A 144179-nucleotide genomic window follows, 5' to 3' on the forward strand; every position below is an offset into this window, starting at 1 on the left:
GACGCCAAGCTCTTGGATCTTTTGATTACTCTAGCGCGGGGCCCCCTTAGCTGCGGGGCCCAATTGGGAGTAATCGGTCCAATCGGCTTCAGGTCGGACCTGTCCACAAGCAGAGGTTTTTCACCATTGTGATTGATCACAAGCCTCTGATAGGACTATTTGGAACCACAAACCTGCAAGCCCAATGGCAATTTTATATTAAAATTTAGCTCAGATCTGTTTGGCCCATTAACTCGCAGGCACTTTTTAAGTGCACATTTTGATTACTTACCATTCTACCATAGAGATATTCTATGATTCTACAGACTTTGGCTAGGAACCTGGGGCTCACCACAATTGTTCCCAATTGGGCCCCGCACCTCCAAAGGCCGGCCCTGCTTGTGGAACTTTTTCAGTCCAAAGATTATGTATAAGCCCTCCTTCTCATATTGTGTGTAATTCACTTCACTGGGCTTGAGAGTACATGAGGCTATCAGACGTTCTTGTCCATCTGAATCCACATGGCTTATCACAGCATCTAAGCCATAGGGGCTTGCATCAGCTTGGACCAGGATTGTTTTGGGTGGATCGTAATGCGTCAGCACACTAGCATTCTGCGGGAGACGCTTGGATCTCTGAAATGCCTGCTCTTGTTCCTTTCCCCATTTGAACTTGGGATCAGGCTTGCTGCTTCTCCTCCCACTCTTTGAATCAACTGATCGGTACTCATCCTTCAGAGTTAGAGTCAACGGTGCAATCTGCTGTGACAGGTTGGGTATAAACTTCCTGTAATACCCCAGTAATCCTAGGTATGCCTGCAGTTGGCTTTGGTTCACAGGTCGCTTGGCTTCCCGCACCGCATCAACTTTGCCTTGAAGTGGACGAAGACCATTCTTGTTCAGTCGATGTCCGAGAGTCGGCTGACTCGTGCATCAGTGTTAATTTCTCCTTCTTCAGACGTAACCCACTAGTTTCTAGTCTTGACAGGACCGCTCCCAGGTTACTAAGGTGCTCTTCGTCAGTCCTTCCGCTGATGATGATATCATCCAAATACGGCTTGCACATGGGAATATCCGCTAGCAGGCTCTCCGTTGTTCGCTGGAACATGACTGGTGCGCTGGATATCGGAATCTCCAGTAAAACAGGCATCAGTGACGTCCTCTCAGCCATGTTGTGTGCTCCCTGCCTAGCTAGCCTGAAACAAAGCACGTGATTGGCCAACTGGCATACAGCTCAATGTTAAACGTGCTTTGATTGGATTAAAAATACCCGAAAACTTTCCGGTGTTTCTCTAATTTAATTAAAAATGTGCAAGTCTTGTTCATGACGATTTTCAGGGGTGATTTATATAATATTTTTATACAATATGTGAAAATTTCATGTAATTCGGCGACTTGGGCCACAAAACATTAGAATAAAACTCCTCGGCCCACAGATTATTTGCTGCCTAGCTGGCTGTCCATACGGGCTGGCTTTGCTGCTTTGCCTTGTGGCTGGCTGTGTCTCACGGGCGGGTTCTGGCTGTGCTCGCGGGCGGGGGCTGGCTTTGTCTCGTGGGCGGGGGCTGGAGGTGCTCGCGGGCGGGTTCTGGCTGTGTCTCGCGGGCGGGGTCTGGCTGTGTCTCGTGGTCGGGGGCTGGAGGTGCTCGCGGGGCGGGGTGCTGGAGGGGGGCTGGCTGTGCTCGCGGGCGGGGGCTGGCTGTGCTCGCGGGCGGGGGCTGGCTGTGGTCGCGGGCGGGGGCTGGCTGTGCTCGCGGGCGGGGGCTGGCTGTGCTCTTACTTTATCACCGGCGCTGGCTCTCGGAGACTCGGCTTCGTCGTCGGTGGCGGTCCGCTTGACTTGTCTGTGGGCTGCATGGCTCTGGGCACTCGATCGACGTCGGTGGCGGCTGCTGGACCTGGCCATGGGCTGCACGGCACTGGACAATGTTCAAGGTAAGCAGAGCCATCGCTGTCCTGCTGGTTAGGCTTCCAGCTTCCAGCTGCGCTCTTCGGTGACACTTACTTGCCCTGCTTATTTCCTTGCCGTCTTGCTTCCCGTTCCGACTTTTCTTGCCTTTCTGCTTGGTGCCGTTCCAATTTGTGGTGCCAAATACAAACTCTTTTAAAACTTTTTTCTTGGAAAAACTTGTTCTTTTCTTTTCTGTTCTTTGATCTTCGCCGCCAATTGTGGTGTATTCGCGCTTGGAACGGACTTTAAATAAGACTCGGACATGGGAGTATAACAAGCTTGTTTTATTCTGAACGCCACGATGAGTCTATCCTGCGCATGCGTACCATTGCGCAAGATATTAAATATGTTAATCATATTTTATACATAACAACAATGAATGGTGGTGCTAGCTCGAAGGGCCAAATGGCATCCTCCTGCACCTATTTTCTATGTTTTTCTATGTTTAACACTTCCACCTTCTAAAAGATCTTATGATGTAGTTGAAAGGCCTAGATAGAATGGATGTGGAGAGGATGTTTCCAGTTTTGGGAATCTGGATCAGAGGACAGAACCTCAGAATAAAAATATCTTTAGAATTAAGATGAGGAGGTATTTCTTTAGCCAGAGCATGATTAATCTGCGGAATTCATTGCCACATACGGCGGTGTAGGCCAAATGATGTGGCATTTTTAAAACAAGGATTACTTGGTTCTTGTTTAGTACAGGCGTCAAAGGTTACAGGGAGAAGTTAGGAGAATGGGGTTGAGAGGGGAAAATAGATTAGCCATGGTTAAATGGTAGAGTAGACAATGGACCATATTGCCTAATTCTGTTCCTATATCATGATAGTTGGAAAAGCATGGGTGTCAAACATGTGCAACTGACTTGATCCAGCTTTTGGAATCCAAGAATTTGTAACTTTGTAAGCACCCTTATGCAAGCAAAACATTTCACTGTGACTTGTCACATGTGACAATAAAAGTACTAAATCACTGAGACGATGCCCTTCTTCACTACCTAGCATCTTACAAATGGCATTCAATAAATCACACGAATGTCACGCAGGCGAATCTGTGAACACCAGATTTCCCTTGTGTTCCAGCATGGAAACACAACTAACTGTTTCCAGCAATGGGGCTAGACAGGGTGACTAACTTAGCACACATCTTCATAGTTAATATATTGTTATGTCATCCATGTAACGTCTGTAAAGTCTCAACCAATGCCAACGACCGCCTATGATTTAGTTTTTGGTGCAATATTTAAATAAATAGATGAAGAGCAGACTCCGATGAAAAGGGCTTTCGGCGGTTCGCCGACCCCGAGGGTTATAAACCCGCCCACGGACGCTGGCGGAGCAGTGGCACATTTCCAGCGATCTTAGATAGTAGACAAAAATGCGGAAGGAACTCAGCGGGTGAGGCAGCATCTATGGAGAGAATAAATACGAGACCCTTCTTCAGACAGTCTGATCCATCTGTGATCTTTGCCTCAGTCCCAGAGCAGCCGCAGTCAACTCTGACCCCGCGCCCCTTAACGACCGGCAGCGACAGAGTGGACGAGCCCACCTGTGGCAGGAGGGGTGAATGAAGTGCTGCACATTATTGGAGACGAAAATTATTGAAATATGCATGCACTTGTATCGTCAGCAATTAAATTATTTGGTAAAGTTGATGTCAATTTTCTGGGTTCTGTATCCCTCGATTCGCAGGCTACGGCCGAGTGGTGGTGTTGAGAGGGGCCACCCCCATGTCGTGCGCGGGTTATGGGTCCTGGCAACGGCGGGGACGCGACGCGACGGAGCTGGAGCCCGGACTGGACCCGGACCGGAGACAAACCCGCGACAAACCCGCAGCGGAGACAAAGCCGGAGCCGGAGCCGGAGCCGGACTAGACTGGACTGGACGGCGAGCGGCGTCAGACTGCCGAGCGGCCCGGCCCGGCCGGTAACAGCGGCGACATGTCCGACTCCGAGGACGATATTCAAGACCGGCAGCTGAAGATCGTCATCTTGGGGGACGGCGCATCGGGGAAGGTGAATGGCGGCGGCCCCGACAGCTCCCCTCCTGTCCCCTCCCGGTCTGCTCCACGGCTGTGAGCCGCCGCCCCCCTCCTCTCCCCAACCCCCTTCTTCCTCTCTCCAACCCCCCCTTCTTCCTCTCCCCAAACCCCCCCTCCTCTCTCCAACCCCCCTCTCTCCAACCCCCCTTCTTCCTTCTCTCTCCAACCCCCTTCTTCTCTCTCTCCCCAACCCCCTTCTTCCTCTCTCCAACCCCCCCCCTTCTTCCTCTCTCCAACCCCCTTCTTCCTCTCTCTCCAACCCCCCTCTTCCTCTCTCCAACCCCCTCCTTCCTCTCTCCAACCCCCCCCCCCTTCTTCCTCTCTCCAACCCCCCTTCTTCCTCTCTCCAACCCCCCTCTTCTCTCTCTCCAACCCCCATCTTTCCTCTCTCCCAACCTCTCTCCAACCCCCCTCTTCCTCTCCCCAACCCCCTCTTCCTCTCCCCAACCCCCCTCTTCCTCTCCCCAACCGCCTTCTTCCTCTCTCTCCAATCCCCTTCTTCCTCTCTCTCCAACCCCCTCTTCAACCCCCTTCTTCCTCTCTCCAACCCCCTTCTTCCTCTCTCCAACCCCCCTCTTCCTCTCTGCAACCCCCTTCTTCCTCTCCCCAACCCCCTTCTTCCTCTGTCCAACCCCCCTCTTCCTCTCTCTCCCAACCCCCTTCTTCCTCTCCCCAACCCCCTTCTTCCTCTCTCCAACCCCCTTCTTCTTCCTCTCTCCAACCCCCCCCTTCCTCTCTCCCCAACCCCCTTCTTCCTCTCTCTCCAACCCCCTTCTTCCTCTCTCTCCCAACCCCCTTCTTCCTCTCTCCAACCCCCTTCTTCCTCTCTCCAACCCCCCCTCTTCCTCTCTCCCAACCCACCTTCTTCCTCTCTCCAACCCCCTCTTCCTCTCTCCAAGCCCCTCTTCCTCTCCAACCCCCTTCTTCCTCTCTCCAACCTCCCTCTTCCTCTCTCTCCAACCCCTTCTTCCTCTCCTCCCCAACCCCCTTCTTCCTCTCTCTCTCTCTCCCCCAACCCCTTCTTCCTCTCTCTCCCCCAACCCCCTTCTTCCTCTATCCAAACCCCCCTCTTCCTCTCTCCAAACCCCCCCTCTTCCTCTCTCCCCCAACCCCCTTCTTCCTCTATCCAAACCCCCCCTCTTCCTCTCTCCAACCCCCTTCTTCCTCTCTCCAACCCCCTTCTTCCTCTCTCTCCAACCCCCTTCTTCCTCTATCCAAACCCCCTTCTTCTTCTCTCCAAACCCCCTTCTTCCTCTCTCCAAACTCCCTCTCGCCAGTCTCTGCCACCCAGCCATCAGCCGGCCATTGCCCTCCAAAGCCCACCCTGCTCCCCTACCTACACTCCTCTCGCTCCCCATCCCTTCTCCCAAATGCTATTCTCCCCTGCAATCTTCGAGCTACCCAACTGCAGCAATTACTTCTCATCCATCTCTCTACCACCTCCTCTCCAAACCCCCATCACATTCATCCAATTTCCCCTCCCTATCTCTTCACTCCTTCTCCCCATCACTTTAATTTCCCTCCCCACCCCCCACCCCTTCAATTCCCCCCTCCCCATCCTTCTGATTACCTTTCCTCACCCGTCCAATTCCGCTCCCCCTGCCTCAGATCATTTGATCTGTCGTCTCGTCTCCCCACGTCCCCCTTTTCCCTTCTCCTCATAACCTCCCTTCGCCCCTTTCCCCTCCCCCCTGCCCCCTCCCAGTCCCCTCTTTCCTTCCTGCCCCCTCGACCCTTTCCCCTCCCATTCCCCTCTTTCCTTCCTCCCAGTCCCCTTGCCCCTTTCTCCCTCCCAGTCCCCTCCCCTTGCCCCTCCCCCAGTCCCCTCCCCTCCCCTCCCCCAGTCCCCCTCTCCTTCCTGTCCCCTTGCCCCTTTCCGCTCCCGGTCCCCTCGTCCTTTTCCCCTCTCAGTCCCCTTGCTCCTTTCCCCTGTCCCCAGCACCTTGCTCTTTTCGCTCCCATTTCTCTGCCCCTTCCCCCGCTGTCCCATCGCCACATCCTGTGTTCTCCTTCACTGTCCCACTGCTTCTTCCCCGTCTCTTTTCTTTTTCACCTTTGCTCTCAGTTTACTGCACAGATACCTTCACAATTCAATACCTTTATCTAGCAATGTTACAACATTTTGAGATTTTAAAAATCAAGTCTGTAATTTATCCCATCAGATAAAGCATAAAAAGAAGTTTAATTTGACACCTAATTCGCTTTCATATCTTCAGTAAAGGGGGTGTGCATGTAAGGTCACTGGGTCATAGGGCTTGACGCAAGGAGCCACTCAATCCATCTGGAGGACATCCGTAACTTCCGGTATATGTTATTAATGCAAGAAATTCGTACTTTCCTACCTGTTAAAAACCTCCAAAATGTTGAATTTTTGCGCTGTAAAAATTGTGGAAGTCGGGGTAAGTGTGAGAGACATGTACCCAACTTTGGTATTCCTAAAGTGAAGCAAAATGAAGGTAAAGAGAAGCGAGAGCTGAAGGGACAACAACAGCTAAAGTGCTTGGCGAACATTGGCTGTGCAGATATCAGAATTGAAAATATTGGGAATTATCACTATTTGCTCACTGCATTTCATCAACAGTGAGGCATTATTTGTGTTTTTTCTTGATTCCTTTGGTATCTAAAAAGTCTCAGAAGTGATACATCTGGCTATAAATTTTGCTTCAGAGGCGTTTTCTTTTTGTATGTAAAAACCCACTTGAGAACCATGGGCGATTTAAAAAATTTACAGCCAGATTTATCATTTCTGAAACTTTTTAGATGCCAAAGCAATCAAGAAAAAACACAAATATGAAAAAACACAAACACAATGCCTTAGTTGATGAAATGCAGTGAGCAAACGGCCAATGTTCGCCAAGCACTTTGGCTGTTGTTGTCCCTTCAGCTCTCGCTTCTATCTACCGTCATTTCCCCTCACTTTTGGAATTCTGAAGTAGGCTAAATGTCTCTCATGCTTATCCCAATTTCCATAATTATTTACAGCTCTAAAATGGACAATTTTGGCAGGTTTTAATTGGCCTGCTACGCTGGAAACAATGGTAAGTGCTTACCTGCAGTTGATCGCGTATACTCCACTTGGCATAGCTTGGCATCAGTATGGGCCATGGGTCGTGACCCGACTGCCGTGAAACCTCCCCATTAAAAAAGTGATGGCCATTTTCATACTCGGAAATTAGCATCTTGTTCCCTATTGCTTTTCCATTGACTTAACACAAAAACTGTGATCGAGGACAGTCAAAAGCCCATAACTTTCTTAAAAATTAAGAGAACTGAAATAAATTTTTAGTTATTATAGATTGAAGCATTCTGAAACAAATATGAAACAATTTAACTTGAATGACCTGAAATTAAAGCATATAATTAGTTAGTTACCTAATTGTAGCTAATTACAAAATTCAATTACTAGATCTAAACGTCTATCCATTTCTTAAGAAAAGATTAACATTTTTAAATAGCCTAAATGTCCAAATAACATTCACACAATAATTCACAATATAACATGATTCTTAAATCTCATTGTAATGAATTTTACTTCGCAGTCACGTGAGTGACTACGTGAAGAAGCCCGCCAGGCGCATGCGTGTAATTGCGCTACACGCATTGCAACTCGTCATTGTCGGGAGGAAGGACGTTCCTCCCGAACGGCAGGGTTTCGAACCTGCAACAGTAAGGTAAGGGAACATCGTTCCATACTTACCTTTTTTCTACAGAAGGCTGTTGAAAGCTGGCGGGGGAGGAGTCTGCAGCAGCAGGCAGCCAGCAACGGCCGGTGGCACGACAGTCTCCCTTAGCGGGAGTTCGTGCGACTTCAGCTCCGGGAGAAAACGCCGACAAGGGAGTACTCCGGAGCCGTCAGTCCGACAACTCGGACAACAGCCCCAAGGACCGACGCTACATGGGTCTGGGGCTGCGGAACAGGTAAGAGATTTCCTTACCTTTCTTCTTGTTTGCAGGAAGGCTGCCGAGCTGCCGCTGAACAGCAGCAGGCAGCCAGCAACGGACGTCGGCACCACTATCTCCCATAACGGGAGCGAGTGCCAACTTCACCCCATACGGGTGGAGAAAAACGGAGCCAACAACCTACAAAACAGTGGGTTGTATTAGTGCTCTGCCCCCTTTTTTAAATTAGGGGACAAAATGAGATTGCGCTCCTGCCGTGGCTAAGCCAGGTGGAGTAAGCGCAACAGGGGACAACAGCTGCGACCGGAGTCGGCTCCCGTAATAGGAATAGCTGTGCCCGACTTTCGCTCCCGACTCGCTCCCGCAACGGGCGGGAGAGGGAGCAAAAAACTAATGTTTCCCCACACTGGGTCTGTACAGGAGGGGAAGCTGGATAAAGGACTGTCCATAGTGCTGCTAGTAAAGCTGGCTGGGGAAGACAGCGGAGTCGCAGGCAGCCGGCAGCAGCAGCCGCCATAGGCACGTTTAACTCCCGTTATAAGGAGAGCAGTGCTGACCTGGTCCCGCACCGGCCAGAACACCACGGCCGGGCGGGAGACCATTCAAATAGGGCCGTTGATTTGACCAGTCAATAACGGCAGCAGACGGGTTGGAATGACGCTCACCCGTAGCAACAACTTGGACCTGCAGGTGAGAGCTGCGGTCTTTTTTGCATTTCTATGCTGATTGCAGGTGCAGAAACAACGGGCTGCGACAAAGCTGGTGGGCTAGATGGAATCAGCTGTGCCAGATGTCCTCCACACCGGCCATATCCACTCCACGGAAGGAAGGACAAAGCTGAAGAAGGAGGACCGTGGAGCAGCGGGCAGCCAGCAGCAGCCAGCGGCACTTGGATCACCCGTAGTGGGATCAGCTGTGCCCGATGTCGCCTCCGCACCGGCCAGATCCATGCGGCCGGGCGGTAAGGCTAGACACAAAACAAACAAGGTCGTGGATTCAGAGGAGTCCGACTTTGCATAACTGCCGGCGGCCAGCGCCCGAGAGCGCTGGAGCGGGAAGAAGCGGTGTATGGAGCTTTGCTCCAACGTGACAGACTCCGGGAGATGGAGTCGGGTCACTGTGGGCCTATGATAAACCCACAGCAGTACCTCTTTCAGGGCTGCACAGTGCTTCTACCCCATCAGAAGGGAGCAGTGCGGGTCAGTTCTGGGCTGACCTGGAATAGGGTCCGCAGAAGAAAGAGTGCAGGAGGTGCAGGAACAAGAGAACCTACTGGCACCCACCAGCAGAACTGGTGAAAGCTCGAAGGACCGGTACTCAAAACATGAGTCTTTTAAAGGCCATGGCCCAGGCCGGCCTTCCTAGAAGATGCGGGACCTCCAACGCCAATCAAACCGTAAATCCAGACCCAGCGCTACAACAACAGCAAAGAACCTACAAAAAGGTAAACCTGCCACTAGTAACATGGAGGTAGGTGGGTCTGGTTCCCTACAAACAGGGGGTGGAGATTACACTCTCTTCTGAATGCATGGAGCATGATAACAACCAATACCCACATCTTAAGCAGTATCCAGGGATATACAACAGAGTTTATACACGTACAGCCCTCCAGTTCAGCATATACTGAACCGAATGTTCGTGCTTTCTGATAAAGGAAATCAAAAGCGCAAGCTGAACTGAAACGGCTTTACATAAAAGGTGTAATTGAGAAGACTCAACACGAACCATTAAAATTCGTGTCCATTATATCTATCAAAAACAAAAAGATGATGGTCATCGCATCATCATAGATCTGACAAAATAGATACCCTTGTTACTGCTTAACTATTAATTCCCAAAGCTTCAATGGCCAGCGTCAATTTCAAAAGATGCTTACTATTCAGTGCCTATACGACGTGACCACAAATGTTACTTAAATTCAACTGGATGGGACAACTAGCAGTACAAAGCACTGCCAAATGGGTTATCATCAGCCCAGGCTGTTCACAAAAAATGTGAAACCAGCCCAAGCGTTTCTACGGAAACGTATACACATGGTCATGGCATATTTAGATGACATACTCATTATGGGCAAAAACTTTGGATTTGGCCAAACAAACTGTAACAGCCACAAAAAAGTTATTTGGGGAACTGGGATTCATTTCATCCAGTTAAATCTAAACTAACGTCTTCCACTACTATGGACTACCTGGGGTTTCACCATTGACTAAGTTCACATGTCGGTGACTCTGCCTAAGGAAAAGGCTACAGGTTTAATAGAGGCTTATCATAACCTCACTGACATCAACAAACCATCCATCAGATTGGTAGCTAAAGTAATTGGCATTATGATGGCTGCCTTTCCAGCCACACAAATTTGGACCTCTACATTACCAAAACATATAGAGAGCAAAATACAAGCACTCTAAATTATGCAGGTCACTTGACAGATCTGTGAATCTACCAATCAGGCTAAAATGGAACTAAAATGGTGGATAGATAACATCTGGCCTGGTTCCTATCCAAACATTGTCAGTAACCTTTTCCATGGTACTGCAAACTGATGCCAGTGCCCTTGGGTGCGGAGCAACCAATACCACCGTGGTAGCATACATTAACCACAGGGTGGAAACAAATTGACATATGTGACAATCTGGCTATACAAATTGGCAATGGTGTATCCAGAGAGATATTTGGATATCAACCACTTATCTACCAGGAAGACTAAATTCAGTGGCAGACAAAGAAATACAACTAGTACCCGATTGGCCTACTCAACCATGGTTCCCAGTGGTATCAAACATGGAATCAGAGACATGAACATCCCATCTGTTCTGGAATATCTGGCAGGCCTCCACTATGATGAGGGGCTTAGTTACAGTGCCATCAACTGCGCCAGAAGTGCCCTATCGACTTACCTATGGCAGGGGACAGATCATTACACTGTTGGGACTGACCCACTGGTTCAAAACCTATGAGGAGAACCAGATACCCCCATATATGGGATGTGAGTATAATCCTGAAGATGCTCAGGAATTGGTCTCCAGCTACAGTTTTGTCCCTACACAGACTGACATTAAAACGGTCATGCTAATGGTATTGGTCATGGCACAGAGGATACAGTCACTGCAAAACTAGACTGGACAACATGACTTTCTCAACAGAAAATATTACGTTCATATTTATGAGATAGTAAGCAGAACAGAAAAAGGGATCAGCAGGCCTCAATATACAATTAGGTCATACCCAACAGATGACCTTCTGTGTATAATAAACATCTGTCGTTATACATGGAGAAAACAAATATCCTAAGAGGCAATGAAAAGGCACATTTTTTATCAGCCACTAGCAACCACACCAAGAGTGACGGTCCAGACCATCTCAAGATGGCTGAAACAGTTGCTAAACTCAGGCTGGGGTGGATACTAAAATTTCAAAATCTCTTTCCACCAGGGCTGCAGCTACGTCGGCAGCGATACAATTGGATGTACCAATGGACCAAACCCTCAAGGCAGCAGAATGGTCTGGAGGGGAAAACACTCCAATTATTTTGTAATAAACCACTAATGAAACCTGGAACATTTGCAGAAACAATTTAAGTTCTGTAAATTAATTTAAACCCATATAAAGGGGTTATAAACTTGTGTTAAATATTTTATGATTTCAATGTCGAATTCATATCCAAATTATGTTAACACAATTCCTCCCAACAGTCAAGGCAGACGTGATGCATGGACTCGTTCCACGGCATGAAATCACAGAGCTTTAAAATCTTCACGTAGTCGCTCACGTGACTCCGAAGTAAAATAGTAAGATTAAATGAGAACTTACCAGTTTGAAGTTTGATCTGTATTTTATGAGGAGTTACGATGAGGGATTACGTGCCCACCGCTCCCACCCTCATCATTTACTTAACTGGTACCCCTTCTCTAATCTTACTATGTATAGTCATTACAGTTATTTGTGATTCCACACCACTGCTTTGAAGAATGACACGCATGCACCTGGCGGGCTTCTTCATGTAATCCCTCATCGTAACTCCTCATAAAATACAGATCAAACTTCAAACTGGTAAGTTCTCGTTTAATCTTACTATTTATAGGCCAAATGGAAGTAATTTAGTGTTTAATTCCTGTAAATTAATGGCCATTTAAATCATCTTGCGAGTGAGATTTTGTGGAACGTGATCGATTGGAACGTTACGGTTGCGGTGAATTTAAACCCCATATCGGCAGGAAAAATACTGCCAGTTCATATGGGGCCTAAATCACCTTTTCACAAGGTAAAATTTGTATTGAAGTAATCCTCAATATCACGTTTATATGTAAAATAAACGGCTTACCTTTAGCTGTCCAGTACATGAGATTTGTCCCGTTGTCAGCATTGACGGCATTAGAAGCTGATTTTTATTTTACTCCAGCGCTGAAATTGTCCCGCGGTTTAAAAAAAAATTCACAGAACGGCAGTTGGAACAATTCTTCAGCATTAGCTAGCAGCCCGAGAAAATATATCTCGGATAGGCGATAGAAAACCACATTTTAACACCCCCCCCCCAAAGGTGCCAAAGTCGCGCACACGGCCAGTGGCAGAACTGCAGCGCCGCTGAAGGTAAGTTTTGTAACATACCTACTTTATCCTCTTGCTCTGGCAAACACACCTCCCTCCCCTTCACACTATTAACTAACCTACCCTTTACTTTAATTTTATTATTCTGTACTTCCTCTTGCTAATTAAGAATGTGTTTTAAGATGAATGTGTTTTCGTTACAGACCTCTTTGGCAATGCGTTTTGCACAGGAAGCTTTTGGAAAACAATACAAGCAAACAATTGGGTTGGATTTTTTCCTAAAAAGAATATCTCTACCAGGTATGGAAATTCAACAGTGCTGTACGACATTCTAAGTGTAATCCCTATTGAATGAATGAATACGTTTATTGTCATTGCACAATACTGTGCAACAAAATTCCATTACATCTCCTCCGGTTAAAAAAAATACAAAAACGACAACCATTGACACATGTACACTTATTAGTAAAATAATAAATAAGTATTTAAAAAGAATTAAAAAGAATTTGGCGGCATTTCTTGGAATTACATTTTGCTTCCCCAGTGTTCTCTGTTGGAATTAAGCTCTTTTATCGCACATGGGTAGAAACTATTTTTTAGTCTTCAGAGACCTGAATCGCCTCCCAGAGGGTAGCAGAGTGAAAAGGTGGTTGGCAGGGTGGGATGTGTCCTGCTTGATATTTGTGGCCCGGCGCAAGCATCGGGCCCTATATATATCATCCAAGGAGGGCAGTTGAGCGTTTGTAATGCTCTGTGCAGTTTTTATAATTCCCTGCAGCGCCCTCCTCTCAGCCACAGTACAGCTAGCAAACCACACCAGGATTCCATAGGAGAGGATACTTTCCACGGCGCATCGGTAGAAGGACAGCAGCAGCAGCTGTGAGACGTTTGCTCTCCGCAGTGACCTCAGGAAATACAGGCGCTATATGACTTCTTCATGAGAGTGATGGTGTTCATTTGCCATTTGAGGTCCTGGGAGATGTTTATTCCCAGGAACTTAAAGCCAGTGACTCTCTCCACCATGTCTCCTTTGATGTATAAGGGAGCAGGTTCCTCTCTCCTCTTCCTCCTGAAGTCGACGACCAGTTCTTTTGTCTTTGATGGGTTGAGTACCAGGTTGTTTTTGGTACTCCAGACAGTCAGTTTTTGGACTTCACCCCTGTAGGCAGACTCGTTGTTGTTGTTTATCAGTCCCACCAGTCGTGTCGTCCGCAAACTTGATGATCCTGTTTGTACTGTGTGTTGGTATACAGTCATAAGTGTATATTGTATACAAGATGGGACTCAGCACACAACCTTGTGGCGCTCCTGTGCTGAGCGTCAGGACTGGGGAGTAATTGGACCCCATCCTGACAGTCTGTGGGTGGTCTGTTAAAAAGTCCTTAATCCATCCGCATGTGTTTGCATTAACACCCAGATCAGACAGTTTGTCCACCAAATAACATGTGCAATATTTACATTATGTTACTTGCACCAGCATTGGTTATCTGTCACCAGGATACTGAGTTGGATGATGAGCCATGATCATATTCAATGGCGGTGCTGGTTCGAAGGGCCGAATGGCCTACTCCACCTATTTTCTATGTTTCTATGATCAGCTGGATATGCACTACAGCTTTGGATTTAACACTTTTTACTTTCCGTAGTTATTTTTGTCTTGTTCTCTCAATTCACCAGCTAATTAATTGGACAGTTTCCTCAACAGGTTAGCACCATAGCAACGCTGGCCTCACCTGTCAGAGATATTTTCTTGTGCCTGTCCATTTTCTCCGCAATGTTCTGTGCAACATTTTTTTTTTTTAATTTCAAAATAGACTTTATTCAATTGATAAATATATACAATTCCTGAACCATTCAAACAAACAAAATTCATCCGACATTTTCGGAGACTATACAAGTTTTTTCAGTACAATTTTTTTACATTTGTCAAATTTCACCAAACAGTCCCCCACCCGTGCCACTCTGTGGCCCCTGTCCAAGTAATAAATATATACAGTGTTTACAGTGCGAAAATTCCTTCTGACATTTTCATTTCCACAAATAATGTCCCCCACCCGTGCCACTCATGTGGCCCCCTGGCGTGGGCTACCTTCCCTTAATTTAATTTGAGGGGCGTCTCCACCATACCGTGCCCCCTATGTCCAGCAGTGGAAGGACCCTAGACTGTGGCCCTCCCCCCACCGAGCCTTGGCGTTGGCTGCACCAAGCTTCAGCGAGTCCCTTAGCACGTACTCCTGCAGTCAGCAGTGGGCCAGTCGGCAACACTCCCTGACGGACATCTCGCTCTGCTGGGTGGTGAGCAACGCTCGGGCAGACCAAAGAGCGTCTTTGACCGAGTTGATGACCCTCCAGCAGCACTCGATGTCAGTCTCTGAATGTGTCCCTGGGAACAGTCCGTAAATCACAGAGTCCTCTGTGACGAAGCTGTTCGGGATAAATCGTTCCAGGGACCCTTGCATACCTCTCCAGACTCTTTTTGCAAACCCACACTCTGCAAAGAGGTGGGCAACCGTCTCCTCTCTGTGCAACATTAAAACTAACTTTCTCTTATTCCCAGGTCTGATGAGAAGGTCATGGACCAGAAACATAAACTATTTCCCTTTCCACAACTGAACAACATGCTCTGTTCTTTGTTTTGCTTCTGCAAATTTACAATGTTGCATATTTCTGTTTATAATGGAATATATTTGTAAACGCTACTCCCATCAGAAAATGTGCCTCTCTATATTAGTCTATTACTTCAATATACTTTTCAGTATTTAAAACGTGTACCACTGCTTCATTCTTATTCCTTCAACCAATTTTATACTTCTAAGTTGCAGTTAATTTTCCTATTAACTTGAAAATAAAGTTAATTGAAAGTAAGAACAGAATGATTGGCTCGGATATTGCTGATGGGTAGCTTGCCACCTACACTCATCATTCGTCAGAACGAGAAGTGACAGATTTCTTTCAGGAGTCACTTCTCGTTCTATGAAAATCGATTTTGATGTTTTTCGGCTTAGTAATATCTCCGGTAAAGCACAGAAAGGTTGTTTTCCTTTCTTCCAGTTTTCAGTATGTAATTAAAATGGACATAATACTTCAGAAATTATCCTGTGCCAAATAGAAAATCTAGGGCTATTTTAATCCTCTAATGTGGATTAAATAAACTTGCATTTCTCTGGGAGTTTGCAATGAGGTTACTATGTCTGGAATTGAAAGTAAATAGGAATGTAAAATTATTGCAGTAATCAGTTAACCTGCAAGGGATCACTTTCTTGGCCTTGCACTTTGGAATCTTGCCCACGAGAAGCACACATTAAACTTCAGGCATAAGTCCCTGTGACTTTTCGAATATGCTTTTGGGTATTCTCCTTCTATCTCGCATGCTTTGAAACTCACAATGGGTCATTAGTTCTCAAAATTTTGCTTTGTAAGATCCGTTGAACATTTGTCATCTTTTTGGTCTTAGCATCAATGAAACAGCAAATTTTTGTTAGAAAACTCCTGTTACTTTCTACGATGATAAATGAGTGAAATATTCTCCTTCAAATTATAGGTTTGAATATTTATACTGAATTAAAACACATCAAATCTGGGAGTTTGAAACCTAAATATAGCTGCCAAAGAAGAGAATATTATGATGTACAATGGAAAATTGAAGTATTTGTGATTTCCATTGTTGTTCCATGTAAAAAATATTTGTCTTGAAAGTTGTTCTTAAATTCCTCCATTTTTAGTGATTGTCTTATTGCTTATTGATTTTATATCTCATCTGTTTCAAGTGAGATATGTGCAGGTTCTTGCAGGAAATTTTGAGTGAAGAAATTGGAATGCTTTGGAGGAATTTCCAAATGCCATTAAAGACGAGTGAGGCAGAAGCAGATTGTATTTTGCACAATTCTGAGTTCTTCATTTCCTGAAAGCAGGTTTTACATACCAAATAACTTCAGAGACACTGCAGGAACCTGATTATGAATCTTTTGGGCCTGCCTTCTGCTTATTCATTACAAGTGGATAGGAATCAGGCCATGATCTCATTAGAATTTGCTATTTGAAATTATGTACAAACTGATTTGGCCTTAATTCTAAATCTAATTCCTTGTTTCCATGTTCCATTTCGTTCCATGTTCCATTCCATCTCTATGTTCCTTGTTTCATCCTCAATTGATTTTTATTGGGTGTTATGTTTATAGGTTTATTATGACATAAAATAGGTGAATTGACATGGGCAGTCTAAAACTAGAGGGCATATGTTTAAGGTGAAAGCAGAGAGAGGCAACTCTTTCATACAGCGAGTGGTTATGTGATAGGAGCAGTATTAGGCCATTTGGCCCATCAAGTCTACCCCGCCATTCAACCATGGCTGATCTATCTCTCCCTTCTAACCCCATTCTCCTGCCTTCTCCCCATATTTCCCTATCCTTTAGATTCTAATCTAGAATCTATCTATCTTTGCCTTCACTTTCTTTCTGTGGCAAAGAATTCCACTGATTCACGACCCTCTGACTAAAGAAATTCCTCTTCATCTCCTTCCTATAGGAACATCACCATATAACCATATAACAATTACAGCATGGAAACAGGCCATCTCGACCCTCCAAGTCCGTGCCGAACACTTATTTTCCCCTAGTCCCATCTACCTGCACTCAGACCATAACCCTCCATTCCTTTCCCATCCATATACCTATCCAATTTATTTTTAAATGATAAAAACAAACCTGCCTCCACCACTTCCACTGGAAGCTCATTCCACACAGCTACCACTCTCTGAGTAAAGAAGTTCCCCCTCATGTTACCCCTAAACTTCTGTCCCTTAATTCTGAAGTCATGTCCTCTTGTTTGAATCTTCCCTACTCTCAATGGGAAAAGATTATCCACGTCAACTCTGTCTATCCCTCTCATCATTTTAAAGACATCTATTAAGTCCCCCCCTTAACCTTCTGAGCTCCAAAGAATAAAGACCTAACTTATTCAACCTTTCTCTGTAACTTAGTTGCTGAAACCCAGGCAACATTCTAGTAAATCTCCTCTGTACTCTCTCTATTTTGTGGACATCCTTCCTATAATTGGGCGACCAAAATTGTACACCATACTCTAGAATTGGTCTCACCAATGCCTTGTACATCCCAACTTCTAAACTCAATGCTCTGATTTATAAAGGCTAGCACACCAAAAGCTTTCTTTACCACCCTATCTACATGAGATTCCACCATCAGGGGACTATGCACAGTTATTCCTAGATCCCTCTGTTCAACTGCATTCCTCAATTCGCTACCATTTACCATGTACGTCCTATTTTGATTTGTCCTGCCAAGATGTACACCTCACACTTAGCAGCATTAAACTCCATCTGCCATCTTTCAGCCCATTCTTCCAAATGGCCTAAATCTCTCTAGACTTTGGAAATCTACTTCATTATCCACAACACCACCTATCTTAGTATCATCTGCAAACTTACTAATCCAATTTACCACACCATCATCCAGATCATTGATGTACATGACAAACAACAGTGGACCCAACACAGATCCCTGAGGCACCCCACTAGTCACCGGCCTCCAACCTGACAAACAGCCATCCACCGTTACTCTCTGGCATCTCCCATTCAGCCACTGTTGTATCCATTTTGCTACTCCTGCATTAATACCCAACAATTGAACCTTCTTAACCAACCTTCCATGAGGAACCTTGTCAAAGGCCTTACTAAAGTCCATATAGACAACATCCACTGCTTTACCCTCATCATTTTCCCTAGTAACCTCTTCAAAAAATTCAAGAAGATTAGTCAAACATGACCTTCCAGGCACAAATCCATGTTGACTGTTCCTAATCAGACCCTGTTTATCCAGATGCTTATATATATTATCTCTAAGTATCCTTTCCATTAATTTGCCCACCACTGAAGTCAAACTAACAGGTCTATAATTGCTAGGTTTACTCTTAGAACCCTTTTTAAACAATGGAACAACATAAGCAGTACGCCAATCTTCCGGCACTATTCCCGTTTCTATTGACATTTGAAATATTTCTGTCATAGCCCCTACGCTAACTTCCCTCAATGTCCTAGGGAATATCCTGTCAGGACCTGGAGACTTATCCACTTTTATATTTTTCAAAAGTGTCAGTACTTCTTTTTCTTTGAATCTCATAGTTTCCATAGCTACTCTACTTGTTTCCCATACCTCACATAATTCAATATCCTTCTCCTTGGTGAATACCGAAGAAAAGAAATTGTTCAATATCTTCCCATCTATTTTGACTCTGCAGATACCTGTCTACTCTGTCTCTCTAATGGACCAATTTTATCCCTCGTTATCCTTTTGCTATTAATATAGCTGTAGAAACCCTTTGGATTTACTTTCACCTTACTTGCCAAAGCAATCTCTTATCTTCTTTTAGCTTTTCTAATTTCTTTCTTAAGATTCTTTTTACATTCTTTAATTCTGATGGTGGAAACATCCATCTCCTTCCTATAGGAACATCCTTTAATTCGCACTGGTGGAAACATCCTCTCCACATCTACCCTATCCATGCCTGGTGTGTATATTGAGTGTAAGTGGTAGATGTGCGTATAGTGTAGAAGAAACCATTTTTTAAGGAAATTACGGGCATGAAAGATTTATCAAGAGCTGCTAATGTGGAGCATAAAACTCGGAAGAAAATAGTAGAGATATTACCTATAACTTTCTAAACAACTTGGCAGAAGGAATTGTTCCTAATCCTGGGCGGTGTCAAATATTTTGCTCCTCGTTAAAGAATTTGATTGGAGAGAAGCTAGGTGATGGAAATGTGTTCAAATTGGCCAATTTAGGTATTGCTAATTGCAGGAACGTTTTGCAGCCATGGGGTTATGTTAGATTGGCTGAATGTGAATTCCTTTTCTCACATTTTTCTTTCAATTTGCTCATTTCTACCAAATAAAGTTGTTGTCAATGGAATTATATGGGTCCATGTTATACTTTTCTTTCATATGTGGAATATTCTCTCCTCATTAGATCTTCTTTTTCACTTCCTTACCAGTGTACTTATGCCAGCATTGATGTCGACTCTTGTTCTGACAGAAAAATCTCATCATCTTTGTTGTCAGTTTCATCCTTCATGCCCTTTGTTTGCTTCTTATTCTTCACTACCTCAATATTTCCATCTCTGGTTTTAGACACTGACTTATATCTAGTATGTGCCCACTCACACCCGTAACACCCATTGAGGAACAGTATCTGACTAATCTGCAGTCTTCAGACTCAACATTGAATTCTTCAACTTCAGGCTCAGTTATAATTGACGATAGGGACGGAATGGTTTCTGTTATCGCCGATTGTCCACTATAACCGATTGTTTGCTTTAACCGATTAAGGATTCACTCCAACCACCTAGAAAACGAGTTGTTTTCAAACATAAAGTTATTTTTAACAGCTAAAACTGTGTTCTTAAGTCTGTGTTCTTAAACAGACAGTGGTGACTGATTACTCTATATTTGAAAACAACTAATTGTTCCATGGAGTGACCACTAGGTGGTTGGAGTGAATCCTTAATCGGTTAAAGCAAACAATCGGCAATAATCGATACTATTCAGCCCCTCTGGTCCATTGGAATAAGAGTTTACTGCACTTGAAGTTGAAGAATTCAATTTGCTTTCTCGGTATCAGAATGGGCCAGGTCCTTCATCTGTGCTGTTGCTCAGTTTTTCTCTCTCCATTAGTGTAATCACATTTGCCAGTTCATTTACAGCTACAACCTTGCATCTCACCGCCCTTAAATGTCTGTGTCTATATGAGGGGTAATTTGATAGCGGTATATATATATTTATATAAGGTATAGATAGGGCAGATGGTCAGAATCTTTTTCCCATGGTAGGAGTATCTAAAAGAAGAGCACATATGTTTGCAAGAAGAGGAAGGAGTTTTGATTTAAATCTTTTTATTTGAATTTCACAGCAATTTGCATACATACAATGATAACAGACAGTGACAGTCAAGGCATAATTGTGCAACAGTATGTAAGCGACCCTCAAAGCCCTTACCCTTACCCACCTTCAACCCACCCGAATCAGGTCGGAACCAAACGGGGACAAACAACACTCACATACATACACATCCACACAAATATGGTAAGATAAACAAAACAAAAATTACTAAAAAAAAAAGAAAAAAAAGGGTGTCACTAATAACAAAAAGTAAGTAATAAATAAATAAATAAGGTGGGGGGGGGGGGGGGGGGGTTAAGGGGAGAGCAGCTGCTGTAGAGCAGAACAATGGTGGAGAGCACTCAGTCCTCTTCCGAGTCCGGGAACAAGTTGAGAGAGTTAACAAGTTCCAAGAAAAGGTTCCATGTATCTAGGAATGTCTTGGTAGAGCCTTTGAGAGAACCTAAGTTGTTCAAGCTTTAAATTGTAAAGCACCTCCTTAATCCAGCGGGCGTGTGTCGGGGGACATGTGAGCCTCCAGTTAAGCAAGATCAGTCTCCGGGCTAACAAGGTTGTAAAAGCTAGAACCCGTTTCACCGCAACAGGGAGGTTGGTGTTGGGAGGGGTACCGAAAATGGCTGACAGTGGGTTTGGAGGAATAGTCTGGCCATAGGCTCTGCTTATCAAGTCGAAAGCACTCCTCCAAAAGGCTGCTAGCTTAGGGCAAAACCAAAACATATGGCTATGGTTGGCAGGGGATTGATTACATCTGTTGCAGGTGTCCTTAACAGCAGGGTAAATTCTAGATAATCTTGCATTGGCGTAGTGGACTTTGTGAAGGACTTTGCATTGGATTAGGCCATGACGGGCACATATGGAGGAAGAATGGATCAAATCCAAGGCAGAGTCCCATTGCTGGTCTGTTAGTTTCGCATTCAGGTCACCCTCCCACGCAGCTTTTAATGAGGTATGAGGTTTCAATATAACCGACCCTAACAAGTTATACAAAACAGAGATGCATTTCTTCCGGTTGGGATCTAGAGCTAAGATGGTATCGGTCAGGATTTCAGGGGTGCGATTTGGGAAATGGGGGAATGTCTTCTTCACAAAATCCCTAATCTGGAAAAAACGAAAAAGGTGGGAGTTTGGGAGGCTATAGTTGGACGAGAGCTCCGCAAAAGACGAAAAGATGCCATCCTTGTATAGGTTTTTGATACTACTGATACCGTTGCTATGTCAGGTTTTGAATGCGTGGTCTGTACTTGAAGGTTTAAAGATGTGGTTTTTAAGCAGTGGGGTCAAGATGGAAGGGCCTTGTAAACCAAAGTTTTTTTTCCTGAGTTGACTCCATATCTTGAGTGAGAGGGACGCAATTGGGCTTGCACCCACAGATGTTATAGGAAGGGGGAGTTGGGTGCATAGGACAGACCGCAACGGGAGATGTGTACCCAGGTCGGTAGGTGGTCGCAATCATCATTCATCCAATACAGGAGTTTTTGCAAGTTAGCAGCCCAATAGTATCGCTTAAAGTCAGGAAGTGCCAATCCGCCGTCACTCTTAGGAGACTGCAGTATCGCCTTTTTCTAATTTATCAAAAAAAGATTTAATGATAAGTATAGGGACGTGCTGGAAAATATACAGGAATTTGGGTAGGACGACCATCTTGACCAGATTTATCCGGCCCACGAGGGATAGCGGTAAAACTGACCAGCGGTCAAAATCTCTTTTAGCTTTCTTAACCAGAGGCAGAAAGTTTGTGCGGAACATATCAGATAAGGGTGTTGTGATACAGACGCCGAGGTAGCGAAACCCGCCCTCTGCCCATTTGAATGAGGTTAAAGAGTGAGGGAGCTGCTTAGCCAATGAGTTAATCGGTAATAGCTCACTCTTTTGGTAGTTAAGTTTATAACCAGAATACGCGCCAAACCGTTCTAAAATATTCGTAATCACAGGGAGAGAGCTGACTGGGTTCCAGATGTACAGGAGCAGGTCATCCGCATACAAGGAGACTTTATGAGTTGTGTCGAACCGTGTAATACCTTTAAAGGAAGGAGTTTTAAAGATAATATTTATTTTTACAGTGAGTGGTGATGCCTGGATTGATGTCTATTTTGCTACTACGGAAGGTGGTGGAGTCAGATTGAGTCACTATATTTAAGAGATACTAGACCAAGGGGGACCTGTTGGGTTCCGTCCCCTCAACGCGCGGTTGCGGGAAGGCAGCCTGCGGCGTCAAAAAACCCCCCACCACACACACACACACACACACACACACACACACACACACACACACACACACACACACACACACACACACACACACACACACACACACACACACACACACACACACACACACACACTACCCCCCCCTGATATTATATTAATATTAATTGGCTCCTTTTACCATATCTCGAGGGGCAGAGAGAGTGGGACAGAGAAAGAGAGGGGGGGGGGGAGAGAATGGGGGTGGAGGGGGGGGGGAGAGGGGGGATGGGGGAGGGGAGAGGGGGATGTGATAGAGCGGCTGGCTTGCAGTGCCGGAGACCAGGGTTTGATCCCGACTACGGGTGTTGTCTGTACGGAGTTTGTACGTTCTCCCTGTGACCTGCGTGGGTTTTCGCCGAGATCTTCGGTTTCCTCCCACACTCCAAATACGTACTGGTATGTAGGTAAATTGGCTTGGTAAATTTTTGAAAAATTGTCCCTAGTGTGTGTACGATAGTGTTAATATGCGGGGATCGCTGGTTGGCGCGGACCCGGTGGCCGAAGGGCCTGTTTCCGCACTGTATCTCTAAACTAAACTAAACTAATTTATAGATGGTAACTAGAGATTAATTTCTCTGCAGCGTCTTGCATATAGTGCGTATCTTCCATAGGTTTCTCTCCTTTCCTGCAATGTACTCCTGTTATACTGTCATGCATGGCTGTCATATTTAAACTTACCAAGAGGATGAATATTTTCTTCCACCCTAAACAGCAATTTTCTGCTCTGATTATGAAACTTTGTTCTCCAAGACAGGTGGTGCTGTTGTCCACACTGAAGTTTGTTTTAGGGCCTTTTGTTTGATGTTTTTTCCCCACTGCTTCCTGTCCTATTTTGCACTTCCTTGAGATCAGAGATTAATTTCCCCATTTAGAAATTAATCTGCCAATAGTCCTACTGCCAAAATACATGACTGCAAACTTTGCTACACTATATTCCAGGGGGCCCCAAACATTTAAGCATGAGGGCCACATTATATATTTGGCACATTTTTGCAGGCCGTAGGTAAAAATAAAGACAATAGACAATAAAAACAGGAGTAAGCCATTCGGCCCTTCAAGCCAGCACTGCCATTCACTGTGATCATGGCCGATCATCCACAATCACACCCCGTTCCTGCCTTCTCACCATATCCCTTGACTCTGCTATCTTTAAGAGCTCGATCTAACTCTTGAAAGCATCCTGAGAAATGGCCCCCACTGCCTTCTGCGGCAGAGAATTCCACAGATTCACAAAAAGTTTTTCCTCATCTCCGTTCTAAATGGCTTACCCCTTATTGTTAAAATGTGGCCTCTGGTTCTGGACTCTCTCTACATCGGGAACATGTTTCCTGCCTCTAGCATGTCTCAACCCATATTAATCTTATATGTTTCAATAAGATACCCTCTCATCCTTCTAAATGCCAGAGTATACAAGCCCACCCGCTCCATTCTATCAACATATGACAGTCCCGTCATCCCGGGAATTAACCTTGTGAACCTACGCTGCACTTGTGACCACACCTGCATAATACTCCAGGTGTGGTCTCACTAGGGCCCTGTACAACTGCAGAAGGAAAGAAATGTCAGTTTTGCTGTAGGGGCTCGATCTTGGAGGGAATATTCCAGTTCTGATGCGCAAACAGGGGTAGTGGATAGACAAGGTAGCCGATGGCGTTCGCGGGTTTGGAATGGACTTTGGTCCCTTGCATTGTCTCTGAATCGGCGATAGAGACGGCGAGAAAGTGAAGGGAAGAGTCGGGGCTCGAGCAGAGGAAAGTGGGAGCTGGTTGGAAATTGGCAGTCAGGGAGATGAAGTGTTAAAGCGGTGAACGAGAGCAGGAAGCAGCACCAATACACACATGATGTACCTGAGAGAGAGAGAGGTGAGTGAGGGGTCTGGTGGCGACTAAAACAAGGAATGATCTATGTATTCTACAGGGAGAGAGACAGAGCCTGAGCACAACTGGCTCCAACCTGGAACCGGGAATTCGGTTTGAACCCATTTTTTCAAAGATTCGTTCCGAAGAAAACTAATCTGTTGTGTGGAGAGCAAATGCTGCAAACACGCAAAAAATTATCTTAGTTGCCGGAATTTTGGACCCGGGGGAGCCCGGAGCTCAGAGCTTGCTGCAGGTCGGATAAAATCTCGCGTGGGCCGGATGTGGCCTGAGGACCATAGTTTGGAGACCCCTGTTATATTCCATCTGTTTACTTTGTGCACTCTCTCAATCTGTCCAAGTCTTTCTACAGAGCCCTTGCTTTCTCTACACTACCTGCCCCTCTGCCTATCTTTGTATCACCTGCAAACTTGGCAACAAAGCCTTCAATTCCATCATCCATATCATTTACATACAACATGAAGCGTAGCGGCCCCAGAACCAAGCAAGCACCGAACACCGCTAGTCACTGGCAGCCCAACCAGAAAAGGTTCCCTTTATTCACACTCTTTGCTTTCAGCCATTCAGCTAACCTACCCATGCTAGTATCTTCCCTCTAATACCATGGGCTCTCATCTTGTTTAGCAGCCTCAAGTGCAGCACTTCTTCAAAGGCCTTCTAAATGTCTAGGTAGACAACGTCCAGTGAGTCTCCTTTGTCTATACTGCTAAAGACCGGAAGTGGAGCAATTATCCGGTGCTGGTGAACGGCTGCGGCTCGCCTGCAGTCCGTTTGTCTTTACTTTTTTGTGTTGTTTTTTTTTCGTTTTGTCTAGTTACGTTTTTGGTTTTAAAGTTGTGTTTATGTGTGGGGGTGGGGTGTTGAAACGGGGCTGGCTGTCTCTCCCTTCCGGGGAATACGACTTTTTTGTCGGGTCCCCCTTCTCTGCCTCCATCTGCGCTGAGGCCTAATGGAGGAGCTGGCGACCTCGAGGCTCTGGAGGCAGCCTGACAGGACTCGCCCTGGGCTCGCTCCCGTGAAGGCGGCCCAGCTCGGGGCTGGAACTGCGCTCCCGTGAGGGGCTGTGACGCTCCCGTGAGGGCGGCCTGGCGAGGGGCTGAGACTCTCCCGTGAGGGGCTGTGGCACTCCTGTCGGAGTGGCCCAGCCCGAGGTGGAACGGCACTCACGTGAGGGCGATCCGGCTTGGGGCTGGCACGGTGGTGCTCCGGTGGCTGGGACGGCGTTCTGTCGGCGGTGACCTGAGTCCTGGGTTCAGCCGTGGGCCAGCGGCTGCGTCCGCTGGACTGGAGGGCGGTAGCTTCGACCACCCCGGGCCGCGGTGTTTGAGCCGGCCCGTTTGCGGGGTTCGGTGAGCCGCGGGACTGTTTATGCCATCGCTCGGTGGGGAATCGCCTCAGCGCAGAGGGAGAAGAGGAGGGAAAAGACAGTAACCCTAAGATTTTTGACTCCACCACAGTGAGGAGGTGTTTGGAGGATACACTGTGGTGGATGTTAATTTGTGTTTATTGTTGTTTATTATTGTATGATTGTATGTATGACTGCAGGCACGAAATTTTGTTCAACCGTAAGGTCTGAATGACAATAAAGGTATTCAATTCAATTCAATTCTAACCGATTCATCAGGCAAGATCTAACCTTCAGAAAATCATGCTGACTTTGGCCTATATTATCATCTGCTTCTGTACTTGGAAAATTCATTCTTTTTAATGGATAAAATCCTACCAACTACTGAAGTCATGTTAACTGGCCTATAGTTTTACCTCTTTTGCTTCACTTCCTTCTTGAACAGAGGAGTTACATTCACAATTTTCCATTACTCTGGAACCACTCCTGACTCTGGTGATGTACCCTTTGTTCCATGTGATGGATTAGTTATGGAAGATATAAGGTGTTTAATTCAATTTGATATTAGCTTACTGTTTCCAGCTTGTTGGTACATTAGGTTTAGAGGAGACTTCTGAACAATAATACAAAACTATTTGGCAACATTGGGTTAAATCAAGTTGGCTGAAACCTAGTGACTCTGTAATGGATTTTGGGCAATCAAATGTTGATGTCTTTGAAAGTCTTGGACTTCGAATGCCCTAGTTAGATGCTAGAGCACTTGACTGTCCATTGTGCCATCAGTGTTGAGCAATGGAGCAGTGACTCTCAGTAGAGAGGATCTAGCCATCAACTTCAAGGAGTACTGGCATAATGATGGTGACACCATTCAGTTGATATTTTTTCCTGTAAGAGGTGTGTGAAGGAGTTAAAAAAAATTCAGAACAGAGATAAGGAGATAAGTTCTTCACTCCGAGTGAGGGTAATGCATTTTTGGATGTCTACCAAAGAGGAGTGGGAGACTTAGTTACTGAGTACAAAAACATATGATGGCTATTGGTTTAACTATGTTTCTTTATTATAATCTTTGAAATTATTTAGTTGCGTTTTAAAGTGATTTTAATTAATTTATTTTCATGATAAAAATATATTTTAAAATTAATTATTAAAACAATTTTGATTATGTTTTAAATTTCCCAAGCTGTTTGAGACGTTTAAAAATTGCTTAAAGTCTTACACGTCTTTTGACATTTGGCAAACCTTCAAAGACTTGGAGCGTCCCAGAGGCACGACTGTTGTGTACCCTCCTTAAGACCCAAACACAATACATGGGTGACTGACAACATACGGGTGAGCTATTAGGTGATGGGAAGGATTTCAGCAATGCCAAGCTTAATCAATCCACTGCATCTGCAAAAATATGTAGAGCTGGGAAAGGAACATGGGCAGCAAACTCACGTAGCAGGCTGGTCCAGGACAATCCAGCCCAATGTATTTAATTCTAAGGACGTTGAATATTTTTTCTGCTTAACACTTAAAAAAAAAATTAACACATTGGTGATTGATTTGCGCCTTTAATGAAAATATTCATTTGACTGCATAAATGATTCGTGGTACTGAGAGGTATATTTCTGTTAAAGCACCAGAAATGGTGGTTGAAGAGCACTCATGGCAAGAGGTAAGCTTGAAAGAAGTGTGTGGTTGTTCATCATTACGTATGTTCACATTTGATTAATATAGAGTAAACCTTTTCTTAAAGGATCTACTGTAAAATATGTTTTAACAGTTATTTGGGTACCATCCAGTAAATAGGACTATTCCACTGAATGGATTATTTCAGTCGCGTTAATGAAAAATAGCCAAAATTAATGTTTTTAGTTCAATCCTTGGCTTTTGACACTTAAGGTAAGGTTAAAAGCTGCGCCAAAATATTTTACAAGGTTAATACTAACTCCCAGTGCGGGTTTTAAATTCAGCCGAGAATGAACTGGTCAGTGTGAAGCTTGTTATTCTTTTAATGTAATGCAAAATTTGTTGATTCATTTATTTCTTCCATTGCTACTATTGCAGTTTTTTTCCTCTAGCATTTGGTGATGGAGAGGAGAGGAGGAGCAATTATTCTCACAGAAAGACCTCTGTATGGGTAGATAAATGGTCGAATAAGTTGACTGTTTCTGCCAAATGTAAACTGCTGCAAAATAAACTGCAATAAACTTCAAAATATTTATTTTGGTTAACTCTGTATCAAAATTAAACTGCTGTGAAGAAAAATATTATAACTCTGATTATATACTTAATACTTTTCTGATGATAAACACAAATGTTTGCTTCTGGTCCAAGTTTAATTTGTGACTTCATAATTAGACACTTATGAACTATTAACATAGTTTATTGATGAAACGTTTCTATGTATTAAGTAAAGTGAACCTAAATCCAAAGATTCATCTCCTTTTTTGTTGTCTTTATTGTTTGGACCATATTTCATATACAGGTATAAATAGAGTAACAATTACACAATTAAGGAAACCATTAATGATGCTTTTATCACGATGATGATGCCATTTTCACTACTTTTCAAGCTCTGTTACACTATAAGAAACCAAAACGCAATAATTTGTATGCATTTTCTGGAATTTTGCTTTTGCCAATTCGTGTCTAATTGGACTCATGTCTTTCTATTTGCAGGCAATTTAAATGTTACACTGCAAGTTTGGGATATTGGAGGACAAACCATTGGAGGAAAAATGTTGGATAAATACATCTATGGAGCTCAGGTGAGAACTTACGCATTTTTTTTACCTCCATGGAAACTAAAATATACCTGTGATGTTTAGATTTTTAGAGACGAGGATAGATAAGCAGCACAGCATTTTAGGATAAATATTTTTAATTAAAAAAAAAAAAAACTTCTGCAAGCACTCAGCATACAGGCAGCACCCGTGGAAGGATGTTTTGGTTCAGGACTGACCCTTCATCTATACTTGTTATGTAGTGACTGGATTAAGATGGAATATTTCAAATTATTGCAAAGATATGGTAACACTTTATGCCCCTGTCCCACTTAGGAAACCTGAACGGAAACTTCTGGAGACTTCGCGCCCCACCCAAGGTTTCCGTGCGGTTCCCGGAGGTTTCTGTCAGTCTCCCTACCTGCTACCACTACCTGCAACCTCCGGCAACCACCTGCAACCTCTGGGAACTGCACGGAAACCTTGGGTGGGGCGCAAAGTCTCCAGATGTTTCCGTTCAGGTTTCTTAAGTGGGACAGGGGCATGATTGATTAAACCTTTGGATGAATTCCTAAATTGATCGGTTTCAAGGGTACATCCTACAGAAAATACAAGGAGGCAGTTGAGGCTGGGATTATCCCAAAGTTTAAGAAACAGTTAGATAGATACATGGATTGGCCAGGGTTGGAGGGACATGGACCAAACGCAGGCAGGTGGGACTAATGTAGCTGGAACATGTTGGCCGGTGTGGGCAAGTTGGGCCAAAGGGCCTGTTTCCACACAGTATCACTCTATGACTATTACTATGTTATGGATTGTGAACCTAAGATCTGTATGCAAGATAGCTGTCTTTTATTCACAAATGATGTGACAATAGGTGGCATTTTGCTTATGACGTTTTAATTAAGAATAATAATAAACTTTATTTCGGACTCAAGGTCCAGACAAGGGACAACATTACATAAAAATGCATTGCATATTAAAAACATCATAAAGTACATATAAAATCGTAGTATATCATTTATAAAAGCATCAAAAATTATATATTAAAAAAAAACACAATACATGAATTAAAATCCAGAATAAAAAGAATGATCAACGAGACAACGATACCATTGTCTCAACAACTGGGATTCGTAGCGTGTAGTGCTAAACCTTGTGTTTGACAAGGCCACAATAATCACATATTTAGTCATTTATCCTGCAGATGAATTTATACATGTGATTTCTTAGGATAGCTTCCAAAGTACTGACTCCTGCAGCCACAATCATGTTACTAGCACTACACCATCTATGTTTCCTTAGCAGTGTTCTCATGACATTATTATATGGCACCTTTAGTCTCTGCAAACTTGTCTTTCCAGAGTTCGACCACAGATGCGCAGTATAGGGTGGTGTGCAGTATGCTCTAAATAGTGACATCTTCACCACATCTGCACGCGCACCAAATTTACGCAAGAGAATATTCGCCTGTACATACAGCATGCGCCGTTGCCTATAAATATCCTCATCATCTCTCGTTTGTTCTGTAATAAAATGCCCTAGATATTTTACCTTATTATAGACACTACGATTATTGTCAGACAATTTAAAACCAGGAAATTTTAGACTTTTATCCTCTTTGGTTCTACAGATCATGAAAGCACTCTTACAAGCATTATATTTAATGTCATGTTCCACACCATACACAGAATATATAGGAGCTGCTGTAGACCAGCCCTAGATGGACTAAAGACAACAACATCATCTGCATACATAGTATGGTTCACTATGTCCATTTAATTCACTTTTTTCTTAGAAGTTTTAGTGTGTCCTGTGCCTTGTCTGTGGGAGAAATTACTTTTTAATGTGGGCGGTAGGGGGTAATAATATTTCTAGGTCCTTACCTGGTCGGTGAGGCAGCTTTTTCTCCAGGCTGCCCCATCGACCTCTCCTTGTGGCCTACCTGCGGGCGTGGAGCGCCGTTTCCTGTCGGGGACCGCCCAGCACCTCGGCTTCGGTGGCGGCACAGCGCTGGAGCGCTATTGCGGAGCGGAACGGGCGACGCCTTGCCTGGGTCGCCACGCTGGATCGACGCGCTGGAGCTCCGGTGAGCTGTGACCGCCGTGTTCAACACCTCCGGGCTGCGTGTCTGCGGAGCGGGCGGCGCCGAGTCTAACATCGGGAGCCTGGGAACTCCAAACCGGCGCGGCCTTGTCGGCTTCGGGAGCCGCGGTCCCCAGTTACGAAGCGGCCGTTCCAGGTGGCTCAGCCGCTGAAAGGACTCTCCCGACGCCGGGGCAACACCACCCGGCCAGAACGGCCAGGAACATCGGGCCTCCGTAGAGGCAATAGCGGTGGCCTCAATAGGCCTGACTTTGGGAGAACTGGAGATGGGGACTGGACATTGTGCCTTCCCCCACAGTGGCAATCATTGTGGGGGGATGATTTTTTTTGTGTGTAAGTTAATATGTGAGTCTGTGTCCAAGATGGCTGTCGGAAGGGAGAGTGGACGCTGACGCGCTTTAGCTCTCTCTTCACACTGTGTTTTTTATTTTTGGTCTTTGGAGCGATTTCTGTCTTTAATTTGTGTATTGGTGATTTCCTTATTATTTATTTTACTCCAACTATATGTTTTTTCTCTCTTGTTAATCTCTGTAAGGTGTCCATGAGACTTTGAAAGGCGCCCGCAAATAAAATTTATTATTATTATTAAAATATTACCAATCATACATGGATGCACTCCTGGCTTTTACCTTCATTTTAGATATTCAGATTTTAAGTTTTTTGGGTGCCATCCATTAAATAGGACTAACCCACTGAATGGATTATTTCATTATGAATGCTAATAACTAATGGTAGAGGTAAGAATGTGCTGTACTTCAATACTACAGACTGTCATGGGGTAACAATTTACTTTACTATCAAACTAAAACTTTTAATTGACAATAATTGTGAGTTTTATGCCATTTTCAGTTATAAAATCAGTCCAATCACAGATGGTGTACTCAAAACAAGTTGTCTTTGAATATATCTACTAACATTCTTCATCTTTAAAATCTCCGCAATATTTTGTGCCATAATCTCTCAGCCTATGACCTGTTAAAAATATCTGTAAATTTATGCTTTTAAATTGCAGACAAAATTGTTTCGAAAGGCATAATGTATTACAACATTTGTTTCTCAGTTGATAGGTAATAATTAGTAATTGCCACAACAGACACAAAAGACTGTAGTGAAACAGCTCCATGATCAAACTGTTGTTAATCTGAGGTGGATTAACATTAACAATCTGTTTTTGTTGTCATTTTGTAATTTGTCGACAGTTCACATCTTAATATTAGATATGAACATTAGATCAGTGGCAAAAAAAAGAAATCACAATCAATCACAATCACAATAATACTTTAGCCAAGAATGTTTTGCAACATACGAGGAATTTAATTTGCCATTTTAACCAGTCATACCAATAGAAAGCAACAGAAAACATAAAATACATTTTAGCATAAACATCCACCACAGTGACTCCTCCACATTCCTCACTGTGATGGAAGGGAAAACAATTTGACCCAATAACAATTAGACAGTATAATTATTTAAACCTGATTAAATAATCTTGGATCTTGCTACTGAGAGACCAATTTACTTTAGGAATGCTTTCATTGTGTTTATGATTGCTGAAACAAGATATGACTTTATCCCCAAACAGCTAGTCCCAATTTACTTTCTCCAATTCCTGCCCAATGCAGTGGTAATTTGTATTATCCCAGTTTACACTTTCATCCAAGGACTGGTCTTGTCCTTATTGAAAACATAGAAACATAGAAATTAGGTGCAGGAGTAGGCCATTCGGCCCTTCGAGCCTGCACCGCCATTCAATATGATCATGGCTGATCATCCAACTAAGTATCCCGTACCTGCCTTCTCTCCATACCCTCTGATCCCCTTAGCCACAAGGGCCACATCTAACTCCCTCTTAAATATAGCCAATGAACTGGCCTCGACTACCCTCTGCGGCAGAGAGTTCCAGAGATTCACCACTCTCTGTGTGAAAAAAGTTCTTCTCATCTCGGTTTTAAAGGATTTCCCCCTTATCCTTAAGCTGTGACCCCTTGTCCTGGACTTCCCCAACATCGGGAGCAATCTTCCTGCATCTAGCCTGTCCAACCCCTTAAGAATTTTGTAAGTTTCTATAAGATCCCCTCTCAATCTCCTAAATTCTAGAGAGTATAAACCCAAGTCTATCCAATCTTTCTTCATAAGACAGTCCTGACATCCCAGGAATCAGTCTGGTGAACCTTCTCTGCACTCCCTCTATGGCAATAATGTCCTTCCTCAGATTTGGAGACCAAAACTGTACGTAATACTCCAGGTGTGGTCTCACCAAGACCCTGTAGAACCTCCCTGCTCAATTACTCAAATCCTTTTGCTATGAAAACTATGGTAATTGTTTCCAAAATGCCCCCCAACGCCCCCCCTTTGACACTTTGATGCCCTGGGCAAGCTTGCACTCCAATAAGTGAGTTTGGTATAAGCCAGTTCGGTATTCCAAGAAACACAAGGAATCATGGGATTTGACAAAGGTAATTTGAGAATTTAAAAAAGCGAACACGGTGCCTGGTAACGCGGAGAGTGGGGTGTAACAGTGAGAGAGAGAGGGGGCAGATGCAAGTGGGAGACAGGGAGAGGCGGTGAGAGGTGGGGGAGAGAGGTTTCAGTTAAGGGCCTGTCCTACTTGGCGATTTTGCCGGCGTCATATCAGTGTCGCCAAAATATTTTGAACATTTCAAAATCCAACAATTAAACACACCTGAGCAATTACAAACATCTGTGAAGCCATATGTCCCAAACATTATGGTGCCCTGAAATGGGGGGGACTATCTATAAACACAGCTGTAATTTCTACATGGTGAAACCAAAATGTATAAAAAATGCCCTTTAATAAAATTTGACAAAGTGCACTTTAACCACGTAATTTTTTCTATTACAAATCTCAAATTGTGGAGTACAGAGGTAAATAAATAAATGATGGGCCTTTATCCCAAACATTATGGAGGGCACTATATATATATATCCAGATGTATCCCTATAGAACCTCTCTTGTTATCCACTCCACCCCCAGAAATGGGGTGGAGTTCAATCCAGACAAGTGGGGGGTGATGCATTTTGGGAAATTAGATACAAAATGAAAGTATACATTTAGTGACATTGAGATGATTGATTCAGAGGTATCTTGGGGTGCTAATCGATTGCTCGCTGAACGTGGCAACAGGCATAGGGCAACTTGCTTTCATTGGTTGTGGCATTCAGTATAGCAGTTGGCAGGTCATGTTGCAACAGTATAAAACTTTGGTTCGTTTACATTTGAGTATTACGTGCAAATCTGGTTGCCACACTAGAAAAAATGTGGAGGCATTGGAGAGGGTGCAGAAGCGGTTTACCAGGATATTGGTTGATTAAGATTATACCTGTGCAGTAACTACAGGTATAAGGAGATTTGTGCAAACATGGATCGTTTTCTTTTAGTGTTGGAGGCTGGGTGGCAGCCTGATGGAAAAATTAAAATTAATGGAGGCATGGATAGGATAGATAATTAAAATCCTTTTCCCCTGGGTGGATCTGTCAAATTCCAGAGGTTATAGGTTTAAGATGAGAGAGAGAAAGTTTAGTAAATTTGCGAAAAATTTTTACACAGTGAATTGTAGGTGCCAGGATTGTAATTCATAAGGTCATAAAGAATAGTAGAATTAGGCCATTCAGCCCATCAAGTCTTCTCCGCCATTCAACCATGGCTGATCTACTTCTTCCTCTTAACCCCATTCTCCTGTCTTCGCCCCATAACCTCTGACACATGTACTAATAAAGAATCTATCTATCTCTGCCTTAAAAATATCCGCTGACTTGGCCTCCACGGCCTTCTGTGGCAAATAATTCCACAGATTCACCACCCTCTGAGTAAAGAAATTTCTCCTCATCTCCTTCCTAAAAGAACATACTTTAATTCTGAGGCTACGACACCTAGTCCTAGACTCTCCCACTAGTGTAAACATCCTCTCCACATCCACTCTATCCAAAACCAGGTTCCAGAGAAGATGATAGAAGCGGATCTAATAGCAATGTTTAAGGCATTTAGACAGACACAGGACCAGGTCAGGAAAAGAGGACATGAACCCCATGCAGGCAGTTGGGATTAGTTGAGAATAGCATCAGAGCTGGCGAGCTGAAGGATCTGTTCTGTTTTGATATGCGTTCAATCAAAGCTCATGTGATGTTTCATTTTGAAGTGAATAATAAACTTTCATTGCTTTACTCTCCCTTAGGGTATCTTATTGGTGTATGATATCACAAATTACCAGAGTTTTGAAAACCTTGAAGATTGGTATGGTGCAGTGAAGAAAGTAAATGATGAATCTGACCAACAACCTATGGTTGCACTGGTTGGAAATAAAAGTGAGTAACTTGTTATTTTAGTTGTATATCAAAAAAACATTCTTTAAATATGAAAAATACGAAGTAGGTATATACCTTTTTATCTTATTTTACTTTCTTATATTTTCTTATATCCTCTATTTTTCTCTTTCTTTTTCTTTGGTTTTCTTTTTCTGTTTTACGTTTCTACGGGTCTCTCTTGATCACTTTCACGCACTTACTATCCTATCTAACTCTCTACTTTCCTTCTTTTTAAAGTTTCAAACAAGAAGTGGTACAGGAAATGTATTATGTTATTATTGGCTTATATCACTGTAATGTACATTACTTCTAATAAATAAAATATTAAAAAAATATATATATATATATGAAAAATGTAAATGCAATCTCAGTTTAAGACCATTGAACCATGCGAGCAATTTCTGATGTCTTTGCATATATGAAATATGATATCCCCAGTTAGGAAAGGTAACAAACTCTGCAGGTCAAGCAATATCTGAAGGTGGAAGGGGGGAAGACATTGTTGCCATTTCAAGTTGAAATTCTGCAAGGACCATGGACACGAAAGGCAAATATACATCTGAAGAAGGATCTCGACCCGAAATGTCGCCCATTCCTTCTCTCCAGAGATGCTGCCTGTCCCGCTGAGTTACTCCAGCTTTTTGTGTCTATCTTCAGGGCAAATACGTTCTACTCATTCACTTTGTCTTACTCTCTCTTGTAATTTAATGTATAATTAAATCCTCAGTCTTTGAAAGAAAACAACATCTTCACCATCAATCACAGCAGGGCTGCCAACATTGGGTGAGAGTTGGGAATGAGAAATTGCGAGAGACCAAGCCCGAGGGAGCATAGCGACCGGGAGGGGGGGGGGGGGGGAGGGTGTGAGAGGAGGGTGTCCCCCCTCCCATTGGTACGAACATTTGCATTTTTCAGCTTGAAATTGTGCAATATGTGGCATACTGTAGCGAGTTTTTTAACTTACACTTGGATGCAATATATATGCTTTAAATTGGATTAGCTATGAATAAGGTTAGACTAAATTACATTCCTAATTACATTCCACAGTAGAACCCAGGCTCTGATCAATACGTGCAGCACATGAATGATCTTAGTGTATTCATGTATGGAAATCAGGTTATAATCAAACACTTGGCCCATGTTGACCAACCTGGGTCTCACTGCACCCTCTCTCAATCCTGTCCCTGAGTCCAGCCTTACACCTGGCCCCCTATTGTACCCTGATCATAGCTGCTTACCTGCTTAGGCTCTCAGTGCTGAACACTCCCCTGGTCCCAGCTTTGACTGCACACCTAGTACTATTTCAGACCTTGACTCTGGATGCACACTTGGCCTTGCTCCTAGCCCCTTTGCACTGACAATATATGTGGCCCACACATAAAGCCCCATATCTGACCCCCTGGACTTAACCTATTACGTTCAAGTCCACAGGTGCTTATCTAATGCAGTAATCCTTTATGGGGCGCTTCACAGACCAAATTATGGATAACAAAATTTGCTACATTCATTGGCTTCCTTGTTATCTAACATGCTAGTTACTTTGTCAAAGAAGTCATCAATTGGTTGAATACAATTTCTCATCGATAAAATTATACTCACTCAGGTGTATAAGTATTCTGTTACCATTTCTTTCATTTTCATAACAAACTGTCCCGCAGTCATTTTCACCCCCAATATGTTCAGTATTTTGCTGTCTTCCTCTCAGCTGGGACTTGCCAAGGAGGGGGGGTGTTAGAAATAGTCAATTAGGTAAACAAACATTATAATTCAGTGGCAAATGACAATAGTTTTACCTTCCCAATATTTAACTGAAGGAAATAATGGGTTATCAGGGTTGTATTTTGTGACAGACAGCCTGACAACTTGCATGTCATTTTAATATTACACTTATCCCATCCCGCTGGATATTCCGGATTAATAAATTAAGGTTTTGTCAACTAATTACAAATCAGGCTAATTACAAATCAATAACATTAGCCAACTCCAAAACATGAAGCGCTGAGCATTGGGATCCCGACATCACGGACAACTGGCCTCAGTTCCCCGCTCACATCTGGCAGTGTTTTCTGTCTGAACCAGGGTCCGCGGAGCGTTTTTGCAAGTGGGGAGATTGAGATTGAGTGATCACTGATCACTGGCCTTGGGGGTACCCGGTGAAGGAGTGGAGCAACCGAGGGGGGAGAGGGTGTGGAAGCAGGGTGTCCCCCCAACCAAGGTAGGGAAATTTGATGTATTAAAATCATGTTTTAGTGCATTGTAGAAGTTGATTTCAATTTTTTTGTATGAAGTATTTTTAAGAGGTAACTTTTTAAGGGGTAACTTTTTCCACACAAAGGGTGGTGAGTGTATGGAACAAGCTGCCAGAGGACGTAGTTGAGACAGGGACCACCCTAACATTTAAGAAACAGCTAAACTGATACATGGATAGGACAGGTTTGGAGGTATGGACCAAAAACAGGTAGCGTAGCTGGGACATGTTGGCGGGTGTGGGCAAGTTGCGGCGAAGGACCTGTTTTCACACTGTATCACTCTATGACTACATTATACCTCCACCATGCATGAATGCTTCAAAATCAAGTGATCGAGTTTTATTGCCATATACTCAAGCATAGAAACATAGAAAATAGGTGCAGGAATATGCCATTCGGCCCTTCAAGCCAGCACTGCCAGTCAATATGATCATGGCTATTCATCTAAAATCAGTACCTCTTTCCTGTTTTTTCCTCAAATCCCTTGATTCCGTTAGCCCCAAGAACTAAATGTAACTCTTGCTTGAAAACATCCAGTGAATTGGCCTGCACTGCCTTCTGTGGTAGGGAATTCCACAGATTCACAACTCTCTGCGTGAAGAAAGTTTGTCCTAACTGGCCTACCCTTTATTCTTAAACTGTGAGCCCGGGTTCTGAAATCCCCCAACATCGGGAACATTTTTCCTGCAGTTACAGCAAGTGAAAATCTAGCATGCAAGCAGGATGCTTTCTCCAACCACTCCCATTTGAAGTCAACTATCTTCCACCCAGTGCTTGGTACTTATTTCCAGCAGCCACTGGTTGTCCTCCAGGATGCACCAAGCCGCAGCCTGATCCATGCCGGTCACCTGGGCAAATTCGGCGCAGAGACTCTCATGGCAGCGGCGCAACGCTTCCGATGCCTCCGATGGCCCGGGACTCTTGCACTGAAGCTGCTCCATGGCCAGAGCTGCAGTGAGCGACTCGCCAGCCCCGCAAACACTCGCCAGCCCCGCTCTCCGTCCGCGTCTGTCCCCGCCGCTGCTTCTGCTTCCAACACCCATGGCCCATGCAGTCGATATGAGTTATGAAATTTTCGTTGATCACAGAATTTCTCACGACCCTTCTCTCCCCCCTTCTCTCCCCCCTTCTCTCCCTCCCTCCCGCGCTCTCTAAAGGACTTACCGTGCTCTGTGGCAGCTGTTTACATTGCTCTTCATCGCGCAGACAGCGCTCCTCTGCTGTGTGTGTGTGTGTTTGTGTTTGTTTGTGTGTTTGTGTTTGTGTGTTTGTGTTTGTGGTAGCAAAGTTCCTGTAGGTTGCCGCTACGCTCGAGGCTTTCTAGGCAAGTGACCAAAACCCCTGGCGACTCCTGGAAACCTTGGGTGTGGGGCGCAAGGTCTCCAGAGGTTTCCGTTCAGGTTTCCCAAGTGGGACAGGGGCATTAAGTTGATTCAATATCACAGTATCTTAACCAATAAGAAGTACTTTCAATTAGTTGGGTTTATTAATCAATTGCTGTGCACTGGTTTGGCACTTGGCAATTGTAGTTTTTGGTTATTATGGCAAGAAGGAAGCTTTCATGAAATACAGTTAGGACAGATGACAAATAAATGCTTGGTTTTGCTACATCTGGGCAATACAGTGTCAGTTGCACATCCAGAGAGTATAGGGAGTATAGTAATGGACTGAGAACACATCCTTGCTGGACACCAGTTTTGAAAATTATTGGAGGTATGGCCACATCCCCACAGATTGTAGTCTTTGGTCCGGAAGTTGAGGACCCAGTGGCAGAGGAGTAATGAGGACCTGTTTTGATGGAAGGCAAACTGCCGTGGGTTAAGGCTGACTGGGAAGTGGATGTCAGAGCCACTGACAATAGTCATTAAGGCACGCCAGTTTCTTTCCGCAGATTAACTCTCAGAAAGAGCAATCTTATGTCTGCCACCATAACTATAGGTGCAGCCTCATTTGAGATTGATGGAGCAGGTGACTTTCCACCACTGATCTTCCTTTCAAAGTGAGCATAGAATGCATTGCACTAATCGGGGAGGGACCTGCTGTTGTCTTCAATGGTTCCTGTTTTTGCTTTATAGTCTGTTTATAGCATGCTAGCCTTGGCACAATCTACGATTATCCGTATCACTGCCTTGCGACTCCTGCTTGGCCTGGAATTTCCTCTTGTCATCCTTAATAGCGCTGCAAAGGTCGAAGATAGATTTCTTATTCCGCTCAGGTCATTTGACTTGCTGCAGACTTGGACTTCACCTGGAAGTGAACTTTGCGGTTCATCCATGGTTTATGTTGGGGAAACACACATATCCTCTTGTGTAGCAAGGAACTGCAGATGCTGGTTTAAATTGAAGATAGACACAAAATGCTGGAGTGACTCAGCGGGACAGGCAGCATCTCCAGAGAGAAGGAATGGGTGACGTTTCGGGCTGAGACTTCTTCAGACTGAACAGACAGGAGACAAGTATCTTCTTCTTTGGTACTCGGGCCTTCGCACACTTGCTGATGAAGTCCGTGACTGCAATGACATATTCATTTAGATTAGCCGCTGAGTCCCATCATGTGGACCAGTCCATCGACTCAAAACTGTTACAAAATCACAAAATGTGGATAAAGATATTGGAAGGGCTGAGGCAATGTACTGTCCAGGACTATTATATAAGAATTTGAGTGCATGTTTAAAAACTGATTCTAAATGTAATATTATATGATTTAAAAGATTAAAAGACCCCCTTTACAGGCAGAATAAAATATTGTGAACCATGTGGTATAATAATCCATTCCACATACATAAAGCCCTAAATTGAGAAAAAAGTGAGATAAAGGATAAAAAGGTGGTAGAGACACAGGAAAAAAAATGAAACCAGATAATTCAAATATTTTATCTTGAATATAAGATTATGCCGTGTCCTTATCAATATTAATATCACAATTTCTTGCTTGTCTACATTATAGTAAAGATTTGGAAAGCAAATACTTTGTGAAAAATAGTTTGACCAACTGATATTATGAAAAGGCTATTAAAACAGTTTATTGTAACATTTATTATGATGAATGGAAAGAGCTTTATTATATAGTGGGGGGGGGGGGGGGTTCTGTACAAATGCTTTAGATCACCAGATGCAAAACGTTATTAATGCTAGTCCAGAAAACTTTTGGATGAACTTGGATTTGGCCTCCTTATTTATATTATAGTATGATCAAGTCCATATTGCTTGTTTCCTTGTTTATAACTCTTCACTGGAGTCTCTTGAAATAAGTTTGATATAAAATATGTTTAGACTTACTAGTTTAAAAAAAAAAGTACCAGTAACATTTCTGTTACTATCAAGAACTCTTTGACCAATATAGCTTCTGAAGTTGAATTATTGATGTTTTTTACATTGTATACGTTTTGGTTATGTTCATGTCTCATGTTCAATTGTTTTAATATGCTAAATATTATTTATGTTGCACTTCTTTATGCTAGTCAGAGTTGAATGGAGTTATTTGCTTTGTTTTTATTTACTCACTTTTCAAGATCTGGGGTATTGCTGGGAAGGCCAGCATTTATTGTCCATCCCCTTTTACCTTTGAGAAAGTGGTGGTGGAAGGCTGCCTCTCTGAACGACTGTAACCTTTCTCATGAAGGTACTTCCTCAGTGCAATTGAATAGGTAGTTGCAGGATTTAGAACCAGCAACGATGAAGGAATAATTATATTTTCCAAAATCAACGTGGTGGTTCAGTGTGTACCAACAACAAAATGTCTTCCCAATGAGGGGAGACGAGCTTGCATGTGATGGGTCTCCATGAGTCCGTTGACCTTGGTAAGTAGAGGTTATGAGTTTGGGAAGTACTATCAGAGGAGCCTGTATCAACAACTACAGTACATTTTGTAGTTGATACACATGAAATCCTCTGCGCTGGTTTTGTAGTGTCTGGATATTAAGTGATGGATGGGGACTCTAATTAAGTGGGGTGCTTCATCCTTGACTGTTTTGAGTTTCTCAAAAAATAATTGGTGCTGCACTCATTGAGGCACATGGAGAATATTCCATCGTGCTATTTTCTTGTGCCTTGAGGTAGTGGAAAGGGTGATTCGGTATCAAAAGGTAGATGATTCAACACTTTTGTTGGTGACTGTTATTGTTTGCCACGTGATAGCGCATGCATGAATGGTGTCTGAGTCGTGTTACATTGGGTTGGAGGTATTTGGAGGGAATGTGCAATCATCAGTGTAACTCTCATATTGCCTTATGCTGTAAGGACTGAAGAAACAGCGGAAGGTGATTGGGCTCAGAACATTGTCCTGAGGAACTCTTACAATGATATTCCTAAAAGAGGCATGATTGACCTCCAACAACCCCAGCTGTCTTCCTTTGTCTGAGGTATAGCCCAATACATTGGAATTTTTCTCTCCATGTTCATTGACCAGTTTTACATGAGTTTTTCTATGATGCCTCAGTTCAAATTCAACTCCGTGTTCCATGTTTTGACAAAGACTGTGATGAGGTCTGCAGCAGAGTGATTCTGGTGAAACCCAAACTGGATTTCAGTAAGCAAATTATTTGATATGCCGGGCCATGTTGTTGCATATTGTGGTACAGTACAATGCTGCTGCCGTTAATGGTCCATTGTCGCTTAGTTTAGATGTGCTAGATCTGCTCTGAGTCTGCACAATTTAACACTCTTTTTCCATAGTGACTGTGTAATGATCATTTCCACCAATGCATTTATAGAAAGATGCATCATGAGATCACAACCTGTCATGAGATCTGGTTGGTCTACCCTGTGTGTTGGATCACTTGCAGCCTGCTGCAAACTTAGTCTGACAGTTCTTCAGGGCAATGCTGCTTTTTTTTTTTTTTTTTTTAACGTTGGTTCATTGGAATTAGTGATGGGCATTGAAGTCCATTACCCAGAGTGCATTCTGTGCCTTTTCTAATCTCAGAGCTTGTTAAATATTGTTCATCTTGGAGAAGCACTGATTCGTCATTGAGGGAGTGTGTGTGGGAACTAATTAGGAGGAGATTTTTTTTGCCAGGATTATTTTATGGAGCCTGGAATCAATGAAACATTAAGGATTTCTCCCTTCCAATTTGTGTGACCTCTAATGGGTATCCTCTATGAGTGACGGGATTACCTAGGGATAATAATGAGAGAGAATAGATTGTTGTCTGGAAGGTATGATGGTGTGAATCTGACCATATACTGTAAGGTTGTTGCCTGACTAGTTTATGGGAAAGCTCTCCCCAATTAATGTGACCTCCTGGCTGTGGAGTGGATTTTGTAAAGTTGGTTGGTCAAACTGTGTTTGATGCCAAGTGGTTCATCTAGTTTTGTCACCTTTCTCTTTGAATATAAAAGAATGATACAACTGAGTGGCTTGTATAGCAATTTAAAAACATACATAAAGGTTGACCATAAGTGGCTCTGGAATTCATATTGACCAGAGCAGGTTTGATTTATTTTAAGATTAATTTTTATGACAATTTGGTAGTTTTTGTGGCTGTGATTCCAAAATTTGGTTTTCGGGTTACATAAATTCGAGATATAAACTAGTTTGCGTCTCAGTATTAATGGTATTACTGGTATAGTAACTTAACTACAGAAAATCAAGAACAATGCATTCAATTTTAATATTAAAAAAAGGTTTTGATACAACAAAGGGATTTCTTTTGTCTTTTCTAAATTATTTTTCTAAATTAATAGATGTATTTTAGCATAAATATTGAAGATTTTATTCTTGAAAAGTGCTAGAAACATCAACTAAATTAGTAATTCCTGCTAAGGAGATATAATTTTTAAATTTGTGTTTTGTGCATATTTTGGAATTCGGTATTACTAATTGGTGTTCAATTTGCTATTTTCTTGCATATAAAAAAGGTAACACCGAATGGTAACATTTGTGGTGTTAAAGAGAATTTGGCTGCATGTAAATGTAATTCCCAATAAACATAGTACTGCATAGAATAATTCCTTGGGATTGATCTTTTCAAGGTAATTTGTTGGCAAATTAATACAGACATAACGACCTGGGTTTATTTTTAGAAAAATCAAAATCCAAAATTATTATTTTTAGCTCAAGCTCAAGTTATACACTATAAGTTATAAACAGCATGTTTTGAAAATGATTCATGGGGCTCTTTTCTTCTTAATGGTTGAAGTATGTTGTTCAAACAATCCAAAAAGTTGTTGCCTAGAAGTCTGAAGTTTACTTCAATCCGCTGCTATAGTTAAAATTATTAAATATGGCTGTAAAATTAATATAATGTATATTTCAGTTTTTAACTGTTATAGCCAATAGTTTAAACTTAGTCGTGACGTGATAAAGTTGTAAAGTTAGTTCTGACATTATTTTTTATATATCCTTTAGGGTAGATGCATGCCATTCATTATTACTAGGCTACATTTACCTGTGCAGTATATTACTTAAGAAATTCTGTTTTGCCAGGCAGTTAACCCTCTCTTAAAACTGTGTCAACTTCTGCTAATGTCACCCCAGTAAGCACAGTTCCCCAAGGCAAAACACTTAGCTTGGCTGGGTTTGTGTTAGATTTCTTTGCGTTTCCCACCATCTGATCTGAAACCAGACTCCTTAAGTGTCAAACCAACTTTCTCAACAGATTTATTGTAAACAGAAATTAACCCAGGTTGCATGGGAGCCATGTACATTGTGATTTATGACTCTCAAGTGGATTTTGGCTCTGGTTATCTGCAGCTTCTATGCAGGGGTATGAATTATCAGGCACCAGTGTACTTCAGATGGATGAATGATTTCTGCTGTTGAGACATGGAGATGTTAACCAGATCTACTCCCAAATAAAGACTAATAACACTGATTTTTAAACATTGTTCATGACAGATGGGAGCGGAGGAGAGTGGATAGGCTCTAATTAAGAATGTTGACTGTATGTTCTCTTTAGCTGTGATTGATTAGTACAGGAGTGCTATCTCTACACAGGAAATGATGCAGTGATACATTGCTAGGTGAAAGGTTAAATCTTAAAGTATGTTTAATTTGCGTGCACTGCTGTTGGTAGTAATGCATTAGATTCAGAATTTACAGTGACATTGTTTGGTAACACTATTTCTGTAAGGTTCTATTTATAAACTTTTCCTGAACTATAGCAATAAGAGATAACAGTAGGCATATGTATAATCATCATACATTCAGAAAAAAAGGACTCGGTAAAACACTATAGCTTAGTAGTAAATATACCTCTGGCACGTCATAAATCATTAGTTTTATTAATTATTATGAAATTGAAAATGAATTATTTCAGATGTCATTTGTGAACAGCAGCGTGGTTTTACATACTGCACGTTTTGTATCTTTTTCAATTACATTTCACATTTATATACGTGGTCTTAGCTTTGCCGCCTAACCTTTTCTCTTGTATCTTTTTCCATACGTTAGTATTTATTTCATAACAGAGTTTTTGTTACTTGGATTTACATTTTTAAAGAATACTTTAAAAAAAATGCAACCTATCTGTTGTTTAAAATGGCACCCATTCATTTTTTCTTAGAAACTCATTCTTCTGCAAATCATAGGCCAAAGATGCTTTGCAGTATTTCCTTGAATCATTAAACTTACTTTACCATTTTAGTCAACTTTGAAAGAGAGATTACATCGAGGTAAGGTATAATTAGTTTTATCCATAAATCTGGGATTTTGTCTTCTATTTGGTGGATATTGTTCTTCCTGGAAAATAGTTCATGGCTCAGGGAGGATTTTGTTACACTTGGTTGGATGTTGGAGACTTGTATCGCTTGCGTCATCCTATCTAGGGTTAATTGGGAAAGCAGAAGAGAGAAATTGGGGAAGAAAACCCACTTCCCATCTACTTTGATTGCATCCATAATGTTAAGAAAGCTAAACACTTTTAAATCACATTTTGGAATATTTTGTGTTCTGTAATTTTCTGCAATATTTATAATTATTATTTTACACTATATATAAATATATATTCTGCATGTCATTGCCCTATAAGTTGAGTCTATTATTATTTTTTGATTGAAGGTATAATTATTCATGTTATAAGTTGTTTTCATTGTAGTTGTAGAACTGCAAGGAGAGACACAAACATTTTATGCCAGTGTCGCATAAGCATAACCATATTTCTGATAAAATAGTTAATAATATTTTTGCTATGCCATGTTCTATATATATTTTTCATCCAAATTTATCCTAACAGCAATATTTGCGGAACGCTTTCTGTCCCAGTCACATTTCATTTTTCCATCTAGTAGGTATGTTACAATACTTACCTTCAGCGGCGCTGCAATTCTGCCACTGGCCGTGTGCGCGATTTTGGCACGTTTGAGGGGGGTGCGGGGTTAAAACGGTTTTCCGACCTGGTCCTGAATTATATTTTGTTGTAGTGCAAGATGTTGCTAAAGAATCGTTCCGACGGCCGTTCTGTGTGTTTTTAAAAAAAATTTGCCCGACATGTTAATCGCTGGAATGATTTTAAAACCAGCTTCTGAAGCCGTCAATGCTGACAACAGGGATGGATTTTATGGAGGGGACAGGTAAAAGAAAGTAGTTTATTTTTATGTATAAAAGTGTTTCTTAAGATGTATTTAATTCACATTTTAAGTTGCGAAACGGTGATTTTTCCCCCCGAAGAACCGGCAGTGTATTTGCTGCCAATATGGGGGTATAAATTCACTGCAACCTCAACGTTCCAAATGGTCCCGTTCCAGAAAATCCCACTCGCAAGCTGATTTAAATGGCCATTAATTTACAGGTATTAAACATTAAATTCCTTCCATTTGGCCTATAAACCCATGACAATGAGATTTAAAAATTATGTTATATTCTGAATTCTTGTGTGAATGTTATTTGGACACTTAGGCTATTTAAAAATGTTAATCTATTCTTAAGAAATGGATAGGTGTTTAGATCTAGTAATTGCATTTTGTAATTAGCTACAATTAGGTAACTAACTAATTATATGTTTTAATTTCAAGTCATCTAAGTAAGATTGTTTCATATTTGTTTCAGAATGCTTCAATCTATAATAACTGAACATTTCTTTCAGTTCTCTTAAATTTTAAGAAAGTTATCGGCTTTTAAATGTTCTCGATCCCAGCTTTTGTGTTAAGTCAATGAAAAAGCAATAGGGAACAAGATGCCAATTTCCGAGTATGAAAATGGCCATAACCTTTTTAATACGGAAGATATGAAAGTGAATTAGGTGTCAAATTAAACTTATTTGTATGCTTTATCTGATGGGATAAATTAAAGACTTGATTTTTTAAATCTCAAAATTTTGTAACATTGCGACATCTAGCTTGTACTATCAGCAAACCTGGATATATTAAATGGTATCTTTTCATTTACATCAGTTTTGCCATTTATGCAAATTTCTAGGCCTGATTTTGATTATCTTAGTAACCTATTAGCGATAGGGAGTTAGCATTAAAAAAAAAAAATTCTGTCCTTTAACCAAACCTTTATGCACATGAACATGCTATCCCTAAATGTGTGGACTTTATTTAATGCAATAGCTTTACATGGTGCCTTATCAAATGCCTTCTGATAATCCAAATACATTACATTTACTGGTTTTCCCCTTATGCATTGTTCTGTTTACATTTACACAAAATTCTTCTTCATAATTGTCAGTGATGACATTACCTTCCCAGAAGCATACGGCCTCTGCTAATTACAATTATACTTTGCTAAGTGCTTATCACCATATTCCTAATAATAGATTGCATCTTTTGCAACTAATGTTAAGCCAAATGGTCCAGAATCCCCTATGTAAGATTCCTTCCTTTCTTGCATAATATTATTTCAATGAATACTGTGATTATTGTAGAATGTTAGGAAGTTTGGAAGATTATCATGCAGATTCCTAGTCACACTACATGGAAGCTTAGGCCCAACAAATCCTTGCTGCCCAAGATCCCCATATAAGCTAGTCCCATTTGCCATCACTTGTCCCTATCACTCTGAACTTTCCTATACATGAACCTATCCAATTTTATTTTAATGTTGGTACAGTTCCTGTCTTAACTACTTCCACTGGTAACTCGTTCCATGTACGCACCGCCTTTTGTGTGAAAATGTTGCCTTTTGTGTTTCTATTAAATCATCTATTGCAGCCCGTTCTTGTTAAAGAACTATTGAATGTAGGTTAGCAAGTCTGAGGAATGTTTCTAGCTTTAATCCCTTTAAAATCTGCATTACATTTTTGTTATTTATGTTAAGTACCTAGTTCGTAGCCCGTCTTGGTTATCCTGTGTTTCTGTTGAATTTGCCAATTTATTACACTGCTAGATTACTGATGGAGCTTCACAGGGCCGGCCTTAGGAGGTGCGGGGCCCAATTGGGAACAATTTTCATAGAAATATAAATATATAATTATAAGTGAGTCATATTCAGGCACGTGTCGTGAGTAATATGACAGTCAGTTGGCTTTAAAAAATCTTAAACCGCGCATGCGCAGATTGTTCTCTCCGTAAAAATAAAATAAAAATAAATAAAGTAACAATTCAATTTGCCCAAGGCGTCCAAATCTCCTTCTTTCTGAATTATTGAATGTTTGAGGGGAGGGGGGTGACGGCAGGTGGAAAGATGGTGGGAAAAACGGGAGCACACCAGGACAAGTTGAATCAGTTGTCATCTTATTGAATTACTATACTAGTTCAAGGGACCAATTGGGGGGAGAGTTCCTTTCACAGCGTGTGGGGAGTCTAGCCAGGGGTAAAGTTCCGGGGAGGTCGGGAGCGTTGAGAAGGAGGGGGTCGGGTTCATGCCAGTAGCCCACTCACTCACTGCTGCCGCGGCTCTCCGGGCGCAGAGCCACCGCATTGTGGCCAGGGAGGGAAGCAGCTCGCGAGGCTATGAGCGGCTGCCATCACCGGACAGCGGAACCGACTGCCATCTCAGCGCCTTCTGCTGGCCTGCTCACCTCTGGCAGTGCTCTCCGTCTGAACAGTGAGGGGACCAGCTCAAGAGCAAAGATCATAGAGCAGAGTGGGTCAGCGGGTGATGGATAACATCACGGGGGGCGGTGGAGCTTACTCCTGTATCAGTGTGAACAAGGGATCAATTGAGGTTACTCGCACTGACATATGGAGTAAGCTCCACTGCCCACTGTCCTATTATCCATCGCCAGCTGACCTGCTCTTGAGCTGGATGCTGGCATGATCCCTGACCCCCACCATGTCAACGCTCCTGCCCCTGGCCAGACTACCCACATGCTGTGAAAGGAACTCTTCCCCCCCCCCCACAGCAGTGCTGTCCTTTTACAGCCGCTTCCCACTTTACAGCCGCATTTATTATAAACGTGGAAACAAGGAAGGTTTCAAGGAAGGGTCCAATAACTCGGCCGAATAACGCTAGGCTACAGATCGACACAAAAAGCTGGAGTAACTCAACGGGGCAGGCAGCACCCCGGAGAGAAGGAATGGACAATGCTTGGCTGTGGCAGCTTTCAGCCTCGTGAGTGTTATTAATATTGACCTCGGTCAAAAAGGGGTAAACAGGGCAGGTGACATATTTTAACTAACTTTAGAATCTCCAGTATTGTACTGCACCACATACGGACATGGTTCCGTGTATCACAGAGGGACAAGACCACTGGAGATTTTTAAAAACTTATTATTCGGTCTTGTGCTAACATTTCTAATAATATAACAAATACAAGAAATGTATGCCAAGGCAAGCCCATTATGGCAGCCCATTGTTCGAACATGTACGGCAGCTGTCAAATGCACCACTCTCCTTCCACCAGCACCTAGCCCCCACAGTCTACCTTCGATTTTCCAGCATCTACAGTTCCTTCTTAAACACTATATACTTATCAGGAGCCGCCACGAAACAGGACTCCCCCCCCCAACAAAAAGAAACCGCAGATGTAGCCGTCACCGCAAAACGTCGAAGAAGGAACTGCAGATGCTGGAAAATCGAAGGTAGACAAAAATGATGGAGAAACTCAGCAGGTGAGGCAGCATTTATGGAGCAAAGGAAATAGGCAACGTTTCGGGCCATGACTGACGAAGGGTCTCGACCCGAATCATTGCTTATTTCCTTTGTTCCATAGATGCTGCCTCACCCGCTGAGTTTCTCCAGCATTTTGTCTACCACAAAACGTCAATGGTTTCAGGAATGCCGAGGCAACAAGGTGAGAGAGAGGGTGAGAGAGCTAGCGAGAGATGAGATGGGGAGTGGGAGAGAGAGAGCGCGAGAGAGAGAGAGAGGGAGAGAGCAAAAGACAGAGAGACACAATGTGGGTCAGTAGGTAAATTGAATGACTAACCTGCCCACCAAGTAGCTCACCAAGAAGAAGCCCTCAATCGTGATGGTGAGTTTTTAAGAAATTCTCAATGTGTCAACAATGCATCGATCTACATTCCTCAGTAAATGTAATTGTGTTTTGATCAAGTATTAGGCAGTATTAGGCAGTATTGCCTCTACTCAAGTATCAAGGCAGCATCTCTGAAGAGAAGAAATGGGCGACGTTTCGGGTTGAGACCCTTCTTCAGTCTAATTCAGTCAATACCTTTGATTTAAACCAGCATCTGCAGTTCTTCCTTACACATATCCACGATCTAATTCCAGCTCTGCCTCTCAGGGGTTGTTAGTGCATCAGGAATAGGGATCTTGCACTTTGCTGCCCGTGGTCCAATTGATTCAAGACAGTAGGTTCAATCCGGCCCAATACAGCTCATTATTCTTGCTGTTCTTACCTGACGGTGAATGGAATAACTTGTGGAATGTATATTTTTGAATAAAATGAAATAATTTAATCAGGATTGCAGGATATCTTGATTAGATTATGTTTATGGGTTCCTAAAGGAATCAAATGGGGAAGATTGCAAATAATATTGGGTAATGATTGTTGCAAATAAGAGATAGGCTGTAGAGTCTTCAAAAACAGGTTGCAAATTTTACAGAAAACCAGCTTTGCACTAAAATACTGGTATCACTGAGATGGAAAGAGAAATTAGAGGTATTGATTGATCCAACATAATTTTTTTGTAATCTGGCACCAAAAATATCAAGGAATATTTGTAATTCTGTTTCTATAAAGTTGTGCAAAGTTTCTGCACATACGTTTTAATGTGTTTTACAGTACCATTCCATATAACTACACGATGGGAGGTTGCTTAAATTGTCTAAAAGGCAAATTCCATGACTAATTGGCATTGTCAATTTCAAAGTTTATTATTCCATTTATTTTGGAATAGTGTAGCTGTTAATGAGGTTTTGTTGATCAAAATATACATGAAAAGTACAATTTTAATAACATATTTTAATTAATAAAATAATATGCATGATATGCAGGAGATACAATTAACCTATAATTTGGGTTGTTTACATTTTTTTAGTTAATTAATAACCTTATTGCTGCCCTCTTGAGAATTCAAATTGCTTTGCAGTGGCTTATTTCAGCATAACGTGAAGTACCTGCCTTGTCCCTTCAGCAAGCAAGAGAGTAATGAATTGACAAAAGTAAAGTGAAGGGCAAAAGAATTGCCCCTCTTCAAAAAAACCCCATTTGTTAATCAAATGGCCATGTCTTTTCAGAAGAAGAAAAACAATTTAAACAGATTTGTTCAATCGCAGTGTACAGTGAGTATTATATGGTATTCCTTTCTACTGAAATACAACCAAAATACCCGATCATCAAACTTATTTGTTGAAATATTTTTTTGCTGAAAATCTTACCACCATGATATAAACTGTAAAGTGAGAAGTTTAGAAACCCCAGTGTTTGGATTCATGCTGTGTGATTAACAGGGCAAATTAAAAATCTCTGAAAATGGGGCATTTTATAGATCCACATAATCTATCTATAATATGGGACAGTTCCCTAATTACTGATATATGGCTTGCTGTGGTAAATTGAACGTTATAGTTTGTGAAAAAGCAACATCACATGATCTGGCGTGTAAGTCAGCTTCTGTTGGTGGTTTGGTGTTAGTGTTGTTTCTGGTTCTATCTTGCATATCCATGGTTGTATTAATAAACTAAGCAGCTATTTATTGCACCAGTGGGAATAGTTATGGTTCAATAGACATATGGAGAACAAAATGTGATACCGTAAATTTAGAATAAGCACAAATAGTTGTTCAATCGCCTTTCGTGTTTGGCAGACCGGAGAGACACTTGGTTGGTCTGATTATTATCTTCTATTTTTACCTTTTATTTTGAATATCATAAAGGAAAATAGAGTGGAAATCAGAAGCATCAAAAGACATTGGTGGTTTTCTTCCAGAATATGGAGTGAATTAATTTTTTAGAGTCCGAAAAGGTACCCAGATTGTTTTAATTATAAGCACAAATAGAAAGTTCTCCAGTGAATTCCTTTATCCAAAAATAGAGTTTGATCCAAGCATGTGCTGAGTCAGGATATAATCTCTTGGTCAGAGTGAAAAAAAAGCCACTGTTATAATTTTAGAAATGTATGCCCCATAAAATAGTCCTCTAAAACGTATTACTGATATTTTCAAGTATAGTGTGGTGTAAGAATATAGGCATAGACATAGAAAATAGGTGCAGGAGTAAGCCATTCGGCCCTTCGAGCCTGCACCGCCATTCAATATGATCATGGCTGATCATCCAACTCAGTATCCCGTACCTGCCTTCTCTCCATACCCCCTGATCCCCTTAGCCACAAGGGCCACATCTAACTCCCTCTTAAATATAGCCAATGAACTGGCCTCAACTACCTTCTGTCGCAGAGAATTCCAGAGATTCACCACTCTCTGTGTGAAACATGTTTTTCTCATCTCGGTCCTAAAAGACTTCCCCCTTATCCTTAAACTGTGACCTCTTGTTCTGGACTTCCCCAACATCGGGAACAATCTCCCTGCATCTAGCCTGTCCAACCCCTTAAGAATGTTGCAAGTTTCTATAAGATTCCCCCCTCAATCTTCTAAATTCTAGCGAGTACAAGCCGAGTCTATCCAGTCTTTCTTCATATGGAAGTCCTGCCATCCCAGGAATCACTCTGGTGAACCTTCTCTGTACCCCCTCTATGGCAAGAATGTCTTTCCTCAGATTAGGAGACCAAAACTGTATGCAATACTCCAGGTGTGGTTTCACCAAGACCCTGTACAACTGCAGTAGAACCTCCCTGCTCCTATACTCCTAGAGGAGGAGGAGCCATCTTGGGGAGCGGCTGCTAACCAGCAGCCGTACGTTTACTTCGCTTTTTTAAAAAGTTTTTAGTAAGTCCTGTGTTTCGTCCGTTGGAGAAATTGACTTTTTAATGTGGGGGGTAGGGGGCAATTTTACTTCTAGGTCCCTACCTGGTCGATGAGGCAGCTTTTTCTCCGGGCTGCCTGTCGACCCGTCCTCATGGCCTACCAGCGGGTTTGGAGCGCTGTTTCCTGGCAGGAACCGCCCAGCACCTCGGCCTCGGTGGCGGCGCAGCACTGGGGCGCTGTCGCGGAGCGGAGCGGGCGATGCCTTCCCTGGGTCGCCGCGCTGGATCGACGCGCTGGAGCTCTGGTGAGCTGTGTCCGCCGTGTTCGACACCTGCGGGTCTGTGGAGCGGAGCGGGCGGCGCCGATTTCAACATCGGGAGCCTGGGAGCTCCAGGCCGGCACGGCCTTGTCGGCTTCGGAAGCCGCGGTCTCCAGCTAGGAAGCGGCCGTTCCAGGTGGCCCAGCCGCTGAGAGGACTCTCGCGACGCCGGGGCAAGATCACCGGTGAGAACGGCCAGGAACATCGGGTCACCGTAGAGGCAATTGCGGTGGCCTCAATAGGCCTGACTTTGGGTGAACTTGGGGTTGGGGACTGGACATTGTGCCTTCCCCCACAGTAGTATCCATTGTGGGAGGATGATTTATTTTTGTCTGCAAGTAATCCTGTTAGTCTTTGTCCAAGATGGCTGTCGGAAGGGAGAGTGGACGGTGGCGCGCTTTAGCTGCCGCTGCTCTCTTTTCACATTGTGTTTTTGATTTTTTGTTTTTGGACTGAATTCTGTTTTTAATTTGTGTTTCTGTGATGTCTTTATTATTTATTTTATTCTGATTATATGTTTTTTATTCCTGTTAATCTCTGTAAGGTGGCCTTGAGATTTCTGAAAGGCGCCCAAAAATAAAATGTATTATTATTATTATACTCAAATCCTTTTGCTATGAATGCTAACAAACCATTCGCTTTCTTCACTGCCTGCTGCACCTGCATGCCTACTTTCAATGACTGGTGTACCATGACACCCAGGTCTCGTATCATCTCCCCTTTTCCTAATCGGCCATCATATAATATAAGAAGGCATTGAATGTATTCATTTGGGGCTGTGTCTGACTAAGCCAATTTTTTTCCAGTTAGAATAATTTGATTTGCATAATATTAAATGATGTAAATGTGACGTTTGGTGGATTGTGTGGGGTGGGTGGACCCGTTGCTCCACCCGTGCAGCAGGTGGCGCTGCTCAGGACAAAGGGAAATGTTTTGTATATAATTTTCTCCTGTCTTTGTGTGTGTGTGTGAGTGTGCAGCCATTTTTAGCAAAGATCTTAGAGTGGAGCAAGATGGGTTACTTTCACGCAAACATGTAGTACGGTCATGGGCAGATTCATGGGTGATTATAGGACCCATTTTAGCAACCAGCCTCCGCCATCTTGTTCCGCCATCTTGCTTCCAGCCAAAGATCAGATCTTTGTTTCCACCTCCGCTCCCGTATCTTCGCTTTGGTCTTTGACTTGGGCGGGGAGAAGGAGTGTGCGCGGCCTGGGGCAAAGAGTTGCGCGGCCCGGGGAGAAGGAGTGTGCGGCTCGGGGCAGCGAGGAGAGGGGGTGCGTGGCCCGGGGAGAGGGGGTGCGCGGCCTGGGGCAAAGAGATGCGTGGCCCGGGGAGAAGGAGCTTATGAGCCATTTAAAAAGAAATGATTTAAAAAACATTAAAAAAGACAATTACCAGTCAAATTTTATTCTTGACAAGAAGTATGAACTGACAGAATTATGAATCTAACCCTATATCACACACAGAAACTGTTGCCCCGCAACATTGATTACACAGCGAGTCGGGTCGGCTCAGGTAGGCTCCGGTTACTAAAATGGGCGGGAAAATATGCCCAGGATCCCCTCCGTAGCGTACTACAAGTCAGCCCATTGTATTTCGCAGGAGTGACCTATCTTGCTCCGCTCTAAGATTTTTGATTTTTAGTAGTCTTGCTGCCAGCATTGAGCAAAGCATTAAAGACTTCTGTTGTAAATTAAAGACTCTCAAGTTTTGTGCAGACCTAGAAAACGAACACGAAAGTGGTGTCAGAAGTGGGATACTTCAGTTGCGTCCAAAGACCCAGATAAGAGCCTATTTTTTTTAGTTTTCGATAAAGGTGGTCGTCGTATTTAATGCAAGCTGAGTTTTATTTTGAAAGTATGGCAATTACTACTGACCTGAAGAAGAAGGATCTCTTGTCTCCAGAAACGTCTGCACTGCTTCAAAATTTACTTACAGAAGAAGTAACTGAAGTTCCATATGTTGAAATCACAACAGATTTGCAACTGCATTTCGAAGAAAGTCAAAATTTCCTCATAGCTCGCCTCTATTTCTACCGGACTGTGCAACAGGAAGGGCAATCGATCACCAAATTTATTGCCAAACGTCGCACCAAGGCTTAGGCATGTGATTTTGAAGCTCAATGCTGCGAAAAGTGCCAAGACAATGCATTGCGGGATAGACTGGTCATGGGCTGCAGGCACGCATTCATCCAGCAGGCGATTCTCAAGGAATATGCACCTCATTGAAGAATATGCTGCAGTGTGCTAAGATGGCCGAGCTGCTAAGTAAACAACTGCACAAAATGTCCGGCGAAACAGCGTTGAAGCTCCGTCAGGAGGTGCATATAGTTTGTCAGACTCGTCCGCAACGCCTGATTCCACAACGCCAGAAACCACTTGAAGAACCAATCGCATTCGCATCCAAAACGCTGACGACCGCCAAGAAAAACTACAGCCAAGTGGAGAAAGAAGCACTGGCGATCGTGTTTGGTGTCCAGAAGTTCTGCCAGATGAACTCCCTGCCGTTCTGCCTGTGGTCCTTCGCCGATTGACACGTTGCAATCGTGGTATTCCCCCAAGACGACTCATTCAGGAATAGGGACTGGAAAGGGGGAGTGTGATGTTTGGTGGACTGTGTGGGGTGGGAGGACCCGTTGCTCCTCCCCTGCAGCAGGTGGCGCTGCACAGTACAAAGGGAGTGTGTGTGTGTGTGTGTGTGTGTCTCCCTCTCTCTCTTTTCCGTCATCTTTAAAGACTACTTTTGTGCAGACCTAGAAAACTAACACGAAAGTAAGTCAAAATGAGTATGCATGCTTCATTTTAAACAATGCAGCACTTTTTATGATATGCAATAGAATTTTTCAAGATAAAAAATGTAGTCTTTCGAATAATTTCATGCATAGAAATAATAAAATACAATGCTTGAAAATTGATTTACTGATTGCAAAATATTACACTGCCCGTGATATATTTTCCATGTATCGAAATGGCTTTAAAAGTGGAATTCATGTAATCTGGATTGTTACTTTCTATTTCTGTTAGATCTGCTGACATGATTATACGAAAAGAACACCAAATTTAGTGATATTATTCATCAACATTTACGTTGAAATATGTTCACTGCTGGCAAAATATCAAAACTTTTGTTTGAACTAATTGCTGTAGAACTTATCTTCATCATTACTGCAATATACTGACTTTGTACCCAAGTTCAAATTATGCATACTGTACTGTAATGTTTACACCCTTAGCTTGGTTATTGTTTGTTAGGTATCCACTCCGAGGTCCTTGGAAGTTGAGAGTCTGTATAGCTTACCTGCTTCCCAACGTATAGCTATCACGTTTTCACTGACATGAAACATGAGTAGTTCGTACACTTTCTGAAATAGTGAAACATCACCATCTACATTTGTAGATCTGTAGCTATCAATTTGTTGTACACATTTGGACAATATTGATAGAAGCATTCAGTATAGAGTCATGGAGTGATACAGTGTGGAAACAGGCTCTTCGGCCCAACTTGCCCACACGGCCAACATGTCCCAGCTACACTAGTCCCACTACACTAGTGGAAAGCATCTTGTCCGGAAATATTACAATCTGGTTTGGGAATTGCTCTGCCCAGGACAAGAAGGCGCTGCAGAGAGTAGTGCGTTCGGCCGAACGCACTATGGGAACGTCACTCGCCCCCCTGCAGGAACTATACAACAGGAGGTGCAACTCCAGAGCAAATAAAATCATGGGAGACCCCTTCCACCCATGCAATGGACTGTTCCGGCTGCTACGGTCAGGCAAACGCCTCCGTTGCCATGCAGTGAGAACGGAGAGGTTGAGAAGGAATTTCTTCCCAGAGGCCATTCGGACTGTAAACTCCCATCTCACCAGGGACTAACATTACTGAACGTTTTTCCTTCCAATATCTAATATGTAAAAGAATATGTGTGTGTTTATGATTGTGTTTGTAGTTTGGTTGTTTGTTTGTTTGTCTTTTTGCACAAAGTCCGCGAGCATTGCCACTTTCATTTCACTGCACATCTCATATGTGTATGTGACGAATAAACTTGACTTGACTTGACCTGCCAGCATTTGGTCCATATCCCTCCAAACCTGTCTTATCCATGTACCTGTTGGGATAGTCCCTACCTCAACTACCTCCTCTGGAAGCTTGTTCCATGCATCCAGCACCCTTTGTGTGAAAAAGTTAGACCCTTCACTTTCAGATTCGTATTAAATCTTTTCCCCTTCACCTTAAACCTATGCCCTCTGGTCCTCGATTCACCTACTCTGGGCAAGAGATTCTGTGCATCTACCTGATATATTCTTCTCATGATCTTATACACCTCTATAAGATCACCGCTCATCCTCCTGCGCTCCGAGGAATAGAGTCCCAGCCTACTCACCTCTGCCTATATCGCAGACCCTCTAGTCCTGGCAGCATCCTCGTAAATCTTCTCTGTACCCTTTACAGCTTGACAACATATTTCCTATAACATGGTGCACAGAACTGAACACAATACTCTAAATGTGGCCTCACCATCTTATACAACTGCAACATGACCTCCCAACGTCTATACTCAATACTCTGGCTGATGAAGGGCAATGTGCCAAAAGCCTTTTTGACCAGCCGATCTACCTGCGACTCCACCTTCAGGAGCTATGCACCTGCACTCCTAGATCCCTCTGCTCTACAACACTACCCAGAGCTCAACCATTCATTGTGTAGGTCCTGCCCATGATAGACTTCCCAAAAATTTCTCACATTCCTCACATTTTTTTGCATTAAATACCATTTTTCTGCATTAAATTCCATATACTCCATTATGCCCATTAATATTAAAATCCTTATATATCCTTTTAGATTTCAAATGTACCTGAGAATATTTTGTTTTCCATGATATTACTTATTTATCATTAGCACACGTTAGCTGCAATAAACGCGAGTCAGGTCTCTTCAGTACAGAAATGGAGAGCAGTTGGAGGAACGGGGCATGTCAGGCAGCATCTGTATAAGGAAACGGACAGTTGATGTTTCAAGTCGAGAACCGTCATCTCGGGAGAGGCGGGGTGAGAGCAAAAGTGCTGGATAGAGAGGAGATACAGGGTGAGGTCTTTGTCAATCACAATGTAGGGTGGAATAGGGAACTCTGTTTTTGACCAATCTCTCACCCATATCTCCTCCATATTCCACATTTCTACCTCACCTGACCTCCCCCAGACAGAACAGTGATATCATTCTCTTAGTTATTGCCCATCACTCCACCTTGTTCTGCGACCAGCACATCACTTTTCAACAGCTACAACGCGATCCCACGACCTGCTCTCCACCCCTCTCTGCTTTCTGTAGGGACCACTCTTGTCAGTGACTCCCTGGTTAATTCATTCCTCCTCACACATCCTTCCCTCTCCTCATGCACTTTCCCCTGCAACTGTAGGAGGATTAACACTGTCCTTACATTTCCTCACTCGCCTCCATCCAAGGACCTAAACAGCCCTGCCAGGTGCATGTGAGAGATTTGTTTGCACCTCCTCCAACCTCAAATATTGCATTCAATACTCTTCATGTGGCTTTCTCCATATTGGTGAGAAGAAGGCACACTTGGCGACAGCTTTGCGAAGCCCTTCCGCTCTGTCTGTTGTCAGCATCCAAATCCCCCGGTTGCCAGCTATTTTAATTCCCCTTCCCATTCCCATGTCGACTTGTCTGTCCTTGGCCTCACCAGTCATAGGTTAGAGGAATGGCATCTCATATTCTACCTGGGTAGTCTGCAACCCAATAGCATTAACATTAACTTCTTCAATTTTAAGTAATCTGCATGCCCTCTGTCTTCTTCGCTCTCATCCTATCTACCCTGATCCATACTCACACACCCTTCTTCCTACCCTGCCTCCTTTCACTCTGTTTTCTCCCTCTCCTGACACACTTCCTCCACTGGATTTCCCCCCTGTCCCCCATTGGACCACGCCTCCCCTCCCTCTGTTCCTTCAATCTGCCACCATCTCTCATTCAGTTCCAGTCTTCCATTCCAGAACCTGCACCCTTTGGTCTCCACTTATCATCTCCCAACCTCTGTTGGTATCTCTACATTTTCTTTCCAATTCGACTGTTATATGCCAGTCAATCTCTCCTTGCCTGAATCCACCTATCACTTGCTAGCTCTTGCCCCGACCTCTATTTTGGCTACTTCCTCTCTACTCTTTCAGTCCTGATGCCTGTCCATTTCCATCCAGAAATGTTGCCTGACCCACTGAGGTTCTTCAGTTGCTCTCATTTCTTTGCAACAGATTCCACCATCTGCAGTCTCTTGTGCTTCCTCTTCTATACAAATGCTTCTTTAGACTTTGTTGCAGAAAGCATTAGTATTAAAACATGTAGTATTTCGCATGAGAATTCTGTCTACATAAAATATTTTAACTATTCTTGTTTTGATTCGCTTCTGTGCAAAGCTAAACAATGCTCTCTTCAAATTCTGATGGTCTTGTAAATTTTGTACTTTCCGCTTGCATGAAAATAGAGGTACAAAGTATACATTTTCACAAACCACATTTTTAGTCAAAAACACTGAACTCATTTGAGAAAGTTGTTTATTTAATAAAATTATAACATAGCAGACATCAATGTCAGCAGTTTAATGTTTTCTTTCAGTTAACTTTTAATTTAATCTGCACTTAATCTGCCAAGGTGCATGATATCTGATTTAACATGGTACTTTAAGTTTCATGTCATTTCTCATTTTGGTATTGCACAAAACGTGTTTCTATTTTCCAGTAGTGTAAAAATAAATGTGTCATACGTTTTTATCAAGTATTCCTGAGCAATAGAAAAAGTCAAGATTTATGCAACAATACAGCAAATAAAAGCATTTCTCATAAAAAGAAAGACAGTTCATTGTTTTATCCCTTGATCAGATCCTTAGGAGCTTTTGCAGTTGGCAGATTTAAGACATTAAAGGGAATAGCCTGCAACATTGTTTATGGTGTTCATTGTGGTCAGTGTCCAATACCAAAAGGTTAAGTATTAATGGACAAGATTGACATTTGCATTACTCAAAGAAAGCATGTTATTTTTAAATGTTCTTTTGATTTCATATTTATAATTACATTTAATGTCTTCATTCACTTAGTGAACCTGCAAGCAAATGTTGTTGCACGTGCAATGCATAAGAGGTCTTTTTATAATAACTTGTGTGGTGTGTCATAGATCATTAATTTTGAATGACCATCTGATTTGGGGCAGTCCTGCTGTATCATTATAGTTAAATAGGCTTTTCTTTGACCAACGCAGCATGGTGATTTAAGGTAACGCTGCTGTTAACTTCTATGGAATCTCTCCAGTTTGTGGTATGAGATGAAAGTTCAAATGGGATAATGCTGCAATTATTTGTCCTCGATTGCGGAAGCAGGTAGAAGTGTGGCTGATTTCCAGCATAGTGGATCTAGTGTATTGAGTTTAAACAGGCAATTGGAAACCAGACATATAAATCGTGAAGATACACGTAATTAAGACCAGCATTAAATACAAGACATGGAAGTCGTGTCATAAATTGCACTCTCTATAGTCTTGACCATAGACGTGCCTTCAGTTGTGCATGAGGGCCAAGCTGTTTTCCTTTACACACTGGGTATGTTTCAGAAAGTAGGCTGCTAGGAACTGGTATCATAGATTCATAGTCATACAGCATGGAAACGGGTCCTTCGGCCCAACTTATTCATTCCGACCAAGGTGCCCCATCTGCATTATTCCCACCCGCCCTTGTTTGGCCCATATCCCTCTAAACATTTCCTAGCCATACACCTGTCCAAATGTATTTTGAATATTGTTAGGTTCTGTTTCTACAAACTCTTCTGGCAGCTACTTCCACATACCTACCATCTTCTGTATGAAAAAGTTGCCCCTCAGATTCCCCTATCACCCTAAACCTGTGTCCTCTGGTTCTTGGTTCTCCTACTGTGGGTAAAAGACTGTGTATGAGATCATAAATAATAGGAGTGGAATTAGGCCATTTGGCCCATCAAGTCTATTCCGCCATTCAATCATGGCAGATCTAGCTCCCTCCTAACCCCATTCTCCCCATAACCCCTGACACCCGTACTAATCAAGAATATATCTCTGCTTTAAATCTTGAAATTTCTGCATGGATAAGATGTATAAGCCTATTACTACCGCCATTCTCTGGTCCAGAAGCAAAATATGTTAATGGGTTTAATTTTAAGTTTATGGTGTACATATTAGTACTTGGGTACTTATTAGTACTTCGGTACAGTGATAAGCTTTGTTTTCCATGCTATTCAAACCGATCAGATATACCGTACATAATACAATATAATCAAACTCAAGTACAATAGAGCAAGGGGAAAGATACAGTGTAGACTATAGTTCTCAGCATTGCAGAGCATCAGTTCCATAGACAAAGTCCAATGACCTCAATGAGTGGAGGTAAATTGGACAGGACTCTAGCTTATAAAGCACGGTTCAAAAGCCTGATAATTGAGAGGAAGAAGCTATTGTTGAGTCTGCTGATTAAGCACTTTCAAGTCTCTATAGCTTCTGCTGGACAGGAGCAGCGAAAACAAAAGATTGGAGTGAGACAAGTCTTCGCTTGTGTTAGCTGATTTTCAGTGTATAGGTCTGTGTGATAGATTGGGCTTCATTATTCCCAATTCCGTCTGTTCTAGCTTTGGTGATCAACTTCTTGTGCAACACCTTATTGAAGCTCTTCTAAAAGCCCGCAAACATAACATCCATCCTTAACTAATCTGCTAGTTACAACTTTAAAAAAAACTTAATAACTTCCTTTTTGCACAAATCCACAATGACTCTGCTCAATCTTATTGTGTAGGAAGGAACTGCAGATGCTGGTTTAAAACGAAGATAGACACAAAAAGCTGGAGTACCTCAGCGGGTCTGAAGAAGAGTCTCCTCCCGAAACATCATCCATTCCTTCTCTCCAGAGATGCTGCCTGACCCGCTGAGTTACTCCAGCTTTTTGTGTCTATCTTCTGCTCAATCTTATTGTTGTTTTGTAAATGTGTTGGTGGTACCTTCTTAATAATAAATTCTCAGATGTTTCAAATTATTGATGATCTGTGTGTTTTTATTTATTTTTTCTTAATTATTTGTAATTTTGCTAGTTTGTAATTTTATTTATTTGATTTTAATAATTTTGAAAAGTCTGAATGTTTCTGAATGCCAGCTTGACAGTCAACTAAGTATTTATTCATGCTAAGCCCTTGCTTTGAGGATCAGAACAGCATTTTCCATGTAGCTGACAGCATGGTATCTATTAATGGTTAGTTTGGAGATGTTGTTTAATTGGCACCAAACATGTTGCATACTCAACAGGAAATGTTGTAGCTGTAAATGTTAGTACACATGAGTGGTATTTTTAAAATAGTTCTCAATAGTTCAGAAGTGTTAAAGTTTCGTACCAGCTTTAACAAGCTGAACTTTAGAATGACAAAATTCATGAACTGTATTGCTATCCCCAAGTCTGCTCCTATGCAATTAGTTGGAGTAGCCAGGAATTTATATTTTCGGTTCATATTGCACCTGAGATTCCAATTCTCCTAAGAAAGTTCCTCTTCCCAGATTGAGCCCGTCTATATGTGTGTTTTTACAATACTGGGTAGAAAAAGTATGACATCATACAAAAAACTGAAGTTCACAAATAAATTATTTCAACATGATTCAGATTAATCAAAAACCCTCACAGCAGCAGTATATGACAGGGAGAGATAGATGATGAAGTTTGAGAACATTTCATTAATGAACAAAATTCCTTGTACACCATAACCACCGTTACATGAAATTTAGAAAATCATTTTTTTCTAAAGCATGATAGCTGATTTCTTCACTTTTGCTGTTTTTCAACATACAAATGTACTTTCTTGCTATAAACATGGAGTATGTGACCAAATGAGCAATATTCCTATATTCTACTAAAACGTGCGTTACGCGCGTTACACACAGTGTTCAAGGTGGACACCAAAATGAAAGTAGCTCCTGTTTTTTTCCAGTATTTCTTATTTTGTAATTTCTTTCTCATGTTTTGAATAAACTTTATCAAAATAATTGTCCATACATAATAAGAGACTGCAGGTACATAATTTGATAGAAATATAGCTACTGCAAAATGCTGGTGTTACGTGTGTGATGGTGGACACCAAAAATATTCACTAATTTTGGCATGCAGCAGCTTTTACAGAATCTTGTTACTAAGGTTACTTTCTTCCCATAATTTCATGTCAGAGTAACAGTCCCTGAAAAATTAACACCATACTACTTGAAACAGTGGAGATATGACATTTTTAATGTTCTGTGCTGAAATCTCTCCAGTATTGTAAAAATACATATATGCTAATTGCCATTAGACGTCAATACAATTTCTTCCTTCAAATTAGTTGTTCAAAATAAATAATAGATTTGAGAGTGCAAGAATTGGTCCAAATGTAGAATGAAACCCCTGAAGAACAGATGTGGGCATGATTTTTTAGAAGGGTTAATAAATTGAATTGCTTCATTTTAGCGTTAATTCAGCATCAATGGTGCCAACGTGGAAATAGTTGAAAGCTTCAAGTTCCTAGATGTAAATATTACCAACAATCTGTTGTGGACCAATCACATTGAAGTGACAACCAACAAAGCACACAATGCCTCTACTTCTCCAGAAGACTGAAGACATTCAGAATGTCTCCAACAACTCATGCACTGTAGAACGCATACAGTTTGTTTGCATCACAGCTTGATTTGGGAACAGCTCTGCCCATGTCCACAAGAAATTGCAGAGAGTTGTGAATGTAGCCCAATCCATCATGCAGACCAGACTCCTCATGCTACAATGATGGGAAAGGGAGGGCCAATATTCCCAACAGTTCCTGGACAGGTTGATATAGAATAATGTCCACAAGGACATGTTCTTTGAGCAAGGAGGTCACACAGATCCACAGCCACTTCTGAATGGCCTCTGTAAGGAGTACTACTGTACATGATTCCAGTATGGGAATGCCTGCACTTTGGGGAACACTGGTATAATAGCAATCTCCTGACTCGCTGTGCCTTTTCTTGTGGGCTGAAGGAAAAATCCTTGAAGTCTTGATTGTGGAGACTCCTTAATGCAACAGAGAGCAACAAACTGCAAGGAACTGCAGATTATGCAATCTGATGGGAAATTAAGATGGAATTTGGGAAATTAAGATGGAATGGAAAAAGGGAGGTAGGGTTGGCAGATGGAACCAGTGGGGGGAGGGGTGTGTGATGATGGGAAGATGGGGTTGATGGGTGAGAAAGGGCAGGATGTTTGTGAGGAAACAAGTGTATGTGTGGATGGAGAGACCAATGGGGAGCAGGTTACCTGAAATTAGGGAATTCATTATTCATGCCAGGTAAGAAGGAACTGTAAATGCTGTTTTATACTGAAGATAAAACAAAATGCTGGAGTAGCTCAGCAGGTCAGGCAGCTTCTTTGGAGAAAAGTAATTGGTGACATTTTGGATCGAGACCCTTCATCAGACTGAGAGTTAGTTCTGGAAGCCCCAGATTGTTTTCCTAGTCTTCCTTGAATGGTGGAGAGAATGGAGATGATACAGCTTCAATGGAGGGGGAAAACTGGAGATATAGAAAGGTATAGAACAAAGCAGAGCACTCTGCAGATGCAGGCTCTGATTTGTTCTGTACCTTCCCATACCCCCAGTCTCCTGAAACATTTCCTAGTCCTAGAAGAAAGGAAGAGGCAGAGTCAGTGGGCTGTGGGAGTGCTGGGAAGGGGAGGGGAAGGAGGGAGAGAGCAAGGAATACCTGAAATTAGAGGTCAATGTTCATACCACTGGGGTGTAAACTACCCAAGCGAAATATGAGGTGCTGCTTCTCCAATTTGCGGTGGGACTCACTCTGGCCATGGAGGAGGCCCAGGACAAAAAGGTTGGATTTGGAATGGGAGGGGGAGTTGAAGTGTTGAGCCACTGGGAGATCAGGTTGGTTAATGCGAACTGAGCGGAGGTGTTGGGTGAAGCAACGCCAAGCCCGTGCTTGGTCGCATCGATGCAGAGCAGTTGGCACCTAGAACAGCGGATGCAATAGATGACGTTGGAGGAGGTGCAGGTGAACCTCTGCCTCACCTGGAAAGACGATTTGGGTCCTTGGATGGAGTCGAGGGGAGAAGTAAAGCGTCAAGTGTAGCATTTCTAGTGGTTGCAAGGGAAAGTACCAGAGGTGGGGGTGGTTTGCGTGGAAAGGGACAAATTGACCAGGGAGTTACGGAGGGAGCAGTGTCTGCAGAAAGCAGAAAGGGGAGACGATGGGAAGATGTCACCAGTGGTGGGATCCTGCTGCAGGTGGCAAAAATGTTGGAGGATTATCAGTTGAATGTGACGGCTGGTAGGTTGGAAGATGAGGACAAGGGGGACTCTATCCTTGTTACGAGTGGGGTGATGGGGAGTGAAAGCGGAGCCACGGGATATAGAGGAGACCCTGGTGAGAGCCGCATCTATAGTCGAAGAGGGGAACCACCATTCCCTAAAGAATGAGGACATCTCCGATGCTCTGGTTTGGAAACATCTCATCCTGGGTGCAGATGCGGCGTAGACGGAGGAATTGGGAGTTGGGGATAGAGTTCTTACAGGAAGCAGGGTGGGAAGAAGTGTAGTCCAGATGGCCAATGGAGTCATTGGCGTTTGTAGTAGATGCTGCTCAGTAGTCTACTAAGGATGTTATGCTCACAGTGTGTTTGGATAAATTTGATCACGTCCAAGAGATTTATCTACCTTCATAAGTCTTTGGATGTAATTCAAACAGTCCTGAAGACACCTGGATTAATTGTTGTAAGTTCCTTTATCTGCATATCTTTCTCTGCGGGAAAGTAATGGAGAAATATTCATGAAGGGTCTTGTCCATCTTCTGTCACAGATTTGGTGTGTGAAGGGCCCTGTTCTCTCTCTTGTTACTTTCCTTTTTGAATGTAATTTTGCCTAATTTATTGTATAATTTAATTTACATGTATTTTGTTCGATCATTATTTATGCATTTGTTTATTTTTATATATATTCCTTTTGCAGTAAGTTTTGTTAGTAATTCGAAAGCTGGTTGTTTATGGAAGGCACAAACTGCTTTATATTAATCTTAATTGAATTTAGTGGATAATCATCTGAAATTTTCTGAAATTATAATACAGGCAAACCTTTAATATGAATATTTGTATTTTTTAATGGCCCAGATGTTCTGATTTTGCACTAACACTGATGCCAGATCTCAGATGTGGTTTCCTACAGAGCTTCTAGTTGCCATCACTAGCTTGCGCATGGGTAGCAAGGACTATGGTTGCTTTGCACCCTATGCTGCACTGGTGGATTTCACTTGGAGTCTAATTGGGCAACACAAAATTCCTGAGTAGAAATAAAGAACTGCAGATGCTGGTTTACAAAAAAAGACAAAGTGCTGCTGTAACTTAACAGGTCAGACAACATCCCTGGATAACATGGATCAGTGACGTTTCAAGTCGGGACCCTTCATCGGTCTGACAAAGTGTCTCAACATGAAATGTCACCTATCCATACTCTCCAGGGATGCTGCCTGAACCATTGTGTTACTACAGCATTTTGTGGCAAAGTTCCTGAGGTGTGATTTGGGTGCCAGTGTAATGAGCCTGAAGATCACTATTAAAAAGGAGACGTGCTTCTGTGAGAAAGTTCATGGAATTATTTATTATGCATTTAAGTTGGCATTAATACGTTTGATTTTTGTAATGTGTAAGTTTGGTTTCAATGTATTAAATGTAAAAAGTAATATTGTTTTTTGAAACTATTTTTAGATTTAGCAGATGTGTTATGAATGTCAAAGTCGCATTCAAACATTCACTGCCCCCAAATACAGTTATATAGTAGCTGTTATTTGAGCCTGTGAAAAGTGGCTGTCACATCCATTCTCTTGAGTACAGCAAGCTGCTTGTATTGAGACCTAATTCTTGGAGCACACCATTGCGGTGAATGGGCTCCCAGCCCAAGACTGCGCTCGACACACTGGTATAAACAATGTGGCCCTGGGCTGAACCAAAACAATTTGAGCCGTAAAATATCAATTATTAATTTAAACATTCTTCAGGAACAAATACAACATTGTGGCCAATGATTCGTGCTCTTGAATATGTATTTGATATTAGATTGTGTTCCTTTGCTCCAGGAATCAGGAAATAGGTATATGTGTAACATGAGTGTATAAGTAACTTTGCTCGGTTCAGTTTGAGTAGATCAAATTAACGATTGCCACAGGACATTTTGACTTTGTTAGGACAAGAGGGGGCTATGTGGCCCTTTGCAACTGCTTTGCCGTTCAATAAGATCAGGGTTGAGTTTTACCTTGGTGGCACTGTCTTGCACAAACCCATATTTTTTTAAATTCCTTTCATATCCAAAAATGTTTTGAACTTAAAAAAAACATATTTAATTAATGCGCCTCCACAACCCCCTTGCTTTGAGAATTCCAAAAAAATCTTCATCTTTTTGGAGGTTTTGTTTGCACACCTGTATGTTGAAAGGCTGATCCCTTGTTTTGAAATTTTGGTCCCAATTCTCAGGCAGCTCAGCAAGGAAAAGTATTAATGTTATCAACCATGTAAAGCCCCTGGAAATCTACGTTTCAACTCAACAAATTTTCCTCAGCTCCAGTACACCTAGGCCCATTTTGCTCAATTTATTATCGTGTGACAAATTCCACGATTCCAGGAATCACTTTGATAAATCTTTGTTGCCCTCTCATTATCGCAAATATACACAGGTTGAAAGGCCAGGCTTGTACACAACATTACATAGGGGTTCTTATCGGGGTACTATGTAAATGGAACAAACTATTTTACACTCATTACTTTTACTGTAAAGGCCAATGCACAGTTTGCCTATCTAATTGCTTGCTGCATCTGGATGTCAAACTTCAATGATTTATATGTAAATGCACACAGCTTACCTTTTTAAACATTTTTCTCCCACGATGAATGACCTCACATTTTTCCACATTATATTCCGTTTTACCATATCCTCATTTGTTCTGCCTGTGGCTCCTTGAATCCTCACTGCACCTCGTTTTGCATCATCATCATTCCTGAGCATATTACACCAGTCCCTACTCTAAGATTACAACTCACAAGTTTCATTGCGATTTTAGGACTATGTTGTATGGTCTAACCTATGTGCTAACGTAATGTGCTAATATAATTAACCAACCTATGTGCTAATATAACAGAATTGTTTCTTGCAAAATAATTCACTCAAGACAGCTTGAGAACATGAATGGCAAGTTCTTTAAAAAAAGTTCCTTTTCTTACCTCAAATTTATGATGATGTGAACATTTGCAGATGTTATCTGCGCCTTTGTAATTGTGGTTTCACTCTTCCACGAAATGTTGAAATTCGCTTGTTTATGCATGTTTTGCGAGTTGTCTATAACTAGTATGTTACTGGAATGATCATGGTGAATTGGTTTTATTTGCTTTATTTGTTTTATTACACCATGTATCAGTTTATGGGAAATTACAATGATTTCTTATGTTGTCTGTATCTCCAATGACCATATTTATGTTATAGGTGCGGTCTAATACTATGTTGAGGTTTTCAATAGGGTCCGTCCCCCTATCCTCTCCACATTACTTTATTGTTCTCACCTATCGTCTGCCTAATTTTTCTCCCCCTCTCTGATTCGAGGCTCAAGGCCCTCATTTATGTCTAACCGACACACATTCTCCAGCACCACCCCTCAAAAGCTGTATCGGGAACATGTGCATTGACAAAGGTCTGAGGTTTGCAACAATTATTTGTGCTTCACTGTAGTGGTAAGAATTTCATTGTTCTATCTGGGACATATGACAATAAAACACTCTTGACTCTTGACTTGACTCTTGTTCATCTAGTCCCCTCATGGACACATTAGAATAATAGACTATAATATTAGGACATTTTAAATGGTGCTAATCAAGTGTTTAATTTGTACTGTTAGAATAATTTAGCCATTAGATATTTTTGGGCTGTCAGTGATTGGATTGATGAGATTTCGCTCTGATATATTCGCAATCAGATACCTGGAGGGTCAATGCTCGCAGCAAAACTATAAGAGATGAACAGTCCTCCAGAAGAAGCAGCAGCATTATCCTACTTGTTATTGAGCAGCACCAAAATCATCACCCCATGTGGGATTGAAAATTAATTTACTGGGTCTACATGGTGAATTGCACAACAGAAGATGAGCAGGAGCTTAAAGAAGCAGTTAATAATTTGAAATTGTCAATTGAAGAATAGAACAATTTAGAAAAAAAAGGAAAGGACTGCCAGCGATGGGATGCCCTGTCACCTGAAGTGCTTTCCTTATTATTCTAACTTGTAATGGGATATTTAGTAATTATGTGAAATGGTGGAAGATACAATATCATGGGGCCAATCCAACTGAGAAATTAGCTTGTTCTGTGTTACAAGCTATTTGGTTCTAAAGTGTTTTTGTAGCCTAAGTGAGCCTGTTAAAAAGGTAACATTGGGCCTAGATTTAACATAACCTTTTATATCAGTATATAAATGGATTAGAGGTTACAGTCAAATGAAACATGTATTTAAAAAGTTGTTTAATATCCCTGAAAATTAATAGTTGCGGTTCTAAGAAGTGCTATCCCCGCCAGTTACATATTTGTGATTATGATTCCTGCACATAATTTACTGTTACAAGTGCACTTTTCTTCCAAATTCGTAAATTGATGATGTATTTCATAATTACTGAATAAGATATTTTAGTTTTCAATATAGGAATTGCCACATGCAGTTACAGCAGATCCTTTCAATATTTCTGTATATAAGGAACAGTTAAGGTACTGTAACATTTGGGGTTCCAACAGTGCTGTGTTTGTCCTTTCCAAAATTTGTTTAGAAATGCTTCTAAAATCACATCCAGTGTTCCACTCAAACTGATCAGCTCAGTGTACCTTCTGTAGATTTGATGGCAATCAAATAGCTTCCTGTACATGCATACACAGATCTACTTTTGAACAGCTTCATAATTATTTACCACTATTATATATGTTTACAACAAGTCTTGAACATATTTTTGTCTGCAGTGCAGACATGTGAAATAATCTTAAACCAGTCGAGTCATTCATTCTGTTCAGTGCCTAATTTTTCCATTTAATACATTTTAATATTTGAAACTCCTCATATAGTGCTCTCTAATTTGTCAAGAGACAAACAATTTCTCCATACCACTGATCATATGTGAAATGTACACAATCTAATCATTGTTGTAAACCACGTAAATAATGCATGTTTTATATTTTGCAAACATTAATTTGAATTGTTTTGAAATTTAACAAGAATATGAATTAAAGTAATATTTAACTGTAATCTATTTATTGAAGAGAAATACAATGACTAAAAATACATGCAACATTCTTTTCTGCATAACACATATTAAGCAAAGGGCCATTCTTTGGAAAGTGTGACCAGATGTCATCACATAAAGTAATACATTAAAAAATTATTGTAAGAGATTAATCTTATTCAATGCCATTTTCCCACTACGGAACTATATGCATGTCTGCTAAATATATGAACATTCTTAGAAGAGATGTATTTCACAATTTTTAATATTTTTAGTCACACACGTGACTAAGAATGGGGTGGGGGGGGCAAATAATTTTACTTCCAATTAGTGATTCTCAATTGTACCCATCAAGTGCAATGAAGACGCGTTCAGGGTTATTATGACAAATGAACATGGGAATAATTGGATTAAATGCATTCTGGTCATTGGTGGTCTATAGAATCTTGAATTGGCATGACAGTTTTAAAAAAGAAACAACCCAATGGGCTGAAGTAAAGGGCCTGTCCCACATACGTGTCCTTGGCATACAAATTACGCGACCTCGTGGTCGCGTTGAGCCGTGACGGTCCCGCGAAGGTCGCGCGCGATTTCAGGCGTACGCACAGCCATCTGGACCACGCGACGTCATTTGAAGATGGACACAAAGCTGGAGTAACTCAGCGGGACTGGCAGCATCTCTGGATTGAAGGAATGGGTGACATTTCGTGTCGAGACTCTTCTTCAGTCTGAAAAGAAGGGTTTTGACCCGAAACGTCACCCATTGCTTTTCTCCAAAGATACTGCCAGTCACGCTGAGTTACTCCTTCATTTTGTGGCCATCTTCAATTTTCTTGGCCCCTCTGGGAGGCGGATCCGGACCGTAACGGCCGTGAGCCCCATGCCGAGTTTGGCGATCGTTTGCCTGCTTCTGCTGCTTTTGGAGGTGAGGCGTTGCGTCGCGCCAGGGTCTTGGGCCTGTCCCACTTTGGCCGTCAGTTCCGCGACAGGCCGTTGGCACGCGAAAATTTTGTTCGCAACAAAAATTTTGGAACCCCGCGAGAAGTCGCGCACAACTACATACCCCTCCGCGCTTCTCAGTGGAACTGGCCCCACGCGGCCATACAATGCACGTGCGCCTCAACGTGACCACGAGGTCCCGTAATTTGCGTGCCAAGGACACATAAGTGGGATAGGCCCTTTTTACTGAGTGGGTCAGACAGCATCTCTGGAGAGCGTAGATAGGATATGTTTTGGGCCAGGAACTTTCTTCTGACAGTTTTAAAGTCTTCTTTGATAATCAATTTTATGGCTACACAATGAATTGTGATATGTATAAAATTAACTTTAAATGTTGACTTCATTAACAATTAAAGCACCAAATCATTTATCATTAATCTACTAAAATTTAAATCATAACAATTTTGCCATGAATCCATCAAGCTTCAATAATGATGAATAAGGAAGAAGAATTTTATGTTACTTTTTTAACTGTGCGTCAGGGATTTGATTCTTTAACATATCTGAATAAAATTGTATGGTAATGTTAGATTAGAATATCCTAATACATTGAATAGATTATGAGGAAATATTGCATAATCTAGGAAGAAGGGTCTCGACCCAAAACGTCACGTGTTCCTTCGCTCCATAGATGCTGCCTCACCGGCTGATTTCCTCCAGCATTTTTATCTACCTTTGATTTTTCCAGCATCTGCAGTTCCTTCTTAAATATAATCTCGGCATGCATCGTTTGAGTTGTGCCGAGTGAGTGGCAACTTAAATGAAACATATATGATCTGGAATGGTTTTGAAACGTGGTTATGGAGAAGGTGTTTTAATTTAGCACCTTAAAAATCAGTAAATTTAAGGCAGATGAAGTGATTTTTGTTGTTCTTACAGAGAGTTGTGCATATGTGATTTGGATAGGTTGGGTGAGTGGGAAATGTATGGCAGATGCAGTATAATGTGGATAAATGTGAGGTTATCCACTTTGGTGGCAAAAACTGGAAAGTAGACTATTATCTGCATGGTGGCCGATTAGGAAAAGGGGAGATGCAACGAGACTTGGGTGTCATGGTACACCAGTCATTGAAAGTAAGCATGCAGGTGCAGCAGGCAGTGAAGAAAACGAATGGTATGTTAGCATTCATAGCAAAAGGATTTGAGTATAGGAGCAGGGAGGTTCTACAGCGGTGGCCTCAATGGGCCTGACTTTGGGTGAACTGGGGATGGGGACTGGACATTGTGCCTTCCCCCACAGTGGTAACCATTGTGGGGGAATTATTTTTTTTGTGTGTAAGTAAACATGTTAGTCTGTGTCCAATATGGCTGTTGGAAGGGAGAGTGGATGCTGGCGCGCTTTAGCTGCCGCTGCTCTCTCTTAACATTGTGTTTTTGATTTTTTTGTCTTTGGATTGAATTCTGTTTTTAATTTGTGTTTTGGTGATGTCTTAATTATTTATTTTATTCCGATTATATGTTTTATTATTCTTGTTAATCTTTGTAAGGTGTCCTTGAGATTTTTGAAAGGCGCCCCCAAATAAAATTTATTATTATTATTATTACTGCAGTTGTACAGGGTCTTGGTGAGACCACACCTGAAGTATTGCATACAGTTTTGGTCTCCTAATCTGAAGAAAGACATTCTTGCCATAGAGGGATACAGAGAAGGTTCACCAGACTGATTCTTGGGATGTCAGGACTTTCATATGAAGAAAGACTGGATAGACTCGGCTTGTCGCTAGAATTTAGAAGATTGAGGGGGGATCATATAGAAACGTACAAAATTCTCAAGGGGTTGGGCAGGCTAGATGCAGGAAGATTGTTCCCGATGTTGGGGAAGTCCAGAACAAGGGGTCACAGTTTAAGGATAAGTCTTTTAGGACCGAGATAAGGAAAACATTTTTCACACAGAGAGTGGTGAATCTGTGGAATTCTCGGCCACAGAAGGTAGTTGAGGCCAGTTCATTGGCTATATTTAAGAGGGAGTTAGATGTGGCCCTTGTGGCTAAAGGGATCGGGGGGTATGTAGAGAAGTCAGGTACAGGATACTGAGTTGGATGATCAGCCATGATAATATGGAATGGCGGTGCAGGCTCGAAGGGCCGAATGGCCTACTCCTGCACCTATTTTCTATGCTTCTATATTTGGGACTTATTGGACACTAGAAGCAGAGCCTTTGAATGTCTTTAAGGCAGTGGTACTTGATAAACAAAGGGGTGTAAACCACAGTTACTGGGATTAATATCAGATCTGCCTTATTCTCACTAAAAGGCTGCGGGAGCTTAGTGGTCGACTTCTGTTCTGAATTTATATGTTTCTTTTACATAGATCATATTTTTAAAGCAATTCACTAACTTTCATAAGATTTATTTTGTAACAAGCACCACTTATTTTATGATTTCCCAATCTTTTCCTGAACAATTTGTTATTTAAATGTCAGTTGATGAAAGATGCTGTCAGAGAGACTCTGGTCAGGGAAAAGAAGGAGGCATGTGTCAGATTTAGGTAATTTGGGATCAAGCAATCAAATATAATATAAGAAGTGTAGGAGTGCACTTAAGAAGGCAATAAGGAGGTTTAAAAGAGGACATAGAAATAGGTAAGGTAAAGGAGTATTAAGGGTAAAAGGATAGCTAGGGAAAGAATAGTTCATCTTAAAGATCAGCATGGCTGTCTTTGTTTAGTGCTGCAAGAGGTGGAGGGGATACTAAATTAATATTTTTCATCCATTTTTACTAAGGAGATGTTTATGGAAGCTAAGAAATTGAAGTATATGATTTGTGATATCTTACGGATGATCAGTATTACCAGATTTAAAGTGCATTAATGTGGATAAATCCCTACGGCCTGTCCAAGTGCATCTTCGGACATAGGAAGCTAGGGAAAAAAGTGCGGAGGCCCATGCAGATATATTGGCATCATCTTTAGCCACAAATGAAGTTCCGGAAGACTGGGGGGTGGATACTGTACTGTTATTTAAGAAAGGCAGTATGATAAGCCAGGGAACTACAGGCTATTGAGCCTGATGTCAGTGGTGGGAAATATTTTGGAGTGAATTCCAATGGACAGGGTCCTCCATCATTTGGATGGGCAAAGACGGATCCAATACCTGACGTGACGTTGGTAGCTCGTGTCAGGTATTGCATCCACCCTGGCAGAATTATTCTGAGAAATTTGTACTGTACAGGGATTAAAGAATCCGAGAAAATCATTGTCAGGCAAAGGATTCTTGAAAAATCTTTACACAAAAAAGTTACGGGGATTGGAAGTTGTGCTTGAGTTTAGCATCAGCTATTTCTGAAGTTGAAAAGTAACAATTCTGAAGTCAAGGCCAATATCTAATTTTACCACCTTCTTGCCAATGTTAACCTCTGCATCCTACACTTTGCTTATGTGAACAGAGCTAGGTCAGACTAGTACTCACTGCGATAACCATTGGCGGCAGTGGAAGCAGCTGTGTCTCTCAGACTCACTCCCCACGTAAGAAATCAGCACCTGAAATTCCAAAATGATAAACTTGTATCACTTTTTATCACAGATGATGGGTCGACCAAATGGTGAATTGTGCTTTATTTCCACAGGTTATTTATGGATCAGTGCATTTTTAGCCAGCTACAGTGCCCTCCATAATGTTTCGGACAAAGACCCATCGTTTATTTATTTGCCTCTTGTACTCCATAATTTGAGATTTGTATTAGAAGGGGTGCCAACTCTCATGCTTTGAGCGTGACACTCACGCATTTCAGCCAATTCTCACGCCCTCACGCTCACGCTGAAGACAGAATTCTCACGCTGTCTTCAGTCCCTGCACAGCAAAGATCCTATAGCGGAGCTATAGGATCTTTGCTGCTTAGTTTGTCTCTTTGCGCCACATGACAGCGATCTGCACGGATTGGGGAAGCGCGTCGGTCCCAGGCAGCGGGTGTCAGCGCTTTTGTGCGGCGTCTGCGAGCGCTGCGCTTCTGGCTGCCGTGGCAACCTCGCTCACTCCCTCCCTCCTGCCCTTCAACTCACACGGCAGCGCCAACACTGCAAATCCACGCTACACCGTGCCCGCCAGACTCCGTGCCCGCCACCGTGCCCGCCACCCATTGGGTAGCTGGGGAAAGAGGGGGGAGGGGAGAAAGAGAGAGAGAAAAAGAAAAAAAGGGAGGGATGGAGGCAAAGAGAGACAGGGGGAGGGAATGTAGAAAGGGGAGAAAAAGAGGAAGGAAAGTGAGGGAGGGGAGGAAAGAGGGAGGGATGGGGGGGAGGAAAGAGGGAGGAGGGAGGAAGGGGAGGAAAGAGGGAGGGGGGGAAGGAAAGGTGTGTGTGTGTGTGTCTGTTTCCCTGTGTGCGTCTCCTTGTGTGTGAGTGTGTGTCTCCCTGTGTGTGTGTGTGTGTGTGTGTCTCCATCCGTGTGTGTGTGTGTGTGTGTGTGTCTCCCCGTGTGTGTGTGTGTGTCTCCCTGTGTGTGTGTCTCCCTGTGTGTGTGTGTATATGTATCCCTGAGTGTGTGTGTGTGTGTGTGTGTGTGTGTGTCTGTCTGTGTCCATGTGTGTGTGTGTGTGTGTCCTGTGTGTGTGTGTGTGTCTGTCTCCCTGTCTGTGTGTGTGTGTCTGTCTCCCTGTCTGTGTGTGTGTGTGTCTTCCCTTGTGTATGTGTCTCCCTGTGATTCGTTTTCAATTCGTTTTCGCGGGGTCGGGGCAGGCGAGCCGACCTGAGAACTGCTGCCAGTCCCTGGGACGCGAGTTGATCTGGGAACGGCAGCCAGTCCCTGTGTACGCAGAATGCCAACTTGATCATTATGGACAAATTGGGCCAGCCACGTACATGTTGTATAACTCTGACTCTATGAAGATCTGAATGGCTTGGAATGACCATTTAAGCAAAATTTCCCACACTTTCCCCATTTTGATTCTTGAGATTAATATCCCTTTGCTCTGTTAACAGCATTAAAGTACTTATGAGGTCGAGTCAGGAAAGGGAACATGTTATTTCTTTTTAGTTTGCTTTAATTTGTTAGTTGATTGTTTGTTGAGTGCCATAATTTCTGAAAAGGTCTTAAAGTAACTTAACTGTTATAAAGCAGTAATAAGTGATTTTTGTCCAAACAATTGGAACTTGCATAAAATGTTTGCATTATTAGCAGGATTGCCAACACTCACGCATTGAACGTGAGACTCATGAATTTCACAAAATTTTCATGCTCTCAATTTCACAAAATTCTCATGCTCTCACGCTCAAATATCTGCGGGTGCTGAAAGTTCAAAATAAAGCAAAAATTGTTTTAGAGGTGAGTAAAACCCATGAGGGGAATATCAGGTGAATGCATAGACCTTTTCCCAGGATATGTGATTCAAGCAGGGCTATTAAACTACCGGCCTGCGGGATGATTTTGGGGGGAAAAAAAGTAGCTTTGTTTCTCCCGTGCAGATGGTGTGATAGGTGAGACATGCCGGCGGTGGTCCCAGCACCAACCCACCTCCCCCTTCCCCCCTGAGGCACGACACACTCCTCCCACCCTCACCTCCGGCGGCTCTATGTCCGTCGGCCGCTCTGTCCACACCCCATGGAGTTTTAACCCCGGCTTGGAGCCAGGAGCGGACCGGGTGAGTGGGGGCGTTGGTGCTGCCTCCAGAGCCTACTATGGGAGGGGGAACACCCCCTCCCACACCCTCCTCTCCTCGTTCGCTACGCTCCCTCACAATTTCTCACTCTCAACTCTCACCCAATGTTGGCAGCCCTGACATTGTCAGATTTTAATAAAGGCCATTTTTATACATTTTGGTTTCACCATGTAGAAATGACAGCAGTGTTTATACATAGTCCCCCCAAACATTATGGTGCCCTGAAATGGGGGGGGACTATGTATAAACACAGCTGTAATTTCTACATGGTGAAACCAAAATGTATAAAAATGGCCTTTAATAAAATCTGACCCCCCAACAGAGGCAAATAAATAAATAATGGTGCCCTGAAATGGTAGGGGGATGTTAGAGTCAAATATGGTAAAACATAAAGAGTGCTAAATGCATGGCTTATCTTGGTGGTCTTATGAACCTTGAGGTCATCACATAAATCAGGGCATAACAAAAGTCCCCAACCCTCAAAATTCGCTGACAGCCTCAAGTCAAAGCTGGAAATAATTTTAAAATGGCTTAATATCCCTCCCCCAAAAATTAAAACCACATCATCATAAATAAATTCAGAAAATATTAGCCTACAATCCCCCGTGGACATGATATGGTTCCTTTTGCGCATATTTCTGAATTCTACATTGAGGCCAGAGTCACAGTGAAGTGATGGATTTAGCCTTCCGTCTGACAATAAAACCTGGACCACGTGGTTTCACTAAATAGATAAATATTTTGCCAGGGAGCGAAATTGTGGAATGTACTGTTGCATAGATAAAATAAATCCTTACTGGATCAAATTTGGACTAAATTAAAAAATTCTAAGATTACAGTAGGCAGCTTCAATCGTTTTTTTAATCACCCCTCTGCCTGACAATAAATATGTTGTCCCATTCTGTTTCAGGTGCACTACTTCTTTTGCTGCTATTGACAGCCGTACATTTCAGGGCGAAATGGAAAATAGATGTGCATTCAATAATAACTTTTAAAAGGAAACTTGATTAATATCTGCATTTTCCACATTTAGAAGGCTGCAGGGAATTAGGAGCATTGACAAAACTGGATAGCTCAGCACAGGCATTGTACGCAAAATACCTTTTGCTGTGCCAAATCACCACAGAGACCATAGAATCCTGTAACTTTAATGATGCATAGAATAGAAACAAGGTTGCATGTTTGTGATGGTGGAAACATTTTGAACTGACTTCTGATCTGTAGGTTTCTCTAAAATGAACAAGCAGGGTACCCCTTCATTAGCAGTAACAAATGGTTATTTGTGACCATTCCCCCCCCCCCCCCCCCCCTTTTTTTATTTTTTTTTAACAGTTTTGGCCTTAACATTTCTATGAATACGTTTTACCAGGACAGTTTTCAATTATATATGTCTGAATACTTAATATTAGTGTGGTTCTTTTACACATAGTTTGAACTATTGAGAGTCAATGTTTAGGGCCACATTCACTTCACAATATTGCATGTAAATACAAGATAAACAAATACTAGGAATTAAAAGAACCTACTTTAACTGTTTGTAGCTAATAACAATCTGTCATGGGCATCTGAACAAAGGTATAAACAGTTTATTTTGTGTTTGGAATTACTTCCTGAGGGAGGTTAATGTAACACATAGTTTGTCAGAAATGAGCAAAACCAGATCTTTAACCAAGATTTTTGCCTGATAAAGCATAATGGAAAGGGCAGAATCAACACATTAATGGTACTTCTATATAAAGAAACTGAGAATAGCTCACTCTGATTCATTAAGAATTAATATTTGTAATTTCATTGCAGTTCTTGCATATTTCTGGAAGTAAAGATTGTGAGCAATGTGATCAAGGCAGAAATATATACAGCTGTAAACACTTTGCAGGGACTGCCCAGTATTTTGAAATCAATTGTAACCCCCTCTTGGCATGGTTTCCATCATATTCATATCCATCAATCTTAATGAAATGTTGTTTGTAAGCAATGACAGAACGCCTAATAATTACTGTCGAGTGTCCTCGGCAAGCATTACATGGACTCTATTTTTAATTTTGTCCTCCATTCTTTAGTTTAATAAATGTGTGTTTATTTAGACGGTTCATTCCGACACATCAAGGCTAACAGCAGATTTAAGACATGCATGGTCAAAAGGTTTAGGTTTATTATTGTCACGTGTAATGAGGTACCGTGAAAAGCTTGGTTTTACATGCTATCCAAACAGATCAGATATATCATACATAGATTACTTCATATCTAGAGCATGGATATATTTTTCACAAAAGATAGCCAATTACATATAGCTTTCCTACCTGTTCGTGCAATGAATAGTTATTTATCTTCTTGCCTATTGTTGCACACCCACCTCCGCCCCACAAAGTCCACTCCACTATGAACTCCAAAGGCATATTATCCTGTTATGATAAAAGAGAAATATATATGAAGAATGCAACAGCATTTTTAGTGGGATGAATGTGTAGTATGAAGGACAAGATTTTGTCAGTAGTGTTCATGAGACCTTAGGATGTAACACTGACATATGAGTCAGTCGGTTGAAAGTTCATGTCCTTCCTCAAAATCTAAACTGGCACCTACAACATGGAGGAATTGCCTAACAAGCCTTTGGGATAAGGTGTTAAACCGAAGCTTGCCTAATCACTTAACTGGACATTAAAAATCATAAAGTCATATTCAGTCCATCAAGTCCTCACCAATCATCCACTACCCAATTTACACTAACCCTATATTAATACCTCTTTTTTGAAAGGGTTTTTTTATCATGGTGCCTCGGTAAATTATTTTCTGTCGATGACAGAAACAAATTGTCCTGTCATCATAACTTTGCTATTTATATATCTTCGGTCGTGAAACTTGACACATAATAAAAGTAGTTCAATGGCGTAAAACTATTTGGAGCAATATGAGGCAATGAAAGACAGTACTTATTTATGTATTGGGCTTCAAGGACTGATTGTTTAAAATTATTTGTATTTGTTGTACTATCGTTGAAACATTATGTATGCTTAGTCAGTTCATTATATATGGATGATGGTAATAAAGCCAGAGTCTTGATGGAATCGACAGTTATTTGAACCTTAAATAGTTTTGAAGTTGGTTTGATCTCAGTTTTGTTTAGTGCCATGTGTCGGATATTGTTCTTCCTTCTTCCCACTGACAACAGCTCCTTTCCCACTACAGTTAAAGGATGTGCTTTATGTATTAAGCATGTCACATCACACACTCCAGCTGGGATAGGCAGATGCATCATTTACTTCAATTTTCATGCAGCTAGTCATGGAGGTGTTTTATACACGGTTTTGGTAAGGTTGAGGGGGAGAAGGTTGGAAATTCTTGGGCTAGTTGAAGAGGACTAGGTAGAGGCAGGGGGTCCATAGCAGAGGAATTGTAATAGTAGAGAAAGCTGTAGGAATTGTGAGGCTAAAAATATGGGTAGTGGGTTATGTGGGTTGCTGTGCGGTGGTCAGTTTATAACTAGGAACTGCATTTGTGTTCATCAATTGGGAGTGCTTTTATTGTTCAAGGCCTGTACTAGCTGCAAGTCAGAGACAACAAGTGATTTACATGTCATCATCAGTTTCGTGGTAATTGAAATGCACAATTGTAAGATTAATTGAGAGGAGTTTAGGTAAGCTGTCAAAAGGTGTTGGAATGTGTTCTTTTCCACTAACCTTTGTTGAAACAGAGCCCATAAATATTGTTAAAAGGAAAATGGACAGTTGTTTTGCCAAAAACACCTCCAGAATATTATAGAATCTAAGTGAAAAAGCTGGAGGGAGGATTTAGACTAAATATTCGTGAAGAAAAACAGCAATACAGACCTTAACCTTAATGGCCTGTTTATATGCTAAAGAATTCAATGATTTATAAAGTTTGTGGAACGTATTGTTGAGTTTATGCATTCATGCATTGTTGAAATTGTACATTATAGATGGACGGTTTATCATTCTGCAGGAGATTACCATCAAGAATCAATTCTGAGTGTAGACTGGATAAGAGCAAATCATTTTTCACACAACTAAGTAGGCTGCATAAACAAACTGCTAATGAATCCAAGACCATGCTGAGTTTTCTGTAAACATAAACATTCTGACACTCATTGCATCTGTCTCTTACCAGCTTCAAAATGGAATACTGAAAGCAGTAACTGAGCAAATTTAGTATTATATAATTTATTATTTATAAGTCTGTAGAATTATACAAATCTATACTGTACAAAATTTGTTTATTTTACTGTCACAGTCCCCCAGATATTAAAATAATGCCTAAAGTAGTACACATTTCATGAAATTTATGTCAGTAATGCAAGATATATTGAAAAAGAAATAGGCAGCCCTCTGAATCTGGTAATGTTACAAAGCTTTGAATTATATGTAATTGTTCAACCTTTAGCCACGTTTAAATATCTGTGAATCTGGCTACCTAACCCAAGCCTCACAGGACTAGATTATATATGTCAGGTTTGAGGCAGGTGTATGTTCAAATTCTTTGTTCATGTTACAAATAATTTCCTTAGTAATACAAATGTTGCCACTTTCGAAATTGTTATATTTACAGAGATTTTTGGATTGATAAATAAAAAAATAATAGCTTGTGTTCAGATTGGCCATGGTCAGGGCAGGTTCGATTTGTGTCAGGGTATTCATTTTTGTAACCAAGACGACCTCTACAATCATTCAGTCGTAGAAAGCTTAAAGTAATTTTGTCTATGAAACTAGTCCTGAAGCATCATAAAAATTAAACCCTATAGAACGTTATGATGGAATTTGTATATGTTGATTTATAAATCATTTTTAATATGCATCTCTTACTATTTACCAGTTACATAACACTCTTATTTAACCCAGTCCTAATAGCAGTAATAAAATATATCATCATCAAAAGTAGACAGATATGTAAGATCAGAAGGAAGACAAAAATGCTGGAGAAACTCAGCGGGTGCTCAGTTTCTCCAGCATTTTTGTCTACCTTCGATTTTCCAACATCTGCAGTTCCTTAAATAAGATCAGACTCCTCCTACTTTAATTGAGATATTATGTACATATTAGTTATTTGGGATATGTCTTGGGATGGCATGTTGTTATAGAGTCTGATCTTATTTGATCCTTTCAAAGCTTATCAAATTAAGTAAACCATGCAAAGAATGCTTTAAGGCATGTACAAAATATGCTTATAAGTTTGGAAGGGTCTCAACCCGAAATGTCACCCATTCCTTCTTGCCTGGCCCGCTGAGTTACTCCAGCTTTTTATGTCTATCTTCAGTTTAAACTAGCATCTGCAGTTCCTTCTTACACTTATAAGTTTTCACTTTTCTAAACCCTGCCCTTAACACACAATTTTAATATCAGGCAATATATAATATGTACAGTTGTGATATGTGCCAATCATTACTGGCAGTCCATGTGTGTGTCCAGAAATAACACAATTCTACCTCTCCTGCACAATGACTCCCATGCTGCCTGCCTTCATGTCTGATATCAGGTTATGGATGAGCCTTCACTTCCCCCAACTGCACTTTGAGTAAGCTAAAGTCATTAATATAAAAGCCCTGTCCCACGGTACGAGTTCATTCTAAGAGCTCTCCCGAGTTTGCCCTGATTCGAACTCGGAGATTTACAAAGTTGAAAAATCTTCACGAGTCTTCCCGTGCTTACCTGCCATTAGCGAGACTTCCCAGAGTACCTGCCGTTAGCGTTATGAGCCGCTAAGAAATGTCCACGAGCTCCGACATACCCGCTACGTTTATTCTCCGTGCTTACCACGAGTTCGATTTTTTTTAAACTCGGGAGAGCTCTTGGAATGAACTCGTACCGTGGGACAGGGCTATAACTCTACATCTTTCCAGATACTCTTCAGGTTCTCACTCAATTAATCTGAACTAGAACTTTTTTTTTAGTGGTGAGTCACAGAGCCCATACCCTCCACCAGGATTGCTTACTAATAACCCCTTAGTAGCAATTTGAATCATACCCAAGTTTCTGATGCTTTTATCCATATTTTCCTTATCTTCTGAATCATTTATTTTAATGCTACCATTATCCACTCACCATCACATTGTAATCTCTTTCCCTTCACATCTTCGATCATCCTCATTCTGGCTTCCCACCCATTCATTTAAATCTGTGCTCATCTGCCTATTCACCCCAGTTCTACTGATTTGCATTCATTCCCCCTCTCCAGGATATTACATTGTACACCCTTAGCATAATCTTCAATTACCTTACTGTTTGCTGTCTCCAGTTCTGCGAGCATCTGACATTCAGCAAAAATGTGCAAAAACTGAAAAGTGAAAACGTATGAGAGGTGATACAAGACGGAAGAATGTGGAGACACAAAGAGTAAGGTAATTGGATATGCAGGGATTGGAGGGATATGCTTCAAGTATAGGCGGATGTGCTTAGTTTATCTTGGCATTGTGTTTGGCACAGACACTATGGGCAGAAGGGCCTTGTACCTGTGCTGTACTTTTCTATGTTCTATCTTCTAATTGAATAGTTCAATGTTTCAAAGGAAAATTAATTATGTTCAAATTGTGATAAGGATGTTAAATCACTTTGGAAAAAATACTAAATAAAGTAATTCATAAATTACATATGTATATTGTGCTCCCATTTTTAGTAAATAAAATAAATAAATAAAAATTATTTTAAAAAATGTGCTATTGGCATCCTTGTGCCCAAACAAAAACATAAATTCAAGAGTTTCATAATAATGTTTCTTTACACCAGAGCAAATGAATGTGAATCTTGAATTGAATTGGATGCAACCAGTATTTGCAATTCCATGATTTTTTTACTCTAGTTTTATTCTGAGTGAATTGATCCAGAATCATAAAACCTCAATGATAAGTCCAGGCTAAAATATTTAATATTTATGACTTTTCATGCTTGGAAAGGAGAACTGGTAAAATGGATATACATTATTTTAATTATGATGCACCTTGATAGAGAGATATTTTGACGTTGATAATTGTATCAGTGAGAATTATGCTTTCACATTATGCTGAACAGAAAGCACAAAAAAACAAAACAAATGTTTGGACAGTTTTGTGCAGTTTTGGACTTGGTTTAACCTTTGAATTAAATAGAATTTGTTAATTCTTAAAATGTGGTTTGCTGAAGTCTAATCAAACTGTCTATTCTTACTCTGATAGTTGATCTGGAGCACATGCGAACTGTGAAGACAGACAAGCATCAACGATTTTGCCAGGAAAATAACATCAATGGTCATTTTGTTTCTGCCAAAACTGGAGATTCTGTGAGTTTGAATCATTGTTTAGAAATGTTAACATCTCTTGTCACATCTGACTTCCACTGTGATTAAAGTAGATAAACAGTTTTTAAAAAAAGATAAATTGAGTCCTGGCTGAGATATATTATTAGACAAGGGTGAGGGACCAGAAGACATGGATAGATGGAAGGTGGCCAATGTTGTCCCACTATTTAAAAAAGGGCTGCAAAGAAACACCTGTATAAAGGTACGTCAGAGAAGTTGGAAATAAGGTCTTTGACCGACCGTGGGCTGACCATCGAACATCCATTCATCCTGCGCTAATCCTACACTGCTCTCCCATATTTCCATAAAATCATCCCCCCCCCCCTCCCCCACCACTTTACTACTTACTTCCACACCAAGGGCAGGTGGGAAGAGGGAGGAAACCTAGTGTTACTTTTTCTAGTGTTACCTAGTTCAACTTTTTTTTATTTTTTAGTATGTTTTAAAGTATGTGCTTGATGTTCCTTTGTGTGTTTTGTGTGGGGGGGGGTGAGGGAGAAACCGCTTTGGTCGCCTCCTCCATGCAGAGGCGACTTTTTCCAGGTCGCCTCCCCCGTGGCCTAACATCAAGGATCGGCGCGGCCTTTCCCGGAGACGCGCTCTGGGCTTCAGCGGTGGGCGCAGCGTGGACTCTCGGCATGGAGCGGGTGAGCCCTCGCTGGGGCTCGCTGGAGGGGAACGCTCCGTTTCGCTGGCCCGGGGCAGCAGGCAGCCTGAAGTCGCAGCCTGAAGTTGCGGTCAGTAGAGCTCCAACTGGTGCGGCGTCTACAGCCCGGGATCCCTCGTGGGGGACCCGGGGGAAGAAGAAGCCATCACTGCCGGCCCGCGGCCAACTTCTACCACGGGGCCGGCGTGGACTTATCATCACCCCTGGAGGGGAGCTTCGACCGCCGGCCCTGCAGTGGTGCTTCTGGCTGCGGCGGAGACTTTAAATCTTGACAGCCGGCCTGCGGCCTACGGCCTACAACAACTTAAAGCTTACTAAACATACTAAAGTCTCTGGTGAGGAAGAGCCGATCCTGGACTGACTCTGGACTCAGGTCCTGTCCACGGGGGAGAAATGGAGGAGGACTGGCCAAATTTTGTGCCTTCCACCACAGTGATGAATGCTGTGGTGGATGTTTGTGTTACAGTTTTATTGTGGTTGTGTGTTCTTTATTATTGTATCGCTGCTGAACCCAAATTCCACCGACCCTGGTTGTGTGGTAATAAATTCTATCTGGTTCTATCTAATTATGTAAGGATATATTGGATTAACATTGTAAATATAACAAATTTGGAGTAATGAAGATGGGTAGATGGCTATTTGTAAATAAAAACTTAATTTACATTTGCATGCCATCCATAATTCTTCAGATAGTAATTTGATTACATCATCATATTATAGTAACTAATGAGTAACAGATCATTCTGACGCATATCTGTTTCATCTGTGCCGGGCTCATTGAATCCACTTGAATGGAGAGGAAGGTCTCAGAGGGAATATGCAAGTTTCGGTATATTCATTTATACTTATGTGAATAATTTGAATTCATTTAAAACTGTTTGATGTAACTGTGGGTTTTAAAGGGCGGTCACGGTGGAGTAGCGGCAGAGTTGCTGTCTTACAGCGAATGCAGTGCCAGAGACCCGGGTTCGATCCCCGACTTTACAGATATATATATATGTTTTATATATATATATATAAAACATATATAACAATTACAGAACGGAAACAGGCCATCTCGACCCTTCTAGTCCGTGCCGAACACGTATTCTCCCCTAGTCCCATATACCTGCGCTCAGACCATAACCCTCCATTCCTTTCCCGTCCATATAACTATCCAATTTATTTTTAAATTATAAAAACGAACCTGCCTCCACCACCTTCACTGGAAGCTCATTCCACACAGCTACCACTCTCTGAGTAAAGAAGTTCCCCCTCATGTTACCCCTAAACTTCTGTCCCTTAATTCTCAAGTCATGTCCCCTTGTTTGAATCTTTTTTTTTCAATTCAATTCAATTCAATTTATTTGTCATTTGGACCCCTTGAGGTCCAAACGAAATGACGTTTCTGCAGCCATAAATTACAAACAAATAGACCCAAGACACATCATAATTTACATAAACATCTATCATATTGCTGTGATGGAAGGCCAAAAAACTTATCTCTCCACTGCCCCCCCCCCCCCCCCCCCCCCCCCCCCCCCCCCCCCCCCCCCCCGATGTCAGAGTCAAAGTCAAAGCCCCCGGCTGGCGATGGCGATTGTCCCGCGGCCACTCTGAGCCGCGCGGGGCGGTGCTGTAAGGCCCCGTTCCAGGAGCTCTTCGACCCCGCAACTCGGGCGGGGGAAGTCGCCGTTGCGGGAGCCCTGAAAAGCGGTCTCCCTCCAGGGACCCGCGGGCTCCTGGTGTCGCCGTCCGCCAGACCCGCAGTTGCAGCCTCCGAATCTCCGGAGGTCGGGCCGCAGCAGTGCTCCACCACCGCTCCACCCGCTCCGGATTCGGCAAGCTCCGCGACGGTGAGGTGAGTAGTCGGCAACAGAGCCCCCGGTCTTCCTGTTGGAGGCCGCTCCTCATTGCAGCCCCAACGACAATGGAGACCTGACAAAGAAAAGGTCGGGTCTCCTGTGCAGGGAGAGATTTAAAAGTTATGAAGAGCTGCCATTATGGGTCAGGACCCTACTTCAGACTCAAGTCTAAACTGGAACAAGTTCATCAGGCAGATGGAGTTGATATTTTACTCTGAACTCTGAGCGGGCTAATATTACGAGAGCTCACAGTGAAGCTGGAGGAGAGTGTGACTGTAGTGTGTGGCATATTCCATACAATATAAATGAAAATGTAGCTGTAGTTCTCAAACAATACATATTTATATTTATTAGATTTATTAAAGAATATAAGATTTATTTTCTCCTCATTTCAGTCTTATAAAGCTTACTCCTTAAATGTCACACATCTGATGTATACAAATTTAGAATTTCAATTAGTGTTGTAAAAGCTTTAGTGTATGAAAATACACTGAATGTACCACTTATTTTTCTTTTTTCAATTTGAAAACTGGAACATGCTTCATTTCCTTTCTGAGAAAATGGCCAGTTAAATGGTAACATTGGTACAGCAAATCTGAGTACAGAATTTACTTAACAAAATTGTTGTCAGATTAGATGTTCCAGAATAAAACATCCAAGTTATAGAAACAGATATTGCAAATCCTACACCGATGACTATAGGAAGCGCTTTAGAGAATGCGCTATGCAAAGAAAGGCGCAGAATGTACTTTCAGCTCCTTAATGCCTAAGCAAAAGGCCACCAGAATTCCTCCATTGTTCACCCAAATGATAATGAGCCAGTTGGATTTTGACCACACTGCATAAATCTTATTGAAGAACATGGCAGCTGTCTCTGGAAGAGTATCTTCATTGCAGATTCTTAGATTATTGTGATGAGTAACAGTCCAGTTCAGTGTGATTGTCTTTACTCATTTCAGTACTCTTACCTAATCAATTATATCCCGAGCATTTACAGCCATTAACATGCTGGCCATGGACTGTTGAATTCAGCAGATTTGTTTTGGACTTCTCCCATCTGTTTTCTATCTGTTGCCACTTGGTGGCATCATCTACAACTGTGTAGAATGATTTTTAACCAAACTCAAGTATTTAGCTATTTATTAAGATATGTGTTTGTTATTGTTAGGTAGTGATTCACTTTGTTCCCTTCCGATGTATGTAATTTCCAGTAGAAGGTCCAAAGAATGAAATTTAGCCCGGAGCCTTAAAATTATGGTCAGCATGGGCTATCAGCAAATATTTGCCAGTAGCAGCCCGAGGGTTAAGTTATGGACACAAAGGGGTAGAATCATCAAGATTAGTGTGGAATCAGAACAACAGTCCTATGTGTCCTTTGCCTTTAAAAGAATGGTATTCATTGTTTTTAAACGTTGTATTTGCAAGCTTTGGCCACCTCTTAAACAGAGGTATCCTAGTTCTTGCTCGACCCAAGCCAGTTTCTAATGGATGTCTTTCAAATGCAGAAAGACCCTTATTTAGATTTATGAGGCATTATGCTTGTTTTGTTAAATAGCTGGACTCAATTCAGTCAAGTATTTTTCACCAATTTTTGTGTCACAGGATGTTCTTTGAACTTGGAGCATTTTATCCCTGTTTGCAGCTGTAAGTTGTGTGCATTGAAGTTCAATTTACTCCTCTTTCAATTATCCTCTCTCTCCCACTTCCCAACATTGGAACTTAAAGAAGCATTCCACAAGAGGGTCGATAGTTCTTCTGCATCAAAATTACAAAAGTCAGAAGTTAATTTTTGCAGAATATTTTACGTTGGGTCCAATATAGCAAAATGCATTTTGGGTAACTTGTTTTTGCATTGCAGTCATGATGTTACTGTGAATCTTCCTGAATTTCTTCCTTGTAATTTACATATTAGTTTACCAAAAGCATTTTTATTTACTTGCTATTATTGTCTGCAAATTACAGCATAATTCTGCAATTGATTGACCCCAGGGCAATATTTTTCATATGGAAACCAAATGATAATTCACTTTTCTAAAGAGGCATAAAACAAAATCACAAATTGCATGAACAAAATATTAAAGGTAGAAACATAGAAACATAGAAACATAGAAATTAGGTGCAGGAGTAGGCCATTCGGCCCTTCGAGCCTGCACCGCCATTCAATATGATCATGGCTGATCATCCAACTCAGTATCCCGTACCTGCCTTCTCTCCATACCCCCTGATCCCCTTAGCCACAAGGGCCACATCTAACTCCCTCTTAAATATAGCCAATGAGCTGGCCTCAACTACCCTCTGTGGCAGAGAGTTCCAGAGATTCACCACTCTCTGCGTGAAAAAAGTTCTTCTCATCTCGGTTTTAAAGGATTTCCCCTTTATCCTTAAGCTGTGACCCCTTGTCCTGTACTTCCCTAACATCGGGAACAATCTTCCTGCATCTAGCCTGTCCAACCCCTTAAGAATTTTGTAAGTTTCTATAAGATCCCCTCTCAATCTTCTAAATTCTAGAGAGTATAAACCAAGTCTATCCAGTCTTTCTTCATAAGACAGTCCTGACATCCCAGGAATCAGTCTGGTGAACCGTCTCTGCACTCCCTCTATGGCAATAATGTCCTTCCTCAGATTTGGAGACCAAAACTGTACGCAATACTCCAGGTGTGGTCTCACCAAGACCCTGTACAACTGCAGTAGAACCTCTCTGCTCCTATACTCAAAGGTAGACGATAAAGCTGGAGAAACTCAGCGGGTGAGACAGCATCTATGGAGCAAAGGAATAGACAACGTTTCGGGTCGAGACCGTTCTTCAGACTGATGTCTGGGGGGGGGGGGGGGGGGAAAGAGAAAGGAAGAGGCGGAGACAGTAGGCTGTGGGAGAGCTGGGAAGGAGAAAGCAAGGACTACCTGAAATTGGAGAAGTAATGTTCATACCGCTGGGGTGTAAACTACCCAAGTGAAATATGAGGTGCTGTTCCTCGAATTTGCAATGGAACTCACCCTGGCCATGGAGGAGGCCCAGGACAGAAAGGTTGGTTTCGGAATGGGAGGGGGAGTTGAAGTGCGGAGCCACCGGGAGATCAGGTTGGTTATTGCGAACTGAGCGGAGGTGTTGGGTGAAATGATCGCCAAGCCTGTGCTTGGTCTCACTGATGTAGAGCAGTTGACACCTGGAATAGCGGATGCAATAGATGAGGTTGGAGGAGGTGCAGGTGAACCTCTGCCTCACCTGGAAAGACTGTTTAGGTCCTTGGATGGAGTCGAGGAAGGAGGTAAAGCGACAAGTGTAGCATTTCCTGCGGTTGCAAGGGAAAGTACCGGGGTGGGGGGGGGGGAGGGTTTGGATGGGAAGGTACTAATTGACCACCTGCGGTTGCAAGGGAAAGTACCAGGGGAGGGGGTGGCCTGCAGATGCGAGGGTTACAAAAGTCAGAAGTTATTTTTTGCAGAATATTTTACGTTGGGTATTCCAATATAGCAAATTGCATTTTGGGTAACTCGTTAAAATTATTTATCATTTTGGCTCGCACAAAAATTTTGGAAACCAGGGAATTATACTTAAGTACAACTTTGAATTACTTTTTCTGAATTGAATCTCAGAACATACAATTAATTAGTAATTCAACATCTTGTTAGATTTGTGACATTTTTATATGATGATTTTTATCAGGACACAGTGAAAATAATTGATATATAGAATACATATCATAAATCATAGGATGTGGATAAATCTAGTTAAATGTTTACTCTTGTGCAAAAGAAAATATTTTTGACATATACTTTTTTTGTTTCTGATTATTTTTTTTGCAGGTCTTCCTCTGTTTTCAAAGGTTTGCTGCAGACATTATTGGCATCAAGCTAAATAAAGCAGAGATTGAACAATCACAGGTATTGTTTACATTAATTATTGAACCCACTTGCATTTATTTACAAAATTATATTACTGTAGATTGGTTTATGCATGAGAACCAATCATAGTAGAATAGCATCACTCACCCCACCCTACTGTACGATTTATATTAACACCCACTTCCTGTACTGGTCAGTCTTGGAAGCGGTCATGATGTTCTAGCAACTAACAACCTGCTGTACAGCTATAGTTTGTATACTGATTAAAGATGATCTTGGATTTCAGATTGTATTATTTAGTAATTTACAATTAGTAGATTTACAATTACTAATAATGATTTAATAATTTTAATCAAAAAAGCTTAATTTTTAGTAAGCCTTTAAGTGTAGGTATGCTTTTTGAATTAGTGCATCAAAAAAAACTATTTTCCTTTTTAACTCGTGTATTTTCATACATTGGCTTTGGCATTGCTGGCAATGTTACCATTAGTTATCCAATCCTCCACTTTAGATCACAACACAACAAAATTGTTCTCAAGGTAAGGGTGGCACAATGGTGGCTGGGCCTATCCTGGTCCTCCTCCATTGCCAAAGTGAGGCCACCTCAAATTGGAGGAACAGCACCTAATTTTTAGCTTTGGTAACTTACAACCCATTGGTATGAACATTGAATTATTTAATTTTATGTAACTTCTACAAACACTCCCCTCCTCCCAAGCCCCCTTCCTCCACCCTAGTCGTTTAACCAGTTCCACACTTCACCACATTGTTTCCCTCTTGAGTTCACACCTTCCCCAGCCGACATGAGCCAAGCAGGACCCCTCCCTGCCTGAAGACATTTGTTGCTGGCCCTGATTGGTCCTGGTCTTTTCTTGCCCCAGCTCTTCACCTCCCCCCCCCCCACCCTCTACTTTCAGTTTGGACCCGACCCAAAATGTCACCTATCTTTTTCCTCCAGAGAGGCTGCCTGACTTGCTGAGTTACTCCAGCACTTTGTGGCGATCTTCCAAATTTGAGGAAGATCAACGAACTGCTGATTTTGTTCCTGCAGTTAAGCATGCTTCTCAGCTGTCATGCATTACAGCAATGGTAATAAAAAATCTTGAGAAATATACTATATATCACAGCTTCAGAAATATTCTGCAACAAACAACTATTCCTTGCATTTATAAAGCTCTTCAATGCCCAAAGCATGTTAACAAATAACATTTGATGCATAAACACAAAAGCAACTACAGTATTAGCACAGGTAATCAAAAGCTTGGTCAAAGAGAGATCTAGAGTAAGAATTTAATTGACCTATCTGGGACACATGACAATAAAACTCTCTTGAATCTTAAAGATATTTCATAAAGGAGAGCTAGATGCAGGGAGATGTAAGAAATAAATTGGATGTTAGGGCATAGGCAACTGAAGTTCGTGGTTTCAGCAGCTGCTGCAGAAAGAGCAGCAATGGCAAGTGTTTAAAATTTATTATAGGTAAGATCAAAGCATTAGAGGAGCATAATAATTTGTATGAGAAGGTACAAGGCACGATTAATAAGTTTGCAGATGACATTACAATAGATGGTATCATTGACGGTGAAACTGACTATCAGGAATTACAGCGAGAACATGATCAGCTGGATAAGAGGGCCAAGGAATGGTATATTAAATTAATTCAGATAACTGTGAGGTGTCATATTTTGGGAAGCCAAATCAGGGCAGGACTTTCACAGTGAACGCTAGGGCCCTGAGGAGTGCTGTGGAATAGAGGGATCTAGGAGTTATAAGCCTATAGTTCCGTGAAAGTTGCACACAGGTAGATAGGAAGGTGAAGAAGGGGGAGGGGTAATCTTATGGAGGTGTATAAAATCATGAGGGGAACAGATAGGGTGAATGCACAGAATGTTTTTCCCAGGCTAGGGGACTCAAGAACTAAAGGGCATTGATTTAAGGTGAGAGGGGAGAGATTTAATAGGAGAGCAAAGGGCAACTTTTTCATCATGTATACGGAATAACCTACCAGAGGAAATAATAATAACTTTCAAAGACATTTGGACAGATACATGGGTAGGAAAGCAATATGAGCCAAACACGGCTGTGGGGAGGGGTGGGTGGGGGATGGGAGGGGTGAAAAGTTGGGGACCAAATGCAGGAAAAAGAAACGGGTAACTGGGACCAAGAGAGTGGGAAAAAAGTGTGCATGGGGGAGGCGGTGAGGTGGGCAGATGAAAAGGAGAAGGATGGTACCTGAAATTGAAGTTCAATGGTCGTGTTGTTAGATTGTAGAGTACCCTAGCAGGGTATGAGGTGCTATTCTTCCAGTTTGTGTGTGGCCTCACTCTGGCAGTGGAAGGCCAAGGACAGACAGGTTGGTGTGCAGATGAGAAGGAAATTTGAAGTGGCAAGCATACCGAGGATCTGGTTGGCCCTGGTGGACTGAGTGTCGTTGCAGGGGTAAGTGCCTGGGTAGGTGAAGGGATGGATGGGGAGGGATGGGCAAACTAAGAAATCACAGAGAGAGTGGTTTCTGCGGAAAGGAGTAAGGGGTGCGGACAAAAGATGTGATGGGTGGTGGGATAGCGTTGACACTGACAGAAATGTTGGAGAATGACGAGAAGGCTCATGGGGCAAGGACCAGTCGATCTCAATCTTTGTTCTGTATGAGCGGTGAGACCAGAACTGCAGTAAATGGAGAAGATGCATCTGAGGGCTCCATCCATGGGTCCAATCCTGAATTCATGCTCATGCATAGCTGCTTATAGGAGGTATAGTTTCAATGAGTCTGAAATTATCTTGAGGGATCCAAACTTTGAAAGTTACTTTGGTTTGAATAATATGGAAAAGTCAGGTTCAGGTTTCATCGATGTATGGAGTTGAGTTAGACAGACAAATAAGGAAACAACTTCTGCTTCTGTTGATTAGCTTCCGGTGCAGATAGACTGTGGGCCGAGGTGCTTTTTCATTTCATTTTGTGACCTACATCCCATATCTACCTGTATTTATAACATACTTTATAACGATGTTGCGTCCCCTCAACGCGTGGTTGCGGGGAGTGGGGGCCTTCGGCATCACACACACACTAACCACCCCCCCGCACACACAAACTAACCCCCCCTTGATATTATATTAATACTATTCATCCGTTCCTTTTACCCCATTCCCCGCCCTATCCACTCCCGCATAACCCCCAACTGCGCAGGCGTGGCTAGACAGGTGGGGGGGGAGGGTGGAAGAGGGAGAGGGAGAGGGAGGGGGTAGTGATTGAGGGGTGGGGGGGGTGGCATGCGACATCACAGGGGAGGGCTGGTTCCCAAACGCAATACTACACCAGGGAGGGGGCGGGGGGAAGAGAGGGGGGGGGGGCAGAGAGGGAGGGAGGGAGGGGGGGAGAGAGGGAGGGGGTACAGAGGGAGTGCGAGGGGGTGGGGGGGGGAGAGAGAGGGAGGGGAACAGAGAGGAGGGGTTAGAGAGGGAATGCGAGGGAGTACAGGGGGAGAGGGTAGAGAGGGAGGGGGAGGGGATGGAATGGAGGCAGCACCTACCTCGAGGGAGGCCACGGGCGGGCGGGCGTCGAGTCGGGCTCGGACCGTGGCAGCAGCCACCCCACCAGGTGCGCAGACGCTGAGCGGGCTGGCCCGGACAATCGTGGCTTTCACGAGGAGAAGCCCATCCACCCGCGTGACAGACGATCGGGCAGGGGAGACGGAGAGGAGGTTGTCCCTTGTGACGGCCAGAGATCGCCAGGTGGGATCGGGATCACAAGCGAGAAAAGGAGTCACGATTCCCAAAGTCCCTGTGATCAACGGAGGAATCGCAGGTCTCCATAGACGGCCTCTCCCAGAGGGAGTAATGGCCGCCACGGTCATCTTCTCATCGCGCTGCCCCGCACCCTCACCCACAACCGCGCGGCGAAAACGACCGCCGCCGCCATGTTCTAGAACTTCAAGGAGCCCAGCGGAGCGCGCAGCACGACCTGAGCAGCAGTTTAAAAATGCTAAGTGACAAATTTAAAGAAGTGAAAGTTAAGAAGCCAAGAAGTACAGAAGACATAACAGTGGTGACGTCACTCACAGCGCGAGCAGAGGCAGACAGTCAGATCCATTGTGACGTCAAGAGCGAGACCATCTTGTTTAATTTCTAAGTTTTTCGAGATTTGTGAACATTTTCATAAATAATTCGAAAAATAATGCATTAAATTTTCAGATAAGGCGTTTTTTGACCATGGCGTTAATCTCTATCGGAATATGTAAAAATGTCACCAATAGGGCGTTGTGTTTTCGAGGAGATTTGAAACGCACACGAACATCACACAAATAAATACACATTCAAGATCAGTTTTATAAGTAGATTGTGTAAAAATATTATAGAAATCATATCTGAAACTCGTCGAGAAAAAAACCTGCACATATTTTTAAAATATGGAAAAAACCCTCCAGTTTTCCGAGTAGTGATTGTCCAACCAATCACATTTGACATTGAGTCGGACGCCAATTGACCAATCACGTGCTTTGTTTCAGGCTAGCTAGGCAGGGAGCACACTGGGATCATGGTGGAGATTAAGTTAGTGCAAGAGGTTTTAACTGTCAAAACAATAATACAAATAACCTCACATGATTATCATACACCAAAATAAACCATGACAGCATGATTGATAATTACTGTGAACTTTCAGCAAGTTGTCTTCTAGTTTTTGCAAGAGTGAACTGCAGATTACTGTGCATGCAAACGTTTGAAAGAGTTAAACTTTGAGGAAGACTCTGGATTAGAATACTTTGAATACCCAACTGTACTAAAGTAACAATGTTCTCCAAAAAGGACATGATTATTATTGTGTGTTTTTTTTTCGTACATCGCGTGAAGTGATATCTATATTATTATAAAACTCTGATCTTGGATGTTTACTTATGGATTTGCTTGCTTGAACTTTTTCTATGATTCACATCTCCTCGAAAACCCAACGCGGTAACGGTGAAAATTTTACATATTAGATTTACATCATAATTTCAAAAATCCCCTCATCTGAAAATTTGATTCATCATTTCCCAAGTTTGTTACTAAAATTGTTCACCAATCTGAGATTTATTTGAAGTTAACGAGCTGAAGCGAGCTGGATGACGTCACGATGCCTCTACTCCTCACGGCCAGCTGCGCAGAATTTTCAACGCGCAGAAACTGCGAGTTACGTAACCACCCCCCGCACGTAACTCGCACTCGGCCGGCCATCCGCATCTCCCCCTACCCCTCTCCCCCCCTCCCTCCCCCCCTCCTCCGCCCTCCCTCCCTCCCTCCCTCCCTCCCTCCTTCTCCCCCCCCCACCCTCCCTCCCTCCCCCATCCCCATCCCCTCCCCTCCCCCTCTCTCACCCCTTCTCTCCCCCCTTCTCTTCACCTCCCTCCTGGGGAACGCACAGGATCTGCCCTCACCCATTAATTAGGCGGGTTCAGGAGCCGGTGAAACCCATGACCTCTGCGGCACTCACTCACCGTATACCTCCAGTCGGACTCTTGCCTGAGTTTCACCCCCTGAACTTGTTCCAAAAGTCGCCTCGTGTTCACCAGCGTACTCTCCCAGTAGATCACGGATTAAAAGACTAAAATTCCCGCGATGAAGAGTTACTCGTCCTGTGTAACTGGCGTAATAGTATTCAATGTTCCCATTTGTGTCTCGGCGCTACCTCAGCTCCCCATAGAGTAATATACAGCTACCTATTATTGAGCACAAGAGGACGCTGTTACTTTTTAAAATTAGCTTAATTAATTAGTGTGCAACGTTTTGCACTGACGAGTTATGAATTCCTTCTCAATGATATTTTATCTAAACCTGTGCCAAATTTCAAGTAGATACCAGACATGGGTCACAAAAGTTAAATTCTAGACACATTTTCGATGTTCGGCCCACGGCCTAAGATGCTCAGGTGTTTTAAAGGTCAGTATGTTGCTTTGCTGTGATGTTCTCTCATCCTAAAAGGGCTTGCAGGATAATTTCCAGACATGCCCATGAAGAATAGTTGCTTGAATAAGGCCAATTCTGTCATGGGCCACGAAGAGGGGAGAAAGCGAACATTAGAAAACACTTACTTAAGATTTTACTTAATGTTTAATGCTATTTAATAATCCTCCTGATAAAGGAAGTGGCTGAAAGGAATTTTCAGCTTTAAAAAAGTTGCTCCTTTGATCAATGTGGTTCTGTAAATCACAATGCACAATCTTTTGCAAAGGACTGAGAATCTATAATAAAAAATAAATAAATATAGACGATTCCATATTAATGGGTTTTGCATGAAAGATGTAGTTTTCCAGTAGATAGCAGGCAAACTCTCATCTCATACTTTGACGAGATGTTGATTTTAGGTATGTGTTGCAGTGACAGGCATTTACTCCCAAGTAGATATGTTATCCAGAAAGTTGTACTCCATAAATGATAAGGTTCTCTGACTTTCTAACAGTCCATTAGCCTTCCTGGGATTGTGATGGTGGAGACAAGCTGACTCTGGAAGGTGTGGGGGTAGGTCAGTCATTGTCACCCAGCATGACCTCATTATATCAAGAAAGAGAAGTGCAATAATTAATTGGCGGATTCAGCACCTTAGTTTTGGATGCCAAACTACATATCTGTTTAATTTTACTCTTGTCATTGCATATCAATGGTGTTGCATTTTTGAGCTAATGAATTTTATTGAATGACAGTTTTCTCCCTATTCCACCATATTTAATGTGTCTCCTACTCCATCTATCCCCACTACCTCCTTCTGCAGTGCAGTATATTGCAGCGAAGTGGGTGGGCAGACAGGCTTCTCAGTGTTGGCCTTAAGCCAGTTGGCAAGAGGTACATCTGGATCTTCAGGCATACATCTTTTATTGTTGTTGCCTAACATTCAAAGAAACTTTGCCTTTTACTTAAATGCATGCTATTAAGTTCCTTCCTGAATTCATTGAATCACCGCCGTAGCAGCATTCCTCTGACAGATAAGAAATGCCATTTTCTCCATATTTTGCACTCAGCGTTCCATTTTACAATATATAAAGTTTTTAAATCAATTAGAATTTTACTTTGCAGTTTATAATTTCAATTGTTGCACACTTGCAGTAATATTATGTCCAGATTGCATGTGAAATCATTATAATTTGCTTAAAATAATTGTGCAATTTCCCCTTAAGGGCAGCATATGCACATATAATCTGAATGGATGCTTTAGTTTAAAATGAAGAATTTCAGCGCTATTTATTTTGCTATGTTTTGAGAACTAAGACTGTGTTAAAACTGGAATGACAATGATTTAATTTAGCGTAGTTGAGAAATGCAGCATGGAAACAGGCTTTTCTGTCCACCAAGTCCACGCCAACCAACGTTCACTGGTACACTATGAAACTATACGATAGGATCAAACTTTATTTATCCCAGAAAGGAAAAATAAAAATTGGGAATGGAGGGAAGTTGTATGTTATCCCAGTTTTGCATCTTATCGACTAGGGGCAATTTACAGAAGCCAATTAACCTACAAATCTGTATGTCTTTGGAATACGGGAGGGAGCCGGAGCACCCAGAGAAAATGCATGCAGTCACAGGGAGAATAAACCAACTCCTTACAGACAGCATCCTTAGACCGGATCGAACCCGGGTCCCTGGCGCTGCAATGCAACAACTCTACAGCTGCACCACTGTTCCGCTGTAAGAAGTTATGAGACGACATTTTCAGTTATTATTCCACGAAATAAAAATCCAAAAGATTATCGGGTTTGGTACATTTTCATTTTGGAAAATGTGCTACTTGGTCCTCCTGAAGCCAGGCTTGGGAGGTTGGTCATTGGCTCAATTGGGCTTCTGGCTGTATTCAGGGGTACCTGAATCCAATATTTAATGATATCTGTAGGAATCTGGCAAAATGTGTGCTGGGACTTGAGATGTGACGTGACGTGATTACAGGGCGAGTGAGGATTTGTCCTACCACTTATGCAGGGCAGAGTTTGATCTGACATGTTTTGGGGCAGAAGTTGGAATTGACCTGGCACATTGTTGTGGGGATGAGGGAGAGATGGAGACCATCATTTTCAAGCAGGAGAGTGTTGGAATCGGGGAGTTTAGAATCTACCATATGGAGTACGATCACATATAAAGAAAAATATAATGATGCATGACAGGTTATAGGTATTTTAAACAAAAGCAAAACTGGTTAATGTCTTAGGTGTAGAAATATTAGCAGTATTGAATATGACATGGGAGGAAAGTGCTTCAGTTAATTCCTTTGAGCCTGGTGTTCATTTTAATTTAATCAAGGATGTACATTTTAGCAAGTATCATTGATATCCAAATGAGTACCACTGGCAAGAGTTTTGCGATATTTTTAGATCAGTGGAAACACCTGTAGGATGGCATATGGGGGAATTTGGGAAAATGCAACCCCATGGAAATTACCAGCAAATGATTCTCTGAATTTTGGTTTAATTGACTCATTAATGCATTGTCAAGAAAAACAACAAAAGGGTACGCTTGTCCTTTATTGTTAAACAATATGTCTTGTGTGTTTAGATTTTGCAATTTAAACAAACATTTGGATGTTAATTGGGCTAGTAGTGAGAGTTGCAAGCTGGAAAGACGGGGAAGTTGGAGATTAGATAAAGCTGTTGAAAACCTCCTTTAGTCCTAGAACATTTTGAGATAACATCTGCTGGGAAGCATTTGTTAATTTAGACAATGCTGAAGTGAAGGTGAACAATTAATTATGTGCAATAAGTGGATTTTTCAGAACAGTACTCACTTGTAACCATTTCTGGTTTTAAATTATTTAGACTACTACTAACTGATATTTATATGAATTGATATATAAATACTAACTACTAACTGATATTTATTATGAATGACATAATTTGGAATAAATAAGAGCATATTCTGTGCCCTACCTGTGATCACCACATGTATATAGACACTTTTGTGGAGAATTAAAATGATGGAACTGTTGCAAGCAAACATGTTTCCTTTTGCATTATGATTGTTTGTTTGTATAAAATCTACTTAAATAATTTTATACTAAGCTAGAGGAGGTGTTGATATGCATGTGGTATACCATAAAGAAGCATAGTCTTGTTCACACATTCTGGGTGAGGTTAGGTTTCCCATAGTAAGTTTAGATTTCCTTTCGGGATCTAAACATCACTTGTATTTGTACACACAGAAACGTGTGAAGTTGTGCAGCGTATTCCAAAGTTATGATAAAACCAGAGTGTATACTGTTTGGCCACACTAAAATATAATTACTGTTTTGTGTCATCTGGCTGAAGGGTATTCAAAACTATCAATAAGTTAGCTTATGCCCAAACCATTGCACTTTTTGTGGCATTAGTTCAACTGCAGCTCATACACTTGAGGTGATCAGCACTTCAGGGTAATGCTGGATGAAATGTTGAGATGCTAATGTTGTACATACTGTTGTGCAACTAATTTGGTGCTGAAGTTATGAGCATTTATTGGTCTATTATGGCAGGACAGTAGTGGTAAGACAGTATAAAAAGTTGGCTTGAATGACGATTTTATTAAATATTAAGAATACGCGATTCGTTCTTTGATTATTTTAATTGCAGGCTCTTTAATCCAATTAAGTGGATTTTTTTTTTTTTATCTGCCTCTTCGTTGTAATTGTAAGACTAGGAAACATTATGTTCTGCCTCCAACCAGATCTCACCACTAGCCACATCTTCACCCCTTTCTGCTTTGCACACAGACCGTGCCCATCGCAACTCCCTGGTTAACTCATCCCTCAAACCACCCCCTCCCTAATTACTTTCCCCTGCAACCGCAGGCGATGTAACACCTGTCCCTATACCTCCTCCCTCTACTCCGTCCAAGGACCCCGACAGTACTTTATTTATTTATTTTATTTTATTATTTCAAACAGAATAAAAGAATAAAAAGTGTGAAACAGCATACAAAAAACAAAACAAAAATATTTATAAAGTGTCATAAACAATATCTATAAATAAATGAAATCATATATGTCCGAAAAGGAGCAGGAAGAAGCCAAAGCTTATTAATTTCCACCCCTTATTCAACTGCTTGTAATTATCATACAAATTTAGCAGCTATATGTACACCATAAGTACACCAGCCACTATATGTACACCAAATTATTTACATTTGAACACTAATCAAATATTTACAAAGCCATACAAAAAAGAAAAAAACCCTCATATACTATACAGTATCTTAGTCATATATACAACCCATCACTCTATAATCACCCTTCCCAATACAATCAGTATAACAAATATCCCACACAATCACCTATCCTCATCCGAATATCCTTTTAAACAAGTGTTTTTGTACACCTTTTTAAACTGAATTATACTTTCAATTGAGGCAGAAGTTCACATGCACCTCCTCCAACCTCATCTACTGTATCCGCTGTTTCAGTTGTGGACTCCTATACAACCTTCTGAATTTGTAGTCGGCAGGGCAGTACTCTGCATATTGCCAAATATACATCGGCGAGACCAAGTGCAGGCTCGGTAAACGTTTCGCTGAACACCTCCACTCAGTCTGCCTAAACCTACATGATCTCTACATGATTTTACTTATTGTATGCCTCATTGTCACCCCCTCAGCTAAGCATCTGCTTTAATCTGCCGTTTTCACACCTTAGCCTTCCATATGTCCGAACTCCCCCTCTCCTGACTGTCAGTCTGAAGAAAGATCTTGACCCAAAATGTCACCCATTCCTCTCTCCAGAGATGCTGCTTGTCCCACTGAGTTACTATAGTATTTGTGTCCATCTTCGGTGTAAACCAGCACCCGGGTTCCTTCCTACACATTATATTCTGCACTCAGTTTCCTTTCTTTTTTTGCACTTCCTATGGTACATGTATAGTTTGAAAGTAATTTTGTATGGATGGCACACAGAATCGTTTTTCACTGTATCGCAGTAGTGTGGCAATAAGAACCCAATACCAATTTTTCATGTAGAAATAAGGAACTGCACCTTGTTCCTGGTATCTTGCATGGAACACAAAGTGCGGGGAGTAATTCAGCAGGTAAGACTGCATTTCTGGAGGACATCATTAGGTGATATTTCGGGTTGGAACCCTTCAGACAGGTGGTCTGAAGACGGGTCCCAACCCACAACGTCACCTTATCCATGTCCCCCAGAGATGCTGGCAGATTTGCCAAGTTTGTGAATTTGTGGAATTCACAGATGGCAATGGAGGCCAATTCACTGGATGTATTTAAAAGAGAGTGAGATAGAGCTCTTTTGGTTAGTGGAATCAAGGAATATAGGGAGAAGGCAGGCACGGGGTACTGATTGTGGATGATCAGCCATGATCACAATGAATGGTGGTGCTGGCTCGAGGGGCCGAATGGCCTCCTCCTGTACCTATTTTCTATGTTACTCCAGCACTTTGTGTTCTAATAATTGTTTTCATGCATATATCTATTTGTATTCAGCCTTAAAATAGATTAAATGTTAGTTGAAGTAAGGACTATCACAATAATATACAATTAGACAGATATGTGGATAGGACAGGTTTAGAGGGATATGAGCCAAACACAGGCAGTTTGGACGTGTAGATAGGACATGTTGGTCGGTGTTGGCAAGTTGGGCCGAAGGGCCTGTTTCCACGCTCTATGACCACATCATTTGGAAATCCATTTGTTATACTTCATAGCATCCAAAGACACCTCATCAAATAACTTGTAAATTTCAAAAGTTAGTTACTGTGAATTGGGAGGGAATAATATCCTGTGGCTCCTTCTTCTCAACTGTGCCATTTGATGGAAGTTCTGTAGAAACCCCCTTCCTGCAAATTAAAGAACTATACCTCTCTTTTAAAACAGAGCTTGAGAAACTCAAATGAAATTAATGTCCTTTATGTTTAATAGTAGTCTGTGATTTTATTTTTGTATTCATTTCATAAGAAAGCTAAGATTGATGAAATGAGCTATTCATTATTGGACTATGGCTTGAAAATAGCCATGCTTTTAGCAGGTGCTTGAGTTTAATTAATTTGTTTCAAAGTGCTGGTTATTTTTATTAGCTTTACTGAAAGACAGGCTTGACTTCATTCTACTAGCACTTTGTCAAAATGTAATCAATCTAAATGAGGATATTATGGCTTTGTTGGATGGATAGTTGAATTTGAGACAGACAATTAAAGGTCTGCTATTTATAAGCCACTCCACCTTTTTTTGTGTAATTTAAAAACAGATCTAATGTTACTACACTCATTATTACATCAAAGGAATGAGAACCTGAAAAGTCAAATTTCTATGGCCATTAATATTGATGTAATTGATTAATGGAAAAGTTTAGTGATATGTGATTCCTTGAATTTTTGGAACAAAATGAGTTACTTCAACTATGGCCTCCTTTAAATATTTTTTGTAAGTGTTGAAATCTGAAATGAAAAATGTTTCAAAATCTTTTTTAATGTAATTTAAAACGCCATCATTTTTTATTGCCATTTACAGGAATATATTTGTGTAATTACATAAACATTTCCAATGTAAATCTTGTAATTGTATCCTGAAATTTAATTTGCTACCAGCAAATACTATGAACCATCCCAGATTGTCTGATAATGACCCAGTATGAATGATTCAACTCCTAAGCAATACAATAAAAGAAAAACTTAAAACAACATTTTGCATTTTGATAAACAAAATATATACTTGCAAACTTCCATTTTCAAATAATTTTGGCTCATCGTGTATTAGATTTGATTAGTCCTTTGGCTCCTTCTCTACTTCTTCCAAATTGCCACAATGCTGGATCGTTATCATTCCACTGTAGCTCGTAAGCCTTGAACATAGCAAGAACACTAACCCTTGGTTTGCAACACTGAGGTGATGGTAGGGGTCAAACTTGCTACCTAGAAGTTATCGGACATGTCCTCGATATTAACAAGATGTTTGGGACAAATGCTGATAATGAACAAGGCTCTTTTCCCCATTGATTTCTCAAACTTCAGGTAGCCCTGGCATTCCCTCTCTCTCTATCCCCTCCCCCCCACCTGTCACACTAGCGTCTCGTTTTCAACTATCAAACAGCTAACAATGACCTTTCCTTTATCATCGTTACTTTTTTGCATATGTTTCATTCACTGTTCTTTATCTTTCTACATCATCACCTATATCTCTCGTTTTCCTTATCCCTGACCAGTCTGAGGAAGGGTCTCAACCCAAAACGTCACCCATTCCTTCTCTGCAGAGATGCTGCCTGTCCCGCTGAGTTTCTCCAGCTTTTTATCTTCTGTTCCCCAAACTATTTGTTGCACATAGTTGTTGATGAAGGGAGCGGAAAATTATGTAATATAATATAGGAAAAGCAGGCATCATTTAGATCACAGCACTACTGTAAGATTGGCCTTTGGATATCCCTGTAGAATCCTTAGGTTCTCTGAGCGGTAATTAAAAAAGGCATAAGTTACCCTCAGTATTTGAAATACTGTTGATGGCACCCATTAACTCCAGCTATCCCAGCCAGCCTTGATCCACAGTAATTTGTTTACCTTCGCAACAGGTCCTCAACATCATTGATACAGATTTTTGAATTGGTCACTAATTCCCCCAATGTTGTTTAGTCTTAGTTTAGTTTAGTTTAGTTTAGAGATATAGCATGGAAACAGGCTATTTGGCCCACCAGCTAACCATCGATTACCCGTTCAGACTGGTTCTGTGTTATCCCACTTTCCTATTCTCTCCTTGCACACTAGGGGCAATTTGCAGATGCTAACTAACTTACAAACCCGCATGCCTTTGCAAGGTGTAGGAATCCGGAGTTTGTGAGGAAACCTACATGGTCATAGGGATAACATGCTCACTCCACATAGTTAGCATCCAAGGTCAGGGTCAAACCCGAGTCTCTGGCGCTGTGAGGCAACAGCCCTACCAGCTAGGCAACTATGCTGCCGTACCATTGGTCGCCCTTTATACCAGAGGCTTAGGTCAGGCAGAATTTGGTTGGTGCATCTAAGAGTGTTTCTTGAAATAGTATGCAGATGTGGTGATCAAGAAAATGTATCAGTACATTTACTTTCTTAGTGTTCATGAAGATTCTCTCAAACCGCTACAGATGCGCTCTAGATAGCATTCTGACAGGATGCTTATCGGCCCAGTATGCAATTGCTGTGCTCTGAGAGTGGTGAACACAGCCCAGCACATGACAGGCTTGTCATTTCCTTCCATCCAGTCCACCACAGTGCATTGCATCGGGAAGGCTGGAAGTATCATCAAGTATGCCAACCGCCCTAGTAATTCTGTGTTCTCTCTTTTAACTCGTGGGAGAAGATACAGGAGCTTAAAGCCCAGATCTCCAGACTTAAGAATAACTTCTTCCCCATTGCCATAAGATTCCTAAGCCAGTTTTCCCCCCCCCCCCCTCTTCCTGGAGGTGCTACCACCTACTCTTATTCTTAACTCCATTTTTTACAGTTACATCACCATTGTACTTTAATATTTTGGGCACTACTTTGAATTGAATTATACTCATGCACCGTTCTGCTGCTTTGCACTCGTCGTTGACTCTATACATTGTGTTTACCCTGTGAGCCTCGTGAGCAAAGAATTTAATTGGACCATGGTGAATAAGATAATAAACTCATCTGAATCTCAATCCAATCTGATATGACTGCACCATTGGCATTCACACAGCATGCTCTAGAGTGGGGCTAAAGTCAACTACACGAATAGGTCCAAGAAAAATTAACACCCAAATTATTTTCACCAAGCCACGCAAATACAACCCGAAAATTAGCAGTAATAAGAACAAATTCATCAAAATCATCAAGGGTTTAAGGTTCTTTTAATTTACTGTCTGTCGCAGAAAACCCAGAACACTTAAAACACAAAGACCCGATCCGTAGATAGGTCTGTTTAAAAGCACTGCATCATTATTTTTTATAGAGACAATGTTTAGCTGAGGAAGCTAGTTTGAAAAAGCCACACATGAAGAACTCTAATTGCGACGGCTATTCCATTCTATTTTTAATCTCAGGGCTGAGGATTCAACCTCTCATTTCTTTATTTTCTTGTTCATTTCCCCTCTTATAAAGCTTGGTTCTGCTGGTGAAAATAACAAAAGCACAATCAATGTAAAGGATATAGAGGGTCAAACTGCAGGCATGCATAATGTGGTCAAACCACCAGAAACACTTACAAACAATGGTAGACTTAGTGGTTTCATTTTACTACCCTGACCTGCAGCATGGATATGGTATCAATCTTTTTAACTGGTCCCAATTGAAGGTAGACAGGAAAAAGACCATACAGTAAATAGCTGACGTGGCATTCCTATAAAAGCTACACGAGAATTTTCTGTTTATCACCAACTAAATAGTAGAGTGATACCTGCTGCAAGAACATCTATGGATAAGCATGATTTCTTCATTTGGAATTTAGTTTTCCGAAAGTATAAAATAATTGAAATTTCTTGAAGTGTGGACGTCATTGGATTAGTTTAAGGTATACCACATGTTTATTGGAAATAAAATCTTTCAATAATATTTTGAATACAGAGGTACCTCAATAAGTAATGCTATTTTAGATGACAATTTTTAAATCTCTCCGATTATTACAGTGTATTTTCAAATGTTTAACGGCTGTTTGTCTTCATTGACTGTTTTTCACCTTTAAAATACTCACCAAAAACTTATCAAGCAGTAAAGGAATTAAAGCAGAGCATTTGGTACTTTGCTACGACTAACCACTGGAAAGGTGCCTGTTACTCAGATCAATGAACGTGTAAGCAAAGATAACATCAATGCATTCATCAGCAATTTTTGAATCGACTGCTAATTTGTGGAACATTTGCTTCCATTCACGTAAAGTGGCCAATTACACTATTCCATATTAGTACAAATATTGCAAATAATGTAAAATAATTTTATCTCTGGTTTTCATCCCTGGAGTTGCTATAGTAATCATATTGAAGAATTATATTTAATTGCAATTTGTTCCCTTTTTAATATTTTATGTGCATAATATTTGTTTAACATGGTCCACATAACACAGTTGTACTTAATGTCCTTTAGTTTTTTAAACTATTGGAAAGTAAGTGCAGTAAACCCTTGTTCCAATGGAACATTAGGGGGGGAGGGGGAAGAATGCTGTCAATTATTGCCGATTGTCCGCTATAACCAAGTCTGGTATAATCATTGCATTAGTACGTGGTAGAAACAAACAGCTGCAGTTGCTGGTTAACACACAAAAGGACACAAAGTGCTGGAGTAACTCAGCAGGTCAGGCAGCATCTCAAGAGAACATGGTAGTTGATGTTTTGTGTCGATACCCTTCTTCAGGCTCTCGGACCGAGACTAGGCCTAGAATACAGATGAGTTGACGGTCCTGGTTCTGTACGGTTCCATTAAAGCGAAGGTCAACTTTCTAGATTCTGTTTAAATTGACTCCTAATTAGATAGAAAACATTGTGTTCTCTGGGTTAACTCATCTACTGTCCTTTCTGTTGTCTTCAGTTTTGCTATAAAGTTCAGCTTGAATTTATTGTTTAATGTCACTGGCACTAATCAACTTAAAATATGAGATATACACTAAACTAATGTCAAACATAAAATTAGTGCTTTTGTAGTTTATTGTGATACTTGAAGCTCTTTATATTGTTGCTTATATTAAATTCTGAAACATTTCAATTTCATCTTTATCCTTTCCTTTTGCTTTGTTTTCTCAACTTCATTACTCTTTTGCTTTCCTGGCGCCTTCTGGTTGGCAGCATATTGTCAGGGCCGAGTTGGTAAATTACCCCCACGATGCAAATCTATCACAGGGCTCTGCACACTGCCGAAGTAGTGTGTGTGTCGTACAGTAATTCAGGTACCACAGCAGAATCTACAACCATCTGTACTTTAGAAAATATTTAAATACAATGGATTAAAAACTAGTTCTCTCAACCATTATATGGTTAATTATTTTAAATATTATTGTTTTTTTTTACATATATTTACTTCCATACAGTTAGCAACCTTGTACCAAATATTGTACCTTAAGTTAATGTTTTATTAATCCAACTTGTGGTTGCCATGTTCTGATAGATTTCCTCCAGTCCTTTGTTCATTGAACCTTAACTTAGGAGTAGGAAGAGTCAGTTTATTAAAACAGTTATAGCCATTTTTATAGAGCACTCTGTTAAACCTATGGTATTGCCTCACAGCTCTCAGCAATACAGTGATAATTTATCTGTTTTATAATTAAAAAGATTATAAAATAATTAATGATTCTTTCTAATAGATTATTTTTAGTGCTGAATTTGTTTTATGAACTCTAACATGGCTGCTTTCCCTTTTATGACAGCGCGTAGTGAAGGCAGATATTGTGAACTACAGCCAGGAGCCTGTGGTGAGAACTGTGAACCCTCCCAGAAGTTCAATGTGTGCAGTTCAGTGATCCCGTCACATATCCATATTAGTACATTTGGCAATCCTGCTTCGTTCACACAGGCCCATTCTTTCTCAGGAACTTCATTTTGACAGCAACCATCTCTGCAACACAGTTACTGTATGCTATGAAACACAAGGCAGCCACTGTCGACTGCAGAGATCCACAAGATTGGACCACGCATTTGAGTATGATTTTCTAAATCGAGTCACAAAATGATATTTGTCACTTTGTTAAAAATGACGATGTAGCTACATCAGATATGTATTTTGCAACTTTAAAAAAAGTCAAATTTGTACAACAGTGCATTTAAATGTGTTTCATCATTTACAGAAATATGTATTTTAAATGAAATTTCATTTAAAAGAACAAGGGAATGTTTTGTAGACCTGGGAAAATACTTTTTTATTGCAACTGTTGATTTTTTTAAGAACAAATTTGGACAGGGTAGCATACTGTTATGAAGATTAGAGTCTTACTAAAAGGTATTTCAGAAAATAAGACAATATGAAGCTTGTAAAACTTAATTTGGCCCATTGACTTGCAGCCCTTTTGTACCTTTTACTCTGGCAGCATCCAACCTAAATACCTTTGCTTCTGTTACTCAGCTGCAAATTATTCCAAACATTTATGACTGTTTGTGTAAGATTATGATTAGAGATATGGTATTTATAGTAACTTTATTTTATATACTGTAGTGAGGTTTTCTTTTATCATTTTGTTTTCAGACTTACAGTTTATTGGGTCTTACCCATTATCCCTTTCCCTCTTTCTTGAAAATCAGTCATGTTGTTCTTTTTGTCTTCTTGACATTTCTAAACCTTTCCCATTTTAAATGTAGATTGTTCAAGTCATCACCTCTATGCATTTGTATTTCACTGAATGCAGAACCTTTATGTCTAATTATACATGCTACAGTTATTTGTCATGTTTATTTGACAGGTTTGCATTTTATTTTGTCAGTAATAAATTTTATTTCCCAGTTTGTAAAACTAGCCAATATTTATCTGCAATATCTATCTTTTTAGTAAGCATTGCAGTCAAATTTAACCGGCTTTTATTTTGCTCAAGGATATGTAATAGTAATAGGATGCAAGTTCAGATCCCCGTACGACTCTGCCAATTACTATATTTTTATCCAGGCTGGTAGTCTACACCACGAGATCAAGTGGGGGGGAATTACAACTCCTACCTGACTTAATCCAAGCGGAAGATCCCTTTCTAAACTCTCTAACTCTTCACAGGCAGGATAGCCTATAATCATTCTTCCCAAAGTGCTATGAGGCATTAGTGAGTGGAACTTATTTTTGACCTTTTAAATTGATTACCATATTTTGTTAAGATTTAGCTAATCAGAAAATCAATTGAACCATTTTACCAGCTCACTCTTTATTGGCTTGCCTTTATTTTTTGAGTGCTCTTTCAAAATCTGTAAGCTTCTGTTACCCCTGCACGGCTTGAGAATACCACATATCCCTGTATTCTCTCACCTACTCAACATCACCATATCTCATCTCACATAGTACTTCACCCACATCGTACACAAGTGCTACCAGCACACTCAGAATTAAGATGACCTGGACAAATGAGGTACATTCCTCATGCAAACAGATGTGGTCCGAATTCTAACAAAACTGGATGTCTGCTTTCAACCTCTGCAATTTTGGGATTTCAGTTTTTTGTAGGTGATCTCTTTCTTTGACAATATTTTGCCAGAGGTATTGAAAATGTTCTGAAAATCCAAATAAATAAGCAATTCATTGCTTGCATTTATTGAATGTTCCATGGCTTGTTTACATGTAATATTCTCAGCAAAATCAAGGCATTATATCTCATGGCAACTTCCTCTTCTTACTTCATTTATAAATACACAGATTATTCAAATAAAACCCTTTGTATAGTTTCCATTATTTTTCTTTATTATTAATATCGACCACTGACTTGTAACTGCCTGAATCAATACTATCCAGATTTTGTTTCTTTCCAGCATTTTCTTTTACTTAAACAGTACTCAATGTACTGACTAAGGGATCATATAATTGATCATCGACTTATGTCTGTGTATGTTGATAATGACATGTTTGTCTAAGATACAACTGCATTTTGACACTTTCTTTCTACTGGCCAATTATCAAATAAATACAGTGCAGTGGCACTAATAAATTCAGCCATAACTTTGTTCTATATATTCACATATAAATACATATTTGGACACCAAATATTTCATTCTTGCTGGGTAGATCTTTGATCTTAAATGTATTTAGTTTTAGTTGTTTAATTTTCAGAACACACTTAAGTGCATTCCATTTGATATTTGAATGAGCACAACAAAGAAAATAGTCTTGAAATTTGCATTTGGTCCTAATTCTATCCTTACATTCTGTGGAAGCAGTGAAATCTCTGTGCATTTTTGGTAGCAGTTCAAATAATTTCCATTTGAAATTCAGCAAAACACAAATATCATATAATGTCAGCATATTTTCTAAACACTTGGAGATTTAAATTTTGTGACAGTAATGAAAAATATTTCCATGAACTTTAAAATAGTAATTGCTAATACTACAACCAGGGTAGTAATAAGTTAAGCTCTATACAATACAATAATCAGTTTGCAATAGATGAAATACAATTCAATGCAAATATAACAATTCATATTGATATACCCAGCATAACCCAGTGCATAATATTTGCATTATAAATAAAGGCTTATTTATTTCAGAATATTTTTGATATTTTTAATATGATTTTTGTCATACTGTGTAAGGATATTCAGTTATATTGCTTTGTTTTACTGTTTGTTTCTTGCAGGTAACCTTGCTCAGTGCATCGTAGGATCTAGAATGCGAATTCCTTAAATTATTGCGAGGCTGAATATTGTAACTAGAACATAATTGCTATTGAATGTTGTAAATTATATTTACGGTGTATTTGTATGTGAATATATTGAAATGTTTTCCCGCTGTTAAAATATTTCTCTGCTTATAAATATACAATCATTTGCAAAAGTCAGCCTTGCCTGATTTATTGAATATACGAAAGCAGGAATTGTGTTAACTGGTCCGGTTACTGAAAGTGTAGTGTAACTTGGTGTAAAAACAGTATTAAAATATAAACTTACATTTTGTGTTTCCAGCCTGTCCCCAATACTCTATGCTGAAGCAAGCATTCAGTAGTGGGTACATTCTATATTTCCCTGCATTTCATTACTGAAAATGTGAGTGGACTCAAATAAATAGGACAATGAAGAAATGACCCCAATAGCTGCTATTACTATGGGCCTCTGTCCACCTAGGGCAAAGAAGTACCTCTCTTTCTCAAATTTCACCTCTTTCTCAAATTTCATCCACTTTCGCAGAAAAATATTTAAAAAGCCTAGGAAATCATAAAAGGGGACAAAGTCTCTCTTCTATTGGTTCTCCATATTTATTTTGTTTGATCCTGGAAATTGAGTATAATCTTGGTTTGAAAGTAGGGCCTCTAAAGTCTTGTGAATTTGTCATTGTACTTGTAAAGGTGCTACTGTCATGTGGACAGCTTTATTTTCTTGCAGCTTGCAGTGTCAGTTCTCACTTCAAATTATACGGCAAAGAGGTGCAGAACCAGGGAAGTACCTGGTTCATTGCCGGCTGATGTCAGATTACAGATCTTAAACACGGATATCTGTAGTATTTATTTGAATTTACACATTATCCTATTTCACTCAATCCTCCTTCACCTTCCCCCGAACAGTGCAAAGAAAGGCAACCCGGATTTTCAAAGGCACAGGAGTTGTTACTCCCTCCATGGAAAGTGAAGTGGACCTTCACTCACAAAATGAATAACAGACATTTCTATGGTGTATTCTGGAGCAGAAACGTAAAACTCTTGTGTCGTGGAGGTCTGTTGGATTTATCACTACGGCTCCTACCAATGGCAGGAGACGAGAAATATGGAGATAAATATTTAAATAATTTCACGTGGGAAAATTAAGCAGTTAAAACATCACATCAACCACTGAAAAACCTTGCAAAATATTTATTCTCTAATATAATAACTTAGTTCAATAAATAATATAGCTACAACATTGAAAATGCTTGACTACTATTCATCATACGGATATTTTAACATATTTATTCAACTTTGTTATACCACACAAGCTCAAAGATTCTAAACTTAAACTGTTCCATTTACAGCTGTAATTCTGATATGTTCGATATCTTTCAATAGGAATGCAAAGTAGTTTGCAATTTTGTCAATTTTTCAGACTGCAAATTAAAACATGTTTTAGTAATGGAAGTTACGCTACTAATCTCATAGTCAGTGTTATACAGCAAGGAAATTGACCCTTTGGCCCATTCTAACCATGCCAACCAAGATATGTCTCTGAACTTGTTTCATTGCCTTCATTTGGCACAGATCCCTCTGAACTTTTTCTATCCAAATGTCTTTTAAAAATTGTAGTTATACCTGCCTCCAACGTTAACAGGATGCTCCATATACCCACCACCCTCTGCGTGCAGAAAGTTTCCCCTCTGCCCCCTTTTAACTCTTTGCCCTCATCTTAAATCTACTACCTCTAGTTTTAGACTGTCATAAGATAATATGTGATAGAAGCAGAATTAGGCCATTCTGTCCATCAGGTCTACTCTGGCATTCAATCATGGCTGATCTATCTCTCCCTCCTAACCCCATTCTCCTGCTTTCTCCCCATAACCCCTGACACTGTACTGACTTTGGTAAGTTTCAATGAGGTCCCCCCTCATTCTTCTAAACTCCAGCGAGTACACACCCAGTGCTGTCAAATGCTCATCATATTTTAACCCACTCATTCCTGGGATCATTCTTGTAAACCTCCTCTGGACCCTCTCCAGAGCCAGCACATCCTTTCTCAGATATGGTGGCCAAAATTGCTTACAATACTCCAAGTGCGGCCTGACCAGCGCCTTATAGACCCTCAGCATTACATCCCTGTTTTTGTACTCTAACCCTCTTGAAATAAATGTTAGCATTGCAGATGCTTTTACTACCGATTCGACTTGCAAATTAACCTTTTGGGAATCCTGCACCAGCTCTCCCAAGTCCCTTTGCATCTCCGATTTCTGGATTCTCTCCCCATTTAGAAAATAGTCTACGCCTTTATTCATGCTACCAAAGTCATGCTACCAAATGCATGACTTCACACTTTGCCACACTATATTCCATTTGCTATTTCTCTGCCCACTTTCCTAACCTGTCCAAGTCCCTCTGCACCGGGTGGCGCCACCAGCAGTGCTGCCTCGCCAACAGTCTGTCTGTCCATTCTTTTTGTTATTTTTAGTATGTGTTAAAAGTATGTTTTAGTGTTCCTTGGTTTGTTTTATGTGGGTGGGGGGTGGGGGAAACTTTTTTTCAATCTCCTACCTTGACGGAGATGCGATTTTTTTCGGTGTCGTATCTACGTCCCCTCTGCGGCCTAACATCGTGCAGTTGGCGGCCTTTCCTGGAGACTGACGGTATGAGTCTGCGGGACTTTAACATCCCTTGCGATTCCTTTGCCGGGGATCGAAGCTCCAACCGCGGGGCCTGTGGACTTTTACATTGTGAAACCCCGGTCTCTGGTAAGAAGAGGCCGACTCGGGAGCTCCATGTCGTGGAGAGAGTTTCAACCGCCCCGACGCGGGAGTTTCGATCACCCCTACTGCGGATGGTTTGACTGAACCAACCCAACCGCAGGAGAACAAAGAGGAAGAATATTGAACTTTATCACATAAAGTTCAATCTTCCATCACAGTAAGGAACGTGGAATCCACTGTGATGGATGTTTATGTTAACTTTTATGTGGTGTGTGTATTGTTGCTTTTCATTTAGTATGGCTGTATGGTAACTCAAATTTCTCTGTAACTTACTTGGTACATGTGACAATAAACTGACCTTGGACCTTGAGAGTCCCTGCATTCTCTGCATTACCTGCCCCTCCACCTATTTTCATATCATCATTTTCGACTCTCCTACCCTGAGCTATACTTCTTTAAAGTCACCCCTCGGCCTCCTAATCTCCAGGGTAAAATGTCCCAGCATATCCAGCTTCTGACAACTCCAGTTCTGGTATCAACCACATGAATATTTTCTATACTCTGCCATGCTTAATTATATCCTTCCTATAGAGGGGCAACAAAAACTGCACACTCCTAGTGTAGCCTCACGAAAGACTTGTACAGTTGAAACATAACGTCCCAATTCCTGTACTGCCCTGACCAATGAAGTATAGCAAACGGCTTCTTAACCACATGTCGTCACATTTGTGAAACTGAGTACATATAGAATTGATCTCTTTACTACAATATTCTCCAGGGCCCAACCATTTACTATGTAAATCCTGCCCTGATTTAACTTGCGAAAATGCAACACCTCATAACTGTCGTAATTAAATTTGAGTTTGATGCCACTTGATTTACAAGACAACTTTGTCCATGTATGACTTTGTTTTGATACATATGCTGCATTTCTGGGCCTGGAATGTAACTCTGGTAACTTCAACACTTTCAGAAACATTTTCTGATATCTTGCAGTGGGATAAATTCAATGCATATTTATGGTGTATTGGACTGATCACTGGAGGCAATTAAGGTATTAGGTAGCTTTCACTTGCTACTTTTTTTTTACAAATGGAGAAAACAAACCCACTTAAAGACCGTCTGGTGGTATTAACTGAAAGGCATATACTTCAGTCACTCATGCAAGACGCCCTAGAAGCAACTGCATTGTAATATAAGATTTCTCTAATGTGTCTAGTAAGGCACTACATAAATCTGAGCACTGACAGAATTAGAAGCTTTTCAGTCATCACCTTTTCTTCAGGGAAGATAAGCACATCAAACACCAATAAACTGTTTGAACAGGGAACTACATTCCAAGAAACAATGTAATTTAGTTCATCATTGCACCAATTTTTAGTCAGAGAGCTGTACAGGTCCTTTGGCCAACCTTGTCCATGCCGACCAAGATGGCATACGACCAACATCTCATTTACCTGCACTTGGCCCATATCTATCTAAACTCTCCCGATACATATGTCTGACCAAATGTCTTTCAAAAGTTGTTGTTGTATCTATTTTTACAGCTTTCTCTGGCCTCATTCCCAGATACAGACTATTCTCTGAGTGAAAAGGTTGCCTGTGATGCCTCTCTTAAATCTTTTTTTTCACCTAAAGCTTGTACCTTCTAGTATTTAAATCCTCTACCTTTGGGGGAAGAGACTGTGAGCGTTCACTTCATTCATTTCTCACATAATCTTGAACACCTCAATACAGTCACTCCTCAGCTTCCCACAATCCAAAGATAATATTTCCCAAGGCTATCCAACCTCTCTCTAAGACACAAGTACACAAATCCAGATAACATCCTGGTGAATCTATTCTGCACCCTTTTCAAATTAGTGGCATCATCCATGTAGCAGGGCGGCCAGAACTGCACACAGTGCTCCAAGTTTGGTCTGATCAATATCTTGTACAGCTGCATCATGATGTCCCACATCACCACACTATCCAGCTGACTCGCTACATTTAGGGAACCATGCACCCGTACTCCCAGAATTTCCTTTTTCATTCAGTTAGTTACTTAGCTCATAATAAAAGTGGTAGTTAACAAAATTCTGCTCATTGCACAAAAAAAAAGTGAAAGATAATTTAACCTGCTAATCTTGAATCCAAAAGTATTGAAAACTGAGGGATCTATATTTTGAGGGTGGGTATGCATGCGTGAATCTGTGCATGCATGCACATATACTATTATTGACCTACATTTTCATAATCACATTATGAATAAAAGTTTCTGTTGTATTGCTAGTTTTGAAGTCCAGCTTTAGAAGCTATTAGTTACAAGGAGAGGTTGGACAAACTTGGATTGGTGTCTCTGGAATGCCTGAAGTTGAAGGGAGATCTGATCGAAGTATATCAAATTCTGTGAGCCATGATAGTGTAGACATTTAAAACCTTTTACCCAGGGTGAGCATTCCAAATGCTAGTGGGCACATTTTTAAGATGAGAGGGGCAAGATGTTCACATGGTGAGTGATGGGTGCTGTAATGGGGTGGTGATGGAAGTAGATAAAATGGTGGTGTTTAAGAGGCTTTTACACAAGGATTAAGCAGAAGGGATTAATTTAATTTAAATTTTAAAGGGATTAATTTAATTTGACATGTTTGGCACAGACACTGTAGGCTGTAGGGCCTGTTCCTGTGCTGTACTAGAACATGGAAAAATAGGTGCAGAAGTAGGCCATTCGGCCCTTTGAGCCAGCACTGCCATTCTATATGATCATGGCTGATCATCTAAAATCAGTACCCCGTTCCTGCTTTTTCCTCATACCCTTTGATTCCTTTAGCCCCAAGAGCTAAATCTAACTCTTTTGAAAACATCCAGTGAATTGGCGTCCACTGCCTTCTGTGGCAGAGAAATGCACAGATTCAGAACTCTCTGCATGAAAAAGTTGTTCCTCATCTCAATCCTAAATGGCCTACTCCTTATTCTTAAATTGGAACTCCTGTTTCTGGACCCCCTCAACATCGGGAATATTTTTGCTGCATCTAGCCTGTCCAACCCTTTAAGAATTTTAAATGTTTCTATAAGATCCCCTCTCATCCTAAATTTCACTTAATACAAGCCCAGTTGACCCATTCTTTCATCAAATGTCAGTCCCGCCATATCTCGGGAATTAACCTGGTGAACCTATGCTGTACTTCTATAGCAATAATGTCCATCAAATTTGGAGACCAAAACTGCACACAATACTCCAGGTGCAGTCTCACTAGGGCCATGTACAACTACAGCAGGACCTCCTTGCTCCTAAACTCAAATCCTCTCGCACTGAAGGCTAACATGTCATTAGCTTTCTTCGCTGCCTGCTGTGCCTGCATGTTTACTTTCAGTGACTGATGTACAAGCACACCCAGGTCTCGATGCACATCCCCTTTTCTTAATCTGATACCATTGAGATAATAATCTGCCTTCCTGTTCTTGCCACCAAAGTGGTTAATCTTACATTTATCCACATTTTACTGCATCTGCCATGCATCTGCCCACTCACCCAACCTACCCAAGTCACCTTGCAGCCTCAAGGCATCATCCGCGCAGCTCACTTTGCCACCCAGCTTTGTGTTATCCGCAAACTTGGAGATGTTACATTTAATTCCTTTGAGGAAGGACATTCTTGCTATTGAGGGAGTGCAGCGTAGGTTTACAAGGTTAATTCCAGGGATGGTGGGACTGTCATATGCTGAGAGAATGGAGCAGCTGGGTTTGTACACTCTGGAGTTTAGAAAGATGAGAGGATATCTCATTGAAACATAAGATTGTTAAGGGTTTGGACATGCTAGAGGCAGGAAACATGTTCCCGATGTTGGGGGAGTCCAGAACCAGGGACCACAGTTTAAGAATAAGGAGTAAGCCATTTAGAACAGAGACAAGGAAACACTTTTTCTCACAGCGTGTTGTGAGTCTGTGGAATTCTCTGCCGCAGAGGGCGGTGGAGGCCGGTTCTCTGGATGCTTTCAAGAGAAAGCTAAATAGGGCTCTTAAAAATAGCGGAGTCAGGGGATATGGGGAGAAGGCAGGAACAGGGTACTGATTGGGGATGATCAGCCATGATCCCATTAAATGGCGGTGCTGGCTCGAAGGGCCGAATGGCCTACTCCTGCACCTATTGTCTATGGACTCACTGTGGTGGATGTTAAATCTGTGTTTATTGTGTGTTTTGTTATTTTACTCTGTTATGACTGCAAGGCACAAAATTTCGTTCAGGCTGAAAAGTCTGAATGACAATAAAGGATACTTTACTTTAAAATTGTTAATATATATTGTAAATAACTGGGATCCCAACACTGAGCCTTGCGGCACCCCACTAGTCACTGCCTGCCATTCTGAAAAGGACCCGTTAATTCCTACTCTTTGCTTCCTGTCTGCCAACCAGTTCACTATCCATCTTCTTCTTGCGTATGGTGTGCACAGCCTAAAGTTGTAGGTCAACTTGTTCTATTTGATCTATTTGTTTGTGCACGTCGGGTTGATTGCATTAGTCGAAACGGTGGACCACGTGAAGGTTGCAATCTTCCACCCCTCTCTATCCATGTCAATACCCTACCCCCAATACCATGTGCTCTGATTTTGCACACTAATCTCTTGTGTGTGACCTTGTCAAAGGCTTTTTGAAAGTCCAGATACACCACCTCCACTGGCTCTCCCTTATCCATTCTAGTTATTACATGCTCAAAAAATTCCAGAAGATTAGTCAGGCATGATTTCCCCTCCGTAAATCCATGCTAACTTTGACCGATCCTGTCACAGCTTTCCAAATAGGCTGCTATTACAACTGCTTTCCAAATGGGCTGCTATTACAACTGCTTTCCAAATGTGCTGCTATTACTACTCTGAGGTCAACATTCTTTCTATTTTAAATACAGACTTTACCTGATCAAGACAGCCGCTCACAACTGCCTGACTATTAGCCTTTGCAGCTACAGGTATACCTGGGTCTTGAAAGAAAATTAAAACACATCACTATCGAATTCCAAATTCACATTACATTGAAGAAGGATCCCGACCTGAAACGTCATCTATCCATGTTCTCAAGAGATGCTACCTGACCTGCTGAGTTACTATTCAGTGTAACTTTATTACTTTAACCTTTGTAACCTTGTCGGCATCAGAAAAGTGGCAACACCTCGGTGAGATCTGCTATATGATTATACTGGGTTGAATGCAACACAAAGTATTTCACTGTACTTTATGGTACACGTGACAATAAAGTATAATAAATGACCCTCTGGTAATATTCTATTTGCACTACCTGCTGTACTTGTGTATGGAATAATTGTACTCATGTATAGTATGATTTGACTGGATAGCACACAAACAGCGTTTTACCGTATCTCAGTCAATATGACAATAATAAACCAATGCCAATTGCGATACTAGATGCGTGGCAACTTCTTAAGGACTATACTGGACTTCCTTTCTGACCATGATACTGGATATCTCAGACTTTGGCCGTCACAAAGATAAGTCTGATGAGCTGGGAAGGAATGGGCTGCATGGAGGTAAAATAAATACACTTTGAAACAATTCATTCCAATTAATCTGGTGAAACAATTCACTGCAGTTAAGTGGATGCAAACATGCACATGCATGAATGTGAACCAATGTTATTTTAATAATTACTGGCATGTTCTAATCCTTTCAAAAGTGTAGACTGGTCATACACTTTAATTGTTCCAATTTCTTCAGTGGTGCAGATTTCCAAGCTTCAACATTTAAAGGCTGGTGCCAATTTAAAGATTTTCATGTCCAGCTGCCATAAGATCTTATTATGAGCTGGAGTGAGACCACCCTGGCTCATTTCAGAAAAGAAAAACGGACCGAGGGAACAATCAACCAACTCACCTAAACTGAAGATACACACAAAATGCTGGAGTAACTCACCGGGACAAGCAGCATGTCTGGAGAGAAGGAATGGGTGACATTTCAGGTCGAGACCCTTCGTCAGACTGAACTGGAATCCATCTAAACTGGATTTGGTATAATTTCTCATTTTTAGATTTGGTCTATTCAGTAGCTAACCCACTCTACTGTCCATTCACAAAAATTGCAAATTGCTTTCAGATTACTCCATTCAGGATTTCCTTTTAGGCTTGCAAACCTGAATCACATACAAACAATATCAGCAAAAGAAAAAATTAATGTGCAGCAAAAGCCTCTTAAAGTAAAATACCTGGGATAAATTACCGAGCATCATGAAAGTAGACATATGCGTCATGTTCCAAAAGTCTAGTGTCGGAGTTTAAAGCTCTGGACAAGGAATATTGAAGATGAAAATCTAGTGCTACAGATTTATGAAAGATTCATTCATGAAAAGTTAACTCATTGACAAAAGCCCTTGCCTTCAACAATGTGAACAAGAGAAGGGTGGGGAGGGTACTTAAATCATGAAATATTTTAAAAGGGCCTTACGCTGAAGTGAACATTACCACTTCTGCCTTAACTGGCACAGGGTAGTAAGCAGGGAAATTACGTGTTTTTGAAACATGGATTAGTAATTTATACATGTAATTAAGGCAGGGTGCATCAGATTTCAACAGACAATTGGTTTTAATAGCTGCAGGCTCAGGTATCCCAGGTCTTGGGAAGGGAAGTAACTTTGGCTGGATGCAGCAGTGAAATACCTTTCTAGTAGTCAAGTCATTCAACACAATAGGAGATACTTTGGCCCAGGTTATGCATGCCGACCGTGAGGCCCCATTTATGCTAATCCCATTGACTAGTACTTGGCTTGTAATCTACTATGCCTTGGTGATGCACTTGCTTGTCCAACTCCTACTTAAAGGCCCTGGGATGAACTGATTGAATTGAATTGAATACATTTTATTAGCCAAGTATGTACACATGCAAGGAATTTGCCTTTGTGCTTTGCTCGCAAGTAACAACAATATATACAGTAGACAATTAAAAATAAGATTATAATTTAAACATGTGAAGAATGAAATAAAATACCAGAGCATTGATAAGGTTATGATAAAGATCCCCTTTTAACCTCAGGCAAATGGGGCTAGTTTAGGTATGGCATCTTGGTTGGCATGAAAGAGTTGGGTTAAAGCTTGTTTATGCGCTACATAACTCTCCCATTGCTATTAAAAGCAGCTGACTTTTGAAACCTGTCTCTCATCCCCTACCCTGGTTTTCAATGTGTTATAAAGTTGTACTATAATCTCCTAGCTCTTATATTCTAGGTCCTACCTAACGAAAGCAAGGTAGATAAGGTGGTGGCCTGCTTCACTAACTTACCTACCCATGGTGCCACCATTAGGGATCCCCGCACTTGTACCCAAGGCCCCTTTTCTTGTCACTATTTCCTGGGCTCCTCATGTGCACAAGTGCCAAGAATTCTATCCTGTCATCATCACAGAACGCATTTCAACATTCTACGTTTTTATTGCATAAAAATAATTGACACTCATAGCAAAGGCAAACATTTCAATATTTCAAAGGCTTGTTTGATGTGTTCAACTTTGCGCTATAATTTTGCAAATTCTTTGTACTCGAAAAAAAATTCTGTTGTTCATGACAACTTTATTTATGCAGTTTCATTGTTAACTTTATCTAAAATTAGACCTTTTTCATTTGCGCTGAAAGCAAAATATTTTAAAACATAATATCCTAAGAAAAAGATACCCTGACTGCTCTAGGCGATGTGAATAATTCTGGCTACTACTAAAGCCTCTTTATTCTCTGTGTATCGCTTTGGCGCTGGGTCATCAGGCTGGAGATCTGCAAGTGTGTTGTGAGAGTGTTGACTCTGTCGACAGACTAGAGGTAAATGAGGTTACATAAACTGCATGTCTGTCTGACTAGTCATAAGAACCCAGTAAACTGATCAGTTAGTCCAAGGAATTAACAAACTGCCTTCACTACATGGGTTTTATTGAATATTTGGGACTCAATCCCAGCACAACAGAGTTGCACACTCTGAAGGATTATTATATTTCACTTCCTTGTCCAAGTAAATGGCTTATTTTCAGTCTATTTTGCACCATATGCATACATTTGTCAGCATTTTACACCATAAGAGGAGTTAACAGAAAGTATGTTCTCATCCAAAATCCAGCTTGGAAAAAAAAAACACTTTTATATTTACAATACATACAGTGAAATTAAAACTCTGGGGGTGAACAAAAGTTCAGCTGAATTTGCAGAAGGTTGTGCCGACACAGTGGGTGCTGACCTCGAGGAAACCTCAGCATGTTGCTAACAATTTCATAGTGAAGTTGTGGTCTTTGCTGCCATGTAACTCACACCGAGGACGAGGTGAAAATGGATTACCTGCTATTTTCAACAGAAAGGCGGCTAGACACCATGCAAGCTTATAAAACAAGTAAAAATCTGAAATATAACCCTCAAATATCGCACATGTTAATTTTGAGGTGGAAAGTGTTACTTAACCTAATCTCAGATCTCATTTTCAATGCCCAGTAGAAACTGGCAGTCTGGGTTTGAACAAAGACACACCTTTCTGTTATTCCAACTGGTAATATCTGGGATGCATCAGTACACGTTTTTATTGAATACTTAGGTTTTGAAAGTAATTACATTATGAAAATAATGCCAAGAATAATGGAGAATAGTTTAACAAGGTGGTAATTTTAAAAAGTACATGGAAACACGTCTGCCCTTCACTATCTTTGACAGCTGCAATATTTCCAAATTTACTGTGCTTTTTGAAACTTTTTTAACTTTATAAAACCATCATCAGTAGAATGATGCAATTGACGAGGATTGACAATTAATAGATTCCACAGCACTTCCAAGTGTCCTACTGCTTTGTGTTCGCTTAAATGAAAACTGAAAATGCCACTCTCTTAAATAAAAGCAGAACATTTTGGAAGTATTCAGCAGCACAGGCAACATATAGGGAAGAGAAACAGTGTTAACATTTCAAATTGAAGCCCTTTAGTCAGAAGGGAGTTTACTTGACATAATAACTCTGTTTCTCTTCTCACCGATGCAGGCAGATCTACTCAGTATTTTTTAGGATTTGATGCTTTTATTTTAGATTTCCAACTTCTTTTTAATTTTCAGGAAGCATCTGTGGAAGGAGGAATAAAGTCAATATTTTAGACCTAAAACACTGAATTGCTTTCACTCTACACCGATGCTACCTAACCTGATCAGTTTATTTGGCACTTCCTGGTTTTGTTTCATGAAAATCAAACAAGCAGTTGTTATTATCAGAAAACTGATACCTACAGGTACCTGATTCCTTGCCTGGCAAGGATCTTTCTATCCATGCTGCAGGGCTTAATATGATTTTCATTCATAAGATCTCCAGGTCATGTCAGAATTGGAAAAGTTATATGAACCGAGATTATCTACTGGGATTGCAGTGGCCAATAAAAATTGAACTCCCAGTTTAATATGATTTATATGTTATGGCATGGTGTTAAAGCATTAATAAATATTTTGTTTTCATTGTGGATTCAAAAATATTCAGATAAATTATATTCTTGATCTTTGTCTGGAAATGTGTTAACATACCGAACACCTATTTCTGCAAATGAAAATGCATGAAGAAATTTCATCTTTAGGATGCTCATTGTTAACTCAGTCAAAGGTTTGTTATGTTCATGTGTTGACTAAAATTCTGTATCTTTTCACTTTTGCCATTTATGTTTTTCACACTAGCTGCATTTTCACACTAAGTCTACATCTGGTAAGATTTTAAGCATTCTTTGCTTTATCTTTGATGTCCAGGTAAAATATTCCACAAAGGGAGATGATTGATTTAATGCAACCTGTGTTAACAGTAATTGAATGTAACTGCAGTAGACACGCTTTGTTTTGTGTTAGTGATTACAAGTCTTACAGCTTTAATAATATAAAAAATACAAAATCCCAGGACTAATTTCGTAAGCTTTCTTCATTTTGACAACTCTACAGTTCACTCTGACTAAATACCTGATGTAAAAACAGAAATTGCTGGAAACATTCAACAGCTTAGCCAGCACATGTGGAGGATAAAACAGAGCTGGTCTTTCAGGTTAATGATTATTCACGAGGACATCGATCTGAAATGATCTTGAACTAAATCGCAATCAGACTCATTTTTGAAGAAGCAAATAAGTTAAATTACCTGGACTCGCACCAATTTCTCCCTTTCTCCTCCTTTTACACCTACATTCAACAGACAATAGACAATAGACAATAGGTGCAGGAGTAGGCCATTTGGCCCTTCGAGCCAGCACCGCCATTCAATGTGATCATGGCTGATCATTCGCAATCAGTACCCCGTTCCTGCCTTCTCCCCATATCCCCTGACTCCGCTATTTTTAAGAGCCCTATCTAGCTCTCTCTTGAAAGCATCCAGAGAACCTGCCTCCACTGCCCCCTGAGGCAGAGAATTCCACAGACTCACCCACTCTCTGTGCGAAAACATATTTCCTCGTCTCTGTTCTAAATGGCTTACTCCTTATTCTTAAACTGTGGCCCCTGGTTCTGGACTCCCCCAACATCGGGAACATGTTTCCTGCCTCTAACGTGTCCAAGCCTTTAACAATCTTATATGTTTCAATGAGATGCCCTCTCATCCTTCTAAACTCCTTCCTACATTTGTTCACAATTCACAACTTTTTAATCCTTGTCTCACATCTTCTGTCTTTTCATCTCTGCCCTTTGTCCACCACCTGCTCATCCAAAAACATGGCACAAGCGACAGATCCTATTTATCTAAAGACCAATGCATATCATTAGCTTTGAAACAATTCAGTGATCAGAGAACTGCCAAAGATACAGATTGCATCGTTTATTTTCCATGATTCTTCAGCATTGGGTGATTAAATAATTGCTTCTTTTTTTCAGATAGAGTCACAGTCATAGAGTGATACAGAGTGGAAACAGGCCCTTAGGTCCAACTTGCTCACACCGGCCAATGTGTACAATCATAATCACAATAATACTTTATTAGCCAAGTATGTTTTGCAACATACAAGGAATCTCATTTGCCAAGTCAGTCATACAAATCAAAAGGAACGGAACCCACAAAATACATTTTAAGATAAACATCCACCACAGTGACTCCACCACATTCCTCACTGTGATGGAAGGCGAAAGAAAGTTCAAATCTCTTCCCTTCTTTGCACTCCCGCGATCGGGGGCCTCGAACCCTCCGTTGACAGGACAATCTTGACTCCCGTAGCCAGCAGGGTTTGGGCCCTCCGCATCGGGGCGATCAGCTCCTACATCGGGGAGATGTCAGCGATCGGACCCCGGGTCGGGGCTGGTTGAGCCTCTGCATCATTGGAGCTTCCCAACTCGGCCTCTCCAGAGACTGTGAGCTCTTGATGGTGAGACCCGCAGGCATCCCAGGCAAGGGATCAGCTTCGATGTAAGTCCAGGCCCCGCGGTGGGGCTCAAGTCTGAGGAGGCCTCCAGCTCCATGAATGGTAGGCCGCAGAGTGACCGGAGATGCAATCCGGAAAAAAAATCGCATCTCCAGCAAGGTAAGAAACTGAAAAAAAGTATCCCCTGACCCCCTCCCCCTCTCCCCACATAAAAAAAAACGGAGAACATTTACACAAACTTTTAACACACACTAAAAAAAATGTTTTATACCTTTATTAAATAAACTTAATATGCTGATTAAATTTTGGAAAACACTTCCTTTATCATTATTAGGTAGAATAAATGCAATAAAAATGATCTTCCTACCACAATTACTATACCTATTTCAGTCTATACTGGTCGGTATATATACCAAAATACTTTTTTTTTTAAAAATTAAACTCTAATATTACTAATTTTATTTGGGACTATAGATCACATAGAATTACAAAAAAACACTTATGTAAACCAAAAGAGGTTGGGGGAATTTCACTTCCGAATTTTACGTATTATTACTGGGCAGTGCATTTAAGAATATAATTTATTGGCTGGATGGTTCTACCCAACAGACAGAATGGATAAAAATGGAGAAAGAGGATTGTTGTCCTTGTAATATAGGAACAATCCTCTTCTCCCTGAAAAAACTGAATAACACAATATATAAGAAGAACCCAATTATATATGGTACAATAAGAATTTGGAAACAATAAAATTATCTTTAAAATTAAGAAATTTATCATTGTTAATGCCAATTGCGAATAACCCTTTATTTAAACCATCTCTTATTGATAAAACATATAACCAATGGGAAAGTCTCGGAATTAGAAGGATCGGGGATATGTACGAAATGGGAAACCTACTATCATTCCAACAATTACAATTAAAATTTAAACTGAAAAACAACCAATATTTTAAATATCTTCAGATTTGCAATTTCATGAAAAAATATATATAAGGATATCAAAAAATAACTCCTGAATTATTGGAAGAAGCAATGAATATTAAAGCTGACAGACAAAAATTAATATAATATTTATATAATAGTATTCTAAATATAGACCTATCATCGACAGAGGTACTTAGAGAAGAGTGGGAACGGGAACTAATGATAAAAATTACGAAGGTTACATGGGAAAAGTACTTGATATATATTCACAAATGTTCGATTAATGTAAGACATAATCTAATTCAATTTAAAATTTTATATAAATTATACTATTCAAAAACAAGATTGAACAAATTTTATCTAAATATATCCCCCATTTGTGTTAAATGTCTATCCCAAAATGCAACTATAACACACTCCTTTGTTTCCTGCATAAAACTTTATAGATTTTGGAGTGATATTTTCGAAATATTTACAAAACTATTCAAGATAAGAATGGAACTTAATGCTGAAATGATTATATTTGGACTAATGGAAGATGGGAATAAATTGAACACATCTCAAAATTTATTTTTTAACTATGGTTTAATAATAGCAAAAATATTAATACTTAAATTTTGGAAAAATACATCGATACCAACGCTTAAAATGTGGATTGCAAGTATAGAAACATAGAAACATAGAAAATAGGTGCAGGAGTAGGCCATTCGGCCCTTCGAGCCTGCACCGCCATTCACTATGATCATGGCTGATCATCCAACTCAGTATCCTGTTCCTGCCTTCTCTCCATACCCCCTGATCCCTTTAGCCACAAGGGCCACATCTACCTCCCTCTTAAATATAGCCAATGAACTGGCCTCAACTACCTCTGCGGCAGAGAATTCCAGAGATTCACCACTCTCTGTGTGAATAAAGTTTTCCTCATCTCGGTCTTCCCCCCAACATCGAGAACAATCTTCCTGCATCTAGCCTGTCCAACCCCTTAAGAATTTTGTAAGTTTCTATAAGATCCCCCCTCAATCTTCTAAATTCTAGCGAGTACAAACCAAGTCTATCCAGTCTATCTTCATATGAAAGTCCTGACATCCCAGGAATCAGTCTGGTGAACCTTCTCTGTACTCCCTCTATGGCAAGAATGTCTTTCCTCAGATTAGGAGACCAAAACTGTATGCAATACTCCAGGTGTGGTCTCACCAAGACCCTGTACAACTGCAGTAGAGCCTCCCTGCTCCTATACTCAAATCCTGTTGGACACCGCACATCTTGAGGAAATGCGATTCCTGCTAATGGATAAATCAGACCAATTCATAACGAGTTGGTATTCATTTGTCGTCTTTTTGGAATCATATGGTGCAACACAATTGTAAAAGCTAACTGTTTCAGGACTGGACGAGGGATGGTCAAGATTATAAACAATGATCTCCTTACCTTTTTTTTTAATTTTTATTTTTTTTAATGTCTATTCTCTTTTTTCTATTTTCTTTTCCTCAACTTTCTTCACTCAGTCGTCTTTTTTCTTTTTCTTCACACACTATATATCTCACGCCTTTCTATCCTTTACTATCTAATTTATTTTTCTTATTCTCATCTTTCTTTATTATAACAAAAAAAATAAGAAGCTGTACATAAAATGTATTATGAAAATATATATTAGGCACTTTGGTGCCATATGATTGTACTTACTTCTAATAAAATAAAATATTTAAAAATAAAAATAATAATAATTTAAAGACGAAAAACAGACAGACTATTGGCGGGGCTGCCAATCGTGTGGCGCCCCTGTTTACACTGTTCCTACCGCTTTGGGTCCATATCCCATCAAACCTGCCCTATCCATATACCATGTGGCAATATATTCTTAAACAACTATAGAACAACCAATGGGGTTATAAATCATTTAATTCATGATTCTTCCGGGATAATTTGATGTGAAATTTTAAACAATGATTAGCCAAAGAGCTTTATTAGAGTTTTTGCATTATTAATTCGTCACTAAGATTTAAGATTAGTTTACTTTTAACATTCAGCTGTAATGTCCTTTTGCTAGTTTTAACCACATCTGCAAAGAGCCAGCTGTGTGCTACTACCACAGATAACTACAGATTCCTGCCACTGCCAGTAGTTCTGAAGCCTGTCAACATCCACAAAAGGTGCACTTAATGTGAAAACCCATTCAAGTGAGGCAGAAGGGTGTTTGAAACAATTGTACACATTGGCTGTTGATACCAACCTTAGGCTTCAGGGATACAATAAGAGGAATTAAGGCATAAAGTAAAGATGATGGAGCCAACAAATCCACACGTTACAGACATCCTCGCATCTGTAGATAGGAGAAATACCATCTAAATCTTCGTGGAGCATTAAACGAGCTGACTGCTAACGCTATAGATGTAACAGAGAGAGAAGAGAGAAAGGAAGTAAGCAATTGATAAAAAGCATAGAGGGCCGATCGTGAAATGAGAAAAAGTACGCTCAATCACATAGACACAGTGATCTGACACAGACACAGGCACACTTAACATGTTTGATTAAGATTCACTTAGAGGAGGGAATCCTGTAGTTGGCTCCCCAGAAAGAAAGCCAAGCTGAAAACCCCTTTTTTTCATGTGCCCTGGGTATCTAGTCCTTGCAGAGGGCAATAGAATTGTATTTGGGAAAGAAAACGATATATTGGTTATTCAACTGCACAGGATTTGTCTAACTTTAGATCTATTTTATCAGCAGTATTTGAAAAAGATCATGTGTAGGGATGAACTGCAGATGCTGGTTTAAACCAAAGACAGACACAAAAGGCTGGAGTAACCTTTGGAGTGTGTAAAATCATGAGAGGAATAGATCAGGTAGATACACAGAATCCCTTCCCCAGAACAGGTGAATCGAGGACCACAGGATATAGATTCAAGGTGAAGGGGAAAAGATTTAATAGGAATCTGAGGGGTAATTCTTTCACAAAAAGGGTGGTGGGTGTATGGAACATGCTGCCAGAGGACATAGTTGAGGCTGGGACTATCCCAATGTTTACGAAACAGTTAGACCGGTACATGGATAGGATAAGTTTGGAAAGATATGAACCAAACTTGGACAGGTGGGACTAGTGTAGCTGGAACATTTTGGCCAGTGTGGGAAATTTGGGCGAAAGGCCTGTTTTCACATTGTATTACTCTTTGACTCTAACTCAACGGTTCAGGCAGCATCTCTGGAAAAAAAATGAATAGGTGACATTTCAATTGAGATGTTTCGAGTCGGGACCCAGTCTGCGTCACCTATTCTTTTCTCCAGAGATGCTGCCTGTCCCACTGTTACTCCAACCTGTTTCACAAAAATAATCTACTCTTCGTCCATCTCCGATCCCTGCATTGCCAAACAAAGGGCAATCACCTGCACAAGAATGGTGGTGAGCTGCACAGGTTGATAAAGGTGGAAGCTCCGGCTGAGAATGTCTTTGTACTGCCTGATCCCAGAAGGCAATAACTAAATGAAACAGCATAGCAATCGTTTTCTCTGCTCTGCAATAAAGTACTGGTTGGTTGACCAAAAATTCACTGTCCAGAAAAGTAACCAAGGACTGGGAAATCTCAAATAGCTGAGGCCACATACATTGTTACAACAGTAAGGACCAAACACAGCACTGAGCTGAATTCCAGCGTTATGCCTTCACCAAACTTAATACCTTTTGCAATGTTACCCCACCATTAAATGTTTTATTTTTCTCACAGAAACCACAAATCTAACCTTCGCAGTAATTGTGGAGACCATTAAGCCACCGTTAAAAGACATGAGATGGCTCTTTATGTATTTCTTTACACAGCGTTCAAGAAAATGTACTTGTCAGAAGAGTTCTCTATAATTCCCTTGTGGCATATAAATTATTTTTGGTCCTGTCCATCATACTTGAAAATAAATGACAGCAGGCTGATGAGATAGGAATTAAGATTCCATGGTGTAACTGAGAAGTGTCCATTTTGCTTATGCTATTCTATGCTACATATACTAATCTGACAGCCTGACAAAAAGTGATTGTCTCAATGTGCTTTGTGCCGCTGCTTCAGAAAGAGATGAGATGATCTCAGTTTAACAGCTGAGCACTTCTGGCAATAACTTCCGTCTTTTACAGGCACCATTGTAATTTGTTTTGTATTGTGTGTGTGCAGGGAGAATCTAGCTTTATATGTGACCTGAAAATCCAACTACTTAACAGTGGATGATGAGCACAAGTCATTGATTCCCATACAGGAAGGTGACCTCTGTAATAGCTAAGGTTAGCTGATAACTATGAGATCCCCATGGATATAAAATGAAATCCATTCACTCTCTCTCTCGAGGCTTTAGTGGGTGTTGACAGCACAGCCAGTTGAAGATTATTTTGGATAAAGGAAACTGTATCACTTTCCTTTAGCTGCAGGGAAAATCCACTGCTGCTTGTAACTGAGTCGAAGTTCTTCTTTGAAACACAGTTTAGCAACTAAAGATTCAATCAGTAATTTAGACTTACCAACTCCTCCTTAACGAAGAGATGTCGTTTCAAGAAACATGCTGAAATTCTAACCACCTAACATAATTAGTGGAAGGTGCCAAATATGTTCATCTTTAATTTCTGATCTTTCAGCCGAATTTTCAAATGAACCGGTTAATGTGGACAGTAGTTAATGGGCGGCATTTCCTATCAAGGATCGTCCAATCTTTCTTCTCCACCCACTGAGAGGGGCCTGGCAACATTCCTACCTCTCTCATGAAATTATTGCTGCAGGAGGGTGGTAACATTCCAGGTCTGGGGAACCATGGAGAGGATTTATAACGGGAAACCTCAAATGAAACCTCAGATTACAAGTGGTGATAAACCAGTGTACAGGAAAGGGAAAGAACACCTCCAAGGGGTGGTACAGATGCCTAGCGGTAGAGCTGCTGCCTCCCAGCGCCAGAGACCCAGGTTTGATCCAGACTACAGGCGCTGTCTGTAGGGAGTTTATACGTTCTTCCCGTGACAAGCATGGGTTTTCTCAGAGAGCTCCAGTTTCCTCCCACATTCCAAAGATGTACAGGTTTGTAGGCGAATTGGCTTGGTAAAATTGTACATTGTCCCTAGTGTGTATAGGATAGTGTTAGTGTGCGGGGATCGCTGGTCGGCATGGACTTGGTGGGCCGAAGGGCCTGTTTCCACACTGTATCACTAAACTCTGAACACCTTGTTGAGTGGTGCTGGAACAACAACCTCTTGCTCATGTCAGCAAAACCAAGGAATAAATTGTTACCCTGAGAGAGGGGAAGCCGGGAGACCACATGTCAGATTTCATTGGTACACAAAAAATGTGGAGAAACTCAGCGGGTGCAGCAGCATCTATGGAGCGAAGGAAATAGGCAACGTTTCACCCCTTCTTCAGACTGATGGGGGGTGGAGGGGCGGGGAGAAGAAAGGAAAAAGGAGGAGATGCCCGAAGGTTGGGGGATGGGAGGAGACAGCAGGAGGGCTGAGGAAGGGGAGGAGACAGCAAGGACTAACAAAATTGGGAGAATTCAATTTTCATGCCCCCAGGATGCAGACTCCCCAAGCGGAATAGGAGGTGCTGTTCCTCCAATTTCCGGTGTTGCTCGCTCTGGCCATGGAGGAGACCCAGGACAGAGAGGTCGGATATGGAGTGGGAGGGGGAGTTGAAGTGCTGAGCCACCGGGAGGTCAGGTTGGTTATTGCGGACCGAGTGGAGGTGTTCGGCGAAACAATCTGCGGACCGAGCGGAGGTGTTCGGCGAAACTATGTCAGCAGATCAAAACACTTTGTCAGGTTTCATTGGTGGGTCAGCAGTGGAGAAAGTTTGTAGCTTCAAATTCCTGGATGTTAACATCTCCGATGACATGTCCTGGGCCCAGCACTCTACTCTCTTTGAAGCTTGAAGAGAATTGGCAGGTTGTGGTGCGTGGGTCTCAAAAGGAGGCACGAAGTCCAGTGTTTGAGAAGCACCTTTTTTTATTCCTCCCGGTTGAAGGGAAGACAAAACCAGAAGAAGATGGCACCCAAACCCTGCCTTTTAAACCCTCCAGCTGAGGGTCGCCTCCGGACTGCACCACTCCTGTGCCGAGGGGTTCGGCAGTATAATGGCACGACCCTTAGGAGCCGCCACAGGACACCCCCCCCCCCCCCCCCCCAGAACCAGAGGCACAAAACGATGATGAGGCCAAGTCCTCTTTGGGAGCAGTCCGGATGCCCAGCATGACCCACGGCAACTCGTCCATCCAGTCCGGGCCGGAGAGTCGTGCCTTCAATGCCGCCTTCAGCTGCCGGTGGAACCTCTCCACCAGACCGTCACCTCCGAGCTGTGGTCAGCCATGGCTCGCTTGCTGGGTGTGCAGCTGCACCACACCACAGCTTACCACCGCAAGCTAACGGTCTGGTGGAGAGGTTCCACCGGCAGCTGAAGGCGGCATTGAAGGCACGACTCTCCGGCCCGGACTGGATGGACGAGTTGCCGTGGGTCATGCTGGGCATCCGGACTGTTCCCAAAGAGGACTTGGCCTCATCATCGGCGGAGCTTGTGTACGGGTCGCCACTCACAGTGCCCGGCCTAAGGGTTGCACCACTCCTGTGCCAAGGGGTTCGGCAATATAATGGCACGACCCTTAGGAGCCGCCACAAGGTCATCAAATACTCTAACAAACTTCTACAGATGGACTGTAGGAAATATCCTGATGGTTGCATCCAATACACAGGAAAACAAAAGGCTGCAGAGAGTGATGGACTCAGCCCAGCCTATCATGGGCACAACACTCCCAACCAACAAAGGCATCAACGCCAGGTGCTGCCTTACAAAGACAGCATCTATCTTCAAGGATCGCCACCTTCCAGGCGCTGCCTTCTGCTCACTATTATCAACATGCAGGTGGTAAAGAGGTCCTGCGCCACCAGATACTTTCCTAAAACCATCTGTTTTTTGAACCAATCTGCTCAATTCTAGTCCTGACAGTAACATAACACTCCAGCTCACCTTCTGCACTACCATGTATGTGTTTTCCTAATTGTGTTTTGCACTAATGTCTTGTTTTTGCACAGTCTTTTTTCATTGCCTCCTGTAATTTATGTTCTTGTGTATTTTCTGGGCCTATGCTCCTGCAATGTTGCTGCAAGCGAGATTTTCATTCTCACTGAACCCCACCGCACTTGTACATATGCCCATGAACTTGATTTGAGGTGATTCCACTTGGTAGGTTTTGGAAAGAACTATGGAATGTATTCCCAGCTGGGTTGGATACATAATTAAAGGAAGACTGAATGAAGAACTTGGAAAATGGACTAGACGCTGCTTCATCAATTACCTGCCTTGCACAGGTCATAGGTGGGGGGGGGGGGGCTACTGATGATTACACAATATACAATCTATTTGCATGAAAATTAAGCAGTGCTTGCTTGCATGCACAGGGCAATACCCAGTATGGATTGATGAGTGGCACAGAATATTTATGCTACTCAACTACCAGGTAATAATCAATAAGGGATAGGCTGTCCTCCTACCCTTAACATTCAATGGTATTTCCATTACTGAGGCCCATACCTTCAACATTTTCATTGTTGCCAATGACCAGAAACCCAACTACACCAGCCATATGAATATGAAAGACAATATGAATGAGTGAAACTTACAAAATTCTTAAGGGGTTGGACAGGCTAGATGCAGGAAGACTGTTCCCGGTGTTGGGGAAGTCCAGAACAAGGGGTCACAGTTTAAGGATAAAAGGGAAGTATTTTAGGACCGAGATGAGAAAATCAATTTTTACACAGAGAGTGGTGAATCTGGGGAATTCTCTGCCACAGAATGTAGTTGAGGCCAGTTCATTGGCTATATTTAAGAGGGAGTTAGATGTGGCCCTTGTGGCTAAAGGGATCAGGGGGTATGGAGAGAAGACAGGTATGGGATACTGAGTTGGATGATCAGCCATGATCATATTGAATGGCGGTGCAGGCTCGAAGGGCCGAATGGCCTACTCCTGCACCTATTTTCTTTGTTTCTGCTGCGGCCGCAAACAAGAGTCCAGGATGATATGTTGCTTTCCTGATGCAAGGGTCAGGGATGTCACTGAGCAGCTGCAGAACATTCTGGAGGGGGAGGGTGAACAGCCAGTTATTGTGGTGCACATTGGCACCAATGATATAGGTAAAAAACAGGATGAGGTCCTACAAGGTGAATTTAGGGAGCTAGGAGATAAACTTAAAAGTAGGACATCAAAGGTAATAATCTCTGGATTACTACCAGTGCCACGTGCCAGTTAGAGTAGAAATAGGAGGATATTGCAGATGAATACATGGCTTGAAAAATGGTGCAAGGGGGAGGGATTCAAATTTCTAGGGCATTGGAACCAGTTCTGGGGGAGGTGGAACCAGTACAAACAGGACAGTCTGTACCTGGGCTGGAATGGAACCAATGTCCTTGGGGGAGTGTTTGCTAGTGCTGTCCGGGAGGATTTAAACTAATGTGGCAGGGTGATGGGAGCATGAGCAGAGAGACAGAGAGATGTAAAATGAGGGTAGAAGCAATAGGTAGCAAGGTGAAAAGTAAAAGTGGCAGGCAGACAAAACCAAGGCAAAAATCGAAAAGGGCCACTTTTCAACATAATTGTATATGGAGAAGAGTGTTGTAAAAAGATGCCTGAAGACTTTGTATCTCAATGCAAGGAGCATTCGTAATAAGGTGGATGATTTGAACGTGCAGATAGTTATTAATGAATATGATATAGTTGGTATCACGGAGACATGGCTCCAGGGTGACCAAGGCTGGGAGCTGAACATCCAGGGATATTCAATATTCAGGAGGGATAGACAGAAAGGAAAAGGAGGTGGGGTAGCGTTGCTGATTAGAGAGGAGATTAACGCAATAGAAAGGAAGGACATTAGTTTGGAGGATGTGGAATCGATATGGGTAGAGCTGCGAAACAATAAGGGGCAGAAAACGCTAGTGGGAGTTGTGTACAGGCCACCTAACAGTAGTAGTGGAGTTTGGGATGGCATCAAACAGGAAATTAGAAATGCGTGCAACAAAGGTAAAACAGTTATAATGGGTGACTACAATCTACATATAGATTGAATGAATCAAATTGGCAGGGGTGCTGAGGAAGAAGATTTCTTGGAATGTATGCGGGATAGGTTTCTAAACCAAATTGTAGTAAACCAATGAGAGAGCAGGCTATTCTAGACTGGGTATTGAGTAATAAGGAAGGGTTAGTTAGCAATCTGTTGTGCGTGGCCCCTTGGGCAAGAGTGACCATAATATGGTTGAGTTCTTCCTTAGGATGGAGAGTGACATAATTAATTCAGAAACAAGGGTTCTGAACTTAAAGAAAGGTAACTTTGAGGGTATGGGACGTGAATTGGCCAAGATAGACTGGCAATTGATTCTTAAAGGGTTGACGGTGGATATCCAATGGAAGGCATTTAACGACTAAATGAATGAACTACAACAATTGTTCATCCCAGTTAGGCAAAAGAATAAATAAGGGAAGGTAGTGCATCCGTGGATAACAAGGGAACAAGGGAAATCAGGGATAGTATCAAAACAAAAGATGAAGCGTACAAATTAGCCAGAAAAAGCAGCCTAACAGAGGACTGGGATTCCAGCAGAGGAGGACAAAGGGCTTAATTAGGAAAGGGGAAATAGATTATGAAAGAAAACTGGCAGGGAACATAAAAAACTGACTGCAAAAGATTTTATAGATATGTGAAGAGAAAAATATTAGTTAATACAAATGTATGTCCCTTGCAGTCAGAAACAGGTGAATTGATCCGGAGAACAAGGACATGGCAGACCAATTGAATAACTACTTTGGTTCTGGCTTCACTAAGGAAGACATAAATAATCAGTCGGAAATAGCAGTGGACCGGGGGTCAAATGAGATGGAGGAACTGAGTGAAATCCAGGTTAGTCGGGTAGTGGTGTTAGGTAAATTGAATGGATTAAAGGCCGATAAATCCCCAGGGCCAGATAGGCTGCACCCCAGAGTGCTTAAGGAAGTAGCCCCAGAAATAGCGATGCATTAGTGATAAATTTTCAAAACTCTTTAGATTCTGGAGTAGTTCCTGAGGATTGGAGGGTAGCTAATGTAACCTCACTTTTTAAAAAGGGAGAGAGAAAATGGGTAATTACAGACCAGTTAGTCTAACATCGGTAGTGGGGAAAATGCTAGAGTCAGTTATTAAAGATGGGATATGTAGATCAGTGCATGTTCCTTTAACATAGTGACCTCACCACTACTAACCACTCCCCATTGTCTCTAGTATAATTGTAGTGTCCCCACCTCCAGCTCGCTCTCTAGCTCCAGTGATGACCACGGACAGCTATTGCATAGTGTGTGTTAGTGATTGTAATAAACAATTAGTAAAAGACTCTGTAGGATCAAGTCATTTTACATGGTGTCACAGCGGTAGACTCGCGTCCCCTGTTCATCGGTTTTCTTTTTATTCTTTGCTTTCTCCCAGTTGTTCCCGTCCCCCCCCCGTTTTCATTATGTCCAACTCCTGTCGTCGACCCGACACTTTGGTCTTTGACACGGACATTGTCCACCGCTGGACTGTGTTCCAGCGCGACTTTGAACATTACATTGCCATCGCTCATCCTGATGCCACTCCTGCTGTGCAGGCTCACCTGCTGCTCAACCTCGCTGGCCCGGAGGCCATGGATCACTATGCTTCATTCGACTTCGGCCCTGGTGAAGACCGTCGGGACCCGGTATGTCTCATGGCTAAGTTCACTGCCCTCTGTGATATCCCCACTAATAACATTATCGAACGCTTTAAATTCTTCCAGAGGCGGCAGCTTCCTGGCGAGCATATTGATGCTTTTATTGCCTCTTTGCGTCATTTAGCTCGGCGCTGTTGCCTTGAAACGATCTCCACGGAGGAATTGATCAGGGATGTCCTGGTCAATGGTCTCCTAAACGCTAAGCTGCGTGACGAGCTCCTCATGAAACCAGATTTGACATTAAGGGATGCCATGCATGCCGCCCGTATGGCCTCTGCTGTCGGCTCCGTGTCTCAACCGGTGTCCCAGGACATTAACTTTACCGGTGCAGCTGGCCGCCAGCAGAACGCTGGTCCGCCACGACGTAACCCCGCTGCCCTGCCCGCTAAGGTCACAACCACAACCACCACACGCCGCTGCCCTAATTGTAATTTTTCGTCTCATCAATTCAACGTTTGCCCCGCGCAGGGTAAGACTTGTAATTCCTGTGGCAAACTGAACCACTTTTCGGCAGCTTGTCGTTCCCGTGGGAAGCCGGTCCCTGCTCCAAGGAGGAATTTAAACAACCTTGCAGATCCTGATAGCGCGCTGGGTTCCCAGTACCAGTCGGATGAACTCCCAGACTCGGATACGAGCTCCTCCCATGGCGATTCAACGGTGTTTTCGCTTTTGGGTGCACCTGCTACGATAACAGATCCCTCTGTGCATGTTACTGTGAATGGCCATTCATTTTCAGCCAAGGTTGATACTGGTGCCTTCGCCAATGTTATGTCTGTCAGCCTCTTCAAGCAGATCAGATCTGGTGAGAGAGTTACTCCCGGTGACACCCGCCTTCATGCCTATGGGGGAGGTGTTCTGGTTCCAGTGGGGAAGGCAATGCTTATCTGCACAGTCCTTGAGACCTCTCGGCCCCTCACCTTCCACCTGCTGGATTCTGATAACGTCACCCTGTTGGGCGCCCGTGCGTGCCAGGACCTTGGTTTGGTTTCCTTCCACCACAGAATTCACCTGGTGCAGGCCCCCATGGACCCCCTGGGCGAATACCCCGACCGTTTTGATGACGTTCTGGGCAAATTGCCCTGTGACTATAAGATTGTTGTCGAACCGAGTGTCGACCTGGTGATTCGACCGGCCCACCGCGTCTCCTTTGCAATGAAGGGCCGTGTGGAATCTACTCTGCGTGATATGGTGACCATGGGTATACCTCAAGGCTGCCAAGAAGGACAAGAGAGAGATCCGGATCTGCATTAACCCAAAGGACCTGAACCTTGCCATCAAGCGCCCGCACTACCCCATGCGGACGGTGGAGGACGTCGCTGCACAGGTCGGTCCTGCCACTGTCTTCTCTGTCCTAGACGCCAAGAGCTCCTTTTGGCAGATCCCTCTAGATGAACGCTGCTCATTCCTCACCACCTTCAGCACACCCTTCGGCAGGTTCCGTTTCCTCCGCATGCCGTTCGGGATCAACTCGGCTAGTGAGGTTTTCCAGCGCACCATGGAACAGCTGTTTGCTGGGTTACGTGCGCCATCATCGTGGATGACATCCTGGTGTACGGGAGGGACGTCGCTGAGCACGACCTGCACCTCCGCAAAGTCCTGGACAGGGCTCGTGAGATCAATCTCAAGCTCAACCCAAAGAAGTGTCGGTTCCGGGTCCCGGAAGTCACTTACGTTGGTCACGTTTTCACGGCAGGGGGTTTGAAGCCTGACCCCCAGAAAACATCGGCAGTCACAGAGATGCCCGCTCCTACTGACGTACCCGGCCTGCAGCGCTTCCTGGGCATGGTCAACTACCTGGGGAAGTTTATACCTGACCTCAGTGAACTGAGTGCTCCCCTGAGGGAGCTGATCAAGAAGGATTCCGCATGGGTCTGGCTCCCGCATCACCAGTCGGCGTTCGTGGCTCTGAAGTCCAAGCTCGCACACACGCCGACTCTTAAGTTCTTTGATCTGCACAGACCCATTGTCCTCACTTGTGATGCCTCTAAGTTCGGTCTCGGGGCCGCCTGTCTGGAGCTTTATGACGGCCTGCAGCTGCCTGTCTCCTACGCTTCTCGCACCATGACCCCTGCCGAGCAACGTTATGCTCAGATCGAGAAGGAGCTACTTGCTGTGGTGTTCACTTGCTCCAAGTTCAAGGACTACATTCTGGGCAACACCTTCACCATTGAGACTGACCACCAGCCGCTGGTCACTATTTTGAACAAGCCTATCCATGTCGCCTCTTCCCGTTTGCAGCGGATGATGCTGCAGCTCCAGCGTTTCACGTTCCAGATTGTGTACCGCAAGGGCAAAGATATGTTCGTGGCCGACACATTATCCCGTGCGCCGCTCCCTTCCGTTGCCCGCCACCCATACGAATCGTCTGACCTGATGGTACTGAACGTTAACATTGTTCCTTCCCAGCAGATGCAGTCCCTGGTCAAACACACTGCTGATGATCCTGCCCTGCAACAACTTGCGGACGTTATCCGCCGTGGTTGGTCTGACCGACGCTCTTCCCTGCAGGCTGGTGCCGTACCCTACTTCCTGGTTTGGGATGAATTGGTGCTGCACGACGGCGTGGTGGTGAAGGGTCACAAGGTCGTGGTGCCGGCCGCTCTGCGGGATCACTACTTTCAGTCTGCTCACAGCGGCCACCCCGGGGTGGAGGCCACTTTGTCCCAGGCCCAAAGCCAGTTTTACTGGCCGGGTATGGCTCAGGACATCCATGACAGAGTCTCCGCTTGCGCTGCCTGTAACAGTCTCCATCCTCATCAGCAGCACCAGCCTCTCCTGCAGCAGCCGGCACCCGAGCTCCCATGGATGTCTGTTGCCACGGACCTGTTCGAATGGCGTGGCAAGCACTTCCTGGTCCTGGTGGACTCGTATTCCAGTTGGATCGAGGTGGATCAGCTGCCTTCCATCACCTCTGCCGCCGTCATCGGGAAGCTTCGCCGCCACTTTTCCACCTTTGGTTCCCCGGTGACCCACCAATCGGACAACGGCAGCCAGTTCTCCAGCGCTGAGTTCCGTGCCTTCGTTGCCCGTTGGAACTTTCACCACATCACCAGCAGCCCTGAGTATCCGCAGAGCAACGGCCTTGTGGAACGGGCCGTCTGCAGTGCCAAGGAGCTGCTGGAACAATGCCGCCTTTCCCATTCCGACTTCTACCTTGCCCTGCTCAACCTCCGCAACATTTCCCGCGACCCCGCGCTCGGTTCACCTGCCCAGCGCCACATGTCCCGCACCACTCGACCCCCGCTCCCTGTCTCGCAACAGTCCCTCAAGCCCTCGGTCCAGAACCCTGCCACAGTCACGGAGCGCATCATCGAAAAGAAAGCTATCCAGAAGCGCTCCTTTGACAAGTCGGCCCGGCCGCTTCCACGGCTGTTCCCGGGCCAGGTGGTTCGGATGCAGTCCCCCTCCGGCCATTACCGGCTGGCCGTAGTGGTTGGCAATGCCGGCTCTCCCCGGTCGTACCTCGTCGATTACGAGGGCGCTATCTACCGTCGGTCTCGCCAGCACCTCCTGCTCGTTAACGAGCCTCCTCCACCTCCCGCGGACCTGTTCCAGCCACCCATCCCTTCCACTTTGCCCGAAGCTCCTCCAGCCCGTTACTCCTCGCATGCCGCGGAAACTGCCCTCCCAGCTCTCTATGCCCCGCTCTCACAAGCCTCTTTCCCCTGCCTCGCCTACCAGCTTGCCCGTCTCCCCTCCTCCTTCTCCTGTCCTTTCACCACCCGGCTTTCCCACCGCTGTCCCTGCCTCTGTCCCTCTGCTCCTGCGGTTGAGGGGGAATGCGGGTTGCGCATCCGCTCTGGCCGGTTGGTCAAGCCGCCTGTCCGTTACGGGGAGTTCGCGTAGCCTTTAACTGTTCCCGGTGCGGTTTGTAATCCTAGCGTATGAGCCGTGGTCGCTCTGTGTATTGCCATGCTTTTGTTTCTAAGAGGAGGGATGTAGATCAGTGCATGTTCCTTTAACATAGTGACCTCACCACTACTAACCACTCCCCATTGTCTCTAGTATAATTGTAGTGTCCCCACCTCCAGCTCGCTTTCTAGCTCCAGTGATGACCACGGACAGCTATTGCATAGTGTGTGTTAGTGATTGTAATAAACAGTTAGTAAAAGACTCTGTGTAGGATCAAGTCATTTTACAGGAAAGCAGCATATTTGGAAAGTGGTGAAATCATTGGACAAAGTCAGCATGGATTTATGAAAGGTAAATCATGTCTGACGAATCTTATAGAATTTTTTGAGGATGTAACTACTATAGGGATGAGGGAGAACCAATGGATCTGTTATGTCTGGACTTTCAGAAGGCTTTCGACAAGGTCCCACATAAGAGATTAATATGCAAACTTAAAGCACACGATATTGGGGGTTCAGTATTGATGTGGATTGAGAACTGGCTGGCAGACAGGAAGAAAAGAGTAGGAGTAAACGGGTCCTTTTCAGAATGGCAGGCAATGACTAGTGGGGTACCGCAAGGCTCAGTGCTAGGATCCCAGCTATTTACAATATATATTATTGATTTGGATGAGGGAATTGAATGCAACATCTTCAAGTTTGCGGATGACTCGAAGTTGGGGGGCAGTGTTAGCTGTGAGGAGGATGCTAGGAGGCTGTAAGGTAACTTGGATAGGTTGGGACAATGGGCAATTGCATGGCAAATGCAGTATAATGTGGATAAATGTGAGCTTATCCACTTTGGTAGCAAGAACAGGAAAGTAGACTATTATCTGAATGGTGGCCGATTAGGAAAAGGGCTACAAGACCTGGGTGTCATGGTACACCAGTCATTGAAAGTAGGCATGCGGGTGCAGCAGGCAGTGAAGATAGCAAATGGTATGTTAGCATTCATAGCAAAAGGATTTGAGTATAATAGCAGGGAGGTTCTACTGCAGTTGTACAGGGTCTTGGTGAGACCACACCTGGAGTATTGCATACAGTTTTGGTCTCCTAATCTGAGGAAAGACATTCTTGCTATAGAGGGGTACAGAGAAGGTTCACTAGACGGATTCCTGGGATGGCAGGAATTTCATATGAAGAACGACTGGATAGACTCGGCTTGTACTCGCTAGAATTTAGAAGATTGAGGGGAGATCTTATAGAAACTTACAAAATACTTAAGGGGTTGGACAGACTAGATGCAGGAAGATTGTTCCCGATGTTGGGGAAGTCCAGAACAAGGGGTCACATTTGAAGGATGAAGGGGAAGTCTTTTAGGACCGAGATGAGAAAAACATTTTTCACACAGAGTAGTGAATCTGTGGAATTCTCTGCCACAGAAGGTAGTTGAGGCCACAGTTCATTGGCTATATTTAAGAGGGAGTTTGATGTGGCCCTTGTGGCTAAAGGGGTATGGGGGTATGGAGAAAAAGGCAGGTACATGATACTGAGTTGGATGATCAGCCATGATCATATTGAATGGCGGTGCTATCTCGAAGGGCTGAATGGCCTACTCCTGCACCTATTTTCTATGTCTATGTTTCTAAGTGGGAACCGTTGGGTCCCGTTCCCCAACGCGCGGTTGTGGGGAGTGGCCTGCGGTGTCCTACACACACACACATACGAACCCCTCCCAGATATTATATTAATATTATTCATTCGCGCCTTTTCCTTCACTTCCTGCCCTATCCAGGCGTGGCTGGAGATGGAGAATGAGAGGGTTTGAGAGGGAGGGGGAGGGTGTAGAGAGGGAGAGGGTGAGGGGGTAGAGAGGGAGGGTAGCGGTAGGGGGTTAGAGATTGAGGGGTGTGGGGGCGTGCCTATTTTTAGTCGCGGTCAATTTTTAACATATTGAAAAATACGTCGCGACCTAGCTGAAGCCTCGACTACGCAGAGACCATTCTCGACCATGAGGGAGAGTGACGAAGACCTCCTTCGACCTCGTGGCGTCCATGCGCGACTATGGGTCGTGGGCAAATTCGCGATGGAGGTTGCCCAAGTGGGACAGGGGCTTCACGGTTTCACGCTGATCACATATTTCTCACGCTCTGTCGTGAGAAATTGTGTGATCAACAAAGATTTCAAAACTCATTAACTGCATTGGCTGCGGGTATGGTCCAGGGATGGAAGCAGGAGCAGTGGCGGGGACAGATGCGGATGGGGAGCAGTAGCTGGCGAGTGTTTGCTGGGCTGGCGAGTGCGAGTGTTTGCCGGCTGGCGAGTCGCTCGCTGCAGCTTTGGCCCATGGAGCAGCCTCAGTTCAAGAATCCCGGACCGTCAGAGGCGTTGGAAGCTTTGCGCCAAATTCGCTTTGGTGACTGGCATGTGATCATGGCTGATCATCCCCAATCAGTACCACGTTCCTGCCTTCTCCCCTTATCACCTGATTCTGCTATTTTTAAGAGCCCTATCTAGCTCTCTCTTGAAAGCATCCAGAGAACCTGCCTCCACCGCCCTCTGAGGCAGAGAATTCCACAGACTCACCACTCTCTGTGGGAAAAAGTGTTTCCTCATCTCTGGTCTTAATGGCTTACTCCTTATTCTTAAACTGTGGCCCCTGGTTCAGGACTCCCCCAACATTGGGAACATGTTTCCTGCCTCTAGCGTGTCGAAACCCAATGAGAACCCTCTCATCCTAAATTCCAGAGTGTACAAGCCCAGCTGTTCCATACTCTCAGCATATGACAGTCCCGCCTTCCCGGGAATTAATCCTGTAAACCTACACTGCACTCTCTCAATAGCAAGAATGTCTTTCCTCAAATTAGGGGACCAAAACTGCACACAATACTCCAGGTGCAGTCTCACTAGGGCTCTGTACAACTGCAGAAGGACCTCTTTGCTCCTATATTTGATTCCTCTTCTTATAAAGGCCAACATGCCATTCACTTTCTTCACTGCCTGCTGTACCTGCATGCTTACATTCATAGACTGATGTACAAGGACCCCCAGATCCCATTGTACTTCCCCTTTTCCCAATTTGACGCCAGCAAGTTGTTCAACACTGGGAACATAAGCAGGTAAGCAGCTATGATCAGGGTAGAATAGGGGGGCAGGTGTAAGGCTGGACTCAGGGTCAGGAATGAGAGAAGGTATGCAACTGGAGTCAGGGTCAGGAGTAGTACCAGGTGTGCCGTGAGACCCCGGTTGGTCAACATGGGCCAAGTGTTTGATTATAATCTGAATTCCATACATGAATGTACTAAGATCATTCATGTGCTACACCTGTTGATCAGAGCCTGGCTCTACTGTGGAATGTAATTAGGAATGTAATTTAGCCTAACCTATTCATAGCTAATCCAATTTAAAGCATAAATATTGCATTCAAGTGTAAGTAAATGCATCAGATTGCACAATTTCAAACTGAAAAATACGAAAGCTCTGTACCAATGGGAGGGGGGGGGATCCAATGGGAGAGGGTCCCCCCCCCCCCCCCCCCCCCCCCTACCCACCTCCCCCCCTAAATTTCTCACTCCCCCGTCTCACCGCACGGAGAGGGAGGGGGAGGAGAGTAGAGAGGGGGGGGAGAGGGAAGAGGTAGAGGGGGGGGGGGGGTAGAGAAGGAGGGGGATAGAGAAGGAGGGGGAGGGGGGGTAGAGAGGGGTTACTAAGGGAAGGGGAAAGGGTTACAGAGGGAGGGGGAGGGGAGTAGAGAGAGAGGGGGGGGGGGATAGAGGGGGAGGGAGAGGGGCAGAGAGGGAGATGGGTAGAAACTCCACCCAATCTCCCTCCTCATTTTCCTCATTCTCCTCCTCTCACTCCCATTCCCTGCCGTAGCACCTACCAGGTCGTAGAGCAGCACTAGGGCTTGGAACTCGGCCTGGTACTCGTTCTCAGCCAGGCCCTGGCTGCAGACTTCAGCCGTCAGCACGGCCGCCACATGGTCTCCAGTCCAGGCCCCGACATTGTCTGGGCAAGCCCCAACTTCATCTCCGGGATCGTCCCTGACCCCGTCTTGTCCTTGGTTCCACCGGCGGCTTCTTTTTCGGCACTGATCATGGCCCTGTCCCAAGCTTGGCCCACTCCAGCTCCAGGCTCTGCTCCAGCCCAGGCCCAGTCACCGGGTTTGGCCTGCGGCTGCAGCCTCCCCACTGGGCACCGAGCCGCGGGCGGGCGTCGACCCGAGGACCCGACTTGCGAGTGGATTTTTTTTTTTTCTGTTTGGACCACTTGAATGCCCCTCCTGCACGGAGTGTTCCGTTCTGATGTCATTTTTTTTTGT

The 144179-nt window shown here is 42.2% G+C and overlaps 1 protein-coding gene across 4 annotated transcripts; it reads left to right on the plus strand.

The window, feature by feature from the left end:
• The first annotated feature begins 3767 nt into the window (after positions 1–3767).
• Positions 3768–110556, plus strand: rab28 (RAB28, member RAS oncogene family). 4 transcript variants are annotated; one of them, XR_008723812.1, is made up of 8 exons: positions 3770–3945; positions 12620–12716; positions 28459–28547; positions 34802–34931; positions 83714–83817; positions 90151–90228; positions 107464–107735; positions 110356–110556. XR_008723812.1 is itself a non-coding variant. In XM_055638917.1 (7 exons), exons 1-7 carry the CDS (start codon positions 3871–3873, stop codon positions 106979–106981), a joined length of 669 nt encoding a protein of 222 aa, XP_055494892.1. In that variant the 5' UTR covers positions 3768–3870; the 3' UTR covers positions 106982–106996. The 4 variants fall into 4 exon arrangements, 3 of the variants coding, with proteins under 3 accessions (XP_055494892.1, XP_055494883.1, XP_055494869.1); XM_055638917.1 differs by lacking the exons at positions 107464–107735; positions 110356–110556 and adding an exon at positions 106886–106996 and having other exon boundaries at positions 3768–3945; XM_055638908.1 differs by lacking the exon at positions 107464–107735 and having other exon boundaries at positions 3769–3945.
• The last annotated feature ends 33623 nt before the right edge of the window (positions 110557–144179 follow it).

The sequence above is a fragment of the Leucoraja erinacea genome, chromosome 1 (genome assembly GCF_028641065.1).
Source record: "Leucoraja erinacea ecotype New England chromosome 1, Leri_hhj_1, whole genome shotgun sequence".
NCBI classification, from domain to species: Eukaryota; Metazoa; Chordata; class Chondrichthyes; order Rajiformes; family Rajidae; genus Leucoraja; species Leucoraja erinaceus.

What these genes read in the sequence shown, in the direction of transcription:
- rab28 (XM_055638917.1), top strand. Translation starts at nt 3,871, where the DNA reads ATGTCCGACTCCGAGGACGATATTCAAGACCGGCAGCTGAAGATCGTC. An exon ending in AATACATCTATGGAGCTCAG is followed by an intron (nt 28,548 to 34,801) that starts GTGAGAACTTAC and finishes ACTCTCCCTTAG; the next exon opens with GGTATCTTATTGGTGTATGA. An exon ending in CTGCCAAAACTGGAGATTCT is followed by an intron (nt 83,818 to 90,150) that starts GTGAGTTTGAAT and finishes TTTTTTTTGCAG; the next exon opens with GTCTTCCTCTGTTTTCAAAG.